The sequence below is a fragment of the Herpailurus yagouaroundi genome, unplaced genomic scaffold (assembly GCF_014898765.1).
Source record: "Herpailurus yagouaroundi ecotype Mexico unplaced genomic scaffold, PumYag 211, whole genome shotgun sequence".
NCBI classification, from domain to species: Eukaryota; Metazoa; Chordata; class Mammalia; order Carnivora; family Felidae; genus Herpailurus; species Herpailurus yagouaroundi.
The window spans coordinates 6,733,663-6,851,293 of NW_024412442.1; the positions used below are offsets into that span (position 1 = coordinate 6,733,663).

The window sequence follows — 117,631 nt, forward strand, 5'->3', positions numbered from 1 at the left end:
TGGATGGATGGATGGATGGAGGGTGGGTGGGTGGGTGGGTAGATAATGGATGGCTATGGTGGGTAGGTGGATGGGTGGATGAATGGATAGATGGATGGATGGATGGATGGATGGATGATGGGTGGGTGGATGGATGGATATATGCAGGGCTGTAGTTCTGCACAAGTCCGGGGCTACCACTCATTCACATGCAGTGGCTTGTACAGTACACAGAAAATAAAGCCCTACATCATGGCAGAAAATAGGCCAGGAGCTGTGGTAGTAAGTATGTAGATAGCTCAGACCCTATTTGACTCTAATGCACCTGTTACATTTGCAAATTGGGCATAACTTACCCCTTTTTTGATAGAGATAAGCAAGAATTTTCTCTCCAGTTTTCACAAAACTAATCTCATCATTTGAATAACCAAATACGTATTCAAGTGAAGATCTTCACATATGGACATTCCTGCCTCAACCATCCTGTAATCAGTTAATATTTTTAACCATTGGCTAAGGATTCTGAGCGCCAACTGTGAATCAGACACCGTAAATTCCTTAGGTCCTCATTCTCCCCTGGTTACAAAAGTCTTTAGGGAAGTTCCTGACTTAGTCAAGTGAGCTGTGGCCCAGACGCAGCTAAAGTTACTGATTCAGGAGTGGTCAGTTCTGGGACTCATCGATATCAATCTTCAATTTAGGACAGCCCACCCAAATGTTTTAAAAGAATCTAGAAAGAGTCATGAAGATTTCACAAACTGTCAGCCTCAATGTCATGCACCACATCACTGACGGCAAGGACATCTTCCTACTATTCACATCGACCCTCCCAGAGAAAGCAGTCTCCTATGCCCCTAAGAAGTTACAATTACCACGATCTGCTGAACCCATCGCTAAAGATTCATTCTACTGCCAGTGCTTGTTAAGACTACTACCCCTTCATCTCTGCTGACCTTAGAACTTCCTCTGAGACACGTCTACAGAAACCACTAGCTTGGTCTATGGGAATTCCCACTGGAGGGATTATGTTAAGTACCAAACCCAAGAAGCACGGTGTCACTACAAGAGAAACGTGAACATCGATTCACTATGTGAACATCGATTTTCCTTCTATCCTCCAACCTCTCATAAGTTCTATAGGCCACAGTGACCCTCAGTCTTTACTTCCTTGAGCAGCAGAATCCTTTCTCTAAACAAAACCTTGTGGAGGTTCAGGTATGAAACATACGGAAGCCGAGCTGTTGGTTGATGGGACGATCAGGAGGTCGAAGGCCCTGTCCTCCCGCAGCCCTACCCCCGCCCCCAGGCACACCGGAATCCCAAGGGCAGTAAGGAACCATGTCTGGAAAGCACTGGCCTGGTTGAGACGATGATGGCGATGGTGATGATCTCGGAACGACGTCTATACGAGAACCATAAGGAAGAGTACATTACGGTCCCCGCTTCCCAGAAGCCTGTTCCTGGCTGAGTACTTCCATTACACGGTCACCCATCCCAGCTGGAGGACGCCCGCTCCCCACAGAACACAGAACTCCGGTTCACAAGCCATGCCAGGACCGCACTGTGAACGTCTCTCCAAGAAACTGGAAAAGCAGCATCACTGAGGATGCCTGCGGCTTCCTCAGGTCAGTGCAGCTGTCTGCCCGAGGGTGTAACCTATGTGAAAGAGCCCAAAACAGAGGGGGGACGTGCTCAATTAGTGCACGAAGCATCACATAAAGTAAGCAACTGGCAGGGCGAGATATCTGCAAATCACAAGTTGAACAGTTTCGCGTAAGTACAGAAAAACCAGTTACTTGTCAAAGGTGGGTCACCTCAGTGCACGAAAAAAGGAGGCTGCAAAGCATCCGGGTCCGAAGAGAATTCCCAGTGTTCCCTTCATGCGTGGCATTTGCACTGGGAAATCTACAAGTTGTGTTCATTGCACAATGTGGCAGCAGATGTCGTCTGGGTCTTCTCATCCCCGAGTCCTTTTTTTTTTTTTTTTTTTAATGCTTATTTATTTTTGAGAGAAAAGAGAGACAGAGCTTGAGAGGGGGGCGGGACAGAGAGAAAGAGGAAGACACGGAATCCGAAGCAGGCCCCAGGCTCCGAGCTGTCAGCACAGAGCCCGATGTGGGGCTTGAACCCACGAACTGCGAGATCATGACCCTCGGCTGAAGCTGGACGCTCAACCGACTGAGCCACCCAGGCGCCCCTCATCCCCTAGACTTAACCATCATTAGTTATTTTACAGGACGCAGGAAAGCTTTTGGCAATTATGTTTATTTTAATACTCTCCCATCACCGTGGCCTGATTTGGAGAGGTACTAACTGAACTGAAAAAGGATTAGGTCTATCAAGTAACAGGATGGGATCACTTCTGGTATTACCCACACAGAACACTTTTCAGCCCCTTTTAAGCATGTTGCAAAAGAAAATTTTAAACCATGGGGAAAACACTGAAGCCATAAATAAAAATGGATCCAGAACACTATCGTTCTAATTCTGTTCTTTTTAATAAATCTACTCACTCCTAGGACTAAAATCTGGAAGGATCGAAATATTATCTCTTGGTGTCTACCTCTGCGTGGTGGTTTGTATTTTGTTATTTGAGCTTATCGATGTAGTACCAGGGGAAAAATACATTTAGAAACAAAAAGGAATTTCCCTTATAGTTCCACTGACACCGCATACCTGAAATTTCGAGGTGTGCATATTTTGTAGGTTTTGAGATTCCTATAAAACGTGGCCCTTACCTGTGTGCTTGGGTGGCCCAAGTACTTTGGAAGCAGCTGCGCAGGGGAGAGGAACCGGTTGCCACCGCAGCACAGAAGGCCTGTGGGAAACACGTGCGGCCAGAGCACATGTGACACATGCGCCCAATTCTCGAGGGCCAGGCGGTCCCAGAAAACCACATGACCCAGTCTCACCAGGGACGCACCAGCCCCACCTAGAAGGCTTCCCCACTGTGGCGATGAGGCTTATTTAACTGTTTGTTAGAAGACTGCCTTTGATGCAAAGCATAAAGAAGTTCCTGGACGCATCCGCAGTCTAAACATCACCGTTGTGTGTAATCAGCCAGGATGGGTAATTGTCAAAATCACAGTCTGTGAAATCAGACCTGTATGGAGTTGGGAGTAAGGGCTCCACCAGTCTCTGATGGGAGGGGCGGGTAGGTTTCACAAGGTCACTGCCTGGGCTGGTTCGCCTCTCAAAGAAGGTAGACCACACCCACCTCCCAGCCACCTCCCAGGCTTTTAGTGAAGATTTTAAGTATGGGTCGGGGGCGCCTGGGTGGCTCAGTCGGTGAAGTGTCAGCCCAGGTGACGGTCTCACGGTTCATGGGTTCAAGCCCTGCGTCGGGTTCCAACACAGTGTGGAGCCTGCCTGGGATTCTCTCTCTCTCTCTCTCTCTGCCCCTTCCCCGCTCACGTGCACGCACTCTCTCAAAATAAATAAAAAAAAAAAAATAAAATAAAATAAAACATTTATGGGTCTATACAGCATCTACTAATCAAATTAAAAATATTTCAGAAGCCCAGCTCTGAACTGACCTGTGAAGGCATGAGAGCCTATGTTTCGAAAGGGACATGTTTAATAATGTCTCATACCAGGAATACATCCTCAATAAAATTATGAAACAGTAACCGTTGAAAAACGTTAAATCTCACTCTGCTCCTTACATGTCGCAAACATAACTATAAACCAAGTAAGCGTGCCATGCGTTGGGAACAAGTAGCAAACGATGGTGGACAAAGGAGAGCGGACGATTTCCACAAGCATCAGGCTATTTGTCAAATCCTGCCTCAGGAAGGGGGATGGCATGGTACACTGTCTCCGCGTCGTGGAGTAGCAGACAGACAGACAAACAGACAGACAGACCTACTGCCAAATGCGGTTTCTGCCAGGTATGCGGTGGGAAACAGCCGGCCAGTTACTGAGCCACTTGGAACCTCCGTATCCTCATCTGGGAAATGGGACTTGTTTAATATTCCCAGGACAGTGTGAGGACCAAAGATGTAAAATACCTGGCCCAGGCACGTCTACTGTGTTCTACGTTGGTAGATTAAAAGAAAACCAAGGGTTGCTGGGGTGGCTCAGCCGGCTGAGCATTCGCCTCTCGATCTTGGCTCAGGTCACCGTCTCACAGTTTGTGAGATCGAGCCCCACGGTGGGCTTTGCGCTGACAGTACCCAAAATAAAAACAAAATATTTCCACTACCGAAAATAAAGACAAAAACAAAGACCCCTGAAGGATCAAAGTGACACATGACGTGACTTGGGCTATTCCACAATAAAAGAGCGAGTGCGTCAAAAGCCACACAGCCACTGAAGGTCACAGGATACGAAATAATGGGTGACCCCGACCTTGACTATAAACATTACTGAAGCGATAAGAATTAAAGGCAACAAGCAAGGAAATAAGGTAAACACTTCACAACATAACTGTGGGGGAGGAGGGTGTCAAAGCAGGTCAAAGTTCACGACCAACAGGGCATCAGTCAACTTGATGCAGCCACTACCCAATCAGATACAGCCTTGAAGCCCTTCAGGGTAAGAGTAAAGCCAGTAAGGAAGAGCTGGTCCAAAGGACACTGAGCTTTGAAACTGGCTTCCGCGTTCCCACAATAAAAGGCAGGGAGGTCTCTGGCCAGAAATGTGTTATCGCTTCCATCTGCCCGGAGTTGCATGTTGCCTTTATGGTCTTTCTTGTTCTTCGGGCAACAGGGAGGGCCCCAGTCAGAGCTGCTCAAGGAGGAGATCAGAGCAACATCCCCCTACTCAGTCAAGTTGCATTTGAGGCCAGACGGTGAGTGAGGCCCTGCCCTAAGAACAGCCTCCCTTCCAGAGACCAAGCACAGCAGGCCGGACCCCAACCCTGGCTGTGACGCACCTCCAACTGCCGCTGTTCTGCAGCTACTGACAGGCTCCTTTGCAGTTACTCTCGGGTAGGCTTCCTCGGGCAGGGCCTTGTCTCTTCTTTCAGAACTCGCCCAACCAGACGCTTTCGTGCAACCCCCAAAATCTCAGCGATGTACCTAGAATCAAGGAGCAACGTAAGCTTAACCACTTTGAAAATGGAACCATAAGACTCTCGAGCTGAAAGACACCTTACAAACCCAGTTTACGTCACTGTCAGTAAAAACATTAAAGTATTAGATCGGAAACAAAAAATTCACAACTGACCTTCCCTAAACTCCTACCCTCTTCTTTCTCTTTTTTTAAAGCTTTTTTGTGCGTGCCATGAATATATATTAAATCCCATCTTTTGGTTTTTTTAGTTTATTTATTTATCTGGAGAGGGGCAGAGAGAGAGGGAGAGAGTGGATCCCAAGCAGGCTCTGTGCTGTCAGTGCAGAGCCTGATGTGGGGCTCGAACTCACGAACCACGAGATCATGACCCGAGCCGAAATCAAGAGTCAGACGCTTCACCAACTGAGCCACTCAGGCGCCACACTCTCCCCCCCCACCATCTTTTCTTAATTGAAAACTAAACTCTGCAACTCTTTATGTCATACACGCATCTCTCCTTTTATATATTTATCTACATTCTTTAATTGTCAACAAATAACTGATTTTCACAAATTAACTGCAGCAGCTTCGGGATGAAAACAAAGGGTAACTACTAAGTTACCCTCTACAGGTAGATTAAAAGGGGGCTCATTGGGGCACCTGGGTGGCTCAGTCGGTTAAACGTCCGACTTCAGCCAGGTCACGATCTCGCGGTCCGTGAGTTCGAGCCCCGCGTCGGGCTCTGGGCTGATGGCTCAGAGCCTGGAGCCTGTTTCCGATTCTGTGTCTCCCTCTCTCTCTGCCCCTCCCCCGTTCACACTCTGTCTCTCTCTGTCCCAAAAATAAATAAACGTTGAAAAAAAAAAAATTTAAAAGGGGGCTCATCGCTCTGAGGCCAAAACATGACTCTCATAAATGCCCCCTCTTCTGGTTACACATGTGTAGCGGGGCTTTTGCATAACCAGGAAGCTGGAGATGTTTTGCATCTGACAAAGGACAAAGAGCATTCTTCATTTGGCCCCTCATTTACAGCCATTTGCACTTCCCCGTGAAAGGATGTGCAATCCAATGGCAGTTAGCAACACATCATCTTATTGTAATCGTATTTAATTTAATCAGTGGCATTCTATTTTTTTCTCTCTAAAACAATCTATTAAAAGTGGGTCCTCAACCCTTTGCAGGATCACATGAGCCCTGCATCACTGACCAGCTAATGAAAGCGAAGCCTATTCTAATACCAGTGAAATTTTCAAAAAGACCTTAAACTTTTTGAAGCCCATCCCTGGACCCAAGGATAAAAATCCTAGGACCATGCAGCAAGCAGGGTAGCTGAAATCTTAAACTTCTCAACAGAATTAACTATGTGAGCAAACAGTTGCTGGAACAAAAGAAACCACTCTTAACAGCCCTGAGAACCTACTCACAGCAGGCGGTGCCCAGTCTAACCTCTCTTTATCCCGTCACGAAATAGTAAGAAATAGTGCTACACCTGTAAATAGCCAAATGCGGATGGCTGCTGGGTTATGATGGCTTAAGTTCCGGTGTTTTCCACTTTACCGTGGTGCCAAAGCAATACACGTTCAGTAGAAACCATACTTTGAATTCTGCCCTCTGCCTGGTCTAGTGATGTGAGGTAGAATGCTCTTTCAGGTGCCAAGGTGGCATCGAGCCTCGGCGCCCAGGCAGCCACGAGCTGTGAGGGGAACTTACAACCATTCTGTACCCACACAACCCTTCTGCTGCTCATTTTCAGTTCGACACTGAATAACTTACACGAGTTATTCAACACGTTCTTATAAAATAGGCTTTGTGCTAGAGGATTCTTCCCAGTTGTAGGCACACATGAGTGCTTTAAATAAGCACATTCAAGGCGGGCTGGACGAAGCTATGTTCAGTATGTTAGGCGTATCAAATGCATTTTCGACTTAACGATATTTTCAACTTACAATGGGTTTATTGTGATGCAACCCCCCTGTAAGTCGAGGAACGTGCATACGGTCACAAAGAAAGGTGCTGTCACAAACTAACTAGAAAAACAAATAAAAATTAGGCTTGCCATTACCTCGGCTTACAGGTGTTCAATGGATGCATCCGAGTAAAATACATTTACATTAAAGAACGTCGTCTCCTGATCATACCAACATACAATGTATACACCTAAGAATAAATCAAGGATTTTCGCCCCATAAGAAAACTATACCTCAGGAAATGGTATCATCTTAACATTCGAGACCTCACGTTATGAACAAAAATCTGTTTATTCTGAATTTAAAAACGTTTGGGAAGATTATTTCAATTAATGCTAGCCTTAGACATTTTAACAAAACGGAAACAAAGGAGAGTAGATTGAACCTTTTTTTTTTCTTTTTTTTGGAGGTATAACCTAACAATAGCATTTATGAGATAACATTTTTTAAAAGTCTTTTAAATATCATTTTAAAAATCAATCTGGATTTGGGGAGTGATAGATGGCCAAGGGAACAGGGCCGTTTATCTCTGCTTCCCTCTAAATCCCCATTAAAATTACAGTAACGAGAGAAAAAAAGAGAAAAATCCCGAAGGACAACGAGAACAGAAAAGAATATTGGAGCAGACAAGAGATATGACTGCTGAGCAGAGCGGAGCAGGAAGCTCACTGCCCGGGCAGGAAACAAAAGCCCACTGACTGCTCCCGAGAGGCTCAGGAACGAGGGCGGTGGTTCCTGGGCAGGAGAGGGGAAGGGGTTAAAAAGAGGGGCAGGGGAGAAGTCTGCATCAGGAGTAGTTGGACCCTTACCGGACACCATGAATATGGATTCAAGGCCTACACGTAAGACCCGACACAATAAAACTCCTAGGAGAAAGCACCGGGGGACGCTTCAGGACACTGGATTTGGCAATGATTAACCGTGTAGGACACCAAAAAGTGCAGGCAACAAAGGCAAAAATAGACAAAGGGGACAACGTGAAACCTAAAAACGCTGCCTGGCAAAGGAAACAATCAGGAAATAGGCAGCCAATGAAAAGGAAGAAAATATTTTCAAACTACGTATACCATAATGGGGTTAGTACACAGAGTATATTAAGAATTCCTACAAGTTAACCCCCAAAACAACCCAATTAAAAAAACAAACAAACAAAAAAAAACAGGCCAAGAACGTGAACAGACACTTCTCCCGAAAAGATACAGAAATGGTGAACAAGAGTATAAAAGGATGCTCGGCATCGCTCAGCATCAGGGAAATGAAAATGAACACCCCCTGAGCTACCATCACACAGAGGGCTGTCAGAATGGCTAAACCAACAACACGAGAAACAACAGGTGTTGGCGAGGATGTGCAGAGAAAGGAACCCTGTGCACTGTTGGTGGGAGTGCAAACCGGCGCAGCCACCGTGGAAAGAGTACGGGAGTTCCTCAAAAAATTAAAAACACAACTACCGTATGATCCAGTAATTGCACTACCGGGTACTTGCCCCCCAAGTACAAAAACACTAGGTGGAAAGGATACATGTACTGCTATGTTTACAGCAGCATTATTTACAAGAGCCAAACTATGGAAGCAGCCCAAGTGTCCACTGACGGATGAATGGATAAAGAAGATATGGGGTGGGTGTGTGTGTGTGTGTGTGTGTGTGTGTGTGTGTGTGTGTGTGTGATGGAATATTATTTAGCCGTGAAAAAGAATGCAATCTTGCCATTTGCAACAACACGGATGGAGCTGGAGAGTATAATGCTAAGCAAAACGGTCAGAGAAAGACAAATACCATATGATTTCACTCATATGTAGAATTTAAGAAACTAAACAAGTGAACAAAGAAAAAGAGACGAACAAACACACTCTTCATTAACTACAGAGAACACACTGATGGTCACCAGAGGGGAGGTGGGTGGGGATGGGGGAAACAGGCAAAGGGGAGTAAGAGGACACTTACCACGATGAGCACTGAGTAACGTACAGAAATGTTGACTCACCACACGGTACACCTGAAACTAATGTAACGCTGTGTGCTATTTACAGTTGAATTAAAAATGGGAAAAAAATTTTTAATAAAAAATAAATTAATTTTTTAAAAAGGGTATTTGCACACCCACGTTCACCACAGCACTATTCACAACAGCCAAGAGGTGGAGGCAACCTAAATGTCCATCAGCAGATGAATGGATAAAGACAAAGTGTGACAGCCATAAAATGCTGTATTATTCAGTCTTAAAAAAATGAAGCAATCCTGTCACAGGTTATAACAGGAAAGGAATTGAGGACATCATGCTAAGTAAGATAAGCCTGTCACTCAAAGACAAATACTGGAAGGTTCCACCCACATGAGGCATCTGGAGCCGTCAGACTCTTAGAAACAGGGAGAGGACGAGTGGCTGCCTGAGGCCTGGGCAGGGAGAAAAGGGGAACTGTACCAATGGGTACAAGGTTTCAGTTTTGCAAGATGAAAAAGTTCTAGAGGGCTGTTGCATAACGTCAATGTAGGTAACACTGCTGTACCATGTCCTTAAAAATGGTTAATATAGCAAACTTTGTGTTTTTTACCATAATAAAAAAAGTGGGGGGAGATAATCCTGGATGATCTAGGTGGGTCCAATGTAATGATAAGGGTGCTAAAATGTGACAGAGGGAAGCAGAAGAGGTCAGAGTAATGCCGTACGAGCTGTATTTACGTCCTGTAAAGAGGCCCCCACCTGGAAGGGGGCCTCCAGAAGCGAGAAAATGCTCAGGAGCACATTCCCCTCTGGAGCCGCCAGGAAGGCCTATAGACACCTTAACTGAGGCCCGGTGAGACCCATCAGACTTCTCACCTACAGAACTAAAAGGTAAAATAAATTTTGTTTTAAGCAAGCAAGCAAGCAAGCAAGCAAGAAGGAGGGAGGGAGGGAGGGAGGGAGGGAGGAAGAAGGAAGGAAGGAAGGAAGGAAGGAAGGAAGGAAGGAAGGAAGGAAGGAAGGAAAAGAAAGAAAGAAAGAAAGAAAGAAAGAAAGAAAGAAAGAAAGAAAGAAAGAAAGAAAGAAAGAAGGAAGGGGGTAATTAGAACCCCAGATCTTGGGGCGCCTGGGTGGCTCAGTCGGTTGAGCGGCCGATTTCGGCTCAGGTCATGATCTCACGGTCCGTGAGTTCGAGCCCCGCGTCGGGCTCTGTGCTGACAGCTCAGAGCCTGGAGCCTGCTTCCAATTCTGTGTCTCCCTCTCTCTCTGACCCTCCCCCATTCATGCTCTGTCTCTCTCTGTCTCAAAAATAAATAAACATTAAAAAAAATTTTTTTTTTAAAAAGAACCCCAGATCTTTTCCCCAGACAAACCGTCCCTAGTCCCATAAAACAGGAACAGCATTCTATTTTTTAAAATAAAATATTCAGAGACCAATAAAAATCAAGTGTGGAATCACAAACATGCTGGCAGAAATTAAAAGTCCAATAACCCTAAGAAAATCTCTCAGAAAGTAGAACAGAAACACAAAGAGACAGGAAATAGTTCAGGAAAAAAAAAAAAAGGAAAAAAGAAAAAAAACATAAGAAAATAAGAGAATCAAACCACAGGGCCCAAATACCTAAAAAAAAAAAAAAAAAAGAAAAGAAAAAAGAAAGAGTAGAAAGGGAATTATCCAAGAAATAGTACAAGAAAATTGTTCAAATTGAAGGAAATAAGCCTCAGGATTAAAAGGACAGCTGACATCAAAAGATCCTACGACCTATGTCCCAGTTGGAAATTTCAGAGTTTGGGGGATAGAGAAAAGAGTCAAACATTTTCCAGAGAAATAAAACTGTTCACGCACAACCAAATGGGAAGCAGAACAGCCCGAGACGTTTCAACGTAAATATCACAAAGCTGAGTCACAGGCAAATACAGTCATAATCAAGTAAACGTTAAAGATTTATTTATCCACACACTGTAACGAGACGAGAGCCACAAAACGGAGACGGGAAGAGCAGGTGTGCACCGAGGGTAAAGGGTTACACACGAGAGGTAAATCCTCAGCGGGATATCCATCTGTAGAAGTCTAAAATTTTAAAAGAAATCACTAAATGGCACTTCAAGCATACGGTGTGTTGTTTAGAAATAGCAAACGAGAGAATAAGGAGTAAAGGAGTTGAACAGGGGCAAAGGATAATGACAGTCTAAGAACAAGAGGGGTGGCTGTTACGATTATTATTCTAATTGTAGACAATGTGCATGTAATTACGTCAAGATAAATAAAACGGATGAACGAGTAGATGCAAGGAAGAAAGAAGGAAAGTGTATTTAACAGAGCGAACCTATAAACTGTTACATAGTGGAGACCTCCAATGTTCATCCACACAGAAAAAACGGAACCAGCAACTGTCCTAACATTGGGCAAACAGTTACTCATAGCTTGGAGTAAACCTTCCAACTACAGCATCACACACAGGGATTCCAAATACACTGCACTGCAAACAAATAAACGGTGGCCTGTTCCGGATGCTTCAAAAATGTGACTTATGACAGAGACAGTGACAACAAATGTGTATGGAAAGAGTTGGAAGAAAGTTACTCTGAGGTAGGAAAAAAACATTAGTTCTACTGCTGTTTGATGTAAATATACAATTATTAAATATACACGTGTAACTAAATTAATTAAATGGTATAAATATGCATTTGACTATTACCTCTATACATCCAAAACATTCCTTCTATGTCTGGTTGACCACAAAAATAGTTTTTTGAGTTCTTCTCGGTGGGAAAACATGGGAAATATAAACCAAGCAAAAAAGGTACACAAAGAAATTAAAAATCCATTTACCTGAACCATGTTGGTATTTTTCTGCATCAGTCTTCCTTCCAATCTAGGAGAAAATAAGAAGTGAATTAAAAGGCATCCTTTGCGTACTAAACCGCTTAGAAGAAAAACCGCCTCAAATCCAGGGTAACTACTGCTCACTTCTTGTTCTCTGTCCATAGCACAACTCGTTCTTCCCCACTTCCCAGCTAATTTCTGGCTGTCACAGAATACAGAGTGAACTTCATTAGGCAAAGCCTGATAGAAGGAAGCACGTAAACCCCAAAGCTAATGCAAGTCTGTACCCCAAGCGAACCCAATGGTACAGCTGGAGTCGTAAAATCAGACGCTTTTTATAAACTGTCTCTTCTCTTGTCAGGCAGATAATTGCTCATTGGTGATACGGAGAAAGATAAACACACAAAAAAGAACACTGTTCAAACTAGGAGAATTACGACTGTAGAGTAAAAGGGTGGCAACGCGTTTAAATGTTCGTCTTCACTAAGTGCGACTACCAGCATGCTGAGCGGAACGTGTGTACAGGTCGTGTACAAACCAATTGTGCGCGAACAAAGAGCTGATAAGTAGCCTTCCACCCACATACCCTTAAAGCCTCAGACTCGCTTCCTCATTTCATTTCATTGAAGACTTTCTCCACTAAAAATTAAGTATCACCCTTCCAATTCATACGTGAATTACGGTACCCAGAAAGAGGGAAAAGTTACCTTTGTAAGAAACTAACATTTGCGTCAAGATGATGCATGAGTGCAGAAAAGCACAGAAATCCTGAGTTGCTCACTTAATTCAGCTAAAGCAAACACACGTGCGGCCACCACTCTCAAGGTCACCGCGGCCCTGACTTCAAATACCACATGTTAGTTTCACCTATGGGACAAAGGACTCTTATCCAGGCATCTGTCTGGGAATCCACGAATCCCTGTACCTGGACCAAAATAAAATGCTTTAGGAAGAGAGACAAGTAGTCACTGACTACAAGGAGCTATTATCTCAGAAAGATGGTGACCGGTCTAAGGATGGTGTTCTGGCTGCCTGGATGGTTGTCTGAGGTCAACTTCCAACCCCCCAGAGACTGTCGGGCAGAGAAGTTGCTTTATGATATAAATAGAAAGGGAAGGGCCTTCCCATTTGTCCAAGACAAATGTCCTGCTGGGGGTGACGTGAGGAAAAGGGACGGGGGGGGGAGTTTGGACCTCCTTTTCTTTTTTAATGTTTAATTATTTTTGAGAGAGATACAGACAGCGAGCGGAGGAGCGGCAGAGAGCGAGAGGGAGACACAGAACCCAAAGCAGGCTCCAGGCTCCGAGCTGTCAGCACAGAGCCCGATGCGGGGCTTGAACTCGCAAACTGTGAGATCATGAGCTGAGGCAGAATCGGACGCTTTACCAACTAAGCCACCCAGGCGCCCTGGGACCTCCTTTTATAGCTGCAAAGACACCTATAAAAATACAGGTAACAGCTTCTAGTTTGGGCTAGAAGCTAGACTAAGGTACTGATGTGGATCTCATTTGATCTTCCAATTGCTATGAAGCCTGCAGACAGAGGAGGGCACCGGGTCTCAGGGCGGGTAAGTGTGATACCCCAAGCTACACACTTAGGTGAACCCAGACTGTTCCTCTTTACAGCTTCTGTGGAGGGCCAGAGACACCAAAAACCAAAAGGAAAATGTTCCCAGAAAAGAGGCCATTCTAACTAGATACGGAATATATTGGGAGGCCCCTGCTCATGAATCATTTAAAGGAAAAGAATCGAGTAACTCGGGGTCCCCAGAAGTCTTCTGAAGTACCGGAAGGCTGAATAGTTCTGTCACTCGCAAAGGAGGCCCACTTATCTTTCTGTACCTCAAAGGAGACGTTTCCAAAGAAACCCGTACACTTCATGAGGGGTAATGTTCTGCCGTGTTAATTTCTTTCATGCGCTGTGGGCTTTTCCCACTGCAGCAGGGGCATCAAAAGAACATGATGTCCGTCAGAAAAAGTCATAGATGCAGAGGCAAATTGCCACGAGACAATTATCGAGGATACAATGATAATGCCGCCTTCAAATGACATGCCCTACCTGCATGAATATTTAATTCGATCATAAGTACTTTCAAAAAGCAGGGAACACGGCTCAAAACCACAACTGCCTGTTCTGCTACTTGAAGAGGGAGAGGAAATAAAATATCCAAAAAGACTGGATAGAAGACTATATGTGAGGGACTCACCGAAAGGCATGTCACTAAAAAAGCCTTCCTGCATCCTCACTGGTAAATGCAAAATAACGTCAATGACAGTAACTACGACTGTCAGATGTGATGTGCAAATTAATTTGATGCCTGTACATTTAAGCCAATGAGAACCCTGCAAAGGGGGGAGGCTTGAGGATCCCCAGCAGATCAGAGGCAGACACTGGGCTCAGAGCGATTATGTAACTTGTCCAAGGTTGCAAACCCGTCCAAGGTCACGCTGTGAGGAAGTAGGAAAAGGTTCCCGCCAAGACTACGGAACACCAAAGACACAGGATGGACCTGGCTCTGTGATGAAAGCGCCCAACCTTCTTTTCCATTCCAAAATCATTTCACGATCCTTTCACAAGTTCCCGGTTTCAAATTGCTTTTGATTCGTCCTGAGTAAAGGGTATTGGCACGCCTTCCTCCTGGTAGATGGGCTAATGTGTTGATGGCGAGTGGCTGGAGGACAGAAACAAAAATAGATGTGGATGGACTCTTTTTAGAGAGGAGAGAATGGTGAAAGCGGCTGAGAGCTCTCTGGGGACCGGCGGACATGGGATCTGGCACGGGGAGTACTCAGCAAACGCTGAAGGTCTGATTCCACAACAGACACCTGCTGGTTAGAAACTAAGGGGGGAGTTCCTTCTGGGACTCGTGTCCCAGGGAAGTGTGCTACCTTGAACAGTCAAGCATCCAGGGGAAGAAATTATCCAAATTACATGGATAAGGCCGTGGTGGCTCTACACGTTCAGTTGAGACCGGGTACGGTAAGACAGGAACCTTCGCAGACGTTAGCCCGGTGACATACAGACAGATAATGGGAGGAGAGAGGACAGAAGGAGGTATCCCTCCCTTATGCGCAGTAATTCTGTGCAGCAACGCTCAGCCTGCTAAGGGTTTAGTGTTTACTACTGCTGACTTCCTCTCGAGAAAAACCGCAGTGGAGCTGTGGGCTCGAAGACTACAAAGGAACGAGAGTAAGAGGCAAGGCTGAGAAAGGAAAAGATTCAAGTTCGTGAAACCCAGCAAGGCATGAACGCCCACTTTACAAGTTTGTATTTGAAGAGCCAATCCTTCCAGAGTTTACTGTTTCCTCCTCGATCGGGGGGGGGGGGGGCAGCCTGACAGATTGCGAGGGGGAGGCGGCCCCATAGGACAACAGTGCTGAGATCGGCTGCCGCTGTCCCCCACAGACGCAAGACACGGACACCACAGCGGGCACGCTTGGCTGTGGGCAACTCGGTCCCAAACTCCGTAATTACGTACGATTCAGTTGTTTTTCTTCTAGGAGGGGAAGATGATGCGTGATTAGACACGAATGATATGGAGAGACCATAAGACCACCAGATTAACTTAGTTATATTTTTCCGTTTTTATTACATTTTTCTATGAAAATTACAGTTCATTAGAATAGTAAGAACCACTGAAATTTTTCTCATTCTCACTCATGAACAACAAACGCACATGAGACCTTAGTTTGAGACTACAAAACCCGAAGTACAGAGTTAGTACCTTCTTCCTAGCATCTAAGTCTCAACAAACACAGTTTAATTGAACAGTTTCTTTCTGTCCTCTGCTTGGAGAAGAGCCTTTGCGGTCTCTCATGGGGGAGGGATTCAAGGGCGGGTTGCCGGGCCCCAGGCACCGCGTCAAGTTCACGGCGACCAGACGGTGCAACGTGCCCCTGCGGACACCACAGGCGTCCTTCTGCTGACGGCTGGCATCACCCTCTTCGCCAGAGAGAACAACGCAGGATTACACCCCAGGAAAGCCTTCATCTGTCCCTCGCTGCACAGCATCCCCACTGTTTCCAGATTTAAAGACTTCGCGCCAAGGGCAAACTGAATGCCTGCTCCCAGCCCCTCATCCTCCACCCCTGCTTCAACATGCAGGACATCATGAGTCTCTTGGAAAGTCCCAGCTCTTTCTCTGAGCTGCTCACCGGGGTGTAAAAGAAAACACAAACTATAAAAAAAAAAAAAAAAAAATCACCCATTCACTACACTGACTCTCAGAAGGCTTTGCTCATCCCTCTCTTCTAGAAGGTGCATTTAAATAGAGGAATTTGGAGGAACAGGTTCATCTGGAAGGAAAGGACAGGTTTACACACTGCAGCCCACTAAAATGTGGGCGCAGAAGGAGAGCATTTGGGGGGGGCAAACATTTTCAGAGAAATACAAGGTACTAGTCATTCCCAAAGGTGATAAAGAGCGAAAGCAACTGTACTCCCCGCAGGGGTGAGAGAAGTGAACGGTGACCACCTAGAGGCTAATCCCCGAAGACCTGAGTGTGACCTCATGCCCGCCACCGTCCCTCTCCCCTTCCCCAAAGAGGTGGCCAGTGCCTCCCGCAGAAGAAGGAGGAAAGAAAAGGTACTTCGTCCCTTCATTCAGCAAGCGCTTACTGCCCGGGACCACACAGATGCGCGAGCGGCTTCTCGGAAGGAGCTCGCAGTCCAGCCAGAAGGAAAACCCAAACCAGTACTGACATTCGTGGGTGGTCAGCGAGACCAAGGAGGTAAATAACATCAACGAACCCAAGCGCTTCCCCACCGCGGGCCAGGCGCCTTTCCTGACATTTTCTGGATCTCATTTTAATCCCAGAAACCAGCCGTCCACCTGGCCAATGTCATGTCCTTTTTTACCAATGGGAACAAGGGCATAAGGGACCCAGAAAAGGGTCCTGCAAACAAAAGTATCTCTTTATTCTAATTAAATCTTCAGATACCCTGGCCCCCTCTCCAAATATAAAATCTATCCCTGTTTTCCCTTTAGAAGGCTGCCCAGAAGAGTGTCAGGCACCTACGACTTGTGCCGGGACATTCACAATTGGAAGAACCTTCTGTCATCGCAGGTCCTGTTATCCACGGCCCTGCCCACAGTGCCCGCCCTGCTTTACCGGAGCGGGGTCTGGTTGTTACTAAAACTCTACCCACGTTTGTGCCAATATAACCTTCCTCAGATGTTCTTAATTGCAGCTCCCTAGGGTGCCTGGGTGGCTCAGTCGGTTGAGTGTCTTTGGCTCTGGTCATGATCTCACGGTTCCTGAGTTCAAGCCCCATGTCGGGCTCTCTGCTGACAGCTGGGAGCCTGGAGCCTGCTTCGAGTTCTGTGTCTCCCTCTCTCTCTCTGTCCTTCCCCTGCTCGCTCGCTCTCTCTCTCTCTCTCTCAAAAATAAGTAAACATTAAAAAAAAATAAGGTGTGCTTGGGTAGCTCATTCGGTTAAACGTCTGACTTCAGCTCAGGTCATGATGTCACGGTTCATGGGTTCGAGCCCCGAATCGGGCTCTGTGCCGACAGCTCGGAGCCTGGAGCCTGCTTCGGATTCTGGGTCTCCCTCTCGCTGCCCCTCCCTTGGTTGTATGCTCTCTCTCTGTGTGTGCCAAATATAAACATTAAAAATAATAATGCTAATAGTTACGGCTCCTTGCAGGCAAGAGCCACACTTTCTCTGTGCTCCTCCCGCTCTCAGTACCCAGGGCAGACTTGGGTGACCAATCACCCACAAGATCCCACCATGTCTTCCCCTACCCATTCCATCAAATCAGACTCCTCCGATCAGTTCGCCCACCTCTACTCTCCACGCTTAGTCATCGTTTTCAAAACTGGAGTCTTACCCACCATCAGAAGCTTTATTCGTCGTGAGCTGTGTGATCCTGTGGGTCTCTAAGGTCCTTCCCTCCCCGGCTCCCCTCGCCGTCCATCATGCCCATCGCCGGGCTTCGAAAGAACAACGGAAATAAACGTGTTTACAATAAGAGAGGAATTTTCCACACGGCCTTTTACTTACCAAAAACATTTTCTCAAAATACCACATGCGCACCCAATAAATTCTGGATTGAGACTTACTTTCACCTCACGCTGTGTTATAATTTACCTTTCATTAAAGCCATCTTTACACAGTCTTATGTCACTACCAAAATATGGTTTAATTACAGAAGGATCAAAAGCTATAAACCTTTTTTATTTTTTTTTAATGTTTATTTATTTTGAGAGGGAGAGATCTCATGGGAGAAGGACAGAGAGAGGGGGGGCGGGGCGGGGGGAGAGAGAATCCCAAGCAGGCTCCACGCTGTCAATGCAGAGCCAGACTCGGGGGCTCAATCCCACAAACCATGAAGAGTCTCACACTCAACAGACTGAGCCACCCAGGCGCCCAGAAGCTGTAATCTTTTCTGACAACCTAAGGGATGTCTCATCTACTGTAGTCCCAAGTAGCGTCCGTTTGAAACACTATCTCCCCAACCAGTCAGAAGGTCTCCTAAGCTTCGGTTACGGTCATACTGAGATAGGGAAACCAAAGGGCCCCCTAAAAATCCGCTTTCTGCTCCTTCCCCTGCTTACATTCCTGCCAGGATCGGCACCCCGACGTCACACACGCTGCACGGTGCAAACGGTGTGTGTCCTCCCTGTAAGGGACACGGAGTCAATGACTGCTCTACAATAGATAACGTCCCAGGAAGGACCAGGAGAGAAGCCGTCACAGGGCAATTCCAGACCACGGAGCTGGACATCCGTCCCCACGCGGGGACCCTGGCTCCGAGGAGTAACACGCGGGCCCTCGCCTTTGTTCTGACCAGTTCCTGGATGCCACACCCCAAACAAAGACGAAACCCCTGCTCCTTCCTGAGTCTCCCAGGGGCTCCATCTATACCGTCAGTAAACCCCTCTCACTCCCTCCAGGCTCCAGGATGATTTCCGTCCTCATCCTGCACATCACGGATCCCCCGGGGCTGGTCCGCAGGACGCTCTGGGTCCTCGGAAGGCCCCCCAGCATCCGGATCCCAAACACAGGGCACACACGCCAGCAGCCCCATAGATGTTCCTTAAAAACTAATCCAAATGCCTTGCCTTTTGAACCCTGTTTCCTTTTAGATATTGTGAAGAATAAATATTTAGTGAAAATTCAAGGACCTCAGAACAATGAGAACTTTCTGACTTCCTTTTTACATACTCTGAAGTCACATTAGGGCTTCCAGAGAAAACTCAGCGTGAAATGGCAAACCAAACTACCACAACACACGCTGCCAGTCACCAAGGCGGTCTTTCCCGGCCCTAAAAGAGGAAAAATTTACTGAATACGAATAGAAGACGGCCCCAAAAGACATCCCAAATTCACTCCGACAGGGAAACAGATGAAATTCTTAAACCCAGTTCCAAAGCGCATCACTGGACACGCTCCTGGCCCAAAACCTACCGCTTTGCTCACACCTGACGCGAGCGGACACACGTCAGCGGACCCGCCCAGCCCCTCCTACTTCCGGGGGCTCCACCACGTGACCCAGGTGCAGACACACAGCGGCCGCGGATTGGGCCTGCAGGAACACCTGATCGGAAGGCAGCCATTCACAGGCTGGCCAAGAACCTACGAGGACGGGGCCAGCCAATCGGATTCTCCACCCCAAAATCGGGACTCCAGAAGCCCTAGGGGAAGCTGCCTGCCACCGTCGGGGTGAGAGGGCCCGGGAGAGTCAGGGCCAGCGACCGGGGGGCCCAGTCTGTCTGGGAAGTGGGAGCTGAACCTGGGCCATTTCCTAACCCAGACTCTGGGGGAGCTAAGCCTACATTCCCCCCTCCGGGTACCTTCCCTGAGGCAGCCCCACCCGGTTTTCCCCAAGAGGGAACCCCGGACAGCAACCTAGGTGAACCTTTATGTGGGGACCTACCATGTACACCTGTGGGTGAAGGATAACCACCTTATTAGTTTTTTAAGTTTATTTATTTTGAGAGGCCAAGAGAGCACAAGTGGGGGCGGGGGGGGGGGGGCGGCACAGAGAGACAGAGAGAATCCGAAGCAGGTTGCACACCATCAGTGCAGAGCCAGACCCGGGGCTTGATCCCATCACCCCTGAGATCATGACCTGAACTGAAACTGGGTCGGATGTTTAACCGACTGAGCCACCCTTCTTTAGATTGAACAGCTCACATCACTTAGCAAGAAGTCGGGGGCCACGTTCTCCAGGAAGTGCGGCTTCCTCTCTCCTCTGGACCCAAGGTTTCCTCGGCCAGAAAAGGAGGCCAGTTCGCGGGAGGGGCCCTGCGTTCCTGTCTGCGCGTGCGCCCTGCGCACAGGTGGCACCTGGCCGTCACCACACCCCTTTCAGACTAAGGATGACTCCTCTTGAGGCATGTGGGGCAATGACGGAAATGCCCTCGATTACCTGAGCTGTCAAACGATGGATTCTCATCCGATTACATACGTAACTTTTTCTATAAAAGTTCCTAAAACGTGCCACTTTCCAGGCTGCCCCATTTTGGCTGTGCGTGCAAAGAGTATTGGAATTTCTGCTGCCTCTCATGTTTGCCGTTGCTCTGTTTTTCATTTACAATGCACAGTGCTACGATGCCCCAGCTCTCCCTTAAACAATCTGAGAAGCAGAGGGAGCGTCCTATTTGCTCAGTCATTAGACAAAATATTTAGATGAGAAATAGTGCTACCTTAAGCATATTTTCAGTATCCCACTTGGGTGGGGTAGGGGTGGGGGTACCTGGTAACAAAACCAGACACGGTAAATCCAAATACCTGTCTCATATATTCTTGTCACACATGTCTTAAATTAGAAGAGCGTTGGTCTCAGGGTCTAAAACCGTAAGCATTCAAGCAATGAAACTGCTCAAAAAGTATTTTTAAAATGAGGTCAGAAAGGGGGGCCTGGGTGGCTCAGTCGATGAAGCATTTGACTCTTGGTTTCGGCTCAGGTCATGATCTCATGGTTCCTGAGACTGAGCCCTGCGTTGAGCCGCATGCTGGGCTCTGCACTGACAGTGTGGGGCCGGCTTGGGATCCTCTCTCTCTCTCTCCCCGTCTCTCTCTCTCTCTCTTTCTCAAAATGAATAAACTGTTTTAAAAATGTCAGAAAAACTATTCAAGACTTTGAAAGGAGCAAAATAAATCCCATTGTGCCCCTTCAATGGCACGCCAGACATCACCCAGTGGGCCTGCCGAGGGCCATCCAAGTCAACAGGGCACAAACCTTTGACCGACTCTATTTCACAACTCTGTGAAACTGTGAGTAGTTCCAGATTATCTGACCTAGAGCAATGCACATAAGGTCTGATTTCTGCCTGGGAGAAAAGATAACCCCAAACGGTACACTGTACTGTTTTTCTAACTAGTTTTGTTATCCATTAATAAAATCATTTCAGTAATTCCTTTTTTCCAGTTTCTCAAATTTTGTTTTAATTCCCTCCTGCGTTAAATAAAACCAATGACATATGTTCGTTTACTATCTACATGAAACACATTTTTAGCTTTTTGCAAATTATTCTTCAGCAGTGACGATCCATTTTAGAAATCGCTCCATTATAGGGGCGCCTGGGTGGCGCAGTCAATTAAGCGTCCGACTTCAGCCAGGTCACGATCTCACGATCTCGCGGTCCGGGAGTTCAAGCCCCGCGTCAGGCTCTGGGCTGATGGCTCAGAGCCTGGAGCCTGTTTCCGATTCTGTGTCTCCCTCTCTCTCTGCCCCTCCCCCGTTCATGCTCTGTCTCTCTCTGTCCCAAAAATAAATAAAAACGTTGAAAAAAAAATTTTTTTTTAAATCGCTCCATTATAAACCTCTAGAAAAGTATTCACAGCAACTGGTAACAATACAACCCACTAGGCTATGAATTAACTGGTCCATGCAATTTGGGAGCCAGGTCCTCACAATTCATAGTGATACAGGTGGTAACATACAAACATCAAGGCCATGACAGCAGTGTCATTGCCGGTACATCAGTATGTGACAACTGACGCAGAGCCTTGAACTCCAGTTACATAGATGCAGACCATGCATGCTCTTCTAAGAGAGATGATATCAACAAATCCAAGTAGATGCATATAGCAGGTGGGGTATGTGTGTGTGTGTGTGTGTGTGTGTGTGTGTGTGTGTGTGTGTAAAACCATAGCTAAAAATAGAGCTGTGCAATGAAGACAAGTAGAACACATAACCTAGGAGGTGAAGCAACCCCATTTATTCAGGAAAAAAGTCGTAATCTTGGTTCTAATCTGTTGCCCTTGTGCTTACATTTTCTGAGCTAAAGAGCTACACACCTAACTTAGCAAAGAAGGCACATACGTGTAGGCAGGAGTTTTTAAATTCTCAGAACCTTTCAACTTCCCAAAACAGGGGTCTGGGGTTCTCTACCCATCACTTCGTATGACTTCTTTAAATGAGAACTACAGACATCAAGCGGAAAACAGGGCCAAATGTTTCCACTTTATAGAAACAGAAGAAGGTTAATTCTACCACTCATTTTTCTAAATACCACTCAACTTTCTAAACCAAAAATCAATAGTTTCTCAATATAAATTAACCTGATGCATGAAAATACATTACACTAAGTATTTACACAGTAGAAATCACAAAGATTCCTGCAAGTAACAAGTCTCCCTACTAAGACTTAAAACAGGAATTTATTTATGTAATTTACACCATGTGATTTAAACACACTTTTTAAGGTGACCACAACGTGTTCAGGAAACCATTTAAAGTTACTGCACACGAAAACCCGGCCCTGTGGACACTGCATCCTTAGGTTTCGAGAACTCAGAAGGTTCCTTTTACTCCCAGATCTATACCGACCAGGTACCGACTCAGGTACCCCCCTGACCAGGAAGATCTCCTCCTTCTCTTCAGTGACTACTCTTCCCTTCCAGGATGCATCTGCCTAGCTCTCCACTCCCCGGATGTCAGTGGAATCCCACTAAAAACCCTTCTGTGGAGGCAATGACCTTTGTCTCCCTGCTCCAGAATTTCTCGGAACCTTGAAAACGCTAATGAATACAGGGATTCTCCAAGAAAAGGCTACCGTAACACACCATCTCTGGTTTCTCCGAACTCCAAAGACTACATCCCGCAATCCATATCCTAGTGACAATGATTCACTTAGCTTGGCTCTTGAGTTTCTTCCACCGAGTGTCTGTATTCCTCAGCCAAGAGCCAGGTGTCCATCCAGGCCAGCCACGTACAGAGACAGCGGGGGTCTCACCCCCCAAGGGTAACCTGAGCACCTGTGGAGCCACTCCACTCGCTCACTGCCCTGATGTCTTAAGCTTGTATCATTTAGGGGCACCTGGGTGGCTCAGTCGGCTAAGCATCTGACTTAGGCTCCGGTCACGATCTCACGGTTCGTGGGTTCGGGCCCCGCGTCCAGCTCTGTGCTGACAGCTCAGAGCCTCGAGCCTGCTTCAGGTTCTGTGTCTCCCTCTCTCTCTCTGCCCCTCCCCTGCTTGCACTCTGTCTCTCAAAAATAAACAAACATTAAAAAAAAAAATTTAAGTTTATATCATTCGAGTCCTAACAACCAGAGGCTACAAAAGCATCGTCCTCCTTAGGAGGTCCAGGTTAAAACAAAAATCCTCAAATGGCTCAGTTATCAAACAACATAATGAGACTTTGCTGCCCAGATAAAAGAAAAGCGATTTTTCTGGGTTGAATTTTTCCTCATGTAGTAAGTGAAAATCTCTCTGTAATATATTACAGTTTTTCTAACTCTCCCGTTTGAAAAAATATTAGATGTACTTAGAATGATATGAGAAAATAAAAGTATGCACAGACAGGAAAAATGGCCAATAATCTTAGTCCTCCATCAGAAGCACTTAACCACTTTGCAATTTTTATTTCCAATCCTTTTGCAGGAGGACAGGAATATTTGTTTAGTCCACTAATGTATATATAGTGTGAAATAAAAGTTTTTTACCTTTCTGTATAATTCTTGTGTATTTCTTGCATATTTTTGTACGTTTTATATACTTTATATATATTATGTACTTATCCCATAATTTCATTCATTTATATTATAAGTATAGGATGAAATGCTCAGTTTCACAATCATTTTTCACGTCGTAACATATAAACATGTTTTCCACTATTAAAATATTCAACATCTTTGCGCCCCCCCCCCCCATTTGGAGAGATGGTCAATTCACTGCTTTGTGGAGAATTAAGAGTTTTCCCCCAACTTCTAATAACATTTGTTTTTTAAACTTTATTTATTTATTTGAAAGAGAGCAGGGGACGGGTGCAGAGGGAAAGAGAGTGAGAATCTTAAGTAGGCAACCTGCCCACTGCAGAGCCCAACACAGGGCTGGATCCTATGACCCTGGGATCATGACCTGAGCTGAAATCAAGAGCTGGCACTCAACCTACTAAGCCACCCAGGAGCCCCCACATTTATTTTCTTGTAACAGTTACTCATATTTTGGAAAACATGGTTGGTTTTACCAAATGCAGGACATGTATGCTTACCATTTTGTAACTTGTTTTCATTCACACTGTATCTTAAACACCTTTAAATATACTTCTTGGGTTATTTCTTGATTTTTTTTTTTTTAACAAAACCCCTCCCCCCAGCCAAATTTCACATGATCTTTGTGAGTCAAGGTCATCATTAAGAATATCTTCAGCCATAATATGTCACCGATACAGGTGCAAATAAATATGCACGCATATCAGGATGAACAACCCCAAGAGACGCCCTAAATCTGTTGTTTTGTTGACTTTTAAAGTGCTCTCTAATACCAAGCTTTTTAATCAGCGGTCTTTCCCTTATGAAAGCAAGACAGACATAAAACAGCTCTCAGTTGAAGTGCCTGCAAAGGGAGTTAGTGATTCAAACACTCCCAGTCGCCGTATGAAGAGGTGGAGGAGGAAGATTATTTTCCTGTTACTAAGACTTGGGGATTTCAAAACAACCTCTCCAATTTATGAAGTAGTGATGAAAGGTCAATATCAACGGTTTCAATCAATTTTTCTTTCCCACAGTCAGTAAGAAATGCATATCCCTCAACACCTCCAAATTCATGTAAGGGCGTCTGGAGAAGGTTTACTCCAACACCTGCAAATTCCTTCCCATCATTCATCAAAAGGCATTTCTGGATTTATCAGTTTCCTCGGGTTCTGCGGCTTGACTGATGAACAATAGTCCAAGTTTTTTGCTGTTTTTTCTTTTATAGGAGGATAAGTGACACACACTATCCTATTATTTTCAGGTGTATATCACAGTGATTCAACGTTTTTATATATTATAAAATGATCCCCACAATAAATCCAGTTACCATCTGTCATCATACAAAGTTATTACAGCGTTATTGACTGTATTCTCTACACTGTACATTATACCCCATGACTTAATTTATGCCTGGCAGTTTGTACCTCTTAATCACTTTCACCGATTTCTCCCATCCCCCCGGCCGCCCCCCCTTGGTAATCGACAATTTATTTCTTGCATCTGGGGGCCTGTTTCCATTTTTCCTGTCTCTTCAGCTGTTTTGTTTTAGATTCCACATATAAGTGAAATCATACAGTGTCTTTGACTTATTTCACTTGGTATCATATTCTCTAGATCTATCCACACTGTAAGCACATGACAAGATTTCTTTTCTTTTTTTTTTTTTTTGTGGCTGAGTGATATTGCTCTGTGTGTGCACGTGCACGCATGTACACATACGTACCACGTCTTCTCTATCCATTCGTTTGCTGACGGGCGCTTGGCTATTGTAAATAATTACAAATAACTGTGAATAATGCTGTAGTCAACAAAGGGGCGCATGTATCCCTTCCAATTGGTGTTTGCATTTTCTTCAGATAAATACCCAGAAGGGGAATTGCCAGATAGCATGGTAGTTCGAGTTTTACTTTTTTGACGAACTTTGCGCCATTTCCATTCCCACCGACAGCGTAATGAGGGTTCCCTTTTCTCAACATCCTCAACAACATTTGTTATTTTTGTCTTTTTGATACTAGCCATTCTAACAGGTGTGAGGGGATATCTCACTGGAGTTTTGATTTCCATTTCCCTGATGACTGGTGGGTGACTTTAAGCATCTTTTCATGTGTCTATTGGCCATCTGTATGTCTTCTTTGGGGAAAAACATGTCTATTCAAGTCCTCCACTCACTTTGTAATCAGGCTATTTGTCTTTTGACATTAAGTTGTGTAAGTTCTTTATATATTTTGGCTATCAACCTTTTACTGGATGTATGATTTGCAAATATCTTCTCCCACCCAGTAGGCGGTCATTTTGTTTTGTTGATGGTTTCAACCGTGATCCAAATCTGAGGCCAAATCAAGTCCATGAGATTAAAGACACTTTTTTAAAAAGATAGAATTATCTATAATGAATCAACTTCTTCATTAAATATGTTCTCAAAAAACTACATTTCATATTCTATAGGCATACTATTTTAACTTGAGAGAGAGCACACACTCGCACTCACCCACACACACACACGTGCGCATGTGAGTGGGGGGAGGGCAGAGGGGGAGAGAGGAAGGGGGGGGGAGAGGGAGAGAGAATCTCAAGCAGGCTCCATGCTCAGTGTGGAATCCAACACGGGACTCACAACCCTGGGATCGTGACCTGAGCTCAGATGCTCAACTGATTGAACCACCCGGGCACCTGCTTACTATTAAATGAATGAGGGAAATACCGTCAGGCAAACAGAGGGTACATTTGCCAGAACTAATCTCTAACCCTGTCCTACACAGTGAGTACTACAGCTGTCTAGTGACCTAAGTGGAGGTCGGCAAGTCATGTTTTAAAATTACCTTGTACTGAGGATACAGGAAGGGCATGAAAATAATTGTTTACCATCAACAACAGGCAAAATCTATACCCAGTTCATCCACAGAACTTAAAACTGTATCGGCCACACGAGAGGCATACAAAAAATTTTCTGAACGAGTGCATGTCTTCAAACAATACCATTTTTCATTTACCAGAAATGGTTCCCACCAGGATTAGTGCATGTGAGGTTATTTAACCTGCCTTTTGTTCTACTTAAATTCTGGGGCAGCCTCCGCAAACACCCGCTAGGGTCAAAGTGACAAGTCTCAACAGAAGCCCCCCATGTGTTGGCGTCCTTAAACTCTTTAAAAAGAAGACCCTGTTTGAAATAACTTCTCCCAAACAGCTGAGGATTTGTCCCATGGTTCCACACTGTGCTGTTCCAACTCAATGACACCCCCCCATCCCCCCACCCCCGCCATGTCTCCCTTGAAAAGGTCAAAACTCACTCACTAGAACTCAAACACAGCTCGGTGAATGTGCCTGAAGCAACCTGCTAATGTGCAGAAATGTGCACATGTGCATTTTTTGAAATGTCTTTGAAAAAGTCTTTCCTGCCATCTCGGTGCCTCTGGGCGTGTGTGGGCACGTGTGTTTAACCTGTGACACAGGAAGCCAGGTGAGATGCTAGCTCTCATCTCTGATTTGGTACTGAAATGATTTGCACTTACAATTATTCCAATTATTCTAACTATCCCAAATTATGAGCAAGAGTCGGGGTTGATTACTGTTGATTAAAAAATTGCCATGGGACGCAATGTAGTATAATGGTATGAGACAAGCTGAAAATTAAGACACGTAAATATGACGTCTAGTAGAAGACATCAGAAATAGGTGGGGGCATTCTTGGATGGCACAGTCATGGGGGTTCCTGCCGGCATCGGGCAAGTGGGGTCCAGAGAAGCCAGATTGTTTTCAAGTATGTGGGACAGGACCACATATGAGGTCCCGCCTTAAATAACAACCGTGAGCAACACGGAGGAATCTGGATTTCAGACTGCAGGGTTTCTCATGAGCTGTGTGCCCTTTAATGACCTACGGTTAAGCCATTTAATTCCGGGCCTCAAGTTTCTCAAAGGTAAACTGGAAATATTACTATTCGCCTCACAGGGTTCTTTGTGTGATACCGTGGCGTGGGCTGGAAGGAACTGCCCACGTTCATATCCTGGCCCTACACCTGCAGACTGTGAACCCCGATGAATCCACTTACCCTCTCCAGTCTCCTCATCCATAAAATTCGGGCAAAAAAGTGGCAGAGTTTTGATGAGCAGGGGCTCAATGCACGTTAGCTACGTTATTATTAGAGCAGGGCTAATTAGCGATAGGTGTTCAACAGGTGCTCCCAACTCCACGGCCACCCACAACCAACAGGAGAACCAGGCACACACTTTCAAAAGCTCAGCAAGTACTCCCGTCTCTGATCACCGGTGACTGATCACCGGTGACGAGAACAATTTGTAACAGACCAGCGGGGCCTACTCATTACTGATATTGACATTTCAGCAAATGGTCTCTCAAAACGAACCTGCAAACTAGTGTTCTGTCTTGTTTAAAAAAAAAAAAAAAAAAGACGTACAAATGGCATTGATTAACGAGGTGCAGTACGTGCAGAGGTTTCCAGGTACGCCCCACAATATAATTAATAGTCTAGAGGATTAAATGGCAAAGCCCAGCTTCCAAAGTCCAGGTTAAATGCAGAAACACCAAACAGCTACGACATGCCAGTACCCGTTTCTTCGGACATGCTCACACCCTGTAAGATTTAGCTTTGGGAAGATGCTGGATGCGTCTGCAAACGACGTTGCAGACGTGCAGAGCTATTAATGAGCTTACGGCCCGCCCTGCCAGAGGCTGACACGCATGAAGCTGGCAGAAAAATGTCCCATGGACTGGGAACACCCAAGTGCCGATGACAAACAGAGCAGCAACACAGTTCTCTGGTGACAACAAATTGTAAACACCTCAGGAGCCGAAGCAGACAAAAGAGCGTCTCACTTTGCACAGAAACTCGGCACATCTCCGGCGTTCGGAAGCATCAAGTCCCTCGTCCACAGAGTGAGTGAACCCCATTCCAAGCCCATCGTGGTAGCTTAAGGTTCTGGGATTTTAACGGGGTGCTGGGTGCTCAGAGTCAGGATCGTGCTGTATCTGCCAAGGGAGGGACTTAATTAATGAGTAGACTGTATTTGCCGGAAATCACACGTGCTTGAAACACCTTCCTTTGGGGCGCCTGGGTGGCGCAGTCGGTTAAGCGTCCGACTTCAGCCAGGTCACGATCTCGCGGTCCGTGAGTTCGAGCCCCGCATCAGGCTCTGGCTGACGGCTCAGAGCCTGGAGCCTGTTTCCGATTCTGTGTCTCCCTCTCTCTGCCCCTCCCCCGTTCATGCTCTGTCTCTCTCTGTCCCAAAAATAAATAAACGTTGAAAAAAAAAATAAAAAAAAAAAAGAAACACCTTCCTTTTAGGAGAAAATGGTTAAAGAGCTGCCTTGTATTTAATCGGCTCTGTTTCACGGTTGCTGTCAGGATGGAAACCATGTTAATCAAGCTGACTTCTAGAGGACATCTGGCCATCCACCCAACAGATGCTCAAATTCTGGCTCTCCCAAACCCAAGAGCAAGCATCCCAAGATTTTCCACGGACATGTCCCTTGACAGAGAAGTTTTCTCTAGAGATACACTCAGACATGTGTGCAATGACGAAGGGCATACCTCTGCGTATGGTTTGTAAAGCATAAATGGGGGGGCGGGGGTTAAATACATCCAGTCATTCCATACACTGCAACTATGCAGCCAGTACAACGGATGGGATAGACTTATGGGTGCGGATCCATAAGCACCTCCCAGGAGTGCCACCCAGTGAAAAGTGCAAGGCATGGAACAGCGAGGACCCTGTACACAGTCTGTGTTTGTATTTGCATAGCACACGTGGAAGAACCAAGAGAGCTGAAACCGGCTTGCGGAAGCAGGGGAGGCTTTTCACTTTCTAGATCCTTCCGTGTGGCGTAGGAAATTTTTGTGAAGCACGTGCGTATGTTTCATTTGCCAATAAAAAAAGAAACAACTTTTTTTTTAATTTTTTTTTCAACGTTTATTTATTTTTGGGACAGAGAGAGACAGAGCATGAACGGGGGAGGGGCAGAGAGAGAGGGAGACACAGAATCGGAAGCAGGCTCCAGGCTCTGAGCCATCAGCCCAGAGCCCCACGCGGGGCTCGAACTCACGGACCACGAGATCGTGACCTGGCTGAAGTCGGACGCTTAACCGACTGCGCCACCCAGGCACCCCAAGAAACAACTTTTTTTAAGTAAAAGATAGATGTAGTAGTGACAGATAATAGATAGGTAGATAGATAGACGGACCCTATCTCCTAGTTTCCCTTTGATATGAACCCAACGTATTAGATGACAAGCATGACCAAGGCAGGCAGATTTTTAAAAACGAAGCAGCAATTACACTTCCCTGCTTCCCTACAAAACTGCTAACCACCTTTCCTAAACTCTACTGGAGGAGGCACATACGTTCCACAGATGCTTGAAGAAAACAGGCCCACAAAATGTTCGAAAAGTTTGTTTTTGTACTCTGCTATGAATAGTTCTTTAATGGCCCTAAATGTCCCGCCTCCTTATTGTCAAGCAGGTCGCAGCACCAAGCACAACGTCTAGCCTCAAGTAAACATCACAAAAAGCACTCTGCTGGTTGTCTGATGCTCTCTCTCTCCTGTCCTGGCCGAATGTCCGGCGGGGGGGGGGGAGGGGGGGGGGGGGGGGGGAGCGGGGGGGGGGGGGGCCTGGCGGAACTGCTCACCTCACCAGACATCGACGGAGCACCTACATACTACACAGAATCACACCGCGCCCTCCGCCCTCCCACCGTCCAGAACAGCGGGGACCCGGGAGCACAGCATGAGCAAATGCCCCGGCTGGCCCAGTCCTCAACTAACTCAGGCCAACCCCATCGATATGGACAGGCGTCACCTCACCCAAGAAGGACCATGTGTGGCCACAGCAGCCGCATGGCTCTTGGACCCCAGTTTCAAGGCAATCGGCCGCCCCCGGACCTTCCTAGACCACATGCCTGTGATCACATGGCTTTCGGACAATAAAAACAGCTCCCTCCTGCCAGCACCGAGGCCCGCCCTCCATTCTGGAGCGGTGCAAGTGCATGACCTCAACTCAACCGCTCAGCCTCTCCGCTCCGGGAGGTCTCCATCTGCAAGTTGGTCCCCGTAATGCCACCTACCTCCAGCTCCCAGAGCCGCAGTGAGGATGGGGCAGGTAAGGCTCTTGGCACACGGGGCGCCTCTGCCGGATGCCCCCACCACTCCTTCATTGAGCTTTTCACTCTTACGAATTGGAGGATACCTGATAAGAGCCGTTCCTCACTGGAGCGTGAGCGCCCCTCGCCACCACCCTGCCAGGAGCTGCGGGGCGACAGCTCAGACAACGGCCAACCGGCAAGCAACCCCCGACCCCACCTCTCCAAGCGTTACAGTCCGTGCAACCCATAACCACGTGGACGCGGGGAACACGACGACCCAGCTCCAGGGCGGCCTCACGCGCAACTCCTCTGCACAAAGCTAAGGGGCGCCAGTGAGGTTCCAGAAGATACACCGAAAGGTTACCGCGTATCAAATTCCACGTCCTTCCACTGACCGCTTCAGACCACATGATCCATCCACGTACCATCCAACACCGCTCAGCTCTCGTGCTCTCTGTCTCAAAATAATAAACTTAAACAGCAACAACAACAACAATGAGGAATATTCACAGCGTTGGGACGTCTGGGTAGCTCAGTCAGTCAAACATCAGACTCCTGATTTTGGCTCAGGTCACGATCCAGGGGCATGGAATCGAGCCCCACGGTGGGCTCCGTGCTGAACATGGATACTGCTTGGAATTCGCTCTCTCTCCCTCCCTCTACCGGCCCCCTGCTCACATGTGCACGTACACGCGCTCTCTCTCTTTCTCTCTCAAAATAATAAAAAAAAATTTTTTTAATTAAAAAAAATATATTCGTAGTGGTATACAATCACCACCATGACCACACCCGGACTTTTCTGTCATCCCAAACTGAAACTCCGTAGCCACTGGACAGGAACCACCCACCCTCTCCCCACAGCCCCTGGAAGCCGCAGCCCACCTTCTGTGTCTGTGAATGTGTCTGCTCCAGGGACTCACGTAAGTGGAGGCAGACCGGATCTGTCCTTGCGTGACTGTCTCACTGCACCCCAGCTGTGTTCGAGCGCACTCACCCTGAGGCAGGTGGCAGCACTTCCTTCCTTCGTCAGGCTGAATAAGACTCGACCGTGTGTACGCATCACACTTGGTGTAACCACGCATCCACAGAGGGACACCTGGGTTGCCTCTACCTCTGGGCTGTTGTGAGAAACGCCACTATGAACCTGGGTGAGCAAAGCTCTCTGAAAGGGTCCGCTTTCAATTCTCAGGAGCGTATTTTTCATTCCTGGAGGAACCACCAGACCTTTGTAGAGAGGCTGCACCTGATTCCCATCTCCACCAGGGTATAAGGTCCAATTTGTCCACAGCCTCATCAGCATTTACATTTTCTGGGCGTTGTTGCTGCTCTTGTTTTTATAGTGGCCATCCTAATGGCAACCCTTTATTTTTCAAATTTTAAAACTGGTTAACTGAATTAAGTTCTTGTCTCGCCTCTCACCTGTGCAGTCAGTTAAGGATGTTAGCAAACCTGCCTCTCATGAGTACGCTAAATATTCATATTGCGACAGGTAATTTTCATAGAGCAGCTAAGAGTAAAAAAAGAAAAACAGAAACCAAGACAACAACAACAACAAAACCACGGCCAAAAAACCAAAAAGAGAGAACTCTTGACACAAAGTCACCCTGTAATCAAAATCTGAAACCGCCAGCTTCTGAGACTGGTACCGTGCCTTTTGTAAACCTCAGTTTACTGGTTAATGAACTCGAGCTCATAGATCACTCATCCATGAAACTCTCATTTCTGGAAGCTGTCGGGAGAATCACATTCCAGCCTGCACCTGGCACCCCATGAGCTCTGAAAGAATGACAGGTGACGAGGAAGTGGGGGGGCGGGGGGGATGCTGCGTGACTACTGGAGCACCACGAAGAGGTAAATCACGGAAAGGTCCCACATTCAGCACCATCTCCGCGCAGAGCCTCTCCTCCCCGATGCAGGCGTCAGTGTGCCGTGCAATTTACACGCCTCCCCCGCAAGCCTCAAAGCTGTCGCTGAAGTGGTAACAAGAACTTGTCACACACTTCAAGTTATATTCAACCTAGTTAAAGCAGAAAGGTAGAGCACACTGTGAGCCGAGACTGTTTTCCTCTGTTCTCTCGGGGGAGAAAGAGTCAGCGTCAGATGGCTGTCTCTCAGACGTGTGGCTCTGCCTAAGTCACGCCCCGTCGGAAAGAAACAGCTCGCTCTGCTGAGGCCTCGCTGGGGCCCCTTTACTTGGCTCCTTCTTCTGACATCTCGTGTGCATTCACAGAACGTGGGGGGAAGACAGAAATCTTTCACCCAAACTCCCCCCAAATAACTGCTGCCGGTCAGCTCTGTTTCTATGGATTTACCAGGGAAGTATAAAGCACTTGGGAACCCGAAGCCGACTTCACAGCTACGCAAATCAAATAGATGGAAGTGGACTTAAAAATAAAAGTTAAATGAGGGGCGCCTGGGTGGCTCAGTCGGTTAAGCGTTGGACTTCGGCTCAGGTCATGATCTCACGGTCTGTGGGTTCGAGCCTCGCGTCGGGCTCTGTGCTGGCAGCTGGGAGCCTGGACCCTGCTTCGGATTCTGTGACTCCCTCTCTCTCTGCCCCTCCCCTGCTCACTCTCTGTGTCTCTTTCTCGAGACATAAATAAACATTAAAAAAAAAAAAAGTTAAATTAAAAGGATGCTAATGCACCATTGAAAATACCTGTAGACGGGCACCCGGGTGGCAGAGGTGGTTAAGCATCTGACTCCCGGTTTGGGCTCAGGTCATGATCTCACCGTTTGCGAGTTCGAGCCCCGCATCAGGGTCTGCGGTGGCAGTGTGGAGCCTGCTTGGGATTCTCTCTCTCTCTCCTTCTCAAGATAAATAAATAAAACTTAAAAAGATTTTTTTTAAACTTAAAAAAAGAGACAACACTTGTAAGCCCTTACGTGTATGTGTGTACCGGGTGTTTTTCTAAGCACTTTACAGTTATGAACACCTGTGATCTCACAGGGCTTCTGATTTGGATCCCGGTGGCATGACAATGCATTTCAAGTACTCCTTAAAATTTCGACGCACAGAGAAACATTCGTGTAAAATTAACACTCCACGACTTTAATTATGTCACTGGCTTCAGGTTTCTGGACTGTCTGCATCTCTCCAGCTTGGCTAACGTCAGCTCACGCTAACTAACCTCTTTCCCCAGGGAACCCAAAGAAGTGGCTGGAAACGCGGGGAGGCCCTGGAAAAGGCCTCTTTTGAGGTTAAGTAGTCCAGGTTTCACCCGAAAACTGTTTCAACCACTGTTACGTCAAAATCCTTTCAATGGCTTTCTAATTTCAATAAGGAAGGTGAACGGGTATATCACATTTTATCTTTCATTGGTCCACTGTCCGAAGAGCTCTTTCTTTAACGGGTTCTAGGATAGCCCCCAGGGTGATGCTGACCAGTTTGACCAGTTGTTTCAGAGAATATCCCTCCCATGGGGTGTCTCTGGGTTTCTTCAGGATCACAGTCAAATGCCGCATTCTTGGCTGGGGTGTGACACGAGAGCATCACATCCAGGGACACAGGCCACTCACCATCCCTTACTGGAGATGTTAACTTTGATCCCTCATTTGGGATGCTGTCCAGGTTCCACACTGAACTGATACTTGCTAAATCAATTATTAAATTTGTGGGGAGAACAGTGACATACTTTGATTTCAGAAACTGACTCATGCAACGGATTGGTTAATAAATACCCGCTGAGCGCCTGTTCCTTGCCAGGCACTATGGCGATACTGGAGATACCACAGTGGGAAGACAGACATCCCTGCCCTTGAGGCTTACGAAAGGCAAGCCACAGCCAGGAAGTAAAGATATTCTTTGTGCTCTGGTGACAAGTGCTTCCAAGGAAACAAAGCAAAGATAGGCACAGGGAGGGCTGCTGCTGGGATCTCAGTCCTCTACCTACCCGACATGCTGCAGGAGCGATCTTCCCAAAGCAGAAACTGTACCTCGTCGCTCCCTGCTTAAAACACAAAGAGTACGTCAAGCCTTCTCTGCAGACATCCAGGGACTTCACAGGTACCCCAGCCTTGCCACATTCATGTCTTCTCTTCCTCCCTTGTGACCTGTGCTCTGGCAGTGACGCCTGTGCTTCCCCCCAGACGTGCCCTGCCGAGGCCCCTCCTGCGCCCTGCTCGCGCTTCGGGGAGCTCCTCTCCCTCGTCCATCACAGCACCTCCCAAGACGCGCCTTCAATGCTGAGGATGGGACGGAGGGAAGGAATCCCGCCTACAAACCCTACCGTTCTAACACAGATGAAAACAGCGTCCTAAATTATCTGAAAATTAAGTAGCAGCTATTTACAATTCCATGTTTTATACATCATTTTCATACAAAATTTTGTATTGTATGACAAAGGTACTTGGTTATGTTTTTTCAAATTATCCTGGGCAGAGCACTTAATCAAACATGTTTGATTTTTTTTCCCCTCTTTTCTGGGTTAACTAAGGAAATTAATTTGCAGAGGTAATTCCACGATTCACACATAGGCTGAGAGAAATTAGCAGGCATTTCTTGAGCTGAAACAGCTTGTAACTGAACATCACGAATACGTGAATGCCCACAACCAAACAGCACAGAATTTCACCTGCACAGGTCCAGGGAGGCCTGGTGCAGTGTAACTCAACAAGCTGTTTGTGAGACCTCACGAGGGAGTCGGGGAGGCTCGGGCACTGAATCGTCCGACTTCGGCTCAGGTCATGATCTCACGGTTTGTGAGTTCAAGTCCCGCGTCGGGCTCTGTGCTGACAGCTGGGAGCCTGGAGCCTACTTTGGATTCTGTGTCTCCCTCTCTCTCTCAAAAATAAATAAACATTAAAAAAATTATTCTAAAATCTGTGAGATGCTCTGTCCTGCATCTGGTGCCACAGGAGTTTCTGAAAAAGGCTGAAATAGGAACCCTGCTTTCAAAGAGGTCAGAGGATGTGGTGAGATGTTCAAACCTATGGTACCACTAGAAGCTTAACCAAAAAAAATCTTAGGACTAATGTTTTAGGTAATTACACATAATTACATAAACAATGACAATTTTAAGCACGAGTATTTAGTGAAATTAAAAGCGCACGTTTCGCTTCATCATCCATTTCTGCTAGATGTACGTACGTACGTTTCCTCTGGGAAGGGAGGAATTGGGCTATGGGGTTTTCTCAAATTTGTTTCTTGGGGCAGAGGGCTCACTTTGTGGACAGAGACTGTGTCTTTATTTTGCAGAACTAAATACGAGGGTTAGAAATGCCTGACTCCATCGGCGGCCATGACTGAGCAGAACCGCACACCCGGGCAATCTTCTCCGCTGCCCGTGAAAGATGACTCTGAACTTCCAACTCCGGCTGCCCACACACACAGATGACTTACAAACGAGGAAAGGAAAAGGAAGCCCGGCCAGCAGGAGCGGCTGGGAAGGAACGCTGCAGGCCCAGGAGCACCCCTAGTCCCCAGGGGGGTGAGGGGACAGCCCCCACTGAAGACCTGCTTCCTGCTTCTCCCTCCACAAGAGAGAGGCGATCACACTCTAGACCGGCCCACCTCCGGCCCTTTCCACCCGGAAGGTTTAGTCCTTTGGGCCTGACCAGAGCGACAACTGTCTGCCCACATTTCACACTGCACATCTGCCTAAGGAGCGGTTTCCAAAGTCACTAAAATTCTGGGATTCTGCTACTTCATACTGGGCGCATACAAAATTTTGTCACCTGAGAACTCTAGGGCAGGAGGAAAAGAAGAAGAAAAATGTCTTTCAATCTCCAGATCCTTGACTTTAAGTGTATCCCGGGAGATGCCCTCAAGACGTCACAAGCTTTTCCTAAGGAAGCGACCAAGATGCAACCATATAAACACGCGTCGACTTCGCGGCCCTAACAACAGCTCCCGAGGGCAGGTTGATTTGGCACAGGTGTGAAAATGAACTTATCATCCAAGTAAGACTCTCAGCACAAATCAATTTCTCCCACGATAATACAGACAGACCCGCAAACAGGTAAGTCCAACCTGAAATAAAACAAACTCAAGCACCAGTATGAAGTCGTGACCCATACAAACGATGGCCGCCAGAGAAATTCTTCAAGATTTCACAGAATCCTGGGAGAGAACCACCCCCCACTGCCCTGGCCCCAGCTGAATTGGGAAACGCCACCAGCTGAATTGGGAAAAGCCACCTTACTGGGAATGACAGTCCCGAGGTGTGAATCCCCCTTGTGACGTCTGCGGAAAGCGCGGCCCTCTGTGTAAAACTTGTAGATGCTCATCTGCCTCTGTTACTGACAGGGAAATGATTAGCGACCGCCCCGGCAGGGTGGGGAAATGAACTTTCGGGCTTGTGTGAAAACAATCAAACGCTGTTTTTCCAGAACAGCTAAGAACACGCTGTCCTAAGTGCAGTCGAGGGAAACGTTCTTTCCTGGTTCCCAGCCCTCAGAGGAGGAAAGAACGAAGCTGCTGGCTTGGCCGCCAATGAACAGAGCCTGGGGGTCATCTCCGTGTGCAAACACTGTTCCACGGTCACTGTCCCTCTGACAGCCCGGACTGACCGAGGCCACAGAGACACTGAGGCCGGAGGGCTGTCAGGATATACTGACCGTGTTGCTGCTGTACGTATTTATCACAGCAGGTTATGAAGGTCTTATGGGTTTTACAAAGAAAGAAAGAAAGAAAGAAGGCCAAGAAAGCTGAGTAAGTTACACCAACACTACACTGTTTTGTAACTCGACATCCTCTCATGGTCCTGGGAACCCAGAAGCACGTTCTATCTGCTCTGATTAAGGAAGATTCTGAATGAGATGGCCCATCTGAACACTGACCATCTTTCCCGTCTAGAAATCAGGACACAACCTGACAAGCCGAAACACGTATCTGGAATCCCCCAGGCAGAATTTTGCAACCAAGGACAGGCTCACAAAATCCCGCTGTGTCACCACCCTGCCCACCTCACAAGATTCCCAGGCCCCGCCTCTGGAAACCTGACTCAGCAAGCCTGGGTGGTGCCTGAGAATCCTGACTTAACAAGCACCCCAAGGAGATCCTTACGCTTGGGCAAGTTTGGGGAACACCGGATTGGGCCAAGGATACCCTGTAACGCCTCAGTCTCTTTAAGGCAGTTTTACCTTTAAATCCCACTTGGCAAAAGTATCAAGTACGGTAGCTTATAAATGGTGGCAATAATGCGTGTTTGTCTTCTCCCAACCCCTCAAATAATAATGCAATTTTGGGAATGCCCATTTTAAAGGAAGGGGTTACGTGACTTGTGCACGGTTATGCAACCAGTGGGTGACAGGGCAGGAGGCGGGGTGTTCAGGCTCCAGCGGCTACACTGGAAACCACTCCTTATCGCTGTCGGCTGTTCCACAGCCTGCTCCTCTGTCCCAAGGGATGGCAGCTGATTTACTCCCCAAGAGTCAAAAAGATTTAGAAAAACATTTCTGAACTATTAGTCCTTTCAAATTACAGGCTGTGCGGAGACCCAGAGATCCACCAACATCTCTCTCCCAGGCGGTTTTCGTCCCATTTCTCTTCCCGGGAGTCTTGATCCCAGCCTCCACACCTGTCCCAAAAAGGATAAAAGAGGCCAAAGGGCCACGGACCCTCCGAGAAAAACTAGTAAGCAGCTTCGAGACTCTGCAACGTGCTGTGCTTCAGCCCCTAGATCTGAACAATATATCAGATGGAGAGCTAGAGGTTTCCAACTCACTAGTAAAGCACAAAAAAATATGTGATATTCAAACACTTTCATGGTTGCTTTTTTTCAATCACATCTAACCCAACACTGAATTAAAAAAAAAAAAAATATATATATATATACATATATATATATATAAACTTATCAAACGTTTCTATTCGTCCTGCCAAAAAAAAAAAAAAAAAAGTCATGCGATGTCAAATGAACAGTACGGTGTGTCCCCAGTGCCCTCCTCTTTCTAGTCTCAGGTTAACTGCAAGTCGATCAAGTTTGGGAAGAGTACAAAAACCAGAACACAAATTAAAGTCACCATTCATTCATCGAGTTCTTACTGAGGGCCTTCATACGCAGGCCGCATTGCAGGTGCCATGGACACATCCAGAACGGACCCGGTGAAAGCCCCGCCCTCCAGAAGCTCACATCCTCCCAGAGGGTAAACACTAAGAAAAGGACAGTCTGCCAGCCTGCACCGCCCAGCGAGCCAGACAGCAGGGGCGGGACAGGGGTGGCTGCCGTGGTCCCACACGTGGCCCCAGGTAAGGGGCCCTCTGAGCAGAGCCCTGAGGGAGATGGGGAGCAAAGCCACACAAGATCCAGGGGGACCGTACCCCCAAAGGGGAAGGAGAGTGTCCCGCATCCAAACCACAAATCCCCCCGGTTTCCTCTCTGCCCAGATGCCTTCACCCTTCTCCCGGCCTCTCCGCAGCCCCATCCAGTCAATCGGGGGGGGAGGGGGACCCGTGGACGCACCTCCTTCATATCCATGTGTGGTCACACCTGAGCAGCACACGGCCTTGGCATCATCACAAGCCTGGATGACTGCACAAGCTGTACGGCCGTCTCCCCACATCCTTCCGGCTCCGGACCCCATGTCTATTCAGTAGGAAACCACAGTCCTCTTTATAAAAGGCACATGGAGCCGTATCCGGGCCTTCTCTAAACAGCTCCATGCTTCCCACTGCTCTGCAGTGAAATGTGGACCCTCCACGTCCAGGCCCCGTGGGCACTGACCAGCCCCGCTTACCTCCCTGATCATCCCCACCCCTCGGTCCCAGAGGCTCACTAGCCTTCTTCCAGCCTCTCCAACAAACCTAGCTCCTTTCTGCCCTGGGGTCTTTTCGGGGGTCCCTTCCCCATCCCCCCAGCATACCCTCCCTGTCACCCCGCAGACCTCCAGCTAACAGTCACTGCCGGGTGCCATTCCGACCCCCAGCCCGCAGCCCCTACAGCACGCACCTCCCGCACCCGCACTTCCCGAGGTTAAAGCACCGCTCCCGCGAGCCAACATCTGTCCCGCCCCCGGGAAGCTCCCGACCAACCCCGGCTGTCTCCACGGCGGCAAGGACCACGTCAGGCGAACTCGCTTTTGCAGCCGGTGCCCTAAAAACAGCAGAGCTCCAGAACTACGTGGGAGGACGCCCCACAAACGGAGGCGCTACTCTCACGGGCCCCCAAGTAACGGACCTCACTGTGCAACCGCACCACGGGCTGAGCCCACGTGGTCGGGGGTGGAGAAGGGACGCACCCGCTCATGAGCCACAAGCAGATGTCAGCCTCCAGATCCCCGCAGAGCCTGTTAACCGGCACACGGTGTTACCGTACCAGGTGCGTCACGCGGCTGAGGAGCCCAAGCCCGGCTCGCAGGCCCAGACAGAGGCAGCCACTGGCCCCAGGTCACTTGGCCACCGGTCAGGGCACCCCCCCTCGCAGGTGCCCTCGGGGACACCCCCAGGTCCAGGCTCCGCGTCAAGCCGTCCTAAGGAACTCTGTGACGTCACGAAGACGCTAAGGCGGCTTCCGCAGAGGAGCCGAAGCCAAACGTTAGGACCCCATCGCCGTCCTCGCAGCTGCACCGGCTCTGGGCCCACACAGGAGGCCCTTCTGGGCGGCGGGAGCCCTCCAGCACCAAGGCCCCGGGCCCAGGTACGCGGCGGACGGCCCGACGCTTCTCCACGGAACCCCGCTCGCCCTGAGTGGCCATCAACAGAGGTTTGCACGCACGATGGCTTCTGTACGAGAGGGAGGGGCCGTGGGAGTCACCTGTCCCCAACTCAGTTTACTGCAGAATCCGAATACCTGCCACTCCCCCCCAAAATCAGCAAACGGCCACGAGCCTGCCACAATGACCCCCGCTCACCGGCCACCAGTCGTGTGCGCTCAGCGCTCATCTGGAGAGACAGCCTGACGTGGCCTCGTGCCAGCCCCAGGGGCTTCGAGCCCAACACGCTAACAGCCCAGAGCAGCTGTGCCCAGGAGAACTTCTGTTCTGACCGGGGCTCCTGCAGCCCACAACAGGGCCCTTCGGGGGTGACCCCCGCTCCCCGCCCCAGCCATGCAGCCACGGCACCCGGCTACCTTAGGCTTCGTCCCCGAGGGTGCTCTGCAGCGATGCTCTACTTAAGGCCAGAAGCATGGGGCGCCCGGCAGGCCTAGTCGGTAGAGTATGTGGTTCTTGGCCCTGGGGCTGGGAGTTCGAGCTCCGTGTCGGGTGGAGAGTTTCTTAAATAAATAAACCACAGTCACTCATCCTGTGCGGTTTTAAGTAAAAATCATGCGAGGATGTATGTAAGAGCACCTCAAACATGTAAGGATCTCGACAAGCTAAGAGAAGTAAAAGACCCACCGTTCTGCAGACCACGCTTGAGGACCCAGATGTAGGGGACAGAAGTGGTCCCCAGTGTCCCTGACGCTGATGGTGGCCCCAGTGCAGGCATGCGGGAGGCGGTCCGGGGACTGCCTCAACTCCTCCCTTTCCTCCTCACCTAACAGGTTAGCATTACCTCGCCCTGGCGGGACAGCACATGGGAAACAGGGAGTCGCCTCTCGGGCCCAGAAATGGCACAAACTGAACCATAAGCTGACACTTGCTTCCTTCCGTGAGGCTCTCAAAGTGCCTCCTTTCTTCACTACGAACATTCCTCTTCCCTTTTCCTGACCTCTCAAATTCTTCTTTCAGAACTAACAACCCAATAGAGGGGCGCCGGGGTGGCTCAGTCAGTTAAGCATCCGACTTTGGCTCAGGTCATGATCTCACAGTTCGTGAGTTTGAGTCCCTCATCGGGCTCTGTGCTGACAGCTGGGAGCCTGGAGCCTGCTTCGGATTCTGTGTCTCCCTCTCTCTCTGCCCCTCCTCTGCTCTCTCTCTCCCTCTCAAAAATAAATAAACATTAAAAAATTTTAAAAAACAACCCATATGGACTCTTATTCAGCAATTCAGTATATCTTCCCTATGGACACATGTGGAAAAGCTTGTGAAGATATACGTCTGATGAGGGTCACTCCAGCACTGTTTGTGACCTTCAAAAAAAAGCCACACCTGCTAACTAGAATACTATGGAATACTAACAGTGGGTGCTGACAAAAGGAAAGAACTTTAAGGTGTAAAACTTGACATGCTATCATCAAACGGATAAAAAACACAATCTAATTATATATACTAGCTTTGGTGTCCAAACATTTTACCAGTGGGAGGGGTGGGGAGAAAGAATAAAGGTGGCAGGATACGGTGGGCAAATCAACGGCCCCCAAGTCCACACCCTGATGCCGGGAACCTGTAAACGTATTAGTGTACGTGGCTTTGCAGATGGGGTCGACTGAGGACAGTAAGCCAGGATGAGAACCCAGGCCTACCCAGTGGGGCCCAATCTAATCGCATGGGTCCTTAAAATCAGAGACCCCTTCCTGGATTTGACGACAGAGGAATGGTCACGGACAAGACGGGGGAAGAGGCCACAAACTAAAGAAAAGGGGCAGAAGGTGGTCGAGGCCCAAAGCCTGTGACACGGTGTTTTCACCCAGCGAGACCCGTGTCGGGCTTCTGATCCACAGAAGCACAAGAGAATAAATTCAGGCTTCACGACACAGATGTTGTGGTGATTACGTACAACAGCAATAGAAACGGCTACAGAGGAGAAAGAGGGGGTAGGTGACTTACGATTTTTTGTCTTTTACCGCATACGTGATGCTTTTATTTTAACTCTCATGTAGGTGGGGAGGGAGGAAAGACATTCTTTGCCAGGTGACCCCCTGACCACAAAAGCTTTCATGTTTCCCCATAACACTGGGGGGAAAATATTAAGGGGGAAAAAAAAAAAAGCTTCCACATAGCACTTAGCTCCTTCTGCGTGAACGACCTCAGCTTTCTCTTTTCCACAGCAGACCGAATTCTACTCACACTCGGAGGCCCACCTCACGTCACCTCTCCAGTCTGGGCCTCGTCCCGGGGGCCAGATTCACGGGGCTGCGCAGGGCCTGGTGGACGCTGGCGGACGCGGAGGTCCCCGAGAACACGGCCTGTGCCGACAGGCAGGATATTCGGTTGAGGACCAGTCAGGGCTTGCCCGACAGAAACGGGTGCCGGATCGCACGAATTCCAAACCAATCTAGGAAAGAGCCGGTTCTGAATGAACGAGGAGTCTGGGGTGGGAACAGACGGCTGTAATCCCACACACGGTATCCCCAGGTCTGCTTCAGCAGGCGTTACCGGTCAGTCCCACAAATCACAGCCAGGAGTTCAGAGTTGAAGTCTCCTTTCAAAATCGACTTTTGACTTTGATTCATGAAGGCTGTTGATCACCAACAGACCCTGCTTCGTTCGGGGCTCTGGGGTTTCCATTTTCCAGTCTGCATCTTCCAGTTCCAGCCGTAAACATTTGCGAGTTACGTTTGAATCAGGCCACTGGCTGTCACCCGTGAGGACAGCCCCCTCCCCCCCACCCCCCCCCCCCCACACACACACCCCTGCCTCCCAGCACATCAAACATGACGGGACATTTTATAATCCACGGAGGGAGGGATCGCAGCACAGCGGTTATGGCTGACAGAACTTTCTAAAACCCCAAGTCTGCTCTATTACGGATACTTTTAATGGCAAAGGAGCCAGGACAGGAGACAGAGGGACACCTGGTTAAATGCTCACTCGGTAATGACCGCCTCTGACCCCCTCCGCTAAAGTTCCTGCAGAAGCTTCTGTTGGGATCCCCCTGTTTAACAAATACTAGAGCCCCCACCTGTACAGGAGGGTCATCACGGCTGCTCCGTTAGAGACCAGAGTCCTGGAGAGGCGACACTCCCCCGTGTGAATGAGATGCCTGTGTAACTGAGGACAAGCCCGCATCCAATCCCAGATAAGGGGCGAACACGCACGGGTGTCAAACCAAACAACGTCGTTAATTAGTTATGTTTGCTGCTGGTGGTGTTTTCATCTCAAAGTTCGATTTATTAGTGTATAATTTATGCAGTAACTCATCTGCTTTTGTGACAGCTCTCCGAATTTTGACCACACCCTACAGCCGTGTCATCACCCCCCCTGTCAAGATACATAACATTTCATTCATTCTAGAAAGTTCCGTATGCCCTTTGTAAAGTCAATCTTCCCTGGCCCCCATGCAATCCCTGGTCTGTCTCCTGACCCATTTCAGCCGTCCCCAGCACGTCACGGGCCCTTCAGAGTCATACAGAATGTACCTTTTGGAGCCTGGCTTCTTTCACAAAACATACCGCGTGTGACATTTATTCAAGTAACGGTGTTTGTTCCCTGTTTCCGTTGAGGAGTATTCCACTGATAGATCTGCTCATCCATCCGTTAGCTCGTCCAAGGGAGATTTAGTTCTTCCCAGTTTGGGGCAGTTACGGCTAAAGCTGTTAGAGAGGCCAGCCGGCGGGTCTTTGTGCAACCCGAGGTTTTCACTTCTCTTGGGTAACTGCCTGGGAGCAGAACTGGTGGCCTCCACGGCAAGCAGATGCCGGACCTGGCGGGAAACCACCTCCCCGTGTTCCGGGGTGGTTGCGGCACTCTACATTTCCACCCGGAGCTCTGCCTCCTTCGTGGGGACTCGTGACTATCCGGTGTGGCCTTGTGCGGGTTTCAGCCGCCGTAAGAGGCACCAAGTGGTATGCCACTGTGTCTTTCCTTTGACTTTGGATTTTGAAATAATTTTAGACTCCGGGAGAAGCTGCAGACAGGCGAGTTCCCGTGCGTCCCTCATCAAGCCCCCCCAACTTCCGTGACCGCAATACCCTTACCAGCAGGGGGAACCGGAATGGCCACCGTGCTATGAGCTCAGCTGCAGACCCTTCCGAGGTCTCATTCATGTTTACTTGTCAGTGGTTATGGGCTGTTTCTGTTTGCATACGGTTCTGTAATATTTTGTCACAGGGTTGGGTTCCTATAACCACTACCACAATCAGGATAGAAATCTCTTCCTTCAAGGCTCGTATTTTGTAAAGACCTTGTTGGGGCGCCTCGTAGCTCAGTCGGTTGAGCGTCTGACTTTGGCTCAGGTCATGGTTTCACAGTTCGTGAGTGCGAGCCCTGCGTCGGGCCTGCTGCTGTCAGCCTGTCAGCGCAGAGCCAGCTCGGATCCTCTGTCTCCTTCTGTCTGCCCCTCCCCTGCTGGCGCTCTCCCACTGAATGAACAAACGAATGAATGAATGAATGAATGAATGAGAAAAGACCCTTTTGGTTTTCTTACCATTGTCTGCTGGAAGGGCTCTGGTAAATGACGAGGACTCTTTTTGACCTTTCTCTTGACCAAATTAAAAGTCAGTTTTATCTATTCTCAGGCAGCTGTGTGCTGTTGACAGAGAAGTTCATGTTTCGGATGTGTGTCTGTCCTGTCCCTTCTGTACGATATGCCAAGCCCAGGGTGGGCGATACGGATCCAACGGTGAACAGGACAGCAACAGCTCCCGACTCTAAGACAACTCAGAGCAGGGAGATACTCTCGTGCACGCACAACTGCAAACTGTGACCAGTACCATCCACGAACCAAAAGTCAAGAGGACACGGAAAATTCAAACACCATCTGGTTTTAGACTGGCCCGTCTAATGGGCCGTCTACGCTCCTCCTCAGACGCCGTATTTGAGGCCTCGCCGCACAAGCCAGGCATCTGAGTACCTGACCCTGAGGACTGAGTAAGCAAACAGCCCGGCCTCTGGGGCTCAGGACTCCTTAGTCGACCTAGTCTCCTTAGGTCAGAGCGCGGCCCGGAAGATACAGAACCGGCAACAGCCCGCGGGATGTCACGAGAGAGATACCTACAGCCTCCAAAACTTCTTTCCAACCACCTGCCACAAAGTCAGATGCCACCAGGACAGGGCCTGTAGTTACAGAGGTGTGAGCTGCTGTAGACGAGGCACGATGAAATCCCACCGGGAAGGGGCACGTAGTGACCCCCCAGTCACTGGCCTGCGGCTGGCAGGGGCGGGGGGAGAGGGGGAGCCCACGCGGACGCGTCCGTCAGGGCAGAGCTGCTCCCTCCCCGCTGAATCCTCCGCTAGCCTGCTCCGGCTTTTGTCGGAAGGCACCTCTAATGCTGGGATCCCGCGTTTCGCCCCCGCTTCTATGCCAAGAGCCCCAACGGTCTGATTCTTCTCCGCACCTCCCGGTGTCTGCACCCTGGCTCTCTGCACACAGTAGGTGGTCAGTAAACGCTGTGTGAATATTTAAGGCACAGCTCTCAGAGGACGGTGCGCACGGGCGGGATCTGGGCACCTGGACAGAGATAGCGGGGTCTCACCGGAAACACCGATCCGAGGCATGAGGCGGCAGGTCGACTTCCAGAAAGAACCCCACCGCACAGGAGCTAAATATAGCAGCAGGATGCCGGCTGGTCTGAGGTCGGGGTCAGGACAGAGGGCAGAAGGAGAGCTTGGCACTGGACCAGCCTGGCACCTGCCGGGAAAACCGCAGCTAGAATCGGGGGGGAGGCGGGGGTCAGGCCCCGTGTCCACGACTTCGTTTCTGAGGACGTTTGACCGGGAGTCCAAGAAGAAGTGAGCCCTCGCCACAGCGGCTGTGGACGCCGGGCTAGGAGATCGTAAGAGATGAGAGACAGAAAACAGCTCACTCGCTGACCACTCCTCTGCCTCCTTCCAGACAGACCCTAACCTTTCCTCAACCACCGTCACATACTGTTCCCAAAGCAGCCCGGGAGCCCCCTGTGCGGGCAGCGAGGACCGTGGTGTGAAGGCTGGCCACCGCCCTGACCCGGCGCCCAGGCCAGCTCCGAGGGCAGCCCCCCCCCCCAAGCCCGCTGAACCGCTGGGGAGAGACTAAGATCCCGCTCTTGGCCTTGAACTGGTCAAGCGTCTGACACATAGACCTTGTTCACGTTTCCTGATTAATGTAGAAACTCCCAAACCGAAACGCGAATTGTGTTGCAATCATAATTGTATTGCAATTACTTCAAAGTATCAGAAAAGTACTCCAGCCCTTGTTTTCAAAACCACAAGCTGTTGCAATAAAACACCACATGGCTTTTGACCACGGCTTTCTCTTAACCCGCACCTGGTTGACCCTCGCCACCGATCAGCAGACCAGGGTGACGGTGGTCACGGCCGTTGACTCCCTGAAAGGAAGAGGGGAGGACACACTTTGCTTCTGGAAGAGCCAGTCAAACCCTTGTGGAAGACGGCTGGCGAGGAGCGGAGAGCCCCCAGGGAATAACGGTCTCAAACATGTTCCAACACTAACAGGGACACTCTTCCACTGGTTTCACTTACACTTTTCCTGTCGTGCGCACACACGGGTGACAAATGCTACCATCGCGATGCCGGTCGCTAAAAACACCAAGCCACCCGATGCAAGGTGCCTGCCGGTCTCGGGTCCAGCAAGTTCAAATCAGGCCAAAGCGCTTTCGCCCCCCTCTGTTCTCACCAAGGGCTCCACCGAGAAGGACCCCACGTGCTGGTAACACGGTCTGCCACGAGGCAGAGCAGAAACCAGCAAGTGCCAGGTGGTTTTCAGCGGCCTCCAGGAGACCCAGCAAAGCAAGTAAAAGCACGCTTCTTGGCTCCAGTGCAGAAAGGTCGGCACTGACGCGACCCTCTGGCCCCCGAAGCACCCCTGCCGGTACGGCTCCCAAACAAGTGCTCCTGCCCCCGACAGGTGCTCCGGGCTGTAAAGTGACCTCCCGCGCTGCCTCTCCACCACCCCCAGCCCGAAACTCCCCTTCCCAGCTGGTTCGTTTAGGGGCCGCACACGAAGGTGTGGAAGACACAGGAGCTGCTCCCACCGTCGGGCCGGAATTTTGGTTCAGGACTATACGTTACGATGTTAAAGTGTCTCCCAAGCTGTCACTCAGCCACGTTTTACCAGAACTGATTTAAAGAGGACAGCTCTAAGAATGCATTAAACGCAGTCATCAATTCCTGACATTGATAGTGAGCCATGTTAAGCTCAAAACTAAGCCACGTAAGCCCCAACTGTTCTACTGCATTTATATACATTTTTTTAAGAGAGAGAGCAAGCGAGCACACGAGCGGGGGAAGGGCAGAGAGAGAGAATCCCAAGCAGGATCCACACTCAGCACAGAGCCTGCCATGGGGCTCGATCCCACAACCCTGGCATCATGACCTGGGCCGAAATCAAGAGTCAGACGCTCAACCGACTGAGCCCCCCAGGTGTCCCTATACACATCTTTTATAAATATAAGCTTCTTAGCATGAATATTCCTCAGTGCTCTCTCACATCGCAAACTGGACCTAGGTCATTCTTCAGCCACGGGGTGCTGCCCCGGATCAGCAGGGAGTGTGGACAAAGTGACCCGGAGGGAATGTCACGCCCGCCTGTATATTCAAACCCACAAAGAGCTGGTCTGAATCTCATCTCAATTCCATCTTCCCTCCTACCCAAGGAAAGGAAGCTTATTGTTAAGTTCCAAAGACCCAAACTTCAGAAAGACATCGCCTGTGAGCACCACACAAAAGATACCTTACATAATTTCTCGACAAATGCTAAAAATGCGATTCATGGCAATTCAGGGACACGGCCTCTGCCTACATCCCATCGTGTTCCGTCACAGGTATTTCTAAGCGACGCCGTCCAAGCGAAATGCCCGTTTTCCCTGGCAAGGAGAAGGGAAACCAACGTTCCGGAGACTACGTGCCACGTGCATCAGACTCTGACATAATAAGAATCTGAACGCTATGCGCCCCTTAAGGCCATTCGCCCTTTCCTACTTCATAACAGAACCCCCACTTGGTTAACTGGATCCCAGCATTCGAACGCCAGTCTCGTGCAGCTGGCTGTGGCCAGGGGGCTGCATTCTAACGTGGCAGACCCCAGGGTGGGTCTGGGGGTCCTTGGGAGATCCGCACCCTTGTAAGTAATCCGTGAGGCCAAAACTATTTTCATAGTGACAATAAAATGTGAACATTTTAAAGTTAAATTTAAATTGATTTCATGGTGGCTTAAAATACCACAGATTATTTTACAGTTCTGGAGGTCACGAGTCTAAAACTGAGTCAGTCGTGTGGGGGTCAGAGTGCAGGTATGGCAGGGCTGAGCTCCTTCTGAAGCGCTAGGGGGGACAACGTGTGCCTGGCCTTTTCCGGAGGCCACCTGCGCCCCTCCCTTCCAGCAAGGACATCATTTCCATCTCTCCTGTCATCTTGTAATTCCTTCTGTGGCTCTCACCCTCCTGTTGCCTTCTTGTAAGGACCCCTGTGATTGCACAGGGCCCACTAGATAATCCCCAAGACTCTCATCTCAAGATCCCGATCTTAACCATACCGGCAGTCTCTTTTGCCATAGTGTGATATAGTCACGAGTTCTCGGTATTAGGATGGGGACATTTTTGGGGGCCACCTTTCTGTCAACTGTAAAATGCTAGATATAGGGGTGGCTCAGTCGGCTAGGTGTCCGACTTCGGCTCAGGTCATGATCTCGCGGTTAGTGGGTTCGAGCCCCGTGTCAGGCTCTCTGCTGACAGCTGGGAGCCTGGAGCCTGCTTCGGATTCTGTGTCTCCCTCTCTCTCTGCCCTTCCCCACGTATGCTCTGTCTTCCTGTCTCTCAAAAATAAACAAATGTAAAAAGAAAAAAATGCTGGATATAAACCCACACAAGCAGAGCTCTGTGGGGTTCTGCTCTGTGGGGTCCTCAATAATATGTAAGATAAGAAAGGATTTCTTAAGAGCAAAACTTTTGGGAACTACTGCTCTAGCATGTGAACAGACTAATTATTAGCTGGGAAAATAAAACCCAGAAGAGCTACGTGATTAACCAGTCGTACAGACCGTGAAGGGAACTTCACCCTGAACTCAGGTTGTCTAGCTACCGATGAACCCGGTACAGTTCCCACTATGTCATACTACCAACCCCTGAACACCCTGACTGAGAAAAAGGCAAATGAAAGTTATTCTGTGGGCATTTCCGTAGGCATCAAACAAAGGGTCTGATAACAAGCACTCAGGTGTGAATCTGCTGAGCAGGAGAGAGCACAAGTTAGAGAAGGCGGTACTTAAAAGAATCCTCCTTTTCAAAACCGTATTTAGAAACAGACAAGTTCATTACCTCATGTGGGAAAGAAGGAGGAAAATGTTACAAATGGCCAGTGTCCTGGTGCTGAGTCAGACAGACGAGAAGCCAGACGTTCCTGGACGAGAGAAGCTCAGTCAGGGCCAAGGTCAGGAGACCCAGGGCACATGCAGCAAACCCAACGGGGCCTGCTGACCAGACTCAGACCTGCGGTCACTCGTCTTGATAATGGCTGTCAAGCCCCGTTTTTAACACCCTAACTGTAAGGGACATGAGAAAGCCCGCCTGCTTGGGCTGTCTGTCAGCATCGTTTTGATAGGACCAGAATCAGGACTTTGCAGCAAGAAACTGCATTCAAGTGAACTATGTTAAACTTACGCTGACGAGCGGTGCCTGGGTGGCTCAGTCAGGTGAATGTCCCACTTTGGCTCAGATCCCAACCTCGCAGTTTGCAGGTTTGAGCCCTGCGTCCAGCTCTACGCTGACAGCTCAGAGCCTGGGGCCTGCTTCGGATTCTCTGTCTTCCTCTCTCTCTGCCCCTCCCCATCTTGTGCTCTCTCTCTCTCTCTGTCTGTCTCTCTCTCTCAAAAATAAATAAACATGAAAAACCATTTAAAAAAAAATCATGTTAATGATCCAAATCTCAGCCTGTAAAGGGGCACCTATTTGCAGAAAAAGAAGAGAAGGGGGCAGCTTGAAGGGCCAGTTACTGCTTTACGAAACGACCGACCGGGCACAGGAACAACAGAGCTGGGGGACGGCTGCAGTTAGACCCCTGTCCCCACGCTCAGGCAGTGTGTGCTCCAGGACGGCAGCTCCCCGGCCTGGGAGGCTGGCCAGGGCTTCCCCGGGAAGCAAGCTTCTCCAGTTCTTCTTCACCTCCTTCCCGGCTCCCCAGAGAAGCTTCTGGAGTGCTCGGCTAACCAAACCATTTGGAAAGCGAAAACCATCAGCATTGCGCAAGCAGACAGCCAACCGTAACCCACGACATGAGGAGACAGAAGTAACTGCTGTCCAAGGGAGGAGAAGCCACAGGATTCTCAGATGCGTCTATTTTCCAAGTGACAGTAGGGAGCCGGCAACAGGCAATCCTTCAGAGAATCTCTAGCCACAGAGCTCCGCATTTCCCGGGAAGGTCTTCTGTGCCTGCCTTTTCTATGATTACATTAGCGCTGCAAAAGTCCTGCTGTAACCTACGAAGCATGAAGATTCTGCAGACTAGACACGCCTCACATATCACGTTCATCACAAGGCTATCTTTGTGATGAACATCACTTACCATCTGTTTTGAAATAAAACATGTTTTCACGTGCCAAAGCCCAAGGCAACTTAACATTTCATAGATCAAAAACTTCATGCTGGGGGTGCCTGGGTTGGCGCAGTCGGTTGGGCGTCCGACTTCGGCTCAGGTCATGATGTCACAGTTCGTGGGTTCGAGCCCCACGTCAGGCTCTGTGCTGACAGCTTGGATCCTGGAACCTGCCTTGGATTTTGTGTCTCCCTGTCTCTCTGCCCCTCCCCTGCTTGTGCTCTGTCTCTCTCTCAGAAATAAACATTAAAAAAACAAAAAATTAAAAAAACAAAAACAAAAACTTCATGCTGTTTCTAGGCCTATTAAGGAGATGTACAACATAGGGACAGGCAGTTTGTGGACCGGATGCCTCTAACTCACAACAGTAAACACATGTGTTCTGCACGCCGCCTGAGGAAGGAAGGCATCCACAGGCAGAGATCAACGGCTAAATCTTTTATACCTAGGATTCCGGATAAACAGAAAAATAGAGCAGAATCAAGGAGTACTGAAAGTATTTACGAGTTATTCCAAAAGTAGTGATTCGACTTTCTCAGGAAGTAAATATTAGTAGATTAATTAGAATTAGTAGATTAGTAGATTAACTAAAAAAAAAAAAAAAAAAAAAAACCGGGCAAAAGTTTAAGGACATAGTACGTGATATGAATATAGATACAATTTAGCAAGCTTTCAAGAAGATTGCTACTGTGTTCTTTTCCCAGCTGTGGGTGAAATAAAATCATATAGCAGGTAAAGTTCTAAGTGTCTAAGAAAATTGATAAAGGGCACATATAGAACATGAATTTTAAAATATCCCTTGGATACTGCTAATTTAGAAATTATGGTGGGCTAGGTATTTGTAGGGCCCTTCTGCTATGCTATAATTAGATTCTGGGTAAGTTATCTTTTTAATGTCTATTTTTGAGAGAGACAAAGAGGGAGAGAGAGATGGAGAGGGAGAGAGAGAGAGAGAGAGCATGCAAGCAGGGGAGGGGCAGAGAGAGAGGGGAACAGAAGATCTGAAGCAGGCTCTGAGCTGACAGCAGAGAGCCTGAATATGGGCTCAAACTCCCAAACTGTGAGATCATGACCTGAGCTGAAGTCTGACGCTTAACTGACTGAGCCACCCGGGTGCTTAGATTATTTTAAAGAATACTTTTTAAAGTTTATTTGTTTACTTTTGAGGGGGGCAGGAAAGGGCGGGGAGAGAGGGAGAGCTAGAATCCCAAACTGGCTCCGCTCTACCAGCACGGAGCCCGATGTGGGGCTCAAACCCACGAACCACGAGATCATGACCTGAGCCAAAACCAAGAGTCGGACGCCCAGCCGACTGAGCCACCCTGGCGCCCCTAAGAATACTTTTTAATACATTGGCCAGCTCCAGGTAGAGGAACGAATACCAGGGAGATACGGCAGGGATGGTGCACAGAAACCTGAGCAGGAGCGACCCTGGAGGCCACGTGAATGCCAGCAATGGGATGGGGCATCTGGACCCTCGGCTTTCCGCAGAGTGGGACAACCCAACCTGGAACCGGGATTCCCAAAGGGAACAAAAGCGATCCTGACTCTGTAGCACCCTCCTGGCTCCTAGGACAGACAAACTCAAGTTTCAGGAAGTAAGACCTCAGGATTCTGACATATAATTGCCCAACAGGTATTAGCACACAAAACTCACCATGGACTGGACAACAAGCCACAGAGTTACATTATCAAAGATTTCAGATACCGGCATTATCAAATGCAGAATATGAAACAACTCTGCTTGGTGTTGTTTAAAGACAGGAAAAATGGAGTAATAAAAACGAGCCAGCAAAAAAGAGACCATCAACATATATTCAGGCAGATCTGAAGCAGAAATGGAGCTTTTAAAAATGAAGAAATATAATCACTGAAGTTAAAAACTCAAAGGCTGGGTTAAATAAAACATTCAACACAGTTGAAGAGAAAATTACTGTACTGGAAGCTAAATCTTAAGAAATTAACTAGCATCAAACAGAAAAGGACAAGGAAGAAAATACCAATTACAAATTAAAAGACACGAAGAATAAAAAGAGCAGCTCTAACGTCTACTTATCAAAACCAGAAGGAGCAAACAGAGAGAGCGGGGGAGAAACCGTATTCAGGGCATTAACAGCTGGGAAATTTTCAGAGCCAACAAGTGGCATGAATCCACACACGGGACCCACAGCAAACACCAAGAAGATAAAAGCCGGAAAGCCGCACACAAACACACTGCAGGGAAACCACAGGGCCCAGAGACGAATAAATGATCTCGAAATAGGCCAAGTTGTTCACCAAAGAATGGCAGTCGGAAGATGAGTGGCAGATCTCCTAACAGCAACGATGAAAGCCTTGGGACGACGGGCGGCAGGTTCACAAAGCTGTGAGGCCACAACCGTCAGCTGAGACGTGGGCGAGTGAAGCAAACACAGTGTCTCACAGACCACAGTCGAGAGACGCTGCCACGGAGTGATCCTAAGGGGAGACAGCGCTGAAGAAGGTGTAGCTCCCCTGAGGGAAGGAACAGGATGGCAGAAGGGAAGGGAAGCAAGACATGGGAGACAGGGAAAGTTAAATACCATCTCCAAACGGCAACCACGGTCTGATGTGTGTGGTGAAATGCAGAACTCTAATATGGAAAGGAACGCATGAGAACAGAAGACACTCTTTTCTAGGTGTCCTACGAGTTTTGTGCTGTTCTGAGACGGGATGAAAGCACCTTAACTGCCGATCGGCTCCAAAACTGTGATGCGTGCGTGATGTACTTCCAGGGAAATCGCAGAACGGAAACACGATGCGTCCCAAACCAGCAGAGAAAAAAACCATGGAACGAGAATGCAAATCAACAAAAACTTCAGTCCAAAACAATAAATAAAGATTAGCAATGCAAATGAACCGAACACATATTAAACTATGTTTCAAACAACAACAACAACACAACAAAACCAGAAACAGAAACAAAAGTACATTAACTAGACAATAAAAGACTGAAAATTCTGTCTACATCAACATCACAAACTCTGTTCTCCAAAGGATACTAGAAAGAAAGATGCCCAACCTGACTACTGATCAGGAAAACGCAAATTAAGACCAGAATGATATACTATCTCCTACCCCCTAGACTGGCAGCAAAATACAAAACTGTGGGAGGAAATGGAGCAGCAGATAAAATGGGATGGATTCTTACAAGAAAAATTTTACTTGACCATAAAAAATAATTTATTACCATCACATGCAGCAACAGAATCTTAACAACACAACTGAGTAAATGCAGCTTGCGGAATGCTACGTGCAACGGACCGCTCTTATGCAGCCTTAAAACAAGCGACACGAACCAACATACTCTCTGCGGGTACACACAGACATGGTAATTACGTCCCAGAATGGAAATCAACTACCAACACGAAGCACGTGGTTCCGTGCAGGTGACACTCACTCTTGGGAAAGACCTTCTCAACAAGAGAAATGGTGCGCGGGTCAGGTTTGGAGCAGGCCCTTCGGGTCACGTCAGGCTGATGCTCCGAGTGGCACTGCCCCAGGCTGTCCAGCTCCATGGGAGAGGGCACACCAGGGAAGCACAGTCTTCCAGGATAAAGAGCTTCAATCAAAACCAATTCCAGAATAAAGGAAAAGGCCTGGCCCCAAATCGCTCCCTAGGCCCTCCACGCCCCGCCCCTGGAACCTTCCCTAATAATTTCCTCTACAATTAAACTATCGGTAGTTTTAGTTAAAGGTGAAAAATGGCTTAGACTCAAGTAGAGATTTTCCTTAATCCAGATGGCCCTTCTTCCTTTTCAATGTCCTCGATCATCACACGACTTCAGGTCTCACAGCGCCCTTTTCCATCATTTCCAGTGACTCTGGCCGACACGATCCTTGTGCCCTCTCTTTTATACATTTCTACCACCCTGGCCCGTGCTGCTTTCCTGGGCCAAGGAGGGGGCTGACCTCTCAGATTCTTTTTCCCTCCTTCCCCAAAACAGGCTGGCCTTGCCCTGGCTGATTTCGAGCTGGGGACCTCGAAGGCCCGGATGACCCCTCCAAGCATCCGAGCCACAAATACAATCTCAGGACAAAGCAGGAACAACTGTGGGGAACTTCAGATCCGTGACACATTTGAAAGCGGACGGAAGGCTGAGTGACTTATGTGCTACCTTTCATACACCCTCTGCTATGCTCTGGCTTCACTGATCCTGAAATCCAGAAGACCCGTAGCTCTCCAGTCACTGGAGCTCTGCCTGCAACAATAAGGGGCAGGAAATGAGAAAGGAGGTGACCGGAAGGAACCGAAGAGTCCGCTGGGAAAAGAAACTCCCTTGTGCCATCAGTCTCGACACTCAAAAGGAAAAGGGGCCACCCAAAGTAAGGAAAACCTCCACTGATCTCCAGTCTACGCCGTTTCTCATCTTCAACCAAAACTATAAATAGTAATTGAATGTTTTTAGAGGAAATATTATTTACAAACACCTTTTGCATGCATTTCCTCATTTGCGCCGTAAGATTTTGAGAATAGGCAAATATTATTCTATTTTATTTTAAGTTTGTTTATTTATTTTGACAGAGCAAGCACAGCATGGGGAAGGCCAGAGAGCGAGAGAGGGAGAGGGAGAGAGAGAGCATCCCAAGCAGGCTCCACACTGTCAGTGCAGAGCCTAACGTGGGCCTTGATCCCATAAACCGTGAGGGAACCGTGAGGTCATGACCTGAGCTGAAACCAAGTGTCAGACGCTTAACCGACTGGGCCACCCAGGCGCCCCGACAAGTATTATTTTAAATGCAGCAACTGATGCTCCCGTGACCGTTCCTGAACCACCTCTATGACTCCTCATTCCAACCCTCTTCTGCGACACCAGATAATAGGATGGGGGAGGGACAGAGTCGGGGGGGGGGGGTGCAGGGACAAACGTAGTATTCTTTCTCCTTGCACTACATAGGCTTTCTCACCCAACAGACACAGAAATGGCTTTGCCTGTTGGGTGACAGAGTGACTGCCATAGGAGTCAATGCTTATTTCCCGTGGACAACTCAAAAGGTAGAAAATCCACACCAACATAGTTAAGAGATGCATGCATCTTGCTCCCGTGTTCTCTTTTAAGTCATGGATGGCTATACCTGCTGGGCTTCTTTTCACTTTTTTAACTTTTTATTTGGAAATAATTTCAAGCTCACAGAAAAATTCTGGAATGGTTAACAGCACAAAGAACACCACGTATGCTTTACGTCAGAGTCACCTACCGCTAACGTTTCTCCCGTGTCCCTCGTCACTCACCCTCCACAGACTCACGCGCTCACTCAACGCTGTTTCCTCTGAGCCACCTGGAGAGAGGTGCCATGCATCTTGACGCCTTACCTCTAAACGCTTCAGAATCTCCTTAAGAATGGGGATGGTCCGATAAAACCATAATGTTGTCGCTCTCAGCAAATTTAAATACGGACACGCTACCTTAGCCTACTGCCATATTCCATTAACCTCATAATGGTGCTTTATGGCGTTTCTTTTCCCTCCAGTTCAGGATCCAGCCCAGGGTCATGTACAGCATTTAGCCGCCATTATTCTGAAACACATGGCTTGCTTTTGTCTTTTATGGCATTCACAGTTTGGGAGGATAGAGTCCTCCACACCTTTCATATTAACAAAGCGTCTCCACACGGACTTGTCTGCCATGTCCCCGTGATTCAATCCCGGTCATGCACGATCAGCCAGGAACCACAGAGGTGATGTCTTCTCCTCCAGGTGTCGCACCTGATGGCACACGAGGCCCACCCGCCCCTCCTTGGCATTATTCATTCTGGTCACCCAGGCAGAGTGTGGCCCAATTTCTCCAGTAAAAAATTATTTTTTCTCTTGAAACTAGTCAGTGAGGAGATCCTCGAAGACCATGGAAATAACTTGTCCCTCATCAAAACCTCCCCCTGGGTTTCCATCCGCGGCTGACCCGGGCCTGGTGTGAACTTCACTAAAATGGCGCCAACACGCTGCATCTTCCAACCCCAGCGCCCTGCACGTTACCCTCCGTTACTCAGCAGTCCGTGCTGCTTGCCCGTCTGCTTGTCCACATGTGGTCGGTGCACACACACGAAGTTCTACATTTTCGATACTAATCCACCCTTTTTATCGCGCAGGTTGTAACCTGCCACCGTACGCGACTGTCCTGGCGCTCAGCCACCGGGCACCCCTCTATCTCAGCTCTTTCCTCTTCGCAGCATGGCCCTCCCCGTTTTTTCTTACACTCTTCACTTTCGTTCCCTTACTTTGTGACACTAAAGGAGTGGGCCTTGAGCTCATCTTGTGCCTGCCCTGTCTCCGCTCTGCCTGCAGCCGCTGCCCAGGGTCCCGGCCCGTCGGGCGAGGCAGGCGCAGGCACCATTCGCACTGACCATTCCCCGCGTCCACACGAGCCACGCGTCCGCCTCTCTGCGGGCTTCCAAGTCATCCGCGTTGGCCCAGAGGGCAGCCGACTTACTGGCAGACCCTCTGGCTCCCAGGGGGCCGGGCCGAGACGGGTCCGTTGGAGCCACGTCCTTAGTCCTTGCGTGCGGCTCCTCGTCTGGATCTGTGTCTTCCTGCTGTGTCACCAGAGTCGCTAAGGCACCCGGCGAGGCTCTCCACCCCGGCCGGGACAGAACCCTCCACTTCCCTCAGTACTGCAGAAGTCCACGAGGACTCAGTGCTAAATACTTCGTATGGCCACCTGCTCCCCGCCTGGCGGCGCCTGCTCTCTGCGGGGTCTCACCCTGCCCGAAGGTACACCCCAGCCTCTGGGTGCCTCCACGGCGCCCCCTCCGGTGCCGGGCCGTGTACATTCCAGCTTCAGCAGCAGCCCCGACGGTGCAAGTCCCCCCCGCCGTGCCAGGGCCGCACCACCATCGGGGGTGCTCAGGCAGACACCAGGGGAAACGGGGGTCCCCGCTCCTCTCAGGGACCACAGGGCTGGCTGCCACTGTCCAGTGGTGGGTGGCAACTGCCTTGTGCGGTCCGCTTTTCCAGGCTCCAGGACCCAGCGCTCCTTTCCCTCTTTACGGCCTCAACGTCCAGCGATGCTTCAGGAGCGCGGGCTGCTCTACGGAAGGGTGAAGAATCAAGACCCTTTGAGCATACAGTAAACGCTTTTTATTTAAACATTTCGAAGAAACTCTAATCCTTCTCACAATCCGTTTCTTAGAAGCACACGTGTTTGCCTTCCCTGCGATGCCGAGGCGACGGAGAGGCTGACAGTCGGGCATCTTGTCAGCAAGATGATGGAGAAGTGTCTCTATCCCGTCCGGGAGGTGACCATCTCTTCAGATGGCCGGCTGCCCTTCACTCGGACGGGCACGTGCGCTGGTCTGCGTGACCCCTGTTCCGGTGGCCTAACGAAACCGTCCAGACCGCCAGACTGCCCTTCATCTTCCTCGTTTACGTGCGTGTGCCCAGGGGTGGGGAGGAGACTCCTCTCGGCGGAAATCACGTTCTGACACACTTACGTTCCCCCTTGTAACCACGGGTGAACAGATCATGAGAAAAACCTAGTTGGAGAGACAAAGTAAAAGAGAACTCTGCAACCCCACACGCCAAGTTCATCAAAAGGAAATCAGCAAGGAAGAGTAGCATCTTCAGCACGAACCGGAGAAAAGAGGACTTGCCGTCACGGGAACATGGAGACGGGCCCTTCCCCGCACGAGCCAGGAGTCTGGTGCCCAGGGCACGCAGGTACACACACAGCGCTCCAAAGCGTGCCAGGCGGGAAAGCGGGACGCCCTCTACTTCTCGAGCAGACGTTCTCCTTACCAGAAATCCACACCGCAGCCCGCCCAACTCATTTTCTCAAAACGAATACGCACGCCAAAGCCTGGCGAGCCCCTCTCCTTTCCCTGGCTCCACGCCGGGCCCCCCAACCCCGTCCCTTGTCCTTGCACCATCCAGGCAGCCCCGTCCTGCCACGACTCTCGGATCTGCATTTTGTCTCCTCCGGTCAGGAGGTGCCCAGCACCCCCATCAATTCTTCTGCGACCCCCAGTCCCCAGGAGCGGGATCAGAGCCCCCGGGGTCTCCACCATCTGTGCTCCGCCTGGCTTTCCATTGCATGTCCCAATGCCCTACACCCATCACAGACACCCCACTTCGGAGACACCCTTCCCTCCCTCTCTTCCCCTGACTCAGGATCCCCACTTGAAGCCGGGTTAGTGCCCTGAACTCACTATTCTCACGGTGTCTGTGCCCACTTGTACTGAGCGGTTACTACGTGCTAAGCTTTGGGCACCTAGCACGCGTCATGTCCCTGGGTGCCCACACTAGGTCCGCAACGCGGACACTGCGAGCGGTCCCTCCTCAGATGAACCTACATGCATGGTGGCCCAGCAGTGGCCCGAATGCCACACTGCTGGCAAGTGGGAGACCCGAAGAGCTCAGAGGCTCACCATCACCAGCAGCGCATAACGTACGTAATGGAGAAACGAACAGTGCGACTGGTGTTTCTGGGGAAAGGCCCAGAATGACAAGAGAGGGTGACCCCGTGACACTAGATGGGAGAATGTCCCCAGAACTCCTCAGAGGACAGTTCGCCATGAGGGTGCTCACAGACTAACGTCCTAACAAAGACCAAAATATTTCCTCAAGACGGGGTCACAAGCAATGTCTATGAACCAAGAATAGACACATGGCTCAGCAAGAAAGGTTTAAAAGCAGTGGGGGAAGTAGGGAAGGTTGTCTCGCTAGGGACAAAAAAAAATGGCGTGTTGGCTCAAAGACGAACAGGACCTCTCAGGGAAGAATCAGGAATTCTGTACAATTAAATCAACCCCCTTCTCAGGAACTTCTCACACTGTAGAACCAACAGGCTCTTCTCTACAAACGGCCCCCAAGCGAGGATTAGAGAGGAGGCAAAAGTCCTGTCGTGCGCCATCGGGCCCCCACGTCACTGACCCCGTGTCCACTTCTGGCCTCAGACATGGACCTGCGCTAAGGGAGGAGGCGTGAACAGGAACCCCGAGGACAGTCCCACGAAGAGTAAGTCAGGAAGGATGACCATTCGGGACAGCCCGTCGCCTCGCCAGGCTCCCATTCCTGGTGCTGCAGACCTTGACTTTGCCATCATAAATATCGGCCGGGGTCAAAGACATCTAAGGGCTTACACGTCTGGGGAAAAAATTTTCTTTTATGGAGAAGGATCAAAAGGAGAAGTGTAAAGCTCCCTGACACCTAACCCAAGTGCAAAACCCACAGGGAAAGTTTAACCTAAGGACGAGGAAGCGGGGAAGATGCCACCATTTGACATCATTTTAAGCGTTAGCCCGCTAAGAGCGACGGACGGCCATTCTTCCATTCCCACCAGACAGAGAGAAAAAACAGTCTTAATCTGAAGGATGAGAATTTGGGCTTCCGTATGAAGATTTTCCCAAAAGCAAGAATTTGTAACTACGAAGATGGAGTCTGTATACCCACCACACGACTGGTCTTCAACTAACAATACGCGGGGCTCCCATACTGGAGTTCAAGTAGAACAGGTGTTCACGATTCCGCCTCACAGAAGCTGTGGTAATACAGACCACACGCTGTTCACTGCGTGCTTCCCTAAAACGAAGTCACCCAGAGAGACCCGAGGGGGAAGCCCAGCTCTGCCAGGGTGTAGGATTCCCAGCCCCCGTGTCCCATTCTGAAGTCCAACTCCTTCACAACAGGGATTACATTAAAATGCACGAACACTCGGTATCCATAAAATGGGGCAGCACCTGCCTCGTGGAGTCTCCTGGAAGGATTCGAGAAGCTACTCGCACGATATTTAGCCTGCGCGGAATTGAAGCAAGCACTCGATTCTATGAGAGCAAACATGGTTTATGTCAACAAAAGAAAACCAGCCGTGCGTCCAGCCATTCAGCCCACCCATACCAGCCACTCCCTCCACAGACCTTCCCAGAGTATCTGTCACATGTGGAACACTGGGGCAGGCCCACAGCTATGCTCCACATCTCATCACTGGCCGCACACACTTGCAGAGTACTCAAGATGGGCCAGTCACCATCCTAAGCACCAAGTACACACGTGTGTGCACGTGTGTGTGTGTGTGTGTGTGTGTGTGTGCGCGCTCTTTCCTTAAAATTTTTATTTAATGTGTATTTATTATTGAGAGAGAGAGAGAGAGAGAGAGAGAGAGAGAGAATGAATCCAAAGCAGGCTCCAGGCTCCGAGCTGTCAGCACAGAGCCCGACGCGGGGCTCGAACTCACAGACCGCGAGATCATGACCTGAGCCGAAGTCAGATGCCCAACAGACTGAGCCACCCAGGCGCCCCGTGTGTACTCTTTCAATCCCCACAGTGACCCTTTAGCGTAAGTAGCATTTATTATCCCCTTTATTTACACAACGCTGCATCTAAGTACAGGGGGCCGGACTGGGGGCCGCCCACAAGGCCCTCGTGCACACGCCGGAGGGAAAGAGGCAGGCTGAGCCCCTGGACCCCAATCACACAGACCTCCAGTGTGGCTGTCGACAAGTGACCTGACCAGCATTGTCCTTGTCAGGATTAAATGAGGTGACTTATGGACAGACCTTCGTCCCAGTGCCCGCCACCCAAGACTATACCCGTAAAACAATAATAAAAATAACAGGTAAACAGACAGGGGCGCCTGGCCGGCTCAGTCAGGAGAGCGCACGAGTCCTGACCTCAGGGTTGTGAGTTCGAGCCCCACACCAGGTATCAAGGTGACGTAGTTAAAAACTTAAAAAATAGGCAAGTAAAGAAATAAATAAAAATAATTGCAGCTGCCATGAGAGTTTTCCATCAAGACTCATCAGTCCTCAGGCAGATGAGCAAACACCAACAAGCAGACAGCATCAGTCTAGAGACCAAGAAGAATGCGATCGGAGGGATTTAAACCACATTTAGGATTCATTAAAATATCAGTAAGCACAACCCGCGATTAAGAATTACAAATGTGTGTTTCCAAACGCTGGGGAACGGTTAAGAGTGAGAGTAGCTATCGTGTGCGGGGGGCCTGCTCTGCTCTTGGTCCTGTGAGAGGCTCTTTACGGAGGCTCCTCAATCTTCAAAACCACTCGGAGGGTCCTCGAGTGATCCCGACTCCGCGGGTGAGGATTCTGAGCCGCTTAGGGGTACAGAGAGGGGCGCACGTCACCCGACCAATAAAAAGCACAGACTGTTGCTTAAAAGTGAGTCCCCAGTGAGGCGAGCAGGGACATAACCTCGGGGTGAGACACGGCCGTGCCGCAAAGCACCTCCCTGACGCCAACCGGGACTTCACATGGCGACACGTGGCTCAACCTAGGTCTCACGCCAACGGCTCGCTCTGGGCTCTGGAGACGCCCGGACCGCCGGAAGGGCATGACACGTCCCCATCAAAGTGACGTGCTCCATACACACGTCATCCGACCGTCTAGTTTAGTCCAAATGTCTCTTGGAACACGGTCGGAGGGGGATCGTTTGCAACTAGTGCGGTTATCCCAAAGCGGCTGGACGTCCACACCACGGGCTCCAGAGCTGGGACGCTGGTGACGTCAAGGGCACACCACAAAGCACGTGTGTGGGGTGACAGTGGGCGCGGAAGGAGAAGGGAACCCAGAGCAACTCTCCTAGTTTACTTACAGCGGAGCACCGTCGTGACAAACAGCCCAGCCTATGACTGTCCCGCTTTCTTAATGATGGTTTCCATGTGTCACCTGAGGTCACGGAAAACAAAGGACAGCAAGAGAGTTCACCGTGTAAATTCTAGGACCCGAGTCTGCTTCCGATACTGCCCAACACGGACCCCGCCCCTGAGACGAGAGGCCACGCTTCGGCCACCACCGAGTCCACGGTACCACACGCGGGTGCCACAGGCCTCCAGAAGGTGCGGCCGCCTGTCCCCGCGCCCGGCACCACGCAGGCCTGCAGAGGAGGGGCGGGCGGGCCTGCCCCAGGGAGCGTGGCTGCATTCTGGAGACACACGGCTCTCAGAAACGTGACAGGGAAACGTGTGACTCTCCATCGCTTTTCAGAGTTCATGGGAAACAAACACATATCTCACTTTGGGGGCCAAAAACCGCCTCCTGTCCTTTTTGACCATCCAAGCTATCGGCCCATATCCTGAAATCCTTCCTGGCCTGCAACACGCCTTCTAATCTGCCCTTTCGGACACACGGCTCACGTGCGAGGCGCACTGGCAGACTTGTGGGGACGCAGCCGACGAGGGGTCCAGGCGGGGCCGCCCACGGCCTCACTGGACACGCGGCCGCGCAGCACAAGGCCTGCTTTCGGCCGAGCAGAAGCAGGGGCAGCTGGGCACCGGGGCAGGGGGCCCTGACGCAGCCCCTCTCTTGCCCGGGCCCCGGGCCATTTGCTCGCCCAGGCCCAGGCTCATTCCTTTCTCGCAAGTGAACAGCGGCCCAGGCCATCGACACGCTCCGTGCCTCAGCCAGCCAGCAAGCTCCTCGGTCACCACCCTGCCCTGCGGAACACCGCATGGCGTCTGTGCCGCGGCACAATTCCCCCGGCCTGGTGTTCGCTTCGAGATCCCCGGGCTCCTTCCGGCCGATCGAAACTGCATGTAATTCTCCGCCCAGAAGTCTTCAAGAGACAAGGCAAAGGAATGAAAGACGCTCTCATTAGATGTTCATTTATTAAGGTATTCCAGTGCTCTCCGTTATCCAAGCAGGACGCAGGTGCACTTGGAAGGAACAGGCACAGATGTAAAGTCACAACATTTAAAAAAAAGAAGTTGAGGAGAGCCTGGGTGGCTCAGTCGGTTAAGCTCCCGACTCAGGTCACGATCTCGAGGTTTGTGAGTTGGTGCCCCGTCCAGCTTCGGCTCGGGTCATGACCTCACAGCTTGTGAGTTCGAGCCCCACGTCGGACTCTGTGCTGACAGCTCGGAGCCCGGAGCCTGCTTCGGAGTCTGTGTCTCCCTCTCTCTCCGCCCCTCCCCACTCATGCTCTGTCTCTCTGTCTTAAAAATGTTTTTGAAATAAAAACATTAAAAAAATTTTTTTAAAAAGAAGCTGATTTTCCAACCACAAGATCATGCTGTTGTTGTGCCTGAATATTACAAGTTTGAAATCTCTGATGGCCAAGAGCTAAACAGAAAATGGGGCAGGCCACATAACTCTGATCAAAGGGGAACAGAAGAGGGCTTTTCCCCCTAAGAACTGAGAAACAGAATCCTCTGTTTTGTTTTTTAAACAACGGCTTGTACAATACACATAGAAACACTGTCATGGGGTTTCTTACATCTTTGCTAAATAAAAGCTGCACACATAACATTAAAGTGCGCCTCCGAGATGGCGCTCACGGAGGCAATGGTAATACAGGGGAAAATGCCTTTTCCTTCCATCAAGTTTAAAAGCATTACGTAAGAGGATGAGAACACACTGCTTGTGCTGTAGGGCTTGGTCCCCAAAACAAGACCTTCCAGGAAAAACCATCTGAATGTGCTCTTTGACACAAAATCCCAGAAATAACTGGAATGACAGGTGTTCCAAAATCTCCACAACGACTCCACTGCTCCGAGAGCCCCGACCCCACGTGGCTGCAGCAGGCACTGGTTGAACGTCAGCCCTGCCACCCGTGGACCCACCGGTCACTCATCAACGAACATCCCTGGTCCCCCACCTACCCGGAAGGGGAACAGCCGCCCCTGAAGTGTGCGCATGACGTTATTTCGTATTTTAAAAGGCATGTGCACGGGCTACCGGTTTATACCTTCAGCTCTTTTCTCGGTTTTTGTCCCCGTAATAGTAACAAGGTATTCTGTTTGTTTGGGGACAGCGCCACGCTTTGTGTATCTGCTTATCATTATAAACTTTCCCTTATCCTCGTATCCCTAGCCAATCCCAGTCGTCACAGAGAAACTTAGAAGCCTACGGCACGAAATGCCATTGCGGTCGTCTGGAGGCACTCAGTGCGGGATGCGCAATAAAAATGGGACAAGAGTCTGGTGGACCAGCATCCCCAGGATGCCACTTCCACGGGGCCATCAGCCGGACGGCTACTGAGGCAGGGGTGAGGGTCAGCCACCACGCCGTGCACGGGGCAGGCCTTCCCAAATCCCTGCAACGGCGTTCAAACTAGGTCTGCGAGCTGCAAAGCTCCCGATGTGCTTATCCCACCAGCTGCCCCACAAGGGAGCTGCTGGGATCCACTCGTCCCTGCCCAAGGATCTGACTTCTTTCTCTTGTGTACCGCCGCTGGACTGTGGGAGACCAGAAAGGGTCACCCCACTTCTGCCTCTTCGGCATAGGGGCCACGGGGAGCTAATTATTCTGAGACCCAGTAGACACGGAAGCAGCTCAGACGACAGGGGAGAAGCTACCGCTTTGCGAGGGAAGTTTACAGTCACAAGAGAAACCTCCATGGGGCGCCTGGGTGGCGCAGTCGGTTAAGCGTCCGACTTCAGCCAGGTCACGATCTCGCAGCCCGTGAGTTCGAGCCCCGCGTCGGGCTCTGGGCTGATGGCTCAGAGCCTGGAGCCTGTTTCCGATTCTGTGTCTCCCTCTCTCTCTGCCCCTCCCCCGTTCATGCTCTGTCTCTCTCTGTCGCAAAAATAAATAAACGTTGAAAAAAAAAAATTAAAAAAAAAAAAAAAAAAGAGAAACCTCCATTCACGAGGGCGTTCCTCTCGGTACCAGGAAGAGAAGGCTGAAGGGAGGAAAAGAGGAGTCGAGAAAGCCTCTTCCTGACCGAGAAGCAACCTTCCCCCTAGTTTGCTGTACTTTTCCTGATCACGTCCCCACCACCCGGCCTCCACAGTTTGCTTTGTTTGAGCCGAAGACGTTTAATCTGTCTTTTGGTACAGGAGCCCCAGCCGAGAACCTGGAGTGGGAACCAGTGTAGAAGGAAAAGACGCTTTGCTCCCTTACACTGCCAGCTACAGCTTGAGTGAAACTTCCGAGGGTGTCCCAGGCCCCTCTACCAATCCCCCCCCATCCCCACTGACTGAGCGCCTGCGATGTGCCAGACATCGGCTTGGTCCTAGCGACCGCGAGGTAAGGCAGGCACAATTCCCCACATCTTACAGATCAACACAACGAGGGTCAGAGGGAAAGGTTAAGAAACCAGCTGTGGATGGTGGAGCCAGGATTCCAACCCAGATTCTGAGGCCAAAATCAGGTTTGGGACTGAATCGTTTACACATTCGCGTGTATAGTTAACCTCTGCAGCACCTCGAATTACTCTGTGAAGCCCCCAAAACGCTACAGCTTTGGTTTACAGGTGGCCTCCTCAACTCTCCCTGAAATTCATCCCCTGGGAGACAGCCCTTATGTCTTGAACCTCAGACGACCCCGTCCATCTGTTCTCGCTGCTACGTTGTTCAGCTTCGGAGTTTCTGCACCTGCTCCGCCCGTGGGACGGACCAATTACTGATTTCCTTCCGCGTAGGGGCCACTGAGAACTTCTGCTCACCGGGTACAGTCGGGAGGTCCCGAGCAAGGAGGGAGGTGCTGGGACGGTCTGCTCGGCAGGGAGTCTGAGGAGCTCCCAGTCGGCTGCTGAACACACAATCCACCACCAATAAACGGCCCGGGGCCCAGATGCACCCGCGGCATCAGAAAAGACACACGGGGCTCGCCTGCACTGAAAGCAGGGTGTCGTAAGGAGACGAGTGAGCCTCCGCGTCACGTTCCAGGAACAGAAACATTTGGCAAATATTAGAATCACACTGGGATCTTTGACAAGGTAAGACGGTAAAAACTAAGTAGAGAGAATTTCCTCCAAGAAATCCTTTTATTCCACTTTAGGCTTACATTCTTTTTAAAACTGTGATGGAACCGGGGGCGCCTGGGCGGCTCAGTTGGTTAAGCATCTGACTTCAGCTCAGGTCATGATCTCACGGTTCGTGGGTTCAAGTCCCGCGTCGGGTGAACCCTGGTTCTCTCTCTCTCTTTCTCTCTCCCTCTCTCTCTCTGCCCCTCCCCTGCTCATCATGCTCCCTCTCTCTCTCAAAATCAATTTAATTAAAAAAAAGACTTCCGTGATGAATTAAAGACATTTAAAACCACAAACTGCACCCTCTACATATTTAAAATATTAGTTTTTAAAACGCTACTCTACTAAGTACCCATCTATCTATCTACACACATGTGCACACACATAGTAAAAGGTCTCCAAAGACCTCCAACCGTAAGTGGGGCCGGCAAGGGTATGGGGGAGACCATGGTCCATGGGGACTTTGTCTGTGGTATTTAAATCTTTTATGGGATGGGCTCATGGGTCATTTGCATAACTAAAAAGTTAAAACAAAGCACCGGGCATGCTAACGATGGCCTGCCAAAGGGACACCACCGACTCGGTGTCACCGGTACTAAAAGAACGTAAATGGAACCACTGCAAAATTTTCCTTTTAAACCAGCCCTTACACGAAAGTACTCAGCACTAAGGAGGATCCAGTAAAAAGGAACGCTTCCCCCGCAGGGAGTCACGTCACCACCACATGTCAAGAGCCTTAGAATGTGTCTGCCACTGGGTCCAGATCCAGTTCAGATCGACCTCAAGGAAATAATTAGACATCGGGATAAAGCATGACACATGGACGTTCCTCACTGTCTTCACCACTACGAAATGCACAAGTCCCTAACGGATCAACAACAGGGAAACGATTTCAGGAACGTGAAATAGCCACAGGGGCGAAGAGCGCGCAGCCCTTAGGAAACACTTCCCCGCAGGAATCACGGAGATAGAATACGAAATGAGGAAAGCAGAACATGAAAGTATCCTTACAAGGAGCACGCGCACACACGCACAAGGCACACACGCGCACACGCACGCGCAAGGCCCTGGAAAACAGGCCACGTAAGCTGGCCAAACAGCAGTGGGGTGTCCGCGCCTTCCCTGCTCACGCCTGTGTCCACAGCGACCGGGACGGCCTCCAGCTCACAGGTGCGCAGACGCTGCCCGGCGGGCCAGACCCGCCACGACGAACAAGATCATCTTAAAGAGCACCCCGTCTTTTTTGCCCTTGCCCTAGCTATTCCTCAGTCCGGAAGGGGTGCCTGTGTGGGGCGCCGCAGCCGAAACCGCCACCCTGGGGGAGGCTCTGTCCCGTCTGCTGGAAGAAGGCCACCTGGCATGTCATTCCCCGCTCCTCTCCGCCCCTGCACAGGTGTGCGTGTGGGCGTGCCGTAAGAGGGGGCTCCCTGGGACTCTGCGTGCGTGTACCCACGCCGTGACACCAGCACCCGCGGCGGACCCTGCACCCGCTCTCGGCCTGCCCCCCATCTGCATTTTCAAAACGAGATGCCCCTCACTAAGGTTCCTGCCGGCCGAGCGGTGACGGGAGGTTCTAAGCATTCCCGTCAGGCAGAAAACGGAAAGGCTGATGGTGACACAGTATTGCTTCCCTCTGACCCTCACTTGGGACCAGACTCACATCAGTGAGACTTGCCAGAGGGATGAAGACGCGCCCTCAAGTTCAGAGCCTCGCCTGGAACTCCCTCGTGGGTGGGGGATGGGCTCCACTTGGTTGGACCGGGATCTTTGGTGGGGGAGGGACACGTTCCAATTAACACTTTATTTGGGGCGCCTGGGTGGCCCCCTCGGCTAAGCGTCCGGCTTCTGCTTGAGTCGTGATCTCGAGGTTCATGAGTTCGAGCCCCGCGTCGTATCCTCTGTCTCCCTCTCTCTTTGCCCCTCCCTCCTTCACACTCTCTCTCTCAAAAGTAAACACTTAAAAAAAAGAGGAATTAAAACTTTATTTTTCAAGAATATTCTTCTTTCTGTTGCTTTTGCAAATGGGTCTCATCTGGTGGAAATGCTCATGCTGAATTCAGACCTAAGTTTAACTTCTTCTTCCCTGGATAAAACCCTATTCTGGGGCACTTCCTTCCAACAGCACCAACGGAGGGCTTGACAGAGTGTCCAGGCCTCAAGGTGGGGACTGCAGAGCAGGAGGGAGGGAGCCTAAAGCCGTGCAACCAGCCTGGGAGGGGGTCCCCCTCCCAGGGGGGGAGGGCTGGTTTCCTCTGAGGCGCATCCCGGAAGCCACGGCTCCTGTCCAGGACACCCGCACAGCCCGAGTTATCCTCACATGCTCTTCTGTGGGCCTCCCACCCTCATCACGGACACATCTCAGTGGTTAACGCTGAGAAAGCCTAAGAAGTCGACGGCCTTCTTTAGCCGAAGCCTGAACAACTTTGACTGAAAATACCTCTTCCCTACATTATCTTTCTACATCCCTGGTCCCCCAAGAGCAGGCCCTACGATGGAGCCCAAGAAGCCACAAGTCTTAATGGCCCAGACCTCGGCCCCAACGGAACAGCAGCAGCCACGGAGGGTGGCCCCGCAGGCATCAGCTCGGGGGCCGAACGCACCTGCGGCGGAGCTGGGCACAGGATGAGTCAGTGTCCCCGGGGCGGCGGGGACTGGCGCTGGCTCACCAGCCCCCCGCCCCCCAAAGCCGTCCCTCCAGTACAGGAAGCCGAGTCCAGGATGGGGGCCAGGGGCCCTGACCCTGCATGCTCACTCTGTCAGCAGCCACCCGGCTCTTCCCCAGAGTTGAAATAGCTTGGAAATCCTGAAAAACCCAGTGTTTTGTTAAAAAGAATTCTGGGGGAGGAGGTTCCATATAGTGATATACGTTCAAGAAAGGGAAACAGAAGGGGACAGGCACTGACATCAGTCTGCATTTCCTGCCAACCTTTGTCATTTGAGATTTTTCTTAAAACAAAACCAGAATCTTGGACTAGTGCATCTTCCCGGGGTGCGTCTCGCCAACCTAGATGGGCACCCCTTATTTCTCTGTCAACTCAAGCTTCACTTCAATGTTCCCAGAGCCACGAGCATGCCCCCACGTGGATGGAGAAGATTCTAGGTTTCTCAGAGTGCCTTGCCCACAGGAGCCCTAGCCCTGAGTCAGGCTGGAAGGAGGGTCCTCCAAATAAGGGGCCTCCTGGACTCACGCGGACGCAGCTTCCCCTCATGTAAAAACATCCTTCCGTGAAACACAGAATCCATAGCTAACTAAATTTAGTCAACTCAGGGTTTGGGTTATCAAACCCAAAAGCTGTCTTTCAGGCACGGCTTCTGGAGCCTCGCCATAATAAATGTGAGATGGGGGGGGGGGGGTGCCCAGAGGCTGGTGCGTGTACAAACCTGTCTGTCCCTCCGCCATCCCTGAAACGCCACGGAGCCTTCTCTTGAGAATAATGTCCCGCAGGATTTATTCTAAGAAACGGTCCTGCAAAGTATTTGCTTAAAACAAGACCTACGTTCTTAATGGGATGAGTCACTGATACCGCTCTGTGGTCTGGCCTTTGCAAATCAGAAGCCCACCGTGGACGAGGTCTGCGGCCGGAAACCTGACTCATCGGAGAGTTGGTGCTGTACCCTGAGACTCTCTAACCTCTGATTCAGCCGCTTTTTGGGCAAGGGAGGCGAGCCGAGGCTCAGTGGGTGTTCACCGGCCAGGGCGAGACACGGGTATAGAATGTCTCAGCAGGGAACAAGTAGGCAACTGAAGTTAGGATTTTAGTATTAATGTATTAGACCTGACTATATTGAGGTTGACAGACCGAGCCCTCCCCCACCCACGTTTATTCCTGGTAATCAGAGCCCTCATTTCCTTGTGCCTAAGATCAACTAATCCAGAATAAGACGTGAAGGACTAATAACTTCTTAGAATTGAAATACCAGGAATATTTGACTTAAAATTGATTAAGTATAGGGGTACCTGGGGGACTCAGTCAGTTAAGCGTCCGACTTCAGCTCAGGTCACGATGTCGAGGTTCGTGAGTTCGAGCCCCACGTTGGGCTCTGTGCTGACAGCTCAGAGCCTGGAGCCTGCTTCAGATTCTGTGTCTTCCTCTCTCTCTGCTGCTGCACCATTAGTGCTCTGTCCCTCTCTCTCTCCCTTTCAAAAATAAACATTAAAAAAAATTTTTTTTAAATCAAAACTATGTCATAGTATCTGTTTAAAAAAATGACTATTGAAATATTTGGATATAAGTTTATACATGAGATCATGTTTTTATCAAACTGTTTTAATTGCAAAAATAACTATACATGTTCACGGCCCTGAGAAAGAGTTCCAGGTACCTTGAGTTTTGCTACTTGTAGACGATCCACGATCCAGGTGCACATTCTGACTAATGCCTTTCCAGGATTTTCCCTCCAGGTTTACACGGTCTCTTTATTAAAATGTTACATATGTTCCTATATGTTCTAGCACAGGCTATTCTCCATACACATCGTCCCACCACGTCAATACTCTTCTTCAACATCGTTGTCATGGTTACACCACATTCCACCACAGAGAGGAATTCTGACGTATTTATCCAACCCCCTTTGGGGGCCATGTGGGTTGCTTCCAACATTCAGACAATGTTCATTCGCTAAGCATCCTCAGAGCTAAATCTCTGGATGCGGCTCTACGCATTTCCTTACAAAAATACTCTAGAGGAGTGGGTTGAATCCCAGGATGGGCACGTCGCTTGGGCACAGCCACAGGAGACCTCGTGAGGAAGCCAGCCACGCCATTTCAGTTTGCCTGTCACTCAACCTTCTGTGGCTCAAGCTTCTGGCCCGTTTCTGCTGCCCTTACTGGTAAACTAATTCTTACCTAGTTCCCAAGATAGTCAAATCCTATCGTCTACTGGACATGCTTAGTTCAACAAGGATGCCTTTCCAGGATCGACGCCCCTTGTTGGTCCCTGGCTTAGCGTGACATCGGAGTCCTTCAAAGTCAGACCTCAAGTCACCCTGCCTGTTCACCCCTGTATGTTCCTCAATTTTTATCTGTCACTTCTCCAACACCTCTAACCAAATGACTGATCTGAATCAGCAAGTATTCCAGAACGCTGTCTTGACCTTGTCCGACCCTTCATTTCTCCGAAGCAGCTTTGTGGGCCACAAGGGAACTCCAGAAGGTTCCAGAACTCCAAATCTCAAGCCCTCCTGGTACTGAGAGCCATCACTGGGATGGTGTCAGTGCTGAGACACTGGGTCCCCGGTCCCCACCCTCCCGTGATGTGACACTGAACCTACTCCGCATCAGGCTGTGTATTCTGTGGGATGGCAGGCAGCAGCATGTTTCGTTGTTTACAGCAGTGTCTCCGGATTATTCTAGGTCCTAACTCTGTCTCCACTGTGCCATCAGGAAGGCGAGGCTGCACAGCTGCCTCCCAGGAAGGTGGCTCCAACCACGGGTTTACTTTCCCCGCTCAGGGTCAGCCTCACACCGTGTCCAGTAGGCCGCAGGGATTCATCACGCATCATTCTCAAGGAAGCACTGGACCAGCGCACTTCCAAAGTCCTCGCAGGGGACGGTCCTTCAGTGCGCGGGGCTGTCCCCGAGCCGAGGGGCACTCGGCATCCCACACGCTCACGACACGGGATGCTGACATCCCCGCCCCCACCGCCATCACGAGAACTACAGACGTCCTCCCAGGTTTCCCAACAGCAGGGCAGGGGTGACACCGTCCCGCATGGGGAGCCCCTTGCCGTCCTCAGCGAGACGGAGTGAACACGCAGGAGGTGGCAGGAGACCACACAAGCCTGGACAAGGGACGGCGCGGGGCAAGCTGCGAGGACCTAAAACCGGACCTACAGAGCAGGCTGACGGCAGGGGGGGCCGGCAACTTCTCAGGGGTCCAGCGCAGAACCACGGCGTGCGAGGAAAGGCTGTCTCGTCGGCACGTCGGGCCTCCCCTGCTGGAAGCTGATCACACGACCTAATGCAAGCGGCCCAACTTCCACCCATTTGGCAACACCGACTTTTTCCACACTGTTCCTGCTCCCGCCCTCCCGTTCAGGGCCTGCATTCCCCCCTGCATCCCGGCGTCCAGGGAGGGCGGGAGCACAGGGCGAGTCTTATGAAGGTGAGGGCGAAGGGCACGGCCGTCCTGCCCCACCAGCAGCACCGCCCTTCCCGCAGGCCCCAGGACACCAACACCCTGCCCTGCTCCCTTCCGAGGCAGCTGCAGTCAAAGGGCCATTGTTCCCAGACGGGCGGGAACAACGCCTCTTGTTGGTCGGCTGAATAAGGTCCCTGGCTCCGTCCAACCTCAGCCACAATCAATCTCTCTTAAGGTGCAGGGTGGGCAGGGACAGGTTTCCAAAGTCATCTTCATGCTCAGGTGAGAACGGAAAGGTCAGCCAATGAGCCACCGTATACAGATCCTGTTGAAAACTGACTAGTGACCTATCAACTGGGCTGTGCTTCTCAAACTTCTAGAACTTCTTTATTTTTCTTCAATTTTCTTTTGGTGTTTATTTATTTTTGAGAGAGAAATAGAGTGTGAGCAGGGGAGGGACAGAGAGAGGGAGACACAGAATCTGAAGCAGGCTCCAGACTCCGAGCTGTCAGCACAGAGCATCCGCGGATGTGGGGCTCGAACTCACAGATGGTGAGATCATGACCTGGGCCGAAGTCGGACACTTAAACTGAATGAGCCACCCAGATGCCCCTAGAACTTCTTCAAAACGCAAACAGCCTGGTTAAAATGCAGATTTCCAGGCCTGACAGTCTGGTTCATAAGTTGTGGGAGCAGGGAGCGGCCAGGCGGTCCTGAAACAGGTGATCCAGGAGGATGGCGAGCAGGAGGGGAGAAGTGGGTGGGCCTGGGGCACTCTCTGGAGGTGCAGTCGACAGCAGCTTGGTCCCGGAAGGAATACGGGGTGAGCCCAAAAAGGAAAAGACCCACACGGCACCCTGGCCGACCTGCTGGGGGCACAGTCGCGCGGTGGCTCCACGAGGCAGTGGACCGACCCGAGGCAGAGACCGCAGAGAAGGGGTGATGTGAGAATCCAGGGGTGCAGGGACATGATCGTGTAAATCGGATTTCCTCAATCACAGCATTTACTGCAGTGTTTTACCTCTCCTGACAATTTATTTCAAGCAACGAGAAAACCCCTGCCATTAGAAATATCTCCTAAAGATTCTGCCCTTTCCCACCTGGTGACGTGTGGCACACAGACAGGACTTCGTCAGTCTTTGGAGATTTAATACACACGCACCTCCGCGTCACCAGTGAGAGCTCTGCCTGCCCAGTGGCCTTGAACCTTGCCGGGCCCTTGACCACGTGACCACAAACACCTAGCTCGGCTCTGCTCTGTCATCCGTCAAACCGGAAGTGTGCAGAGCTGTTGTGAGCTGCCCTCCCTGGGGACAAGACCAGGAGAGGGGTCAAGACCTTGCAACTGAATAAAGGCTGAGCCGCCCACTCTGGGCTGTTTTGGGAGAAAAAGGCTCGTCTCAAATTCACTGAAGAGACCAGGTACAGCCTCTGAAAGCCATAACTGGAACCAAACTGTAGGACTTACCCACCTAGAGAAAGGACTTTTATTCTTAGAGCTGACGTCTTCTTTTCCGATGAAATACAAATCTCCTAGGAAGGAGACACTAAAACTGGCAGTTCTTCACCTTAATGACGGTTTCTAGAAAGTTTTTCCCTGCCCACAGGGTTTAACAGCGAAAACTCAAGGTGCCAGCATCCAGTGGTGGAAGAGGCTTCGGGTCACACACCTTTACCTGCAAATCCTCCCGCGGCCACCACCTCCACCATCAGACTCTCAAGGCACAGCTGGGACGTTTCAGCAGCCAAGTCAGAGCCTTCCAGAAAGAGAACGGCAGTCAGCCACACCCGCCGACTTCCGCTCTTCCCTCTTCAAAGACTCGCAGGGCACACGGGAGAGGTGTGTCAACAGCCTCTTCCAGGCTCTGTGTGTCTACAAATGGCCGGAAGCATGTTCATTATTCTCCTTAAGATGCCTTTGAAAAATTCACAAAGACCTGATGCACGCGTGTGTTTACAAGCGACCTTTCTGAAGGGCTGCTGCTGGTGTATTCTTAGACATCTGTTTCCTAACGGGTTATGGGACACCTGAGAGACTGAGATAAAAAAGGAAAACTGAACTTTCTGACATCGCCACTCTGGGCTGGGAGCAGAAAACATGCCTACGTGCCCACAAAACATAAAAGGTCAAGAGAGCGAGAATTTATGAGTGACGTGAGTCAGAGTGCCAAAAAGGAAAGTTTACAAGAAAAAAGATACGTACAGAATATATAAAACATATGAGACCGTATACAGTTGGCCGCTGAACGTGGCTTTGAACCACGCATGTCCACTTAAACGTGGATGATTCTCAGTAAGTACAGGACGGTACCAAAAATGCATTTTCTCTGCCTTATGATTTCTTTTCTCTAGCTCACTGTATTGTATGGATACAAAATACATGACATATACAAAATATGTGTCAATCAACTGTTTATGTTACTCGTAAGTCTTCTGGTCAACATTCAGCTGGCAGGAGTTAAGTTCAGGGGAGTCAAAAGTCATATGCAGATTTTCAACCATGTAAGGAGTCGGGGCCCCTTATGGTGTTCGAGGGTCAATGTGTTTTATATTTACATAAAATAGGGATTATAATGTACTATATGTAATGTATTACATATGTGACGTATTAACGTGTAATTATGTATAACATATATAAAATTATATTACATACATGTTACACATATTGCACAAAATATAAAAAGCCATATATTATCTATAACTTACAAGTGCAATAGATCACAATGATATGTATTATTCAGGAAGTCCCAATTTTGGCTTGTTAGTTGGGTTTTTGTTTTTTTCCCAGCAACCATTCACGCAGGCGCTTTGGTAATTATAACGTACTGCCAGGTGCAGACACATGGCGGGGGTGGGGGTGAGGGGGGAGAGGGGTTCTCTACTCAACCGGCTTTCACTGTGTTTAGCACGCAAGCCTGCCTGCTTTCCAGAGCAGAGCCATGCCCTCACTCTTGAGACCCCGCCCCGCCCCCCTCACACCCCCGACGTCTATGGGGGGCTGACTCCCGAGCCAGTTCTGACAAGAGACATCAGGCACCCACCTCTGATGGAGCACAGCCCAGGCAGGACGGGGAGTAGAACCAACAGCCCAACTGTTCTGGACACCCCAGCAAGACGCTGCGCAGAGCCGTGAACATTTCTAGACAAACTCAGATGTTCCCATCGCAGTGTGCTCATCGAGAAAACAAAGGAGTCGGCAGCAGGGCCAGCAACCCGCTTGTGAGTGACCCTAACGTTGGGGGCGGATTCTCACATCACGGGGAGTCGAGGGAGGGGAAGAAGGCGGAAGGGGCGGACACGGTGCCCGCACAGCCGGCCTCTAGGAGGCCTGCGGTCAAGTGATTTTCTAAGGCTAAGGGGAGTGGGCACACCCGTTACGTGTCGAGCTGTAAAAGATTACTGACCGTTAGAACAAAAGTTTAGGGTAGAAAACAAATCTGCAAGTGAAGCAGAAAATAGTCCCAGCACTGAGTGAATGAGGCCTTGAAGCGCCACGCACCCAGGGCTTTGCTTGCGAAGCAGGCAGGGTGGGTGGTGGGGCCGGAGGGCAGAGTAACCACAGAGCGGTCACTTCGGTGGGAGCGTATGGGAACCAGGGACTCACAAAGCTCCAAAGCCAAAGATCAAAAAAAGCTGAGCGATAAAACCCAAAACTCAGCTACTCGGACCCAAAGACCATGTTTTTGCGTCAGCTTTACAAGTTGTTTTCTTTTTAACTTTATTTATTTATTTTAGAGCAAGAGTGAGAGTGAATGGGGAGGGGCAGAAAGAGAGAAAGAGAGAGAGAGAGAGAGAGAGAGAGAGAGAGAGAGAGGGTCCCAAGCCGGCTCCACGCTGTCAGCACAGAGCCCAAAGTGGGGCTCGATCCCACGAACCACAAGATCATGACCTGAGCGGAAACCAAGAGTCGGAGGCTTAAGAGACCGAGCCACCCAGACCAGCCGCCCCCACGAGTAAGTCTTTAAACCAAAATGTTTCTTTTGGTTTAAACCAAAAGAAACCAAAATGTTTTTCACTCGATTCCAAATGCGTTCTAAGGTTAAAACACAAAAATTCAAAGAAAAACTTCAAACTCAGGTTCGCTCGAGTGACAGAACCACCTAACGAATGCAGCTATGTGGCCTCCAAAGGCAATTCCGGGGGGGGCACCCCCAAACGCCCTGTCCCGCCAGCACTGCCACACGGGTTCTTATTCTCCACGGGCGTGCGGACGTGACTTGCAGGGACGTGACGGCAGAGACAACAACAGCAGGCCACAGTCACGGAATGCCAGGGCCCCGAACCTTAGCGGAGGGACCTGTGACTGCGGCGACTCTGGGTAACTTTCCTGGTCCCCATGTCACAGGGGAGGCAGCCAAAGGCCAGGCCGACAGCGTCACAAACCCGGGGAGCAGGGCCCCACGCAGGACGTGTCTGCGCACAGGTGTCTCACCGCCGTATCCACCGCGACCCCGTCTCGCTTCGGGGAAGGAGAGCCGGCCCGCGAGCCCTCTTCACTGCACCTGCGGGTGCTTCCGTCTGCCAGACAGATTTTCGGCGGCGACTGACCTGACTTTTTGCTCACGTTCAGTTGCTTCCTTCATGGAAAATCTAAATCAAAAGCATTTGCTGAAAAGCTCAGACAGACAACGCATCAGGTCTGACTAATACAAAGGCCCGGAGAAGTGAAAGTGAAATACGTCCTCCATGCGACAATAAACTACAACGCCACCTTGCAGTGTCAGAGCACCAAGTCTTCCGAAACGGTGGAGTGAGCGCGGAAAACAGGCAGCGTAAACGGGGTCCATCCAGGCTGGCGCTGGACCACCTTCCAGACACACCCTGAACCCCAGGGATCGGGACACCTTCACCCTTCCCGAAAAGAAATACAAAACGCTTGCCGTTTACTGCCATTCGCGTGTGCATTCTGTTGAAACTACCTACATCTCCAACTCAAGCCTGCTAAGTAATTTGGTTAAGTTATGAAAGAGAGGAAAAGACGAGCAGAGTGTGGCCCGCCCCGGGGGCTTTCGTCGTTCTAGGGAGAAACCGGTGCATGTTTGCAGTACGGGTACAAGCAAGGAAAGGGGGCCGGCTTTGCGGACAGCACGGCAGCTCGTGTAGGACACTGACCCAGACCTAGCGGGAAGTGCAGTCACACCACAGGGCCTCCCGGGGCCTCTCTGCACAGGCACGCTTGGAAATCCCCAACGGTGCAGGTGCACAGAGAGAGTGACCCCCCCCCCAGTGTCCCCCTCCCCCACGGTGCTCTCAACATGTCCTCTCTTTCCGGGTCTCTACAGGCACCGAGTTCACAATGAGGTGCCGGTGTATTCCCCGATGGGGGATTCTGCTGGTTACATGCTGGGCAGGAGCCCAACGATCTCGTTTCTCTTGCTTCTGCTGCAGAAAAAGTTTCCTCACTTAAAAAAATAAAAAATCACCAGACAGCAACAAACACAAGGCATAGCCACTGCAGTAAAATCCGCTGAGATGGGATTTTTACTTCATTTTATTTCATTTTATTTTTGTAGACAGAGAGAGAGAGAGAGAGAGAGAGAGCACACGAGTGGTGGAGGGGGCAGGGGGAGGGAGGGAGAGAGAGAGAGAGAGACGGGGGGAGATACTCTTAAACAGGCTCCACGCTCAGCACAGAGCACGCGGCTCGATCCTATGACCCTGGAATCCTGCATGACCTGAGCTGAAATCAAGAGTCAGACTCTGAGTGGCGCCTGGGTGGCTCAGTCGGCTCAGTGACCGAGTTCGGCTCAGGTCGTGATCTCACACTTTGCGGGTTTGAGCCCCATGTTGGGCTCTATGCTGACAGCTCAGGGCCTGTTCGGGATTCTCTCTCCTCTCTGCAGCTCGCATGCTTTCGCTACCAAAATAAATAAACAAACTAAAAAAAAAAAAAAAAAAAAAAGGCAAGATGCTGAACCTTCCAAGCCACCCAGGTGCCCCTGAGATGGGACTTTTTGAAAGCAGATTCTGCTTAGACCCTGCTTAGAACACACGCACTTGCTTCTTATCCCTCACACCCACTAAGAACCTCACCAGGTGTGTATTCCTATCCTCATCTCACAGATAAAAATAACTTCAAACTAATCTTTAACGAAATGTTGCTTCCACCCCGAAGCAGGTGATCCCTGTTCGGCAACAGGCCTGCCCGAGGCTCCCGGGTGGCAGGAGCGTGCACGTGGTCACACGGAGGAGGGCGTTCTGGTTGACCGAGTGAATTCACTCTCGCAGAAGGCGGATGTGGAAACGAGGCACACGACACCCGTTCACGGTTTCTAGGGAACCACATGCACGAATCACAACATCGGAGGCCGGCTGGATAAATGACAACACAGGACTCTACGTAGCAGACTCGGTGTTTGTGTCCAAAACAGTTTCAGGAGGAGGAAGAGTGGGTTTAAAAGTTCAGGTCAGGGGCGCCTGGGTGGTGCAGTCGGTTAAGCGTCCGACTTCAGCCAGGTCACGATCTCGCGGTCCGTGAGTTCGAGCCCCGCGTCAGGCTCTGGACTGATGGCTCAGAGCCTGGAGCCTGTTTCCGATTCTGTGTCTCCCTCTCTCTCTGCCCCTCCCCCGTTCATGCTCTGTCTCTCTCTGTCCCAAAAATAAATAAACATTGAAAAAAAAAATTAAAAAAAAAAAGTTCAGGTCACACCACCGGTTTGGGGACTTCGTTTTCCTTATCACATTTCTCTCCCTCGGTGTACGCGAACGAAATTTCAAGTTCAAAAAGCCAGGCCCCAGGGAAAAAGCAAGAGCGTCCTCCCAGGATCGTTCTCGGCACACAAGCGTGCTCAGCGAGCGCCTCCTCTCTGCCATGAAGCATCTCAGGGGCCCCACGACTTTTAAAAATACAACTGCCACCGAAGGGCGTCCAAGCAGGCAGCTCAACAGGAAGTAATTCTGAGATGACTGGACTGAATTAAACACTCATGGTCCATCCACCTGCACTGTGTGATAGCCCACGGTGGGCGGAGCGCCAATTCAACTCTGACTCTTCCCGAGACAAGGACACCACCCGCGGTAGTAATTATAGGGCAGCACAGATGTTTTAAGACAACCTCTCTTTGTTTTATTAAGTTCACTGCTTGTAAGCAAACAAATTGCTTAGTCACCGATTCCTCCGGTTTCCCGCCCCCCATTATGAAGAAACTAGTACCCGCAGAAATCTCTGGCAAGCTACGACGGTCCCCGCGGGTCCTGCCTTGCCCCGCTATTCCTGCAGGCACCCGCTTCTAGCACTTTCCCAAATGCCGTTCCTCTGTCTGATCTGTGTGTGGCTGCCACGCTAATTATCCCAAAGCACCACTTTTACTGGCTTTTTTTTTACACTGCCCTCCTGGCAAAGCTGGCCCGGTTTTCAACACCAGCACATCTGGCCGCAACCCAATTTCCTAGTACCCTTCCTTTCCAACCCTGCACTCTGGCCACACTCTGCTACTGCCCCCCCGGCCCCAGGCACGCCGCCACTGTCCCACCCTGAAAGGAGCACCTAAGAGACCCTAAGACTGTGCGCCTGGCACAGACCTTTGACCTCTGCCCAACCCCTACGCAGACACCCAGCTGGCAGGTCCTGCCCCTCCCCCGTCTCTATCCAAGTAATAAGAGTTCGGAAGACAGAGACGTAGACAGCCCCGTAAGCCAGAAATTTCAAAATAAACTCTGGCCGTGGCTCCTTGGGCCACTGGCTGATTCCGGGGCTGGACCGGGAAATACGCAAGATGAAAGAGCCCTGAAGTGCAAGTGTGTGCACACCCACACGCCAGTGGGAGCCACCCGACAGAGCTGCCGATGCCAGAGCTGGGACAAGGTGAGAAACAGAATACACACTACGGTCCTGGAGGATAGCCCGAAGCGTAACTCAAACGGCCACGGATCCGCGCTGAGGTAACTGACGGACTGAATGAATGAAGAGGGAGGGTATACAGACCTGTGCAGAAGAATTCAAAATAATTCACGTAGACCCTCTGCCCTCAGGGAGAGGCAACGAAACTCCCTACCCCTCGCGGTGACTTCCTTCCACAGTGTAGCACGCGGCAAGGGAAAAAGAAGTAATTTTACGGTGGAGAAACCTAACAGCCACGGTCTCAGCCAGGCGGGCAATGTCGGTATCGACCCCGAGGGTCACATACTGGACACGACGAACAGGGCGTTTCATTTCTGCGGTCCCCGTCATCCTCACAGGAACCCAAAACCCCAGTCCAACAGGGGGGAATCATCAGACGAATCCCGGTTGAGAGACAGTCTACAAAACACCTGACCAGCTCTCCTCAAAAGTATCAAGGTCATCAAACACAAATGATGTCCGAGAAGCGACCACGGGCCAACAGCCTTGGAGCCTGAGGAGACCTATGGGACGACCAAATGCAGCGTGGCCTCCTGAACGCGCTGCTGGAACAAAAGAGGGACGTGAGGTGAGCGCTGCGGAAATGTGAATGAAATACGGCTGTAGTAACTGATCATGTGTCAATACTGGGTCACTGGTTACGTGTGGAAGCCGGACGCGGGGAACGCGAGAGCTCCCTGGGCGATCTTCCCAAACTTCGTCTGAATCTAAAACTATTCTAAAATTAAGTTTATTTATTTATTTATTTATTTTTTTAAATTTTTTTTTTCAACGTTTATTTATTTTTGGGACAGAGAGAGACAGAGCATGAACGGGGGAGGGGCAGAGAGAGAGGGAGACACAGAATCGGAAACAGGCTCCAGGCTCCGAGCCATCAGCCCAGAGCCCGACGCGGGGCTCGAACTCACGCGAGATCACGCGAGATCTCGCGAGATCATGACCTGAGCCGAAGTCGGACGCTTAACCGACTCTGCCACCCAGGCGCCCCTAAAATTAAGTTTATTTTAAAAGATTACCCCGGGCTCCTTCAGCTCCCTACCCGCCCCTCCCCCACCCCACACCCCAGGCTGCAGTCCAGAACATCTTCTGTTCCCTCCACTCCTGTATCCTGGGCCTCTGCCCTCCCTAGTCGTTGTATTCCCCGCTCCATCCTCCACACAGGTGCCAGGGGAAGCTTTCGAACACACGAATCTGAAGAGAACACCTTCCCGATCAAAGCCCTTCAAGCAGCTATCTTCATTCCGGAATTTTCAGGCCTTCACCGCACACTGTGAATCTCCTTAAGAGGGATATTTAACACGATAACTCTCAAATCTGTTTGGCTGTGGAATTTTTCCACACTTTCAGCGTCTGGGTCCTGCGGAACAGTTAGGAAATTGTTGAAATCAAGCACATTCCTACAAGGTGGACTGAAAGTTCTAATTCCTTCTCTTGGTCACTGTGGTGGGTCGAACAACGCACCCCCAAAGGTTATCCAGCTCCTAATCGCTGCGATCTGGGATGCCGCCTCAAATGGCAAAAAAAAAAAAAAAAAGGACTTCGTAGGTGTAAATAAGTTAAAGATCTTGAGACGGGGAAATTACCAGGACGGGCCCCAAGTGACACCAAAGGTGTCCTTACAAGGAGGAAGCAGAGGATGATCTGATGCCACACTAAGGAAAAGGCAACGTGACCAGAAGGCAGACTGGGGTAGTGAAGCCACAGGCCACGGAATGTGGGCAGAGCCACCACGAACGAGGAACAGCTTCTCTCGGGGAACCCCCACAGCGGGGGGCGGGCACAGCTCTGCCAAGGCAACAGATTTGTGAGTTCTGGCTTCCAGAACTGAACGAAAACAACAAAGGTACATTCTTTAAGCTACCACGTTTGCGGTAACGTGCTACGGCAGCCACGGGAGACTAATACCCAGCAGTCGGGGGCACGATGCTCTTTGAGGACGTTGCAGTTCCTCAAACGAAGCCCATTCAGCGTGGCCCGCAACTGGGTCGCCACCAGCCTCGCCAGCGAGGTTTCATCCTTCGCTTAAGGAAACGCTGCAAGTCGGTGGGTAGGACTGTGGACCTAGGTTAAAGGCCCTGGCTTCCAATGCTGCTCCAACACTCACCACCTTCATGACACGGCCTTGGCCAAGAGGTTTCTCCGCACGGTGACCCAGCTGCCTCACCCGTAAAATGGGACTACAGAGCGGCTTTGTGAATTACAGAAAGCACTTAGTACAACTCCTGACCCCATAATAAGCATTTGCTACATCAAAACCACTATTATTGCTATTTAGAGGCCAAAAAAAAAAAAAAAAAAAAAAAATCCACTTTCACCGGAAGCCCAATGTCCTCTCTTTCACTCTCAGTTTGACAAACTACATGTCTTTAACCCAATTTCTAGCTTAGGACGTTTGAAAATCATCTCGGCAAAGGTAAGGCAGGTGGAAATGTTCCAGCTTGCCCCTCTGAGTCACAGCTTTTGGGTATCCGACTTGATAAATCATGACAAGGAATGACTCCAGGACACGTGCCCAATGTCAGGCATTCACGTCCCATTGCTCGTCCAAATGTCTAAAGCCAGTGTTCTCGTGCGGGTGATCTGTATCGGTCAGGCCCACAAAGGCCCGTTTTCTTAAGTTATTAAGAAATAATAATTCACTGATCTTCCTCTCAATGTCTGGTTATGCTCCGAGCAGCAGATACCGTCACTCTGCGGCCCCAGCACGGCAACAGAACGAGGCACCTGAAAACAGCAGAGACAACAGGTCTTGGCTTGATGAATGCAAGTCCTCCCAGGGCGTCTCCGGCCTCCTGGCCCCTCATCTACCACCGCTCCCCACGGGTCACCAGAGCACCCACCGCCTGCCGCACAGCCAGCCTACTTGGGTACAACCTGTCTGATCACAAATGCTGGGTCACCACTGCTCACAAGGCGCTTAGACTCAGAGCTCTGGCTCCTACAGCCTTTAAGAGGCTTCTAGTAAAACAGAGGTAGCCCTAGGAAAGTTAGTATTTTATTCCTTTATTGACAACATACTTCATCGGCCATTAGTTTAAAAGAGCCAAAGGTGCAGCGGACATAAGAATACACAAGGATTTAGGGGCACCTGAGCAGCTCAGTCGGTTAGGCGTCCCGACTCTTGGCTTCAGCTTGGGTCATGATCTCACAGTTCGTGGGTTCGAGCCCTGCACCGGGCTCTGACAGCTCAGAGCCTGGAGGCTGCTTGGGATTCTCTTTCTCCCTCTCCCACTGCCCCTCCCCTGCTCACGCACATGCACACAGGCACTCTCCCTCGGTCTCTCTCAAAAATAAACAAACATTAGGGGCGCCTGGGTGGCGCAGTCGGTTAAGCGTCCGACTTCAGCCAGGTCACGATCTCGCGGTCCGTGAGTTCGAGCCCCGCGTCAGGCTCTGGGCTGATGGCTCAGAGCCTGGAGCCTGTTTCTGATTCTGTGTCTCCCTCTCTCTCTGCCCCTCCCCCGTTCATGCTCTGTCTCTCTCTGTCCCAAAAATAAATAAAACGTTGAAAAAAAAATTTTTTTTAAAAATAAAAAAAATAAACAAACATTAAAAAAAAAGTTTCTTAAGAAAGGTGTGGCAGGGGGGCGCCTGGGTGGCTCAGTCGGTTAAGCATCCGACTTCGGCTCAGGTCACGATCTCAAGGGTCATGAGTTCGAGCCCCGCGTCGGGCTCTGTGCTGACGGCTCGGAGCCGGGAGCCTGCTTCCCATTCTGTGTCTCCCTGTGTCTCTGCCCCTGCCCCACTCAGGCTCTGTCTCTCTCTGTCAAAAATGAATAAACACTTAAAAAATGTTAAAACATAAAAAGCGTGGCTGAATAACCGAATCTATATATTCCCTAGAATCCTGGTGAAGCAGGATGAACCATGAAGCCCAGTATTCGCAAAAGACACCACCAGACACCCAGAAGAAAAAGGATCCGGTGGAGGAAGCCACCTTAACTCGTGGGGGCGCTCCCAGGTAGTGAGGGTCCCCTGTAACACAGCATAAGGGGCAGAGGACAGATGGACAGAGATCTCCCTCACTTCGGCAGGATGCACAACAAGAGTTGCCAGGTCACGTGAGGCACGGATGAAAACAGAGTGAGGTCCACACAAACATCAAACGTCCCACCCCGCCTCACCCCTACACGCCAGTCCACACCGGTCTGGAAGACGCGGTGACAAAGCGGCAGCAAAGGCCAGGAGGCGGCCGGCCGAGACCAGCCGTGGAGCCTCCACAGAAGAGCAGAGACCCAGCAGGAAGCTCAGAGCGTGGCCGGTGGGAGTGACCACGGCCCCCGCGGTCCAGCCCCGGGCACGGGGGGGGCCGTCAAGGCAGGAGTCACGTGAACAAGTTACAGTGGAAAGCACGCCAATCAGGGGGCTGTGGAAGGCACAAAGTAAGTCCCACACGTCTGGCCACACGCAGGAAAGAGGGAAGGCCGCTCGCCTGGCAGTGACACACGCTCGGTTACCCAGCACACGCGTCAGTCAACACACACGGCCAGCCCGGCCCGTGCGCCAATTGGGGAAAGACCTTCCCGGGACACACGGAGGGCTCCCTGAGGACGCTGCTTCGGAACAGCAAGCTTAAGCTACTGAAAACTTTAATGTTAGGGATTTTTTAACAAAAAAACATCCTTGATTTTTAAGTTTTAACATAGAGGTCATAAACCCAAATGCCACGGAAGCCGGCGGGCATGGGAGAAAAATGGTGACAGCTGGGGGTCTGAAAACCCAGAGGGTACATGCCCCGTCCAGGAGGACGGCCACCCCTCAGCCCTAGCTGACGGCGGCCACGGGGAGCAGGGCCACGGCAGCCCCTGGACAGACGGGACCCTCAGCTGGTTCCAGGGCTGCCCCCAGCACAGCCCAGTCAGAGCATCACAAAACCACTGAGCGCCTGGCTGCTTTGCTTCTGGGATGATAAAAGTCCTCTAACTGCACAAAATTTAGCTCCAAGGAGTATAACTTAATTAAGAAGTGAAATCCTTCCCTTCTACCTCCCCTGATTGTTACCAGATTAGATCACTATGTATCCTTTTTCTAGACACACAAAATGTTCCATGAGTTGCTTTTTTCACTCAACAATATGTTAGAGACTTCCTTCCCCCACAGTACATTCAGATCTGCTGTTTGGTTTCTTGGGGGGGGAGGGGGGCGGGTTGTGGCCAAATGGGAGAGTTAGCATACAAAATCTCAATGGTCGGAGATGATGAGAGAGCTCCCGGCCAACCCCTGTCACTCAACGGATGGGGTCCGGGGAGGCCCTGGACATCTCCAGCCACACAGGAAAGAAGCCAGCCCCTCCCGGGGGGCTGGCCCCTGCACCTGTCACCAGCACCACACCACGTTTGCTTTCCAGAAGAGCTGAGCTAAATAAAAGGCAAAGCTTCCCACGTGGCACGGGAGAAGGGAGATAAAATTATCTTAGAGCAAAGCCATGGACTGTAATCAGTAAAGAACCGCACACCTATCAACTCTGTGGGTTTTTTTAGTCAGCAAATATCCAGAATCACTCAATGATGAACTCGAAACTCATCCAGTTTACTAAATTAGAACTCACTCCGCAGTCACAGTCTACCTATTCCCACAGCATTCTGGACGGAAGTGGAGGTAACTCAGATTTTCATGAAGTCCACCACCCTCCTGACTCAAGGCCCGAAAGAAATAGGGCAGGCCTGGGCTCCCAAGTAAGCCGCTCACCTGGACAACGCCAGCCACCAGGGGAAGAAAGGATCGACGCCTCGGCTGCAGAGACCATCCTTATAAAAGGACACACGTATGCAAAGGAAGAACCATAAACTTCATATTTAAACTATGAATTCTGTTAGTGACTCAAGGTGCTGAAAAGCTAATTAAGTATTCAGACCTTCAGAAACTCCAGCCTGGCTCCCAGATACAGAAAAATCTATCTAAAGATATAAACTCCCTAGAGGCCAAAGCCTCCCTGCAGCTAGCTTTCGAAACATTTTAGGAAACTTGACCTCAAATCAAACTCGGCATTTCAGCAAGGGTCACTTAGAGCCTTTGAGAAACTGTATTTCAGATGAACAGAAATTACAGAAGGTGTTCTCTTATTCTGTTAATATAATTGCTTTATGAGAGAAATATTTAAGTGTTTGGTTTTTTCTGGTATTCTTCATCTCAGCTAAATGGGAAGACCATCTACCTACTGCTAAGCTAGACATGGAATATTCCAGATAGCTTTCCTTCTCCTTCCCTTCCAATCTCAAGTGAGATCCATCAGGAGTACAACCTAGCCGCCCTGTCTCTTGAGCCCCTTTCTGCCTCCAAGCCCTTGGTTAGGTTCTCAGCAAACGTCAGAGAGACCACAGCAATCACCTGGATTCATCCTCTGTCACCAATCCTTCCCCTCCCCCACCCATTCCCCACCAAACCCCCGGAGGCATCTCAGTCACTCACTCCACCAATACTTCCAGAGCCCTTGTTAGATAGGCACCAGGCACTGTTCGGGCACTGAGGACAAAGCGGGTGCACAACCAGGTCCCTGCCCCCAGGATCAGCCCAGTGGTCCCAGTGCAGCCCGCTCTACTGAAGGGGTCAGCCAAGGTCTCGTTCCCACAGGGATGTGTGAGCATGTTCTCAGGGAAGGGAGGGGACAAACATGTCAGGGGAAGAGTGTTCTGGGCGGGGAGGACAGCAGGTGCAGCCCGGGAGCGCATGCCTGTGCGTCTGAGGACAGGGAGGGGGAACAGAGTGGCCCCCGTACAGTGAGCAGAGGGATACTCTCCCAGGTGCAACCAGAGAAGGTGGACACACAGGGCTGCACGGCCCACAGCGACCGCAGGGAGCTTGTTGTGAGTGAAATGATTTCTATGCCCTACCTCCTTCCCGGAACTTCCTGGGAAATTTACAGATCGTCAGTATCCTGAGAAAAATCAGTGGAGAAATAAGAGGAAGGTATTCTAGTTCTCCTACTTGCTTAGCAATCGACACGGAATCCACTCAACAGCAAGTGCGAAGCAAGAGTAGGAAATGCTGAGGCGCGGAGGTGAAGGTGAAGACCGACATTTCCGTGAACTGGCCCAGGAGCGTGTGCGAGAGAAGCTACCCCAGTCCAACCACTCAGACTCGTCTGCACCTGACACCACGTTCCAGATGTGTGTTCAGAGTCCTGCCTGCTGCCACTGCCGAGTCACTCTCGCAAATAAAGTCAGTATTGATAACCTATACAGACCACACTCAAAACAAATCCCGTTCTATGTGGTGCCGTTAATCTTGCTAGAAGATCCGAATGCCAACATTGTTCAAATACTGCCCAATAATGTTCAGAAGTGTTTCCCAGTGTTTGAATATTCCATACAAATGGGTCTCTATAAATAGTAGTAAGCATGGTATTTCTCATTAAGCATTTTTTTTTTAGATATCCATACCAATGAGTAAAGAGTGGCAAGAATGCTGGAAATTTTTAAGAAAGATAAAGTAAATCCATTAGCCTGTTTTGCTAGACCTGATTTAAATGTTGTAGAAGTATTTAATAAAAAGAACATTTTGAAGAGGAAAATGTCCTTTAACCGAAGAAACGCAAAGAAAAGATGCCAACGTCGTAGAAATCACACCTTGATCTAAAATCCAAACTAGCAAGACAAAACAAAACAAAAACAATTCAACAGCAAAACCAAATGAAGGCAACCAGAAAAATAATTTCACTGTTACAAGGGGAAATGAGTTTCTGTGAGCTCAGGGAGCCCGAATGTTTTCTAACAGGCAGTAAGCAGGCCCGCCCATTGCTCCTGAGATGTGATCTTTATCCTCCAAGGCTATTCGCTGCACAAATAATGGAAATCGGTGCCTGTGCTCACCAGAGAACCCACAGGGAACTTCATCCTGATCACAGGCAACCGACAAAGGGCAAGACAGAGGGAGGCAGAGTGTGGAAGCTGGTGGCTTTCAAGGTCACAGAAGTCATCAGCATAGACTTACTAAGTGGCAGACAGCACTCCTGCCCATCAGGAGGGATCGCCCATCCAATCCTCACGGCCACGCTGAGAGACAGGTACTGTTATTACCTCCTCCCATCTTGAAAATGAAGAAACTGAGGCACAGAGAAATTAAGCCACTTGTCATACAGCTACTAAGCACTGGAGCCAGATTCAAACCCAGACTCTGGCTCCAGATCCACACTGGCGGCCACCACAGTTTCCTGCCCCGTGCTTCTTCAACCGGACCCAAGGACTTCAGAGCATGACGGGCAGGTTTTTTTAATATTTATTCATTTTTGAGACAGAGAACAAGCGAGGGAGGGGCAAAGTGAGGGGGAAAGAGGATCTGAAGCTGGCTTTGCACTGACAGCAGAGAGCCCGACGTGGGGATCGAACTCATGAACTGTGAGATCATGATCTGAGCCAAGGTCAGATGCTTAACTAACTGAGCCACCCAGGCGCCTAAACTGGCAATTTTTATGAACTAATGGTTCCATGAGTTCCCAATAACATCATCATTATTATTACCGTTTATCTGCTTCTTTTTTAAATTATAAGAACATTTTATTAAAAGGTGCACATAAGCTTTCACTCCCATGTGCTAATAAGTCGAATTCCCATGCTGAAAGCTTCTCCATCAATTTCATAAAAAATAAACAAGTGACTCCAGGCTGCTTACATCGCATACCTGAAAGAGCCCAAGTAAACAACTTGGAATGAGCCAAACACCATGATGGAAAATGTCTTCTGGCATCTTCTCCTGACTAATTGGAGAACTGGAATCTGTCACTGTTCAGACACATGAAATTCTAAGGACTTGGACCTACAACAGTCACTGCTTTGGTGTAAGTACATATTGGTGAGAAACTCTCACTCCCCCCCCCCCCCCACCCCGCTCCCTTCAGGCAGCACCTGGAGAAGAGAATTCTGGCCGGAAAGAGACCGCGGTGCGGAGGGAGGCGGGAAAACACGCCGCAGGACGAACACCACACGCCAAGGACTTGTTACTACAACCCTAAGGGTTGGACAAAGACCCCGCATCCTGTTTTAGTAGCCACACATGGCCTTTTGCTCCTCCAAGCAGCATGGGTCTCCAAACCCGCCTCCCCATACCCACACCGCCCGCCCGGTCCTGCCGAGCACCCAGCCGGGCTGTGGCGCCAATGCCCGGGCGGTCACCCCCCTCTTGGGTGGGCTGCCACACCTGCCACCCCACACGCAAAGGCCGTCACCGACAAGGGACACCCAGGCTGCCTCGGCAGTGGCAGAGAAAGAGGAAGCGCTGAATGCCTCGGCCTGGCTCTGGATGTGGAAGATCTATGAGACAGGTAGGTGCTAGACTAAAGCCCAGAGAAGGTAAGGAACCCGTCCAAGGTCACACGGGACCGTCTGCACGTAGACCGCTGCCCCATCCTCACCGTCTGTTGTCATCGGATTTTAGCGGGTCTTCTCCCCAGGCTGAGCTGCCCAAAGAGCACAGGACGGATTTTCACCAGCAGGAGAATGAGGCTTCGTGTACTGAGCTCTGCGTAGACGCCACAGCCCGGAGCGGGTGCTGACGAGGCACACAGGAGCACGAATGGAAACCGTGCACGGCACACCGCTGGGACGTGCCTAAAATCAAAATCCATTCTCTCCTGGGGCGCCCGGATGGCTCGGCCGGTAGAGCGTGTGACTCTTGATCTCGGGGCTGTGAGTTTGAGGTGGAGACGTTGCTTCAAAAGAAAATCTTTGAGACAAATCCATTCTCTGCTATGCAAAACTGTAAGAAACTTCAAGTGACTGTGTAAACAGGAAGAAGCATCTGACACCTCGTCTCGAAACAGGGCAAGCTGCTGAAGCAGAAAGGAAGGAAAGCAGGGAGCAGGGCCCAGCAAGAACACGGCCCCTCGGCGGGACTTCCAGGCTTTCCTCCAGTGTGTTATGAGCACGTGCGTTCATACGCGGGCACGTCCACACGTGTGTGTGCATCGTCTTACGGTTTTTCTTCCTGACCCTAGCAACACGGCCGCCAGGTCTCCATGCCAGCAGGGAGGGGGGATCGGCAGTGGGAGTCCGCACGTCCTGTCCACACGTCCCCGGCAGCCTGGGCCTCCGGGCGACAGACTGGCCACGACGACCCTAAGAGCGCCGCGCCCTTGGCAGAGCAATTCCACTCCTCCGACACGATGCGGTCATTTCGGGGCACGGCCTTCCGCTCGTGTCTCGTTATTCACCTTAGGATTCCAGAAGAGTCTCCCGGCACGGAGGATAAGCAGCGATCCGTCATTTCAGTGCTCGTACCGGGCGGACATAACGTTTTAAATCCAGAGTGTCTTAAGGACCAGTTCACCGGTCCAGTCAACAGGGATAAAAGAAAACAAGGACTGGAAAGGCCTGCTTTCTGAAGCTTCAACCAGTTACACGACCTCAGGCAAATCGAGGTCTCCCAGGGTCTGCCTTTCCACCTGTGACACGGCAGGCAGGTGCGTGTTCACTGGGCACCAGTCAAGCATCCTACACACACCGACTCACCGTGACCCTGCGACCACAGCCGTCACCAGCCCCATCGCACAGCGGAGGAAACCGAGGCACAAAGTCACTCACCCGGCAGGAAACGGCACAGTGAGAATACAACACAGGCCGGCTGGGTCCAGCACGCCGCAGGATCACAGGGTTTGTGGGATTCCTTCCAGCGTGACCCTCGGCGATGCCGGGATGGATTCTAGGAATAAGCTGTGCTTCGTCCAGCTTTTTGGCGTTGCTCAGTACCCTTCATGGATAACAAAGCCCTGATCTCCCAACACTGAAAGATTTAGTGTGGACACCAAAATCATGGCCTTTGTTATTTTTTTTTAACGTTTATTTATATTTGAGACAGAGAGAGACAGAGCATGAACGGGGGAGGGGCAGAGAGAGAGGGAGACACAGAATCGGAAACAGGCTCCAGGCTCCGAGCCGTCAGCCCAGAGCCCGACGCGGGGCTCGAACCCACGGGCCGCGAGATCGTGACCTGAGCCGAAGTCGGCCGCCCAACAGACTGAGCCACCCAGGCGAAATCACGGCCTTTAATAAGAAAAAAAAGGTCAACCTAAAACGAATGAAAAATACACGTGGCGTTTCAAGCGCTTCTTGACCGCCCCACTCTCGGCCAATGTAGGAAGAGCTAAGTCACTGGAGGAACTGAAAGGTGGATGGATGGATGCAAGACAGAGACAGGTTTTGCTTCTGGAAAAACTGAGACTGGAAATACGTCCACAGCCGGTTTCTGGCACCCTAGCTGGTCTCCACTAATGTCTGACGAACCCTCCCCCATCACGGAGGATCCAGACAGAACCAGGAGAGAGAGCCTGCACGGAGCCACCAAGGGAGCACATCTTCATCTGGGGGCAGAACATTTCCCCAAAAAGACGAGCTAAAATCTGAGACTCTTGCACAGGGAGTGTGAAAAACACCCTAGTTCACGTGCATTTCTTTTTTCGGAGCAACAAGTCTGAGGCCCGCGCTCTCTTCTTTCAAAGTCCCAGTCTCTCCCCAACCCAACCACCCTCGTCCAAATGCCTGCATGAAATGACCACTTTCTAGATCAGAGATTCTAGGACCCGGCTGTGCACAAACTTGAGCCGTCTCATTAAAATGCACATTTCTGGCCTCTGCACCCCTAGGTGACGGTTCAGTGGGTCTGGTATGAGGCTCAGGAAGCTAGGTTTCTGATAAACACCATCACCTACATACACAGCTGCTTGCACATGTGCACACACGTCCCACCACGGCCCCGAACCCCTCCCCCTCTCGTCTGCACAGGTGGCTGCAGACCATGCCTGACAAACACAGGGCGCACAGGCCGCAAGAGCAAAATCACAGCCTAAATGAGGTCTCCATATTGCCTAGGAGATGGCAGGGGCGGGTGGGGGGGGGACTTCTCCGCCCCCTTCCTTGTGCGTCCATCCGCGATTCCCAGCGCTCCACCCTCAGAACAGACCTCCCAGCTCTCACCAGTCACCGCCAAGGCCGGTGTTAGGGGGGCTCCAGCTCTCCCTGTGCCCGGGAAGCCTCGGCAGCTTCGGCCAGTCCCTCCCGGCCTCAGGCTGGCAATCTCGCGGGGCAAGAGGGGCCCCTGATCATCGCTGCACCTGAACCCCTCGTTCTCCATCCCTGTCCAGCCACATGCCCACGCCGCACCCGCAGGAAGGCCGGGCAGGCCGGTGGCCGCTGAAATGAGCCCTAATTCGGTGAAACAAGGTTCTACACCATAGCGGAAACGAACTTCTACAAAACACCGTGACACTGAAAACCAACTTCAATCCTCTTGCGTGAGAGGCTCTTTTTACAGACCTGGCCTCCTATGCAATCAGTCCCACAGTTACTGGGGTTTCGGTTACCAGGACCCGCGGGCGCAACGTTTCCGATTACTCTCAGGTACGATCCGGCACAGAGGTGCTGACAGGTGCCACAGGCAGCAGTGAGGCCGGCTCCCAGGGCTCCCGGGCCAGCCCCGACACTGCACCTGCCGGGAGAGGACCACAGGAGGCCAAGGGGCCCTCCTGGAAGACAAGCAGGTGCCACCCAGAGCCCTGTGAGACCCCAGGCCTCAGGCCAAGTGCAATAACCTTCGGTCCAACTGGACATCGAAGCGCAGGACGCAAGCCCCTTGCACCCACACACATTCCTGTTCCGGTCACATACGTTTACAGCAGCCGGGAGAGCACGTCAGAACGCTGGCTTTCCTGATCCAGGAAACGGGACGCAGATAGAGACCCACAGGGCAGGGCCGGGGGGTGGGTGGGGACAGAAAACACACACGACAAGGAAGTGACCAGTGTGTGAGTCGGGGCTGTGCTCAGTTTTGGGGGGAAGGGAGAGGGTCAAAGGGGAGAAGGGCACAAGTGCCTCTAGAGGGCTGGAAAATGTCTATACTGCTTACCCTGGGTGGTGGTGACCTGTATTTACCTGGTGGTGGTGGATTTTTGCTTGGCATACTTTAATGAAACCGTTCCATTTTTCTAGAAGTCTGAGTCTGACTTTACGGCAAGCCCAGTGCCCTAGCTTTTACTGTTGGGGCCTCACATCCCTGACAGCCACTGGGCCGACCAGAACGTGGCACCATCAGAACCTCACGATGATCCCCCGGGGCGGCCACACACCCAGGAAGAGTCACTGCTCTGCAGGGCTCTCAACATCCTGCAAGTCGAACGCAGTGCTGGCCAGGACGCCACTTAATGAACAAGAGCACACCGGGGACCGGGAGTCAGGTGCCGTTAGCGGATTACGATAAAAGAAGGTTCTACTCCTTGCAAAAATGCCACAAAGTGGCAGCGAACGAGCGCAGATAAGCAGATCACTAAAACAGGGTCCTACACTCAGGCCTGGCCCTGAGTGCCCTTTCCCGCGGGCGCCCCCCTCCTGTCCCCAGCCGGCTGCACCTTCCGCCCACCCCCTGGCACCTCGCTCATGACGGGCGTGGGAAGGGGTTAGCATAAGCCATTTTCTTCTCTTCCTAGACAGACTTGCAGTGGTTTTTGCCTTTTACAGTTACCTTTCTGCCAGCTTTCTAGCAAACGAGCAAGGTGCTCATATATCGTCGCCTACCCTTTTCTGCTCTCCAAAAGAAGCACCGAAGGGCAGAAACTGTTACTCAAGTCAGTATCCCCAAGGCTTAGGACAATGACTGGCACACAGCAGACATCCAGAGGTATGTGCTAAGTGCACAAAAACAAAACTCATTTTCTAAAAACTACACCAGAGGAAGACGCTTGTATAAAACCCATACACGTGGCTCAGTCGGTTAAGCGTCCGGCTTCGGCTCAGGTCATGATCTCATAGGCAGTGGGTTCGAGCCCCGCGTTGGGCTCTGTGCTGACAGCTGGGAACCTGGAGCCTGCTTCCGATTCTGCGTCTCCCCTCTCTGTCCCTTCCCCACTCATACTCTGTCTCTCTCAAAAATAAATAAACATTCTTAAGAAAATTTTTTTTAACTCTCTATGTATCTGAAACCACCTTCGAGGACACTGAGGAATCCTGCTACAGCAAAGCAGATCACAGTGTCACCTGCCACAGGGCAGTGCCACGTGCTGCCTTCCACCACGTCTGCTTGGAACTGAGAAGGAAGCCACACACTTCGGGCTGGATTTGGGGAACGGATCCCCGCATGCTGCCAATGAGGTTACACGAAAGACACGTCTGGATAAGAAGGGGTTAAGGGCATGCGTTTGCGAGTCAGGCATGAACGGGTTAAAATCTCAACTCTACCATGACCCAAGCGAGGAACTCCATGTCTGGGAACGCCTCGTTCTGCCACAGGCGCCACATCCCAGGAATGGCATGCCGTGTGGCTCCCGGGCCTCCGGCTGGCTGCGGCAAGCGTCTTCTTCCTCGGGGCGGGATGCGCAAGTTGACCCACAGGGGTGGTCCCGCACCTCGTCTCTGCGTTCCAGTGTCCTCCCCCACGGCTGGGCTGAGCACCAGTGGCCCGTGAGCCGGAGGAAGCCATGTGGGCACACTCAGATGCCCCCACCTGGCAGTCTGAGTCCGGAGCGAGTGGCACAGAGGGGCAGGGACGGAGAAGAACACCGCCAAGGGGCATGGGGGGAGCTACATCCAGGGCCTGGCTGGCACCAGCAGGTGCATCCCGACCGGGGCGTCTACGGCACGGCAGTGGCTTGCTCGCCCCACCGCACAGCGTTTGCTACGGCTCCGACGACCCAGTCTCCTTTGACAACGGCTGGATGTTCTTATCTGTAACCAACACCACGTGGACCGAGGCTGGGAAGTTCTGACAACCTTTGGCTTTCAGACGTGCAAGAGGAAGACAAAAGTAAGCTAATAAACTAATAAAAAACTAATAAAGGGGCGCCTGGGTGGCGCAGTCGGTTAAGCGTCCGACTTCAGCCAGGTCACGATCTCACGGTCCGTGAGTTCGAGCCCCGCGTCAGGCTCTGGGCTGATGGCTCAGAGCCTGGAGCCTGTTTCTGATTCTGTGTCTCCCTCTCTCTCTGCCCCTCCCCCATTCATGCTCTGTCTCTCTCTGTCCCAAAAAATAAATAAACGTTGAAAACAAAAAAATTTAAAAAAAAACTAATAAAAAACTAATAAGCTAATAAACATCAAAAGAAGCGAAATCCGAGAAGCGACCGCTCGGGAAACGAGACCGAGCTGAGATTGACACGGCAAAAGCTGAGATTGACCGTGTGTGTGCCTCCGCGGCTTCTACCCTAACCTCTGTGACAGCGCCTCCGTTTCTGAAAACACACGCTCGCTCTATCACATCCAGAACACAGATCGATTTCCTTCGTGTTATCCTGTTCTCCGATTTCTCTGGGATTCACGGGAACCAGAAGACTGTGGATTATTAAACTCCTTCGCGTTCCGTGCAGTGAAGAAATCCTTGTTAAAGGTCTGCTGTGCGCAGGACACACAGCGGCGCACCTGCAGCCGAAGTCATTACAAACGCGGGCAGCACAACCCACATCCACCTGATGCACTTGTGATCCATGCTTGAAACCTTTATTGTGATTTGTTTTTTGTTAAAGTTTATTTCTTCCTTTCAAGGGGGGAAGGGGCAGAGAGAGACAGCAGGTCCCACACTGTCAGCACAGAGCCGGACATGGGGCTCGACCCCACAAAACGCGAGATCATGACCTGAACCGAAGCCAAGAGTCAGATGCTCAACCAACTGAGCCACCCAGGCGCCCCCTGAAAACTTCATTTTCAAATGTACAACACCCAGGAGAGTACTCTGGGTTCTACACGGTATATTCTGCTAAAACACACACACACACACACACACACACACACACACACACACACACACAGGTGCAGGCAGATGGTCTGCAAGCCAGAGGCAACCACAGACGGGGTCTGCTTGGCCCACAGGGCGCTGGTGTCATTTAAGGCTTTCCGTCGGTTACTCAAAACTCCGGATTTCTATGAAGATGTGAGATCTGGCTCCCACCCCACACAGGGGCCACCATATGGCAACGCCGAGTGGACTCCGGCAGAATCTGCTCCTGCTCTAAGGGACACGCGCCTTTCCGCTGGGTCATAGGGCCCAGGCTCTGCTTTTATTTAATATCCAACCTGCTTCGCCCATTCGTCACCTGCCTGGCCCCCCAAGGCACTCCAATTTGGGCTTCTCGTTTCAGATGCATCATAAAGCGGGCTTTAAAAAAACAGACAAACACTTTTTTCAAATGTTTCAAAGTTTCCTTTTTCCATAGGGGAAAAAAGGGAGAAGACATCTTTTCCCGGTTCAAACATTCCCCGAACGTTAGACTTTCCAGAAACATTAAATTTCTAAACTACTGTATCTCTTATTTCGTCATTACGTTTTGCACGTAATGTCTGCCTTCCAGGAAATGATGAAATGGCATCATTTCTTCACGCCCCACCTCTCGGGTGTGCGGAAGGGGCTGGGAACGTGTGTCCAGTTCACTCTGAGAACAGCAGGCGAGAGCTTTCAAACGCTTTTGCCTTGACCATCACATTTCTAGAACACCTCAAACATCTTCATTTTCTGAGCAAAAAGCATCTGGTACTTTTAAGTACCAGTATTTTTAAGCAGCGATATATACGTATTTCTGTTTCTTCCACACTTCCTTTTCCTCCCGCTAAAAGGAAGCAGACGCAAGCCCTCACACTCTGCGTGCTTACACAGCCCCAAAAGGAGCTTGAAAATAACGCTGCTCACGAGCTCGTGGACAATGCGTGAATGAAGAAGGCAACAAGGGAAGAAACAAATACACCGGAGGGCAGAATGACCGCGTGTGTGAGCTGGGGGAGCCGCCAGGACCCCTTGCTGTCCACCACGGGGCCTCCAGCCACTGGTCCCCCCTCCAGGCCACACCACCAGCCTCGTCACGCCCATCCCACTCAGAACTCCTAGCCTCAGCTTCCTGCCCCTTTCCTGAACAACCCTCAGCACACAGTGGGACTGGGACTGTTCCTCCGGGAACTGGGGCGAGTAATGTACCAGGCGCCAAGGGGGGATTTCTTTGCCCGGAACAAAGAAGTGCTTGCAGCCTGGGGCGCCTGCGGGGGTAGCAGTGACGTGAATGTGAAGTTTGGGTGTTGGGGGTGCGGTGGAGATGAACAGTAAGGATGTGGGGACACGGAGGCACATGACCTCACAAGGAGCAGAGATCTTGGGGCAGAAAAGCTGGCTCATTTCTGGCTGGGAGGCGATAAAACGTACCAGTTAACAGCATGGACTCTGGAGTCGAGAGGGCCCGGGGTCAGCGCTGAGGCCGCCGCTGTGGCAGCTGGGCCTCCTGGACGAGGCCGGCCTGTGCCCACACAGTGGGCTGCTGGCGGGGCCCGGGACTAGGCCCAAGATGGCGCCCCATGAGCCCCACGCAGCGACCTTGTCTACGGCTGCCCTAGGAATTGAGGGCTACGTTTCTTAAGGCAGTTTTTACGAAACTGACGAGGCACTGGACTCCGTGGGCCTCCAGGGAACGGATGCCATGAAAACTGGAAAACCGTTGTAGAATTCCTGGGCTCCCCTTCCCAGAAGGAAGGTCAGGGACCGCTTCACGGTCTTTACTGTTTGAACCAGCCTTTCTCACTGGCAGAAAAAAGTCACTCAAGAAGCATCTTGGGCGCCTGGGTGGCTCAGTCGGTTAAGCGTCTGACTCTTGGTTTTGGTTCAGGACAGAGTCTCATGGCTCATGAGTTCGAGCCCCACATTGGGCTCTGCTGTGTCAGCACGGAGCCTTATTGGGATTCCCTCTCTCCCTCTCTCTGTGCCCCTCCCCTGCTCTCCCTATCTCTCTCTAAATGAATGAACCTAAAAAGAAAACAAACAAAAAAAGAACCAGAGTTCAGTCACAGAAAATCACAGAGTGATTGTAGTCAATCTGTTATGAGCCCCAGGTAACATTACAGTGTTAGGGATTAGAAGGAAATGGGCGTGCCTTTGGACTTCAACTATTCTGAACTTATTATTTTAATAATCCAGAAAACACTCAACATAATCTGGACCCTAAAGTATAGCTAATGCCGCTGCATCACACATGAAATTCTTTTTAAAAGTGAAGATGAAGGCCCAGTGAGTGAAATGAGAGAAACCCTCAAGGCCCATGTACCACCGCTCTGCACCCACAGTTCCCCATTAGGGTCCCAATAACATTTGTACTGGGGGCCCCTCGGTTCTCTGCCACGTCAGTAAAGGTAGGAGTAACTGCTCCTGCCCTCGATCCTTCCAGACAAGGTCGGGGACAAAACAGTCTTTGCCTCTGGCCAGAATTTTATCAAGTCCAACTGCAAACATCACTTATCTCTTGCTGGTCAAGACTCTGATCAAATTACTGACCAAAAGCAGAACAACCAATGGCTGCCTCGTAAATTCCATTTGTTTCATAAACAAATCCTTTCTCTCTCGGTGCCTACAGAGAGAAAAGTAAACCTAAAAAGGTAAAAAGATAAAGAAACACACCTTTACGGGGTCGTTTTGCCAGTGGGCACATTCCCCGCCCCAGGGAAAGGTCCGTTTTGACAGTTAAGATTTTAAGGGAGCGTCACAGCAAAGGGTTAAGAGTCTGAAAAATAAGAACTAAGAAAAGCAAACTAGAATCGATGCAATCCAAACAAAGCCCAGTATCTTCTCCACTTCTCTTCAGCAAGCGCTGGTGCATCTGGGAGGGTAGTCCACGGGGGGCACTGAACAAGTCCAGCACATGTGCCAGAGCGCGAGCCCTGCACGTCTCAGGGCCAGAGTAGAACGGGAGCCTAACAATGTATATAGCAGTACAATAACATCTGCTGTGCCAGACGTGCCAGGTACCGTGCAGGCAGAAGGTCTGCAAGCCAGAGGCAACCACAGACGGGGTTGGTACCAGCTACTGGTACATGCCAGGTACTGTGCTGAGCACAATATATACAAGGGGCTCATGTACCTGTGCACATATGTAGCAGAGACAAAAACATCTACATATTAGCACAGATATAAAACTCCCATATATACACATGTACCTATATGTATGTATAATCTCACTTAATCCCTGAAACAACCCTGGAGCAAACAACAACAGACAAGGCTAGCTAATTTCCGCATGGTCACACCAAGAAGCCGGATCTATACCCCGGTCTGTCCAGGCTCTTTCGCACGGCCCACGGAAGGTGGGGCTGACAACACTGAGCGGCCACACAGGAGGGTGAGGGAGGAAGTGCCACCACCGTGCATCTGGCAGAGGTTCTGAGCAAGGGCTGGCCGGCCAGCTCTTCAACTAGAAACAGGACCACAGCAGAGACCGGCCGGCCGGCCGGCCGAGCGTGCTACGCGGTGCAAATCCAGGAGCGCGGGTGAAGGCTGCCTCTTCCAAGGCTCACAGCCCTTCGTCCCGTCTAAACACGGCAGCTCCTGGAGCTCCCACCGCGGGACGAGACGTGTGAACGAGGATTCTAGATACCGCATCGTATGGCGTTCCCAAGTAGCCCAGGAGTCAAAGTCTGTGCAGCCTCCTCCAGCGGGTGAAGGGGGGGGTGGTGGAGAGGCGAGCCCCTTCCCCCCGCCTGCACCCCAACGTTCTCATTTGCAGATCACAAAGGCCAAGATGCACAGCCCCCTCCCCATAAAATGACAGAATTCACCGGATTCAAGCGTGCTGCGCAGCACTCTAAAGGCCGAAAAGGGGGTGGGTGGCGAGAGGTGACAGAAGGGACTCTCCGAACATCACAGTCGTCTGCTCTGCAAACTGGGTTTGCGGGGGGGGGGGGGGGGGGCAAAAATATATACATATACATTTACATATATAGGCGTACGTATGTACAGATAGGTATATATATGAGCAGGTTCCATTGCCAAACCCAAGACTACGACCTTGCTAAAATTAGAAGGAAACACAGTACTGCAGAGAGATGCCCACTCGTTTGTTTTTTGTTTTTTTTTTTTAATTTTTTCTGAGAGGGAGAGAGAGAATCCTAAGCAGGCTCCACGCTCAGTGAGGAGCACGACTAGGGGCTCAATCTCAGGAACTGTGGGATCAGACCTGAGCCGAAACCAAGAGCTGGCTGCTTCAGTGACCGAGCCACCCGGGCACCCCAGACTTTCTAAACGGAATAGAAACACGTTGTGGATGTCTTCTCCACGTTCTGGACACTCTCCTGCCCTATCCCCTCCTCATCCCCCTCTTCTCTTACTATGGATGTCAGGGAAACACAGTGCCTGTCTCCATCATTAATGTGGAACGCAGCCCAGAGTGCTGAATGCTCACAGAACTCTCCAGAAAGCTCTCCAGAGAGCCCTCCCTGCCAGCACTGCCAGCGGCCGCTGGGCGCACCCGCTGACCCTTGGAAGCCCCGGCCCCAGCAGGGCAGAAACACTCCGATGCCTCCTGAAAGGCTTTTCCGAGTTCCACAGAAAATCGAAAGAAAAAGAAGGCAAAGAAGTCTAACCATTCATCTCTAAAAACACAGGCTTCGGATCTTCCCAGAGCTACCTGGGGGCCGGGGCCCAGCCCCGCTCCCGGCCCTGCCCTCGTGCCACTCCTAGGGACGTCACACCTCCCACGTGGGACCGCGTGGGACCCCCAGAGGCTTTCCTAAGCAAAGCCGAGCGGCAGCTGGTAAGTAAGCTCGCCAAGCAGTCGGCGCTCATTTGGCCCCGGCTTCTGACCCCGGAGACGCCCACGAGGAGGTGGGGGACGGACACATCGCCCCACAGGTGAGTCCCCACCTCTTTAAACAGAAACACGGCCAGATCACCCTCGTCACGGACTCGACAGCTGACGTCTCCGATGTCACAACCGTGGCCTCCACACGAGCCATCGGACGCTGGGGTTTTGTGTGCGAAGCCAGCAGCCTCTGAGCCCCTCGGCCAGTACACTGATCTCGGGGCCGCTCAGTCACTCCGTCCCCGCAGTCCCCAGCTGCAGCTGGAGGATACACCCCCTTCCAGCAGAACAGCCGAATCCCATAAACGCCACTCTTTCTTCTCATCCGCCTCCAACGGCGGCGGGGGGGGGCCACAGTGGATAGAGTATTTCATTCACACTCTGTCCGAAGGGCAAGTTTCTCCACAGCAGCGAAAATTCTCACCCAGATGAGGGGGCCTATTCATGGCAATCTGAAATCACAAACGACAGAGCTCCGGCCCGTCTCCCGTGTTTTCTGAAACACAAAAGAATCACCTATCTCGGGAATTGAACTCACTTTCCGTGGCACCGCCCATCACACTGTAACGCACACAGGTGATCCACGTCTCCCGGGAGAAGGTGCTGGATACGTATCATCGCAAATGCACACCAAGCGCCCTCAGAGCGGAACCCTAAGTGCCGGTTGCCCTGTGGGCATACAATCGAAATCGCCTGGAAACGAGAACAGTTCGCTTCGTCCTTGACTCTCGGTCTGGCATATACAAACACTGCACAGACCTGGGGCCTCACACCCTGGGAGCCGACCAGCTCTGGCCAAGATCTGAATGGGTATTTTCTGCGAGGAACAGTTGCAGTTCTGCTTTTGATTTTTAACAAGGGTTTGTTTTCCTTTGCCGACCCTCAGGATTTAAAACAAAAAAGTCTTCCAGGTGCTTCAGGGCACTCCAGTTGAGCAGAGGGTCACCAAGGAAAGGTTTCGCTTGCGCTCGGGCCAGAGCCTCCGAAGCGGACGAGTCGCAGAGGCATCAAGTCTGGTCATCGAGGAGGATGACAAACCCCAGGAGACCTCGGCTGGGCGTCAGTCAGCTGACCCAGCGCCACCCACACGGTCCCCTCCGCACCCCAAGCTGCGGCCCCCGTCCGCTAAGTCACAGACGCGGCTCCCAGAATCCAGGCAGCACCACGCACGGTGAGAGACGGGGACACGGCCCGGGAGGGGGGCCGGGGAACGAGCGCAGGGACGACAGGAGTGGCTGATGCACTCTCACCCACAAGAAGCCGCCATGCGCTGACATTCCATGTTTTTAAAGAGCACAAAGAGCCAGGCATCGCTGCAGGACGGTGCTTCCTAGGTGCTTTAGTCCAACCTCAGGACAGTCAGGACAGGAAGGAAAACTGCCCCCAGACCGTCCGTGGCTTTAATACGAAGAGTCGGTGACTTTCCAAACCCAGGAAGCCCACGAATCCGATTTCCTCAAAGGCTGACGGAGCAATACCGAGCCCAAGCTCTCACGTGGAAAGCGGTCTCTCGGTTCCGCACACGGCCCTCCCAGAAGTGCACCAGGACGTCGGCAGGCTCCCACGGCAATCAGCACACGTAGAGCTGTCCGTCTCGCTTCCCCTTCCGGGGACGAAGTCTGCGGCCAGCGCAGGGCCCTCTGCCGGAACTCCGTCATCCGGCGGCCACCGGGGCCGAGCGACCCTCTCTCGGGTTATCAGGCGGGGCAGGCCTGCCTTCCCCTGAAGGGGCCGTGCTCCAGTGAGCAGGGAGGACCGAGGACGCGCCCCCCAGGCGGGGAAGACGGCAAGCAAGTGCACGCGTCCCCGGGAGCACACCGGTGCCGATCCGGGGTCAGCTGGCCGGTATTAAAAGAACCACACTGCCCTCCTAAAAACCGCCCAATCCCAGCGGAGACCTGCTAGCAGAGCTAAAGCTCCTTTTTTCCCAGTGTTTTTCAGCCGCTCTCTGGCAACCTGTCTGACGGCCCGAGCTTGAAGGCTTTGGGGAAGCATTTACTAGGGATCAAAGCCACAAACACGGCCTGGCTCTCTGGGCCCGATTTGCGCGTCTCTCTGGCCGGCCGAGGAGTGCCCTCTGTGGGTGGTCAAGGACAAACGGCATTAAAGCCCATTATCCCCGTTCCCTGTAAGAAGGCTTAAGGTGTCAGCTGCATTTTAATCTAAGGATTATACGCTTGCCCTCTGAAAACTGCTTTCAGAAACATCAATAAAGAGCTTTCTTTTGTTTTAAGGATTCTTATTTTTTGTCTCAAAGCCCAATTATTTATAAGTTTGTTGGTATTTTATATCTGAGATGAAAGCCTTTAACTAAGAAGAGGCAGCGGCTGCGGCAGCGTTAACAAGAAAGCCAACATCTCTGCTGAGAGAATCTAAATATATATCACGCCTTAGAAATGAGAGAATGCCAGTTACCGCTCGCCACCACAGGCCTGCCACCAAACGTGGACGGGCCGGCCCTGCCCTGGAGATGCTTAAGGGGTCCACGTTGACTTCCTGCTAAAGGCACTGAAATGAACACACATACTCAGTCTGTCTCTCTTCTAAAACCACAAGACAAGAATAATTAGGGCTTTTCAAAAAATATTTATTTTTGAGAGAGACAGAAAGAGCAGGGAGGGGTGCAGGCTCCGAGCTGTCAGTACAGAGCCCGACGCAGGGCTTGAACTCCCACACCTCGAGATCGTGACCCGAGCTGAAGTCAGACGCTTTAACAGCTGAGCCACCCAGGCGCCCCAATGTGAAGCGTCATTCTTAAACATGAACAGACACTCAAGGACTAGCAGGCAAACAGAGGAAGTATCTAATGTGAAAGACAGAAATGGGAGGAGAAAAAAGCAACACAACAAATTATGCAGGAAAAAAAAAAAGCTTCAAAAAGAAGGAAAAAACATATGATTAATCTCCTCAGAGGACTAAGAGAAAATACTGTCCTGAAATAGTAAGATTCTGTAAAACAGAAGCATTCACAGAACAGCCACCATGAAAAAGAGAGCTGTCAGAAAATAAAAGTGTAAAACATGAAACCTTTAATCAAAGATTCAAAAGCAAAGTTGAGAAAATATTCGAAGAGAAATCAGAACAAAGACAAGACAGCCAAGGCTAAGTCCGCACTAACAGGCACGTCAGAAGGAAAGAAGAGGGAAGACAGAGGGAAATCAATAATGACATACTTCAAGAAAATTTCTAAAAACGAAAGACATGAGTTGCCAGCCTGAAAACGCCCATTTGGATCTCAGCGGAACAAGTGAACAGCGGCCCTCCCCCACCAAGGAAGATCATCACGAAATTTCAGAACGCAGAAGATAGAGTCAGAGAGAAAAGGAAAAATCACATCCGACAAGGGGGCCGGGAATCAGAAGGTGTCAGGCTTGTCCACTCAACGCTAGAAACCAGAGGACAAAGCACCAGCCTGCCCTGTTCAGAGGTTCAGAGATTCCCACCCTGGAATTCTACACCCAGCCAGACCGTAAATTAAATACGAATGTGACGTTCTCAGATACGAAGCAACTCAGAGGAGTCTCACCTCCCATGTGATTTGTTAGGAAGGTTCCAGAAGATGTGGCCTGCCAAACCAAGGGAGTTAACCAAGACAGGAGACGATATGAAGTGAGGGAAACAGGGAAGCCGGTACAGGGGCAGATCGAAGGAGCCCCAGAGCGACCTGAAGGCAGAGCCCGTGACAAGATGTGGCACACAGCAGGCTGGGGCAGCGCTGTTTGCAGTGGGACGGGGCCTGACGCCCCAGCGGAGATGGCGTCCACGAGTGAACACGGACACGATACCTGACGTCTTCACGTATTGTGAGGAGATGCACGTAGAAGGCCACATTAGGGGCTAGGGCACCAATCCTTTAAAACAAGACACTTACTAAGTCCAAGAAAAACAAAATCTGCGTGCAGGAAAGGTAAGGGGGTCCTTGCACGTAGGCTGACAGGGGTCTGGCCCTACCTGCGGGGGCCGCGTTCCAGGACCCCAGAGGAGGCGTGAAAACACAGACAGCCACGGAACCTGCACGGAACGCCAGACAGTCTAGAAATCAGTCTTTAAGCCACACACATGTCGAAATCACCTCCTGGCCAAGTAAACCTTAGTTTCCTCTAAGCTCCTAATACTACTGGATCTGATTACTTTTTAATGTTTATTTATTTTTTTTGGGGGGGGGGGCAAGCGCACAAGTTGGGGAGGAGCAGAAAGAGAGGGAGAGAGAGAATCCCAAGCAGGCTCCGTGCTGTCAGCGCAGAGCCTGCACGCGGCCTGAACCCACAAACCAGGAGATCATGACCTGAGCGGAAACCAAGAGTCGGATGGTCAACTGACTGAGCCACGCAGGCCCCCAGTACTGGATCTGATGGAAAAGTCGGCAAACGTTCCGGGGTGAGGGCCCACCCCAGATATGGCTGACCTTCCCGAACATGTGAACGATGCCGGCGCGGACCCCCTCACAGAGACGCTCCCTAACCCCATGTGGCGGCGCTCTGTACGGGGAGCCAAGACCAACCTGCAAGCCGGACCCGCTGGCACGGCCGCCCTCAGGAACAGTCCTTCCAAGCCACAGGCATACTCTGTAGGAGATTCTCCTCTGTGCTCCCTGCACACACCCCATAATCGGGACAGAGACAAGTGTGGGAACAGGAAGAAGTCAGGACGCCTGACTACAGCAGGCCGCGTGACTCTGGACTTCCACACCCTCACCCGTCAAATGAGGGGGACCCTGTGCTGGCAGGCCTATCTTCGAAATTAACAACAGAACGAGGGGCGTCTGGGTGGCCAGTCAGTTGAGTGTCCGACTTCGGCTCAGGTCACGATCTCACGGTCCGTGAGTTCGAGCCCCGCGTTGGGCTCTGTGCTGACAGCTCGGAGCCTGGAGCCTGCTTTGGATCCTGTGGCTCCCTCTCTCCGTGCCCCTCGCCCGCTCATGCTCTGTCTCTCTAAGAACAAACACATATCAATTTAAAAAAGAAAGAGAAATGAGCAACATAACAAGCGTTAGACCAGCATGTATCAGGCACTGCTCTCAGTGCCCTGCAAATATCCATTAATTTAAGCCTTCCCAGAACCCTATCGGGTAGATCCCTTTATCTCCGCTGCACCGTTGAGGAGACTGAGGTGCAGAGATGTTAAGTGAACCCACATTCTCAACCACGTCTTCATCCCGCCTCCCTGACACCTCTCTCAGGTCAAACAAGAGAACACTCCTAATGCAAACCATACGAAGATACACGTATCATCATCATCATCATCATCCCCATCATCAGGACGATCCCAGCAGCCAATGACGTTCCAGGAAAGCACCCGATTTCTGGAGGGAACCCTGCAGGGCTGCTGCCAGTCGACGCTGCCTCCTCGGGCTGACACTGACCTTGGGCCGTCAGTATAGAGTATGCGACCTGGACGGCCCAGTGAGGACAGGCAGGCCCACGCCCGGGCCCCAGTGCCTGGCCCACGCAAGGCAGAGGGTCAAGAATGTGGCTTGCGTCCCACTGATCACGGTAACAGGGTGGGCCCCGAGCTGCCACAGCCCCCGGCCTCCCAACAACTGCAGGCGCGTCAGGACGCATCAGGACGCCGTCTGGCTCCGTGACGAGCCTGATCACGCTGATCCTCTTCCTGACACACATTTCACGCCACCAAGCGAGGTTCATGGGCACATTAGTACTTTTCCCTCTCTGGATGCAAAAGCTGACAGACTGAGGACGTCAATCCTAATCAGCTAGCCTTGACAAATTAAACGCCCCTCGAGCCGGAGTTCCCGAAGAAAGCGCTCCCTATTATTAGAACAGAAGAGATCCAGTTTTTCTAATGCTACAGATTGGGTGATTCGGCCCATCACCAAATTTGTTTCAGAAAACCTTATTTTTGCCCAAAGAAGTTAATGGAGCCTACGGTTTCCAGCTGTGTGAGGGAAACGCCCGTGGTATGTCTTCCCCTCCATCTTCTCAAGTCTCGTGTTTCATGTATCCCTAAATCTGAACCACTATTAAAAAACTACTACAATGAAGAATACTACATTCAATACTACATTCATTCCTACAATGAATTTGTCAAGACATTTTAAACACAAAAGCAGGAAACGTAAACGGGTATCTTTTCTTCCTCGTAACTACACCTTAACTTTAGTTTCTTATAATTTTTTTTAATGTTTATTTCTTTTTGAAGGGGAGAGAGAGACAGAGCACAAGTGGGGGAGGGGCAGAGAGAGGGAGGGAGACACAGAATCTGAAACAGGCTCCAGGCTCTGAGCTGTCAGCACAGAGCCCGATGCGGGGCTCGAACTCACGAGCCGTGAGATCATGACCTGAGCCGAAGTTGGAGGCTCAACCGACTGAGCCACCTAGGCGCCCCTATACTTTATTAATTTTGGCAACAAAACCAGTGTAGAGTTTGACCCCCATTCATTAAGCTGACCCCCACCCCGCACCTGCTGACCTTCCTCTCTGCGGTTCCTGCAGACAGACCCTCCCGAGTCTCCAGTTTCAAGGGAAAGCCTGCTCCCCCACATCACTGCCCCCCAATGGTTGCACATAGCATCCCACCCGATGTCAGATGTGTTCTAAGGTGAGGAGAAGACACTACCACACCATCATGCATTCTCACATCTGAGAATTATTACACGCAGCTAAACACCTGTAACTAAAACATCCAAAGGAACCTTCAACCTCACTTCCTAAAGGATGTTGTGGGCCACGACGGGGTGGTTTACGGGGTTTACGGGGAGGTAAGTCGAGGGCATTTCCCTTCTGTGTGTTGGAGGGCAGTGTGGGGTGACAAAGGAGCAGCGACTCACAGCCCGAGGCTCCACCCATAAAGCATATACGAGCACACGTGAAAATGCTAATGGGGTTACAACGATGTTAAAAGCCGTTTCACCAGTCTCTGTCCATCACAATGACCTCTACAGCCCCCGATTAAGAAAAGACGAACTTTAGGGGCGCCTGGGTGGCTCAGTCGGTTAAGCGTCAGACTTCGGCTCAGGTCATGATCTCGTGGTCCGTGGGTTGAAGCCCCATGTCGGGCTCTGTGCTGACAGCTCAGAGCCTGGAGCCTGTTTCAGATTCTGTGTCTCCCTCTTTCTCTGACCCTCCCCTGTTCATGCTGTCTCAAAAATAAATAAATATTTAAAAAAAAAAATTTAAGAAAAGACGAACTTTTCCAACCCCACGTGAGCAAACACATAAGCAGGCCAACGGCCACTGTTACACTACATTTCAGACTTCACTACCTCATGGGCGGTTCTTTCTGTCAAGGTGCGTTATTTATTATTCAAGTAGCCCGAGAGCAGAGGTCGGCTTGGCTTGCTTTGATAAGCACGCCAAAGTCCACGCCTTATCCAGATATGCCGCCTTCCAACAGTCCGGTGTCACCACATGTCAACAGTTAGGACCTTTGACACATAGTCATTTCTACGTATGTCGTGCTGTATTTGCTTACAACTGAAGTAACCATTAGCTTATGGAGAGTAAGTGCTCATCAAATTTATACAATTAGGAAATATAACCAACAGGACATCTGCATGGCTCAGTTGGTTAAGCATGAGACTTGATCTCAGCTCAAGTCTTGATCTCACGGTCATGATTTCAGGGCGGGAGTTGGGCTCTGTGCTGGGTGTGGAGCCTACTTAAAAAAAAAATTAAGAGAGAATTTTGGGGCACCTGGGTGGCTCAAATGGTTAAGCGATCAATTCTTGACTTTGGCTCAAGTCATGACCTCACTGTTCGTGAGATCGAGCCCCACGTCAGGTGCTGTGCAGACAGCATGCAGCCTGCTTGGGATTCTCTCTCTCTCTCTCTCTCTCTCTCTCTCTCTCTCTCTCTCAAAATAAATAAATATTTAAAAATTTGTTTTAAAAAAGGAAAGAACTGGGGCGCCTGGGTGGCTCAATCGGTTAAGCGTCCGGCTTCAGCTCAGGTCATGATCTCACGGTTCGTGGGTTCGAGCCCCGCTTCGGGCTCTGTGCCGACAGCTCGGAGCCTGGAGCCCGCTTCCGATTCTGTGTCTCCCTCTCTCTCTCTGTTCCTCCCCTGCTCTCACTCTGTCTCTCTCTCTCTCTCAAAAATAAATAAACATTAAGAAAATTAAAAAAAAAATAAAATGAAAATGAAAAAAAGAAAGAACTATAACCAACATATTTGTTTAAAATTGGGGATTTGGGAACTGCATTTCCATATCATGTTTTTGCTCTGATGTATGAAAAGCACAATCCTGGAGGACCTCCAAGTCCACAGGGGGCTCGTAAGTTCCACAAGGGCAAGAACCATGTCTGACAATCACCGTTTTGTGGCTCACATGTAATAGCTTCTCTGTAAATACTTGTTGGATAAATAAATGAATAAATAAAGGCATTAACATCAAAGTTACTGGTCCCGGGCTATTTCAAGACTACAGAGGTTACTGCTACCATGCCTTTGCTTTTATGAAGTAAAGCAGGAGTTGACAAACATTCTGTAAAGGGCCAGATGGAAACTGCGTTCCGCGTTCTGGGCCAGACAATCACCGCTGCAGCCACTCCACGGGGCTCTTTCACAACTGTTCAATTCTGCTGCTGCAGCACAAAAGCAGCCACAGACAAAACATACGCAAATGAGCAGGACCGTGTCTGAATAGAACTTTATTTACAAAAACCAAATTTGGTCATAAGCCCGGCCCCCAAAGGTACCACTTCATGTTTGTTTGTTTTTTTTTTTTTAACGTTTTATTTATTTTTGAGACAGAGAGAGACGGAGCATGAGCAGGGGAGGGGCAGAGAGAGAGGGAGACCCAGAATCCGAAGCAGGCTCCAGGCTCTGAGCTGTCAGCACAGAGCCCGACGCGGGGCTCAAACTCACGGACCGTGAGATCGTGACCTGAGCCGAAGTCGGACGCTTAACCGACTGAGCCACCCAGGCGTCCCCACTTCATGTTTTTTTAAAGGAATATAAAGCTATTTACTGAGCACCGTTTACCAGTATTTACAATAAAGTAAACAATATACAGTTGGGTGACATTCTGACTACAAAGTTATTGTTTTTCGTCGTTTCTGCTGAACCAGTAACTCAAATACCGAGAAGACTGAGCCCACCTGTAAAGAAGAGCTGAGGTCTAGAATTTAGATTACAGAGGTTCCCCCCCACACCCCCGCCATTTACTCCAGCAGGTGCTAAACCGCCAACATCTCTACCCATCTAATTATGATCATGTCTCCATGAATGAAGTCTTGGACCTTCCCTGAAACATGACCTTTTAGTCAACACAACACAGCAATTTCAGCTTCTTGGAAAGGAATGGTTCACAAGAAGGAACCTTTAAATGTCCATTTAACGAAGTTCTGCTTACCTAATTAACACGCACCAGGACCTGTCTAGTTTTCTCATGTGGGTGGGGAGGTTGTCGGGAGTGCTAAAATTTCCCTGAAAGGAAATGTCAACTTGAATTTGTAGGACTGCAGATATGGATTTGATACGGCTGCTTTCAAACTGTCCAATTTAAATTGTTACATTACATTTAAATTGTCCAATTAGTTACAAAATGTGAAAGGTTAAGGCTTCAGGAAAAATTTTTGTTTGTTTGTTTGTTTGTTTTTCTTTTCTTTTTTTTTTTTTTTTTAGGCTTCAGGAAAAATTTCAATTTAACTTGAAGGGATTTATTTCTGGAGGTTGCTGAAAATGGTGGCATCCCAGAAACATGGGCTTATCTATGGTTATAAAATGCTGTTTTTATTTTGGGAATTGTTGAAAAAACGAACGAATGAACAAACGAATGAACGAACGAAAGAGAGAAAGAAAGGAAGAAAACCATTTACATGTGTATTGTAAGTATGCACACACACACAAAAAACCCAATTAAAAAAAAAAAACAGATTGGTCCTTAGGCATACAGGAGTTAAACACAAAATCTGATTGAGTAACAACTCTGAAGGTTTCCCCTAACATTTAGAAAAGGAGCTCTCTAATGCGGGGGAATAATACACTGTGGGCTCCAACATTCTTTTCTGATGAAGGAAGCAACTCCACAAAGCACTGGTTACTCTGAACAAATAAAAGGAACCACTCTCTTATAATGAACGTGCTATTCACTAAAGGTTCCAAATTGGTGGGCTTGCTGAATTCAGCCACACATGTTTGGCCGGGTCAAGCATCGGGCAGGGCACATGCACCCGTTGTCCACGGTGCCCATCCCCGCTCACTGCACAACCCCCCCCACCCCCCGCCACCACCACCGCTAATCCCCGTCCTGCTACGAGCCCGTAAGAGCCTCCGACCTCACACCCCAAATTCCACAGCACACCTGGCTTCCGGGATGTGGCCACACCCATACCTGTAAGTCCTCAGCCAGACCCCGGAGCTCAAGAGCGAGCCCGTGACTTCCCACTCTCTGCCCTTCACGTAACACCTACTATCGACACCTGAGGGATATTCACGGATTGCCTGCTGTTGGATACATTCTGCACCGTCTCCTCGGAGGGGCTCAGAAAGGGGAATAATGGCAGAGAAGAGGGTGGAGAAACTGTGCGGGCAGGGAACAGAGGGGAAAGGGACGTGGTGAGTCCCGCGAGAAGGGCTCAAAGGCCACCCAGGCTTCTCCCCACCGTGTCCGCTACCTGGATTCCTCCTTCATGCGACAGCAGCAGCGGCACAGGAGGGACAACCAGGACTGTCCCCACTGTAGCCACAAGTACTGAACCTCGTTTAGTCCTCCATTCTGTCGGGGGGACACTCTGAGCAGGGGAACCCCCCAGAAGTACCTGCACCGGGGGGAATGGACGCACGGTCACCTTCTGAGGCAACGGGACGCTCTACAGCAAGGACAAGAACGATCTGGAACTCTCTCTGAAGCGCCGCTGAATGGGAAAAGCCAGACACCAAACGGGTCAGTCCGCGTTGCGTGTGACGCGCATACAGACAAAAACAGGCAAAACGAATTTACGCTCTTTGAAGTCAGGAGAGTAGCCGCCCTTGGGCGAGGTGGCGTCCGGGGTCCAGGAGGAGGCATGAGGCTGCGGTGGAAATGTCCGGGCTCCCCATCTGGGAGCTGGTTCACGGGAGGGCTCAGTTTGTGACTCTCTACTGAGCTGTGTACGTGACAACACGTGCACTTCCTGACGGCATCTGCTACCGCAGCCGCAGGTTAAAAACCCATTTCCCTGGGGCGGAGCTAACTGAAGCCCCCACACAGGGTCCCAGACCCCTTTCTCTTCTCAATCTGTCGAAGCCTTTTGGCCACAGGCCTCATCCTTTCAAAGCCTTAGCCAGGGCCAAAAAAGCAAAAACCCACACTAGATCCTTCCCAGATACCCACAATTCCAGTCACAGCTTCTTGAGAATGCTGGTGTCTTTCAAAGAAACCTTACTGCCGTCACCAGCTTTCTGTTCCAAATAAGAAACAGGAACACGAGGAGCCGCCACTGCCCTGCACGGCTCACTTGAACGGACTTCTTCCAAAATGGCGCTCTCAACGGACACCCCTGGCTCACAGACACCCACGAGGAAATGCTTGAAGGAGGTGCCATACACAAAAGGCCGCTGAGATCAGATCGTGGAAGAGTGCACAGCCGCCTCGCAGAACCAGCGAGCTGTAGCGACGGACCGCGTGCGACTGGTCATCGTGCGCCGTCACCCACAGCTACGGTCACAGCCGAACACGTGTTTAAGATCTCATGTGAAGTTCCGATGCAGGTCGCCCAACTACGGCACCGGGAGCCACTCGGGATGCTTCACACGTTATTTGAATACCATAACCTCTACTTGACATTACCACACATTCTTTCCACGCTGTCTATGAACTCAGGCCCAAAGAGCCACTAAGACCTTTGAACACATTCAGGGCACCTGGGTGGCTCCACTGGCCGAGCATCTGACTCTTGATTTCGGCTCAGGTCATGATCTCACGGCTTTGTGGGTTGGAGCCCCGCGCCAGGCTCTGTGCGGACATCACGGAACCTGCTTGGGATTCTCATTCTCTCTCTCTCTCTCCCTCTTTCTGCCTCTCTCCCACTCTCACTCTCTCAAAATAAATAAACTCTATAAATAAATAAGTCACCGACTTTACATCGGCTATAAAGGGATCATAAATTCAAAATTACACCTTTTAATAGGAAATTATAACCGTGTTCAATTAAATGATTCTATGTCACATAGTTTACGAATGTTCTCAAATGCCTCTCAGGGAGAATACCCTTATTTTTTGGAGCTGCATCCCTAAGAATGTGGGACAAAATGTCATGATCTGCAACTTACTTTCACTTCACATGCTTCAGAACAATGTACGAGCACGCACACACACGCACACACACGCGCGCGCGCGCACACTGTGGCAAGACACTAACATTGTTAAATGCAGGCAGTGGAGACACGGGAACGCACAGCACGTTCTTCCCACCGCAGGTTTGAAATTGTTGTAATAAAAAACCTGCACAGAAATCTTCACTCACCTGTCAAGCAGGTGACGCGGCCCTGCCCCTCATCACAAGCAGATGGCCGAACGTGCCCAGAGACGCGTGCAGGGACCGTGCATGCCGCCCTCGCCCTGCCAAGAACAAGCGAGAACCAGCCGTCACCACCAACGATTTTTACCAAACGCATGCTGTTTCACTCGAGAAAACGTTCTTCGTGGAGGACAAGCCTCTAGACTCAAATTTTGCTCTGTTTTTAAGCAAGGAGAAAGGCGGAAAGAGAAAACAGCGCTCCCGCCACGTACTGAACCTGGGGGACAACCGTCCGCCTCACCCGCTCTGGGAGCTTCTGGGACCGAGAGATTCCTGATGAAGTTTCTTTAAGTCACATCGGTTTCGGGGCGGTGACGCGTGACGGAGCCCAAACTGCCACCAAGCAGAACACGGGGCCTCCAGCCCCAGAGTCCGGGACCTGGGAGACCTCACGAGGCCCTCACGCGCAGCCCAAACCGGCCCCACTGCTGGGCTTCCCAGGGGGCCGCGACCGACCCCACCCTCCACGCGCTCGGAGACAGAACACGCGGCGCCACGGCCTGTAAGTCACACTCTGTTCTGGGCCGTCCTGCCGCGGCCTGTGACGAAGGCACAGTTTACCGGCTCCACTGTCCAGAGGCAGCTGATGTCACAGACGACGTTCGAGGGGCACGTGCAACCAGAGACGAAACCCTCCTCAGACCTTCTGCCCCTGAGCTCCAGGTGCGTCCCCCACCCCCGGCTCCCCCATGCCCTCCCGAAAACCAACCTCAAGGCCAAACAGCCAAACACGTCCACGCACCATTTTGGGGGGTGGGGTGCACTGCGGTTTGTTTCCCCAGAGTATCTATTAACAGTCACTCTCAATAGTGCCATTAATGCTCTAATTGTGACACCGGTCCCTATACCAGTTCCATCACCACTAATTACACTTCCCTTTTAAACACGATAACCCTGAGTGTAACTTGGACATTACATGCATTTTTTTCTTTTCCTTCCTTTTTTCTCAAAAGAGCATGCTATTGGCCAAGGGAAGCAAAGCAAGCATCACACGGCGCCCCTGGTGACTCTCCTCTTGGCCACAACGAAAAGGCAATTATCACTTGGTGTGGAGGGTTTTCTACCCACGTGTTTAGCAAGCACGAGGCTGGACACGGCAGCACAACCAGATACCGGCGTCCCAGGCGCCCCGTACAGGAGCCTGAGGAAAGCGAGTCAGGGCCCCACACCTGCCTTGCAGCCCTGTCTCCACTCGCGAGAACCGCTTCAAGTGGCTTCCACACGCGGGGCCTGGAGCGCCTGCTCACGAGGACGCTGTACCCCACGAAGGAGACGGGATGGGGTCTCGATGCCTCATGCAGTGGAGTGCCCGGACCCCAGAAAACTCTCCGGGAAGTTCGGCCCAGAGCTACCCAAAACCAGAGGAAAAAACCTGATTCTCCTTGGGGAATACCAACTTTACTCAAAGGTAAGCAAACAAATCAGTAACTTAAACCTTGTTCATATTAAAACAAACATGCACTACGAGAACGTAATCACTGCGTGAATGTTTAAGCTAAAACTCCTACCCTTACTTATCCAGTTCATCTCCAGCAACACCCTGGCTCGCAGGGGAGGGGAGTGAGGGGCGGGCTCTGCTGTCCCATTAAAGGGAGTCTTGGGGGGCGCCTGGGTGGCTCAGTCGGTTAAGCGTCCGACTTTGGCTCAGGTCATGATCTCTCAGTCTGTGAGTCTGTGAGTTCGAGCCCCGCGTCGGGCTCTGGGCTGACAGCTCAGAGCCCGGAGCCTGTTTCAGATTCTGTGCCTCCTTCTCTCTCTGACCCTCCCCCGTTCATGCTCTGTCTCTCTCTGTCTCAAAAATAAATAAAGTTAAAAAAAAATTAAAAAAAAAAAATAAAGGGGGTCTTGGGAGAACATGTGAGGCTGGCAGAGACTTTAATGTCACAGTGAACCCAGGACACTGCTGATGGCCCTGAGTCCAGGGAATTCTCTGCAACATCAGGACTCCCAGATTGCCACCCAATCGAGGGACAGGAAGACGGACATCTAGACACACGCAACCCCCTGTCTCTACCACACATCTGGGCATCCATGCAACCGAGTCCCCTCCTCCCTGCTGGGCACTGCCGCCATTGCTCATGGCACAGACACCTCTCCATCCCCACACCGATGGAGAACACGTTCAGCACCAACAGTCACTGCCATTTCAATGGATGTCCCCACCATTACTAGAGAGGTAAGCTTTATGATTTGGTTGGTCTCTAAAAGCTTTTCACCGTGAACTATACTGACAAGCGTAGAACCACAGTAGCCAGCCTCCAAGAAGGCCCCAGGGGTCCTGTCTCCAGTACTCATGCTCGAGTGTGGTCCCTTCCCACTCAGAGAAAGAAGGGGCTTTCCTAGCCCTCTTCCTACTTCCTACTGACGGGCACATCCCTTCATCCAGTTTGGGGCACTGGAGTCTGGGGTGAAAGGCTGGGTCAAGGCCAGCTCACCCTACTCCGTCCCAGGAGGGACGCCCGCTGCCGTGTCCCGAGGGCCCTCGGTGCTCCAAGAGGACCCAGCCTCCCTCAACAGCCCAGCGGCATCACCTCCAGCCCCATCGAGCTTTCCGAGGGTGGCTGCTTCAGCCGATCCCTTGCCGGCAACCAGATCGGAGACCCCAAGTCAGAACCACCCAGCCACGCTGCTCCCAACACCGTGCCCACACAGAAGCCTTGGGAGGTCATCAACACTGATCAGTGTCTTAGCTGCTAAGTTCTGGGCTGACCACTACAATAACCTACGTCATACTAAAGAACACTAGAAACAAACCCCACGTATCTAACGTCATCGGTGCCGGTTTGGGGGTTTTACGGAAGCGCCGTGTGCCCCTCCCCGGACTCCCTCCCCTCCCCATCCCCCCACAGACAACCACGAGGCCCGATTCTTTGCTCCTCTTTACGGTTTCACCACATGTGTGTTCTCACTATGTTCTTGCATTTCGCCTGCTTTTAAGCCCAATACAGGTGAGACCGAGTTCATGTGTTAAGACTTGCCTCTTCAGATTCCAATTCTGAGGTTGTCGACTCCCATGGCCATGGCTGACTTTCACCACTGTGTGTGTGTGTGTGTGTGTGTGTGTGTGTGTGTGTGTATATATATATATATATATATATATATATATATATATATATATATATATATATATATAGTTCCCACTGTGCAACCTTACCGCTCTATTCCAATGGAGGGTCACCCGGGGACTTGTCGGCTTCTGCTAATATAATGCTATTTACACCCCAGTGCTCGTCCCCTGGTGCGCACCGAGTCTCTCCAGGGCACGGACCTGACTCGAGAGCACGTACACGTGGTCAGCTCTCCTGGGCCGTGCCACACTGCCCGCCGCCGCGCCCGTGGACGATGAGCTCTTCAGCCGCCTTTCCAGCCTCTCCCAGATCACAGGCGTGCTTGTGTCGCTAATCACCGGCAAAGCTCTCAACCAACAAAAGGGAAAGCTTTTCGTGTTTGCAGCATCACTACCGCAAATAGACAGTACTCCGAAGTAGTGACCCAGGTGGCTGGAACATATTAGTCACAGGACAGTGGTGCGGGCTTCCAAAGGTCGATGCAGATGCAGCCAGAAGCAGACGCTGCCCTTGGGCGCAAGTCAAACTGGATTTCCAGACAGGACATTCACAGATGGTTTTCCTCCAGGTGGACTCACATCTGGGGTCCCACCGTGCTGCCATCATCTCAAAGAGGAAAAAAATTAACTCACACGCAACCCCGCCAAATTCAAGATTACAGCAGGAGAGGGGCGCCTGGGTGGCTCAGTCGGTTAAGTGTCCCGCTTCAGCTCAGGTCATGATCTCAAGATTCATGGGTTCGAGCCCCACGTCGGGCTCTGTGCTGAGGCTCAGAGCCTGGAGCCCGCTTCGGATTCTGCATCTCTCTCTCTCTCGGATCCTCCCTTGCTCATGCTCTGTCTCTCTCTCTCTCTCTCTCTCAATAATTAATAATACAGCATTTAAAAAAATAAAAACAAGATTACAGCAGGAGACTCCAATCATTTCAATGAAATGGCTTCGTGTTGGGTTTTTAACAGAGAGCTGATTATGTTTCTAGTATTTTCACCTAAGAAATGAGATTGTTACTCCCCATAATTAACGCTATGTGTGGTGACTCTACAAAAAAAAAAAA

General features: G+C 50.6%; 2 long non-coding RNA genes across 2 annotated transcripts; one reads left to right on the plus strand and one right to left on the minus strand.

Moving 5' to 3' along the window:
- Nucleotides 1–2,112: 2,112 nt before the first annotated feature.
- Nucleotides 2,113–103,670, minus strand: LOC121016561 (uncharacterized). The gene is made up of 4 exons (XR_005784354.1): nt 101,112–103,670; nt 11,718–11,760; nt 4,856–5,000; nt 2,113–2,797 (listed from the first exon to the last, which is right to left on the minus strand). It is a non-coding gene; the product is annotated as an uncharacterized LOC121016561 (long non-coding RNA).
- On the plus strand, nt 78,830–79,414 carry LOC121016562 (uncharacterized). The gene is made up of 2 exons (XR_005784355.1): nt 78,830–79,100; nt 79,337–79,414. It is a non-coding gene; the product is annotated as an uncharacterized LOC121016562 (long non-coding RNA).
- Nucleotides 103,671–117,631: the final 13,961 nt, after the last annotated feature.